Source organism: Sciurus carolinensis, chromosome 3 (genome assembly GCF_902686445.1).
Source record: "Sciurus carolinensis chromosome 3, mSciCar1.2, whole genome shotgun sequence".
Classification (NCBI taxonomy): domain Eukaryota; kingdom Metazoa; phylum Chordata; class Mammalia; order Rodentia; family Sciuridae; genus Sciurus; species Sciurus carolinensis.
This window is the reverse complement of record NC_062215.1, coordinates 17,580,366-17,705,459: the sequence shown is the minus strand read 5'-3', so window position 1 is coordinate 17,705,459 and position 125,094 is coordinate 17,580,366. Positions and strand designations below refer to the sequence as shown.

Genomic DNA, 125,094 nt, shown 5'->3' with positions numbered 1-125,094 from the left:
CCTCTGTATTTAATCTCAATCTTAACCATCAAGCAAGTCAGTCTCACCAGTCATAAAGTAAGAGTACTGGGCTTTAGCTTCAATGTCTATAACTTTACAGTTATTTACCCCCTTTTATCTAATTGGGGTTTACATTATACGGTGTTCACTCTTGAAGCAGTACTTTTGCAAAATATCGATCAGGCAACAATTAGAGTTTACAAGGAAAATACAAAATGGAATCACCAACAGTAAAACATTCAGTTTGTGCAATAGCTATCTTGAATTTTGGCTGAGTTCCCGTTTGAGATCACAGTAATCTTTACAACATACATCAGATTTTTGAACACAACTTTAAATGAGTTAAAGTCTGGCTTACTTTGGAGCCATTCTGACGTGCAGCAGGGTTGTGAGGCAGAGCCTTATCTCAGGTAAGGCGGGGCTTTTAGCTCTATTCTCTGATGGAAATGCAGATCTAAAGAGTTATGTCAGCAATCTTTAAGAAGTTTACATACATTGACTCCTTAGTCTATATGAACATTAGTTAACACAATTTAACATTATATCTAAAACAGGAATTAAAGAAAGGCTGAGAGAGCTTTTAAGTTTCCTTTTGTGTGGCAAAGTGGTAAAAGGCTTTCATGCTTAAACTTTAAACAAATCAGGCTCTCAATAACCTTTAGAAATACATTTAACAAATTTTACATATACCCTATTGATGACAGGTCCTATAATAGAACATTAAATCATAGGTTTACCATTACAGACAAGTTTAATTTGGAGAATAGCAGCTTGATAAATTTTCTGCTTTAAAGGCTTGTATACCTGGAAAATATGAACACATCTGATATACAAAGAATAATGTTTTTAAGTATGTTACTCCATGGAATAACTTTGTAAATTAATTAGATGTCTCTAACAAACACATTTGAGTAATCCCATACATGTCAACTCTATCACTCATCTTATTGTAGAAAAACCAAGATATCAGACAAGTGTACCAACAGTATTTGCTGTCTCTTTCCTGTAGAAGAAAAGTTCTAGAAAAATTGATGTTAGACATTTTATAAACATCAACATTTTATTAGTTTGACCACCTAGAGACTTGTGAGTTAATTTTAAAGACATTTTACTTCTATTAGTTTACCCAAGTTAAATTGAACCTTTTTAAATAACGTGAATTAAAAATATTTGAATCCATTTAAAAATTTTTAATTTTTATGCACGCTTATACTTAACACAAAAGCAAAGGCCTTGTAATGCTTATCTCCATTGCAATGTAACGGATGTTCAAAAATAACTCTAGAGTTGGATAAAAAGAACTGATCAAAAATCATTAACCTAGGTATGTAGGATCAAAATTGTGAGCTCAAAAATATAGCATTTAAGAAAAACAAAAGTCCTAGAAGAAAAATGATAATGGTCATTAATTATAGCATGAGAAAATGAGAAGGAGAGAAAAGGTGAAAGGGAGAAAAGTATTTTGAGTTGTAGCCCAGGAGGAATTTAAAATGGACACTTTTTTTTTCTTTGGGTTTGAGACTGGTATCCCACTGCACCTTCCTCCGTTTAGATTTCAATGTAAGCCTTGACTGAGATCTGAACCTGAAAGGGGTTAAAATGTTCTAGCAGAAACTTGATGCTTAGGTCCTTTTAACCCTTTTTCCTGGTTAGTAATTAATTTAGGTTTGGACGCAGAAAATTGTCAAACAATTATCTCCCACTACTTGTGGGGAATGGGGCTGCTTATATTACATGGGGAAGCAGGGGAAGACGGAGAAGCAGAGTCTGGAGGCGCTTGAGCCTTCAGGAAGAGCTAAGAAGCAAGAAAGAAGAGACTTGAAGATAAGGAATCCCTTTCCATCTGCCCGCTCGCTCACGGAAGCTGTGTGCCATTACACAAACGGATTTTGATGGCTTTAAGTCGGGGGTCGGGCAAAGGGTTCCCAGGGTGGAATCTGCCATATTGGAGGACCCAGATTCCATGGTGGGGACTGATACAGCTGAGTCTGTGGCCAGGGCATCCCGAGGCCAGAGTACTGGGCTGGAGATAAGGGGCAGCACATTGATTGTGTCATCACACAAGCACAAATATGTGTGCCAGGCAAAAGCCGAGAAGGGTTTGAGGACCTGATATCAGGGTTTTCGAGTGCAAATGCAAGTGCAAGATGAGCCTCAACCCTGAGAAAATCTCCACCATAAAATCAGGAATCCACCCGGCAGATAAGACCGACTATAGGGGCCAGCTGTAACGATAAAAGTTGTGGCTGGGGGAACCCCACCCCTCAGCCGCCTCAAGGGTCCCAGATAAATCAGCCTAGGGGAACCGGCCTAGAGGACTCACCAACCTGAAGTCCAGGGATGGATGCAGATTAGAGTGTCTGGGCAGAATGGAAGGTGGGGCTGTGGCCGGGGGACACTGGGGCTTAGATGGGGTTCCACTCACGACAGTGGAAGATACCATCCCAAGTCACGGCACCAATGTAAGGGAAATCCCACAGAACCACGCCGGACATGGGAAATCACATAAGGGAGTTTATTAAGCAAACAGTGTCTCCCTGCAGGGTAAGAGAGAAAATGAGAGGAAAAGAGAAAGGAAAGGGAAAGGGGGCGCACTAGAGAGAGTGGAAAGCCAGGAGGATAGAGAAAGTGAGGAGGACAGACAGAAGGAAGGGAAAAGATGGCGGGGAAGCTATAGTAAACAGTTGAATTCCGCTGGGCTAACAGGGGACCAATATCGGAGAAGGATACTTGCAAGCTGACTGATGAACCAATAGCTAGCTAGGAAGTTCACAGATTGACAAGTGGTTGGGAGGTGGGGAAAACGGCTGCACCTGATGGGCGGGGGAGCAGCTTTGTACATTACACCTCCTACATTAAATTTTTAACCTGTGCAACTAGCCCCTGATGGTCAAAACTGCACGTACATGGCTTCCAGTGATTACATCATTGTACCTATTAAAGGAAAGTCCCCGCTCTAACTGAGGGCCAATTTTCCCATCTGGAAAATGGGACCCAATAATGCTGGAGTCCGTGAAGGAAGAAAGGCTTCTCTGAATCCGTGGAGGTCTGCTTCCTGACATTTTGTGCTTACATTTTTGTTCCCTGACTGGGAAATGGGTGTAAGGTAAAACTGACCCTTCCCACTTCCCCTTCCCCTCTCCCCACAGTTAAGTTAAATGGCTGATGAGACGTGGGACTGACCCTTGAGAATGCGGCACCCCTATGGTCCTCTGAAGTCATGGGTCCCCCCAGCCACTGTTTACGCTATGGCTGAACCCCCAAACTGACTGTGCACACCCGACTCTGCAGAAAGAGACCCTCCATACCCTCCGAGCTCACTTTGGCTGAATGGCTGCCTGTACTCCACCCCTAACCAGCCCCAACCCTAGGTTAGGTGTTTGCAGCCTGTGCTACATGGACGGTGCAAGGACTTGTGTTGAGGCCTTTATTGGTGCTGGGGGCATCCTCTTTCTGACACCATTCCCACACTTGGCATCCTCTCCCTGAGCCCTCCCTTCCCAAAACCCTGCAGACCTCTGGATCAGAAATCCTTTTTAACCATTTTGCTCCTGCTTCCAACACCAGCCTTTAAATTCTCCAGAGAGGTAAATCTGGTTTGTCTGTCTGTGTCCATCTGTTCAGTTGCCCATGCAGTCTCTAGCAGACAGGTGTCCTGCCCTACAACCCACGCCTTTGGCCCACAGGACCCCAGAGGTCCCTCCACCTTTCCATCCATCTGTGTTCACCTGTCCACTTGTCTGTCTGGTCTTTAATTTTAAGACTCTTACCCCCAAACTTACCTCAAAATCAGACATCTCATTAAACTCAGCACTCAAATTTGGTCACAATACAGTTTAGATAATCTGCACCAATGGCCCAAACATGGAACCTTCAACCAAGAAATTCTCCAAAAATTAAAATATCATTTACTACAAAATGGCAAATGGAGTGAGATCCCCTTACCTCAAAACCTTTTTGTCCTTCACTCAAACCCCCGCCATTAGGCAAACTTTGTCCCACTTTGCAGTTAATTTTTACAGACTCAAAACTCTCTTCCTCATTTACAGCCCCTACCCTCAACTTACTCATGGAGCAAAAATTTAAACTGCTTGTCATTGAGAGAGAAAAAAATAACCCCAACCAGCCCAACAGCCAGTGGCATGTCTCAGTAAGGAGTATAATATAGCAACCCCATTCCTCAAAAGTAGTGGGAGATAATGTTTCCTAATTTTCTTCATCCAAACCTGACCTGATTACCAACCAGGAAGAAAAAAGGGTTAAAAAGCCCAAGCAATTTCCCTTGCCTGGCCTTGCTGAAGCCAGCAGGCTCAGTGAGGGACCAACCTGAGGGGTCCCTTTTCCTGGGCTGCAACACAGAAAAATGATTTTAAGACTTTCTCCCCATCCCCTTTCTCTCTGTCATACTCCTTTACATTTTATTACAGAGTCTGAATTTTTCCTTTAAAAGCTAAACGTGGTTAATATGAAAACATCACTATGGCATACTAAATGTGTTTGTATCTTCCAGGTATATGAGTCTTTTTTTTTTTTTTTTTTTTTTTTTTGCAGTGCTGGGGATTGAACCCAGGGCCTTGTGCTTGTGAGGCAAGCACTCTACCAACTGAGCTATCTCCCCAGCCCAGTATATGAGTCTTTAAAGCAGAAAATTTAAAACATTTTTATCAAGCTGTTGTTCTCCAAACTAAACTTGTCTGTAATGATAATTTTAAACTTTTAAGAATATTGAATTTTATTGGGGATGTATTTAGATCATTTGATGTTCTGTAACTGCACCTGAGCCTTATGTTACCTTCTATGCTGGGATAAAAATGTAAATGTATTTCCAAAAGATAATGAGAGACTGACCTCTTTAAAGGTTAATAGTATGAAACATGAAAGCATTTTGCCACTTTTCCACACAAAAGGAAAGTTAAAAGCTCTCTCAGCCTTTCTCTGATGCATGTTTTAGATATAATATTGTATTGTGTTAACTAATATTCATAATAGACTCAGGAAACAATATATGTAAACTTTGTAAAATGATATTTAAGAAAGAGGCAAAGATCAGCTTCAGAATTAGAACACTTTACCTAAGATTTGTGAAAAGTCCTCCTTACCTGAGATAAGGCTCTGCCTCCCAGCTCACTCTATGTTAGAATGACTCCAAAGTAAGCCAGAGTCCAGCTCATTTAAAGTTTAATTCAAAAGGTTAATTTTTGTTGTAATCTCAAATCTCAAATGTATAACTCAGAATTCAAGGTAGCTATTGTGCAAACTGAATATATTTTTAATCTTGCTAATTTCAATCTGTAAAAGTGTTACCTGTTAATGTTTTGCCAGAGGTACTGCTTCAAGAACACACAACCTAGGTTAACTTGAGACAAGAAGCCATCACCTGCAGGACAGATAGTATATAATGGTAACTTCCAGTACTAATGTACAGACCTGGGTTAAATAAAATGGCAAATGACTATAAGATTATAGACATTGGAGTTAAAGCCCAGTACTCTTACATTAAGACTGGTAAGACTGCCTTACTAGATGTTTAAGATCAAGTTTGATATTAACACAAAAGGCCCAAGAAAAACAGTATTTGGCTTTTGCTGTCTGAGTCAACCTGAACCCAGGGAACAGGAGAACTTCTCAACTGTGGGCCACATGACCTCCCAATCAGAGAGATTAATGAAAACACTGGAGAACAGAAAGCCAATCAGTGCACCTGCTGACAAGAGGAGGGTCGTTGGAAAAGGGAGACATCCCTGATGCTTCCAAGGGAAGCCACTTCATCAAGGAGACCTTACCTAGCAGATGGCACTAAAAGAGCTAAGGAGCTGCTCTTAAGTTCCCCAAGAGTGACCCCTGTGGAACTCAGCTGGCTCTAAACAGGATAGGAACAAGGACAATTTAACCAGCTTGGTCTTGAACACTTAGCAAAAACAGTTATAACCAAAATACATTCATAACTGGGTTTAAAAAGAAAGACAACTGTTCCTTTATTGGTCCTTAAGACCTACACTTGTGTCAGTTCCACAGCCCTGATACCCCCAAATTCTGAGACTTTTTTCCTTTGGGAGACTCATATTTATCCCTGCCTACCTAAATTACTCCTCAAAATGACACTTTACCCCACAATCAAAGCCTACCCATTCCAATAACAGCACACACCAGATGTAGGGGCTCCCCCCACCCCTGCCACACACACAAGTTATTCCCTTACTCATAGGGCTAAAAACATCCACCAGGATTAATCAGGATCAGCAGGGTTACAAGAATGTGCCAATCAGACTATACGATAGAGTTCAGGACAAATTGCTATGTTTCCCAAAAGGCCAGTAGCCACTTGGCTCCCTGTAAAAGTGCTAAACATTTTATCTGAGGGCTCACAGCTGACATTGTTATCTTGGCTGGGAAAATCATCTCTGCATCTACTGCAGTGGTGGCAAGGCACCAGAAGGCACCAGCAACTCATTTCTTTCAACAATTTCAAAAATTTTACTGAGACTTGACAAACTCGAGTACATATTGATCAGGAACTTGATCCTTTCCATAATGACTCTTTAGATGTGTTAAAATTACAATCTCAGGTTCTGCCCATGGCCCATGCAAAAGCATCTATTCTTACTGAAGACATCTGGGGCAGTTTAGCTGAAGGAATTTCTTTTCTGAACCCATGCCCCAAGCCGCAGCTCCCCATTTGCCAACATGTTTGGAAGCCAATGCAGCCATCTTGGATTATCCTGGAAGCGGAAGCTGCCATCTCTAGGTGGTGCCAATCCCATCCTGAGATGCCTGCTAGAGACTGGAAGCTCATTGTCAGGTACCTCTCATGCATCCAGGTTACTGAACACTGGGAGGTTTGAATACTGTATGACTGTTATAGTGTAGTTTTTTTTCTCCTTCTTGAACATTTTAAAGTATTTATTTCTTTATTTTTCTTGCTATTTTCCTTTTATTTACTTTTTTCCTCAGAGATTCTTTCTCCCTTTTCTCATGCTAATAACCAACTTCTTTTGATTACACTTTCACTCTTTCTATGACCTAGTACTTCTATATGCTCTTTTCTTATCCCATTAACAGTTACATACTACACCCCTCCCCATCTTCTTTGTCCTCCATTAGAAACTGCAGACCTCATTGCAAATCTATTTGTTTTACTATAGATAATAGTCGAACTCATATTCTCTGTTTATTATGACAATATTGTTAATGTCTTCATAGGGGCTATTTGGTTTAGGGCTGCATATCATCTGTACTGGGTGCTGCTAATATTGATCTCCCCCTTAAAGAAGAGGTTTTGGAAACCTGCAGGGTCACTATGAGCCTATAGGGGGAAAACTGCAATACACCAGATCTGCACTGCTAGAGGGGAAGATATGTGAACAACATGAAAAAACAAGGGAAGAAAGGGTTCCAAACAAACCTAGATGCTATATTAATAGAATCCAATGAAAGTATGGTAGAAGAAATGTCAGAAAAGGAGTTTAGAAAATACACAATTAAAATGATTCGTGAAGCAAAGGATAGACAAGAGAGCAAATGCAGGTACTGAATGAACACTCCAAAAAGTAGTTGAAAGAGAAACTGCAGGAAGCAAAGGATCATTTCAACAAAGAGATAGAGATTCTGAAACAAAAGAAAACAAAACAAAACAAAAAAAAAAACGAAGAGAATTCCTTGAAATAAAGGAAACAATAAACCAAATAAAAAACTCAATAGAAAGTATCACCAACAGACTTAGATCTCTTGGAAGACAGAACCTCAGACAATGAAGACAAAATAGTTAATCTTGAAAATAAAGTTGACCAAACAGAGAAGATGGGAAGAAATCATGAATGGAAACTCCAAGAACTATGGGATATCATGAAAAGACCAAATTTAAGAATTATCAGGATTGAGAAGGGCACATAGATACAAAACAAAGGAAAGAACAAACTATTCAATTAAATAATATCAGACAATTTCCCAAACCTGAAGAATGAACTGAAAAATCAACTACAAGAGGCTTACAGGACACCAAATGCACAAAATCACAACAGATCCACACCAAGGCACATTATAATGAAAATGCCTAACATACAAAATAAAGATAGGATTTTGAAGGCTGTGAGAGAAAAGCATCAGATTACATATAGGGGGAAACCAATACGGATATCAGCAGATTTCTCAGTCCAGACCCTAAAAGCTAGAAGAGCCTGGAACAACATATTTCAAGTTCTGAAAGAAGGTGGTTGTCAACCAAGAATCCTATACCCAGCAAAAGTAACCTTCAGATTTGAAGATGAAATAAAATCCTTCCATGAGAAACAAAAGTTAAAAGAATTTACACGTAGAAAGTCTATGCTACGGAATATTCTCAGCAAAATATTCCATGAGGAGGAAATGAAAAACAACAATGTAGGTCAGCAAAGGGAGGAACTACCTTAAAGGAAAAACCAATCAAAGGAGAAACCAAGTCAAGTTAAAAACCAAAAATAAGCCCAAATGACAGGGAATACAAATCATATCTCAGTAATAACCCTGAATGTTGATGGCTTAAACTCATCAACCAAAAGACAGAGACTGGAAGATTGAATTAAAAAGAAAGACCCAACAATATGCTACCTTCAAGAGACTCATCTCATAGAAAAGGACATTCATTCACAGATTAAAGGTGAAAGGATGGGAAAAAACCTACCACGCACACAGACTCAGTAAAAAAGGGGGGTTTTCCATCCTTATATCAGATAAAGTGGACTTCAAACCAAAGTTAGTCAGAAGGGATAAAGAAGGTCATTTCATACTGCTTAAGGGAACTATAAATCAGGAAGACATAATGATCATAAATATTTATGTCCCAAAGAACAGAGCATCCATGTACATCAAACAAATCCTTCTCAATTCCAGGAATCACATAGACCACAACACAATAATTCTGGATGACTTTAACACACTGCTGTCACTACTGGATAGATTTTCCAAACAAAAACTAAACAAAGAAACCATAGAACTCAATAACACAGTCAATAACTTAGACCTAACAGACATATATAGAATATTCCATCCATCAACGAGTGAATACACTTTCTTCTCAGCAGCACACGGATCCTTCTCTAAAATAAACTGTATGTTATGCCACAAAGCAACCCTTAGTAAATGAAAGAAAAAATAGAGATGCTACCTTGTATTCTATCAGATCATAATGGAATGAAATTAGAAATCAATGACAAAATCAGAAACAGAAACTACTCCAACACCTGGAGACTGAATAATATGCTATTGAATGAAGCATGGATAACAGAAAACATCAGGGAGGAGATAAAAAAATTCTCAGAGTTAAATGAGAATGATGATACCACATATCAAAATCTCTGGGACACTGTGAAAGCAGTACTAAGAGGAAAATTCATTGCATGGAGCACATTCCAGAAAAGAATAAAAAGTCAACAACTAAATGACCTAACATTACATCTCAAAGCCCTAGAAAAAGAAGAACAGAACAACACCAAAAAGTAGTAGAAGACAGGAAATAATTAAAAGTCAGAGTTGAAATCAATGAAATTGAAGCAAAAGAAAGAATTCAAAAAATTGACAAAACAAAAAGTTGGTTCTTTGAAGAAGTAAACAAAATAGATAAACCCTTACCCACACTAACAAAGAGAAGGAGAGAGAAAACTCAAATTACTAAAATTCATGATGAAAAAGGAAATATCACAACACTGAAATATATAAATAGAAGCTACTTTGAAAATTTGTACTCCAACAAAATAGAAAATCTCAAGACATTGACAAATTTCTAGAGACATATGAGCCTCCCAAACTGAACCAGGAGGACATACACAATTTGAACATATCAATTTCAAGCGATGAAATAGAAGAAGCCATCAAAAGTCTACCAACCAAGAAAAGCCTGGGACCAGATGGATTCTCAGCTGAGTTCTGCAAGACCTTCAAAGAAGAACTTGTTCCAATACTCCTCAAAGTATTTCATGAAATAGAAAAGGAGGGAACCCTTCCAAATTAATTCTACAAAACTAGTATCATTCTGATACCAAAACCAGACAAAGACACATCAAGGAAAGAAAACTTTAGACCAATATCTCTGATGAATATAGATGCAAAAATTCTTAACAAAATTCTGGCAAATTGCATACAAAAACATATTAAGAAGATAGCACACCATGATCAAGAGGGGTTAATCCCAGGGATGCAAGGTTGGTTCAACATCCAGAAATCAATAAATGTAATTCACCACATCAATAGACTTAAAGTTAAGAATCATATGATTATTTCAATTGATGCTGAGAAAGCATTTGATAAAATACAGCACCCCTTCATGCTCAAAACACTAGAAAAAATGGGGATAATAGGTACATAGCTCAACATTGTAAAGGCTATTTATGCTAAGTCCATGGCCAACATTATTCTTTTTTGCAGGGGGGATACTTTTTATTAATCACATGAATAATTGCAGTAGAATTGTTATCCTCTGAATATTCTGTTTAAAATGTCAGATAAACAAATGAGTGATTATAGCACCCTACTGACCTTAAGAACATTCTTTGTAACAAAAAATTGGAACTGTCCTTTGGTATGTGGGGCATGGAAGCATTTACAGCTTGCATTGGAGTCTTGAAAAAAGGAGAGTCCAAGGGACGACCCGGTTTCCCTTTAGGAGAAGAAAATGAGGGAAGGTGAATGAAATCACCAAAACATTTTATGCAGGTTATAACTCAGCTGGAAAAAATACCAACCATGTTATTTTTTTGCCAGTTGCAATTTTCTGTCACTTTGGTTGTTTTAAGGAGATATGAACTATGAAATGTTAGTTAAGCAATTTAGCTATGACTCTTAAAAGTATATTTTACATTTAATTTATATATCTTTTTAAAATTTATTTATTTATTTTTTAAATTTTTAATAGACTGCATTTTGATCCAACATCATTCTTAATGGAGAAAAACTGAAAGCATTCCCTTTAAAAACTGGAACAAGACAGGAATGCCCTCTTTCACCACTTCTATTCAACATCATGCTTCAAATACTAGCCAGAGCAATTAGACAGACCAAAGAAATCAAAGGGATACAAATAGGGAAAGAAGAACTCAAGCTGTCACTATTTGCCGATGATATGATTCTGTAGTTAGAGGGTCCAAAGAACTCCACCAGAAAACTTCTAGACCTAATAAATGAATTCAGTAAAATAACAGGATATAAAATCAACACACATAAATCTAATGCTTTTCTATACATAAGCGATGAATCTTCTGAAAGAGAAATGAGGAAAACACCTCTGTTCACAATAGCCTCAAAAAAAAATAAAATACCTGTGAATCAATCTAACCAAAGAGGTGAAAGACCTCTACAATGAAAACTGAAGATCATTAAAGAATAAAATTGAAGAAGACCTTAGAAGATGGAAAGATCTTTTGTGTTCTTGGATAGGCAGAATTAATATTATTGAAATGGCCATACCTCCAAAGGCACTATACAGATTTAACACAATTCCAATTAAAATCCCAATGATATTCCTCATAGAAATAGAGAAAGCAATCATGAAATTCATCTGGAAGAACAAAACACCCAGAATAGCCAAAGCAATCCTGGGCAGGAAGAGTGATGCAGGAGGTATCACAATACCAGACCTTAGACTCTACTACAGAGCAATGGTAACAAAAGTGGCATGGTATTGGCACCAAAATAGGCAGGTAGGCCAATGGTACAGAATAGAAGACACAGAGACATACCTACATAAGTACAGTTATTCCGTGCTAGACAAAGGTGCCAAAAACATACAATGGAGAAAAGATAGCCTTTCAAAAAATGGGCTGGGAAAACTTGTCAGGGGCAGGCTCTGAGGGCCCCAGAGCTGCACCGTGGCCTGATCTCTAAGATGGCGCCTGGCAGCTTGCCAGACATAGCTGCACTCATAAACAAGTTTTAGGAAGTAACTCTGGTTGGCTGTTGTACATGAGGCGATCCTGGTATCTGCCTGGAGACTGTTGCTTGATAGGTTGACTTTCCTGGTAGTCTACTCTCTGATAGGCTGATGTTCTTGATATAAGTCTGAGACTTGCAGAATAAACTCCTTTTGTTTCCTGTGATCAAGAAGAGCGTATGCATTGTGATTGTCCCTGCGGGCGGTGGGCGATCATAAAAACTGGAAATCCATATGCAGTAAAATGAAATTAAACCCCTATCTCTCACCCTGTACAAAACTCAACTCAAAATAGATCAAAGATCTAGGAATTAGACTTGAGACCCTTCACCAAATAGAAGAAAAAGTAGTCTGGAATCTTCATTATGTTGGCTTAGGACCTGACTTTCTTAACAAGACCTCCAGAGTGCAAGAAATAAAAGCAAGAATCAATCAATGGGATAGATTCAAATTGAAAAGCTTTTTATCAGCAAAGGAAACAATTATGTGAAAAGAGTCTAAAGAATGGGAGAAAATCTTTTCCACACACCTCAGACAGACCACTAATCTCCAAAATTTATAAAGAACTTAAAAAACTTTACACCCAAAATACAAAGAACCCAATCAATAAATGGGCTAAGGAACTGGGCAGACACTTCACAGAAGAAGATATACAGGTGTTCAACCAATATATGAAAAAGTGCTCATCATCACTAATAATTAGAGAAATGCAAATTAGAACAACTCTAAGATTTCATCTTACTCCAATTAGAATGACTATTATCAAGAAATAATACACAAATAATAATAGATGTTGGCGTGGATGTGGGGGAAAAGGCACACTCATACATTGCTGGTGGAGTTCCAAATTGGTGCAGCCACTCTGGAAGGCAGTATTGAGATTCCTCAAAAAACTTGGATTGTACTCACCATTTAACCCAGCTATCCCACTCCTTAGTTTATACCCAAAGGACTTAAAATCAGCATTCTATGGTGATGCAACCACATCAATGTTCATAACTGCTCAGTTCACAATAGCTAGATTGTGGAACCAACCTAGATGCCCTTCAACTGATGAATGGATAAAGAAACTGTGGTATATGTACACACAATGGAATATTATTCAGCCATAAAGAAGAATAAATTTATGGCATTTGCTGGTAAATGGATGGAGTTGGAGAATATCATGGTGAGTGAAATAAGCCAAGACCAAAGAACCAAAAGCCGAATGTTTTCTCTGATAAGTGGATGATGATACATACCGGTTGGGGCGGATAGCAGGGGGTGGGCAAGAGAAGAATGGAGGAACTTTGGATGGTGTAGAGGAAAATGGAGCCAGAGGGGGTTGGGGAAGGAATGATAGTAGACTGAGACAGACAGTATTCCCCTAAGTATATGTATGATTACATGAATGGTGTGAATCTACACTGTGTACAACCATAGAAATAAAAAGTTGTACCCCATTCGTGTACAATGAATCAAAATGCAGTCTGTAAAAATAAAAATAAAAAAAAAAGACTCAAACACAGATTTTAAAGATTAAGCTAGGATCAGGTGGAGCTCTGCTCTCTGATGGAGATGCAGATGGAGTTACTTGTATGTGTCTCATTTTTGGGTTAAAGACTATGCAACCATTAGTCTTTGTATTCAGGAAAGTTACAGAAACAAGGACACCTATGTAGCTTTTCCACAGTTGCAATCCACAGTTGCAAAGTGCAGCGTTAGGAGCCTTGTGTAGCGCTCAAGAAAGTGCATTGTTTAAAGTTACTGGAAAGCGGGCAGGAACTAGAGAAGCGGAGTGGTGAGACACTGAGACACTGTAGTTGTCTAGCATAAGAATTCCTTCCTTCCCAGGGGCTGTGTGCCAAGCTGACAGGACTCTTGCACAGAGCCTCCTGGTGTAGGGCATTGCCACAGCAGCTAAGCATCCTGTGCCCTTGCACAGAAACATTCCCAGGCACCGGACATGCCACAGCCATGAGGGCATCAGAGACCCCCAGTCTCAGTCACTACTCTCCCATCCTCTGTCACCACTCTTTCCACACATGGGCAGAGTCCCATCTATTCCAAGAAGTGGAAAATCCAAGCTGGGACACATAGATCAATTCTGGGCAAAAAGACAAATGCAGGCCCCAGGTCATCTGTCTAAATATTTACAAGTTACACATCAAATAACAGGCTCTTACATACAATATGTTCTATCCTCATACCTCTACAAATATTCCTTCAAAATGATACAAACCTTAAATTTGCATCAAACTGTATTTGCCTATGATATAAAGTTAGCAAAATGTCAGAGATGACTGGATTTAGTTTTTATTGCACACGTCTGAGTGCTCTTTCATGAGCTGTGTTGGGATGAGCAATAAAATGAAGATGAGGCCCCTTTGACAGTCCTGGCAAGATTGGGACATCCTCCTGCTTGGATTTCATGGCACCACCAGCCACCCTTGGCAATTCTCCCTGCAGGATCAGCCTCTACCCAAATCTGCCTGTGGCTCAGCCTTGGTGCTCCCTTCTATCTGCACCCACGCATTGGGAGAGTTTACCAAATTGGTGACCTGTCTCCAGACTCAATTCCACCACTGAGCTACAGAGAAATGCATCCAATCACAGCCTTCTCATCTCTACCTATTTTTTACAAGACACTTGGCACATAGCTCGGCGCGGCTACGGAAGCCCCTCCGTCTTTCTCCCAACCCCACTGTTGAGTGTGCAAGTTCTCTGAGAACACACCCATACTAGCAAGAGGAGCCAAAGTTGGTAAGGAGAGGAAGAGAGAAGCATTTAAGCTAAGATACAAAAGATTACTAGTATTTAGCTATGCAAGAAGGGAGGAAAACAATATTCCAAGCCAATAAAGATTCTAATTTACTTGTTCTCTTAACAGTAATCATCTCTATAAAGCATAAGTGATTTTTATTTTATTCTTTATTTTTTTATTATCCCAAATTTTTATGAGAGGGAAACTCAGGAATGAAGTAATCGTAAAAAAAGAAACATTTATCAACCTAGATCACTGGAAGAATGGTAGTGATACTAGTGAAGACTCCAGGTATAGGCATTAGTGTCTAGAATTAGTTTGCATGATTACTCCAACCCAACTAACTTGTCACATAGAGCCAGTGAAATCTTGCAGCAATTCAACAGAGTTGTGACCAAATTAAAAAACAACAAGGTGGTTTACCAATTTTTTTTTATTTTGCATTCCTAGGTGTAAGATATTGCCTTTCCGTTAAAATAATCTGTGGTTTGTAACCTAACCACATCCTTCAGTGACAGTTTTTCTTGCAAATAATCGCAATAATGAAAAGAATGAACGTTCAACCCGCATACTGATTGATAATGACAGTTTTCTGATACAGGGGAAATGAAGAATTGAGTAGATTCTGTGAAATGAAAATTTCCAATTATGTCATTCCTTTGTTTTAATTAAACAGGTGCAAGGTAGTTTTTGGTGTCTGAGACCTCTCTTATGCAGAATTACTTACAGTTGTTAGATGTAACAACTTCTTCTCAATAAAAGCACTAATACAAATAAATGAAGATGTACATAATTCATCAATTATCAGAACTGTTCCATGAGCCAGGCGTGGCAAGGCATGCCTGTAATCACGGCAGCTCGGGAGGCCGAGGCAGCAGGATCACAAGTTCAAGGCCAGCCTCAGCAATTTAGTGAGGCCCTGTCTCAAAAAATATAAAGAGTTGGTGATGGAGCTCAGTGGTTCAGTCCTCAGTACCTGCTTTCAATCCTCAGTACCAAAAAGGGAAAGAAAAGAAGAATAAAGTGCAATTTGTTTAATGTTACAAACCTTTCATCAGTTTACATTTACAGCTGAGGCAAATACTATACTAATTTTTGAATACTTCCAGAATCATGAATCAGAGCACAAAAACATGAAGAAATTATACTCTCAGCACTATTAGAAAATGATACTTCATTCATATCTCAGGTATTTTTTCTTGTCAGAGAAAGCTAACAGTACTGTATGATTCCATTTGAATAAAACTAGAATGTGTAAAATGATCTATAATGACAGAGAGCAGATCAGAAATAACTTGGGAATGGGGAAGTAGGAAGGGAAAGGAGGAGGAATCACCAAGGAGCACAAGGAAACTGGAATAAATGGATATGTTCACTGTCTTGATTTTTTTAATTTTAATTTATTTTTATTGTAAACAAATGGGATACATGTTTTTCTGTTTGTAATGCAGTAACAGCATACCATTTGCGTAATCATACATTTACATAGGGTAATGATGTTCAATTCATTCTGTTATTTTTTCCTTCCCTCCCACCCCTGCCCCCCCTTTCCCTCTATACAGTCCCTCCTTCCTCCATTCTTGCCCCCCTCCCACCCCCTATTATGTGTCATCATCCGCTTATCAGTGAGATCATTCACCTTTTAGATTTTTGAGATTGGCTTATCTCACTTAGCATGATATTCTCCAGTTTCATCCATTTGACTGTCTTGATTTTGATAATAACTCCAGGTGTGCATGTCAGAGGTTATCAAATTGTACTCTATAATATGTGCAGCTTATTGTATATCAACACCTCAGAAAAGGTGCCTAAAATATTTAAAAATCAGTATCGTAACACAAAATATATCTTGTGAAAAGGAAGTTAAGGATTGGGCGTGGTTGAGAACCCTGCATCAGGTAGATTGAGAAGTGGGAAAAATCTCCTCCCACTTCCCTATCTTTGGGCCGGTACCTGCTGTGCAATTCACTGAGAGACCACTAGAGGGCAGAAGTGGTCCATGTACAGGAAGTGGGGGCTGCAGGGCTTCAAGGTTTAAAATTCGTTCCTGTGGGCTCCCTATCATCGGAGTTAAACATCGTCGGAGTGTTAAATGCCCCCTTTATTCTTACTAGAGATGGAATTTGAACCCTCGTCTATTTGGTCCTGATTCCACCCTGCTGATCCCTCAGCACCAGGAGACCTCCCGGTGCTCCCAGATCTTTTTAAAAGGACGTCCTGGTTCCAGTGGGGCAGCCGTCGTAGCTCTGGGTCTGTCACCCACAGGGCTGACATGGAGTAGTTGGAGATGGCACCAGAGGGTTGTAGTTCTCAAGGTGCCCTCACTGACCTGAAACGCACAATTATGAAGCAGGGCAATTTCCACGATCAGATGCTGCAAACTATCAGTCTTTAGCCAACCAGCTTAGCTCAAGATGGCTCTGGAAAACGCATTTTTTAAGGGAGGGAGAAAGGAGAGAAGATTTCGTGGGGGCAGGGGCGACGGTGGAGCGGCAATGGGAGCGTTCCAAAGAAAGCACTTGCTAACACTGAGCTGCCAGGATGGGGACATGATGCCAAGTGCTGGACACAGGGAATCATTTCACCTTCACAGCACTCTTGTCGAATTAGCTGCAGAAAGGTCAAGTGACTCGTCAAAGTCACAGAGCTGGGAGGAGGCTGCCTGAGATTGTGAATCCGGGCTTAGCCACCACTGTGTAGTACACACTTGGATGGAATGGTCTTTCTCAGTTCTTTGGTTCATGTGTTAAACTGGTTGGTGTTGGTAGCAGATGAAGGGTGTTCTGGTTTAGCCCTCTGAAGGTAAAGTTTGTAATGCTTCAAGAGGAGCTTAAGTGCCTGTGATGGTCCGGGAGGGAGGTCCCCCTTCCCCTTTGTGTTGAGCATTTATGGTGTGTGAGGTTCCATTCTAAGGTTGATACTTTAACAGCGATAGTAACAGAAGGACTGGTGGGCCCAGGCCAGCGGTGAGGAAATAAGGCACAGGTGACATGGAGCTATGTAGTGATATTGTTCATTTGTGCTCACAGGAATCTGTGTAAAGCAGCTTAACCTAACAAGACCAGATCAGGCTAGGATGCAGGCCCAGGGAAAGCACCAGAAGTCCTTCGGGTATCAAAACAAGGTTGAGCATCCTAGTGAGCTGGTAACTCTGGGCCACAGTCCATGGGTGGGTGACGCCTTCCGTGGTTTCTCTCCCATCCTTCCCCAGGTGGAACAGGCCACCTGAGATCATGCAGTTTAATACTCCAGGCTAAGCGCCCCAGGAAAGCGGCTTCTCCTGGTCTGGATTCTGCCAAAGCCAAGGGCCCTGGACTGGTGCCTACCGTGCCCTCTTCCTGGCCATTTTACACTCTGTGGACACTGATTGGGTTGTTACAGCCACCAAATAAAGACTCCTGGGCTCAAGTGGGAAAACAGAGTAAAAGGAGGCCAGAATTAAACAGACCCTCTCTTCCTTTCATAGATGGGGAGACCAAGGCCTGGGCAGGGGAAGGGGGCAGCCAAGGCCCCACACGATGGGCAACCCGATCACATATTCAGTCGGTGTTCAGTTTTCCAGTTTTTGTTTTTTGCCAAAAAGCATTTTTTAACAGCTTGATTAAATCAAGAGTCAAATAAGAAGCACACATTATGATTGGTTGATGTACCTTAAAACTCTTTGAATCTACACATTTCTCTTTCGTCTTTCTCTTTTTCCTTACTCTGTATTATTGAAGTAGCAACAACACTTATCCTGCAGATTATCTGCCACCTGGATCTGAGGATTGCAAACCTCTAATGTGGCTTCACTCCTGTTTTTCTCTTTTACATTTCTTGTCAACTGTTAGTTGAATCTAGAGGCCTGATCAGATTAAGGTTTTAATTTTGGCCAGACGAGTGCATGGTAGGTGTGTTCTCCTCCAGAAGGCACATGGCTAGTGGCTTTCTTTTGTGACATCGCCAAAGGATCATGGGCACATCCTTAAAGGAAACTCCCCCAAATTCCCTGTGATCAGTATTTGGTGGCTGTGTCGGACACTCCTGCCCTGCAGCTGGTACTCTGCGTTCTGCACTGGGCCAGCCATTCCACCTGGTCTTATTTCCTGTTGTGTCCCAAATGCCTACAACAGACACTTGATGAATGTATGTCGAACGAGTAAATTAAAGATGATGCCATTGTTCCTGGATGCCAGGAACTAGCTGCTCCCAGACCACGTGCTAAGGAAGACACCATGGGGTAGACCCTGCTGCAGATGTCCAGACCCAGGACAGGAGCCAAGGGTACAGGGATGAGTAGGAAGGGACAGGGACTCCAGGAGAGCAACCAGAGTGGGTCCTGCACTCCACCCTGGCAAGGGGTAAGCCCAGTGACACAAAACCCTGCAGGTGGCGGACAGCAAGGTGAAGGCGACCTGCAGGTGGCAGGGTCCACCCTGAGCTGGGGCAGGGTCAGACCTCCAGTGTCAGAAAGAATGACGCCATGGGACTGGGTCGTCGTAGCTCAGTGGTAGAGCGCTTGCCTAGTATGTGTGAGGCACTGGGTTCAATTCTCAGCGCCACATGTAAATAAAATAAATAAATGTATGTCCATTGACAACTAAAAAAAAAAAAATTAAAATACAAAAGAAAGGAGGAAGCCAGGCCCCTCAACTTCTCACTGGGTAGGTGACCAAGGCAGGAACTCAGGTCCCAAGGATCAAGTCGGAAGCTCTGTGTGTCAGTTAGAATCAAGCTGGGTTGAAAGGAACGGAAAACCCCATTATCATTGACTGAACCAGGATGAAGCTCATTTCTTTCTTGCGTTGAGACATCCTGAGAGATTCAACCTAGAGCCGACAGGGTAGCGGAGGAAACAACAGAGAGAACATTAGCCTCCCTGTCTGTTGCTCGGCCATGCTTAGACATGACTTCTACCCCACAGTCTACTATTCCAGGTCGAAGGAAGGAGCAGGGGAGGGAGAAAAGCACTCTTCTTTCTTTAGGGCAATTTCCAGAATTATGCAGACTACTCTACTTACATTTTATTGGCTAAACTGAGTCCCGTGGCCATGCTTGACTGAAGTTGGGAGGATGGGAAATTGTCGTCATTTCACACAACTGTGAACCTACCTAAGAATTGAGAGACTGACACTGAAGAACAAGAGAACCTACGTCCAGGGACTCCAAGTAATTCAAGGCAGAGGTCAACAGGGGGAGCTGGGGCTGGGGTTGTGGCTCAGTGGGAGAGCGCTTGCCTAGCATCTGTGATGCACTGGGTTTGATCCTCAGCACCATAAGAAAATAAATAAATCAAATAAAGATATTTAAAAAAAAAAAAAAAAAAACAACAGGGGAAGCTGCCTCTGTCTCCATCCTCCCGTCCTAGGTCCTGGGGCTTGGACTTAGGCAGGATGTGACCATGGGGCTCCATATGCAGGAAGAGCGGCGCTGCAGTGCCTAGCCACGGGCACAGTGATTCACAGAAGCTGCTCCTGCAGCCCCAGCGTGCGTTCCGTAGCTAACAAAGCACAGCATCAGCCCAGGAAGAAGGGTCAGCAGGGTCGGTCTGCTTCATTGTCAAGGACAGGCACAGACTCAGAGGCCAATAGCTGCTTGACGCTGTGGAAAGCATCCCTAAGATGATGAGTCAGGGACAAGACCGCCTTTTCCCAGGAGGCAGTGAAGTGGCTGGTGACAGCTGCCTTTTTCCCTTTGCTTTCAAAGTATTGAAGCTGAGCACAGTGGCACACACCTGGAGTCTCAGCGGGAGGACCGCTTGAGCCCAGAAGTTCAAGACGAGCTGGAGCAACATAGTGAGACCCCCATCTCAAAATTATAAAAATGTAAATAATAGGATAGTGATGCATGCGGCGCACGCCTGTAATCCCAGCAGCTCGGGAGGCTGAGACAGGGGGATCGCAAGATCGAGACCAGCCTCAGCAACTTAGCGAGGCCCAACTAACTTAGATCCTGTCTTAAAGTTCAACATAAAAAGGGCTGGAGATGTGGTTCAGTGGTTAAGCACCACTGGATTTAATTACTGATATATATAAAAACGAACAAACAAAACCAAAAGAAAAACAAAGAAAAGATAACAAAAAGAAAAAAATTCCAAATTTCTCTTAGTCTCATCTGACCCACTGTCATTGCGTCTGCATTTATTGTTCATACGTGTGAGTCTGCGAATGCACATATATGGAGAAATTTACCACAAGAAGTGATATAGCACACACTTAGATAATTGCTTTTCTACACTTCACAGTAGTATGTTGCAGCCATCTTTCTATGTCAATGAATATTTATCTACCACAATGGCTCTGCATTAGAATTCCCCAGGGAAACTTTAAAAATACTGTTCCCAGAGTCAAGTTTAATTGATCAAGGGCGGGCTGGGTTTTGAGATTTTTAAAAATCTCCCCAGGTAATTTCAGTGTGCAAGCTAAGCTTGCAAGCTACTGTACTATTGCATCAGAAGCTCATGTAACATAAAATTAACTATTTTAAAGTGAACAAGTTAGTGGCAACTAGTATATTCACAATGTTGTATGACTACTTTCAGCTAGTTCCAAAACACCTCATCCCTCCCAAAGGAAACAGATACTCTGCATGTACCTCTCTCCCCAACCCCTGGCATCTACCTACCATTCTGCAATCTGTCTCTGTGAATATAATTTGCCTATTCTGGATATTTTATATAAATAGTATCATGCAATATGTGAGCTGTAGTGTCTTGATTCTCACACACAGCACACTGTTCTACTTCACTTTCTCCAATTCAGTTCTCCCTGGCACTGCTCCCCAATCCGTCACACGTACTTGGAAGTGGCCAGGATCACTGAGTCCAGGACAGGTTCTATTGCTTGACCATTGTTATCAGGCAGCTTTGTGTTACTATAATGAAATACCTTAGGCAGGTTAGCTTATAAGTAAAGAAATTTACTTAGCTCCTAGTGTTGGAGGTTCAAAATTCAAGATCAGGTAGACTGCCACCACCTTAAGGAACTGTTAATACCTTCTGAGTAAGCTCCCACTGACCCAAGGACCCCTGCTAGGCCTCACTTCTTAAAGGTTCCAACATCTCCCAGCACCACCACCCTGAGATCAGACAAATGTGGACCACTGGGGACACTCAAACCATAAAACCACTGTAACCATAAAGCAGCACTGACTTGACCTCTCACCCTTCCATAGTCTCGAATACTCCCCACGGTGTCTGAACCCAACAGGGAAGCCCCTCACCCAAGCTTAGTCATCAGGGGCGGTGTCTTGCTGCATCGCCCTGCGTGATGGGTAGCAGTGAGGCGGGTGCACAAATGGGCAACCCAGCAGGACCTTTCTTTCAACTTGGGAAGCCAGATGCTCTGGAGTTTAATTACACGCTGCAGTTGGAAGCCCAGAATGTCAGAGCTGGAAGGGAAAGAATCATGTTATAAATAAGAGCTACCAGCATTTATTGAGCACTTACTCTGTGCCAGGCACTGCACCAGGCCTGTTTCCAGACGTGACCTTATTTAACCTTCCCAACACTTTTAGGAGGCAGGGGCCTGTTCTACAGGGAAGGAAACTAAGGCTGAGGGAGTCTAGAGGGGATTTCCCAAACTGCACTGAGTGGTGAATAGTGGCACAGAATATCAGGTGATGTTAGGAAGAAAAAGAAAAAAAAAAAAAAGGAGTTCCATGGTTAAAGGTCTCACCCTGTGACCCCCATAGGGGCTTCATTAGAGATACCCACATATTAAAGGCCCTGAGAAGACCTGCAGTAAAGAGACTATTTAGGCCAGTGTCTCCTCTCTCATGGACTTCACGGCACTGCTGGTCCAAAAAGCATGGCTTGGGGAATTCAGAAAGTGACCAACCTCCTTATTTGCGGTAATGAGACCTGGGTAGAACTTTAGGGGCAGACCAGTCACAGACCTCTACCTTGTGCTACCTGTGCCTGGAGTTGGGAAAGGCAGACTATGGCCCATCTGGCCCAAGGATCAGCTTTTGTCAATAGTGTCTTATTAAAGATGTTCTGATCAAGTTCCCTTGATTTATGGAGAACTCAATCAAAGCCCAGAGAGGAAGGTTGACCTGTCCAAGATCACACAGTCATCTAGGGGTAGAGCAAAAACTAGCTCCCAGATCTCTGAAATCCAAGTATCCTCTAAAACACACATCAGGCAGGAGGTTGGGGCATGAAGTCCCACTACACCTGTGACACCTGTCTCTGCTCCCCACTGTGTGGCATCTAACCTGCACTGTCCCCTTTCCACTCCTGAAGAGACCTCTTCCCCCACCATAGCCAGGCATTTCTCCTGCCAATTTGGGTAAGGTCGCACTGGCCCGAACAGCCTGGGAGTCTCCCTCTGCCTTGCACCCACTTCCAGGAAACAGAGCAGGGCCAACCCTGCAGTGGCAATCTCGCTGGGGGCAAAGGCTGAACCGGGCAGCTTGTGTTTATTTTAGTTCCGTACCTAGATGCAGTGAAATGTTATTAAGTCCCCCCCCCCGCCGCCACCCATTTACAGCGTGGGACCATTTGGACAGGAACTGGGCAAAAGGCAACCTTTGCCTGTTCCAGGAAGAGTTTGCCAAAAAATGAACAGTGCAAACAGGATCCTGGGGGGTGGGGGGGGGGGTTGAAACCACTTCACAAAATAAATTCTGCTGAAGGCAGAATTCTGGGGCATCCCTGCAGCATACTGTCGTATGAGGAACACTCATTTACATTTTCCTAAGGGGTGGAGGGGGTTACGAATACACAAATAAAATCATTCTTACCTCTTCATTAAAAGGGCTCATGAAAATAACACTTTATTAACCTTGTTAAACATGTGAATAATTTAAAACTTCTGTGAGTGAGCCAGAGTCCGTGACACATACCCCTAATCTCAGCTACTCATGGGCAGGAGGATCGCAAGTTCAAGGTCAGCTTTGGCAACTTTTTTTTTTTTTCAGTGCTGGGGACTTGAACCCAGGGCCTTGTGCTTGCAAGGCGAGCACTCTACCAACTGAGCTATATCCCCAGCCCATTTGGCAACTTTTTGAGATCCTGTTTTAAATTTTTAAAAAGTGAGGTGGGTTGGGGATGCAGTTCAGAGGTAGAGCACTTATCTAGCATGTGTGAGGCCCTGAGTTCAATCTCCAATACCGTGCACACACAAAAATTTTTTAAAAAGCTATGGACTGTAGACATTTTAGTTTCCATAGATTCATCCAGCCACTAATACTAATTAGGGAGGTTTTATTCAACCTCTGGTTCTGGGATAGGGGAATGTCATTTTGACCCTGATGGCCCAGTCATGCCACAGGGCTAAAGGTTCATTCAGAAACAGCTGCGGAGACAGCAGGGCAGATAGCCTCTGGGTGGCAGGCCCTCCCGGAGAGTCAGACTGCCCAGATGGCCCTTCCAGAGCCTGGAGATGCAGACTGTCACTGAGGTAGAGGGTAAAAATAGTCCCGTGTGGGTGGCAGCTGAGCCCAGAGGCACCTGCTATCTTGTCTCTAGAGAAGGGGAGGCAACCCAGTTAACAGGCATTTCATTGGGTTTCTGAGACACCCTCCTCCTGGCTTCAGAGGCTTCCAGTATTTCCCTGACCATGAAGTACCCCCGCACACATGTGCCCACCCCCACACACCAAGCGCTGGAAAGAGTTTGGGTTTGGTTGTAAGATATCTGAGGATCTAAATCCTGGCTGTGCCCTTTACTGGCTCTGTGACTTTAGGCAAGATTTTTTTCCTTTCTGAGTCTCCATTTTTCTTATCTGTCAAATGGGACTAAGGATTTCTTTTTACAAGTCTTGCTATGAAGATTAAATAACATATTTAACATATGTTAATATTTCATTCTGCAGCCTTGCTCTTCTGACTCCTTTCCACCAGTTGATTACATTCTAGCACATTCTTCAAGAGTGACAAGGAGGTGGGGGAGGGGTGGGCTGCTGAGGCAAAAGGACCGCAAGTTGGAGGCCAGCCTTGGCAACTTGGTGAGACCCTGTCTCAAAATGCAAAATAAAGGGCTGGGAAATAGCTCAGTTGGTAAAGTGCTTGCCTTACAAGCACAGGGCCCTGGGTTCGATCCCCAGCATCAAAAAAAAAAAATAAAAAAAATAAAATAAAATTAAAAAATAAAGGGCTGGGGATGTGGATCAGTGGTAGAATCCCCTAAATTCAATCCCCACTACTGAAAAAAGAAGAGGAAGAAGAAGGAGGCATAAGAGGAAGAGGAGGAGGAGGAAAGAGAAAGAAAGTGAAAAGAATATTTCTGAGGTGAGGCAGCTGTCATGTCATGGGGACACTCAAGCAGGACATTGGAGAATTCAATCGCAAGGACGGATGTTCCCTCTGCCAACGGTCAACTAGGCACTGAGACCTGCTGCCAACACCCAGCAAGGGTGTGATGTCCAAAGCCCATCCTCATCCCCAGTCAAGTCTTCAGATGACTGTGGTCCTGGTCAACGCCTTGACCACAGCCCCATGAGGGATCCTGAGCTATAGCCCCCAACTAAACTGCTTCCAGATTCCCTGCCCCGGAAACTATAAGAGAGAGTAAATGTATTTGCTTGGTTTGGGGAAATCTGAGATGCAGACATCAGTAACTAACATACACTTACCTTTCAGGAAAATCCTAAGAGTGACGAGTTAATATACATCAAACTGCGACTACACTTGCTAGAAGTGGGGAGCACTGGACGTGGAGCATCTGGCTGGGTTCAAACCAGACAGAATGCCGACTGCTGATGTGGAGGAGCCTGAGACACGGAATCTCCAAACAGGGATGAGACCACACGTGAAAACAAGAGTGCTGACCAGAAGCCTGCAGCAGCAGCCAGAAAGCCAACCAGCTGCCCCGCAGCAACCAGTCCCAAATGGCTGGAACTTGATCAATAATTGCCAGCTTACCTAATTTTGTCCACAAACCCAAGTTCTCTCTCCCTTCCGGCTCCTGGTCAAAGAAATGTCTTTATCTCTCCCTCCCCTGATCTCCAATCCAGAGAAATCAGTTCAAGGAGAGTGGAAGAAAGAGGCACAGCAATAAAAAAGAGTGTAGCTTTGGAACAGGACAGATCTGGCTCAAATTTTGGATTTGATGCTTAACTGGCTATGTGGTCTGGGGTAAGTCAACTGCACATACTTAGTCCCTGATTCCTCATGTGAAGAGAACAGTCCAGCTGAAACTCCAGTACTAGTGCCAGCATCCAGTGAGGTATTGTATTGAGTCACTGAACATATAGTAGGTGCTTAATAAAGCAAAGATCAACCGTCGCATTCAGTTCCTCACCATGCATTGGAGCAGGCTGTCCTCTGTATCATACCCTATTCACCCTTACAGGCTGCTTTCTTTGCAGCAGGTAGCCAGACTTCAGGGTACATGAGGGTCAGGAGCTATTCTCAGCAGTGAGGTGGGTTAAGAACATAGCCCAGCATTTCTCCAAAGAAACCCAGTTGACCAAAAGGCCAGATACCTGCTGCACCAAACAGTATGCACCAACACCACACCCCCACTAGCAATGTATGTACACAGATCCGCACAAACAGGAAAGGCCTGAAGAGTTTGTATCAAGGTGACAACATAGGCCTTCACTGTAAGATTACGAGGTTTTAGATTTTTTCCATTTTGCTAACCCAGGCTTTCTGACCGGTCTACAATGACTATGTTTTTGTAAAAAACAAAAACTCGGATAGCTTATTTTTTAATTAAAGAAATTAAATGGGGCAGGGTAGGGGGGATGTAGGGAGGAGGCAGGGAACACTCCTCAATGCACCACTCCTTCAGTACGGGAAAAGCTGGGAGTTTCCCGCAGAGGCGATGCGATGCGCAACGCGGGCTACCGGAGGTCGCTGGCCGGTGAAAGCAGTGATGCTGGTGATCACAACTCCTCTGATGTATAGGGAGGCCTACTCTGGCTTAAAGAAAGAGATAAGACGAGATTTAGGGAAGACTCCGGAAGAACTTGACCGCTGAGAGCACCAAATCCTGGACGCTTTGGGGAGATTTTCTAGCCCCAGAGGATAACAACCTTCGCCGGCCCTAGGACTGGGGACTGTCGCGGGATTCCGACCCCTTGCAGCGGTGGGACTCGGGAGGCTGAGCCCTCGCCTGGATTCCCGCCCTCAAGACGCCTGGTGGGGCGGGGCGGGGCGGGGCCGTTGAAGGGGAGGGGCGGCGGGGTGGCCGGGAGCTGAACCGAGCACCGCTACGCTCGCGGTTCTCCGGCTCCCGCTCCTGCGCCGCCTGTTGCTCGCTCCTCCCTGTACCGCTTCCTGCCGGGTGCCCAGGGGTAGGCGGCCCGAGAGGGTGCCATCGCGTGGGCAGCCCTCCTTCCTCCCCCACCCCGCGCCAGAGAGTCCCCGAGAGCGCGAACAGAGGCAGCCTCCCGGTGCGCCCCGGACCGCGCGCCAAGACCCCGGGCGCAGCGCCACGATGAACGCGACTTTCCTGAACCACAGCAGCTTGGATGAGGTGGGCGGAGTGGGCAGCGGCGCAGGGGCCGCCCTGGGGAACCGCAGTCACGGGCTGGGCACGTGGCTAGACTGCTGTTCTGGGGGCGCGCCGCTGACCGCCAGCGACGGGGTCCCGGCGGGACTGGCTCCAGACGAACGCAGCCTGTGGGTGTCGCGCGTGGCGCAGATCGCCGTGGTATGCGTGCTGTCGCTCACCGTGGTCTTCGGCGTTTTCTTCCTGGGCTGCAACCTGCTCATCAAGTCCGAGAGCATGATCAACTTTCTGGTGCAAGAGCGCCGGCCCTCTAAGGACGTGGGCGCCGCCATCCTGGGGCTGTACTGAGTGCGGAGCCTGCTGCCTTCGCCAGAGCTGCTACGAAATGGGAGACCTGGACCCTCGTCCCCCTCTCCGCCCGGCAGCCGCAGCGCTAGGGCAGAGACATGCCTACGAGCATGGACACCGCGGGACTCGCGGCGGCGGCGCCGAAAGGGACTTCCACGCCCTGCACCGTCCTGTGCGCTTCAGCGGGGGGATAAGGTTTCTTAACAGATTTTTTTTTTTTTTTTTAAAGAAGTTCGGGGCAGGGTGGACCTGAGTGTGGGATGCAGTGTGGAGCTGAGGTTGCTCGCGTGGGAGTTTTGTGCGTGTTAACGGAGGAAAGGTCACGGGCGGAGTAGAAGAGAGGTTGAAGAATGGGGGTCGCTGAGCTTGTTGGCCTGATTTTGCATCTGAAAAGAAATTTTTGTAATAAAACGGCAGCCGTCGGATGTCCGGCGACTTTCCACCAGCGCCTGTGGGTTTGTGTGGTGGGAGTTGGGAGTGTGGCGGGCGGAGGGAGGCATACACCCCAGGGGGGAGCCCTTTAAACCCGTCCGGAAAAATCTAGCTCCTTTGTGGACCTCCTGAGGTGCGGTGCAAGCAGATCTGGGGCTCCACACCCGGGACCAAGCCACGAATGGATAAAGGAACTGTTTTCTACACCGACATCGGAGGTGGGTCCTTCCGGGCGGCCTGACAGTTGGTGCGATTAATTAAATCATCGGAAATTTGAGTCTCTTCCGTGAGGTTGGGCGTGGGGAGGGGATCGGTGAACTGAATCCAAAAAGAGGAAAACAGGGTATCAGGAAAATGAACACACAGAATTCATTTGGGCGGGTGGGAGAGTGAGGAAACTAGATCTACTTAAAATTTTAATAAAACCAAAAGCCCCATCTAAGGACTCGTTTTGCCCACACACTTACAGAGGGTAGGTGATCACGTAGCTCAGAGAAGACTCCTTGTTGTTTCCCAGAGGAGCAAGGGGACCCACCACGTTTAAAATGAGAAAATGGCCTCCAATTGCAATAGTCCTTCTGGGGAATGGGAACCTCCCATTATGAGATCTCCTGCTGCCTCCTGGAGGTGCCAACTTCTCTTAGAGCTGTGTTAAGCAGTAAGAACCTTGGCGCTCACTGGTTGAGAGGAGGGGTCGGTTCTGCCATCTGCAAGTGTTTGGTCTCGGGTAGAGCTGAAACTGGGGAGACTAGAGAGAGTAGCTGGACTTCTGGGCTGTGCATGCCCCCTTAGCCCCAGTGCTGGCCCCACTCAGGCCCCCTGTATGTGGGGAGATTTTGGCAGGAAAGGCTCTAATGGATTTCTTCCACACTCCTCTTTTACCAGGAGTGGAAATGAAGAATGAGAAAGAAGATGGTTGATGCCTTCACTGGCTTTGGGACAAGAAGCATAGGGAATCTTCTCATGTTTTCTCATGTCTCCTCCTAAGGGAGGAGGTGGTAGGAGAAGTATCTCAACAAAAGCACAGATAGTCATTGACTCAAGCACCTGGAATTTTCCTGGGTAGTCCTATGCAGTCAGAATTATCAATATTGGGATGTGTTCCTTCCCCCTCATCCTGTGGTCCTATAGGTTTATTCAGTAGTGCCAGGACAGTGAGGCCAGGGGCCAAAGACTCCTTGTTAAGTATCTATGGGACAAATCCCCTAGCCTAAAGAATGTTCCATGATGGTTTGGTGTGACTTTGGTGTAGCCTTTGATGATTTAGGCAACAGGACACCTGGCTCCAGATAGTACAGGTGCCAGGTGCCTAGGCCACCTGGTGACCTTACCTAGAGAACGCCACTCAGACAGCTGCAGGCAGTCACATAAAGCCCCAAAGACTGGGAAAGGAGAGTTTAAGGAGGAACAGAAGCTTCTTTCTGCCTGACCGTGTTCGAGTGAACACTACCAGATCTTTCCTATAATAAAATGGTCTGCTGCTTAATGTGACTGGGGCAAGAGGTGGGAGTGGGGCTGATTCAAGAGTGGAATTTCCTGACAAAGGAAAGCCTTAAAAGACAAACAAAAAACCGTGAAGACTTCTACGCACTACCATGCATGTTGGGCCCCCACATCCCGTGCTGTTCAAGTGTGCACTTGTGGCCACGTGCGTGGGTATGTGCTCACGCATGCAGCCACACACAAAGGCAAAGCTCACATCTCAAGGAGGAGCAGGATCCTGGGGAGGGGTAGAGGGTGAGGAATCACACGTGTAGTCCTTCTTTGTTCTCCTAAAGGCCTGCCGTGTGTTTGCTGAGTTGCCTACTTGAACCTCAGGTGGGAACGAAAGGTGCACAGCTCCTGAGAAGGGCCACACCAGATCAGAATCCTGAGCCTTGGGTGCTGTGAAGAATGGAGGAGGGGCCTCATCTCAAGAGCCACCCTCCCACTCTCAGCCTTTAGGCAACAAGAGCTCTTCCCAGGAGGCCTGCCAAGAACACAGGGGTCAAATCTCAGAGGGCCCTGGATTCAGGTGAGAAACCTGGGACTTTGGTCTGTGAGATCTTGGCTGCTCAACCTCCTAGCTCCATGGTTTTGAGAAAGTTCAACCTCTTGGTGCCTCAGTTTCCTCATGTATGAAATGGGAACCATAAGGTCTATAGCTCCCATGATACATGTGGAAAATAGGAATAGGGCCTGGTGTTAATAGACACCCAATAAAGATAATTATGATTATTGTTAGTTTTGTGTATACATGAACTCTCTCCTAGTAAAGTAGAATTGATTCTCTGAAATGGGATCCCTGGACAGAAAAATAGTAATTCATATTTGCAAAGTATTTTGTAGTTTTAAAGCACTTTTCATAAGCAGAGTGGAAATACTGTGTTGAGTGCCCAATATGCCAAACCCAGAATTCCTGCCCCTGTGACGAGAGTTTCATTACTACCCACATTTTATTGATAAAGAAACAGGCCCAAAAAGGTTGCCTGAGGTCATGTAGCTAGGGAGCTAGTAAGAGGAGCAGACGTTCTCCTAGCTTTCTATTTATAGAAGAGGAAACAAGTTCCATTTAATGGAATTGCCCAAGTTCATTCACTTGACCAGTGTCAATTACAGTTCTGTTGTGGACTGGGTACTGTGCCAGGGTGAGCCAGAGACTAATCCCAGCCTGCAGCTGCTGAAGCCCCAAGCACTAGCCCTGGGTTGGGGGTAGCTGGTTCCCTGCATCTCAGAGACTAGGTTAAGCTGTCCATGTCCTGTCCTCTGAGTCAGGGGTGTACTTCTTGAGTCTGATGTGCCCCCACTGGCAAGATGTACTTTGAAACTGGATGGTGGAGGGCTTACATCACCATGCCACTTACTTTCCCATTTTCTGGTCCAAGTCAAGTTCACACAGAGGGTGCATGACTATGGCTACTGAGAGTCGCCCTCCCCAAACCCCAACTCAGCAACAGAACAAGAACAGTTTTGATAAAAACTTAATAAAAGCTCTTGATAATGCAGTGAATTAAGTGAAAAAAATGTTCTAAAGGATAGATGCATTTCTGTCTCCATCCATGTGAAGTTCAAGGTCAGAAAAGAATGTAGTTGGTCAGAGCAATGTGAGATGCTGAATCACAGAGCCCCTAATCCAGCACGAGGGAGAGCTGAATCGTGCCAAGTCTTTGTATGCCAGCTCACAAGAGACTGCAAAAACCATGGAGGTCATCCTCAGTGTGCTTTTGTTTTTAACATTATTCCACATGCAATTAATACTTACAGTAACAAAGAAAGAAAAACAGAGGCAAAATGATAGTCACAATCTTGCAACCTGGGAAGAATTGCCACGAATTCTTTGTCATTTATCTTTTGATATGTTTAGGGATTGATAAGAGCTAAAATTGAGATTATTTTTCTCCAAAAAATGTTATAGTATATGTACTCTTTTGAACATATATTGTGAGATTATTTTTCCACTTGACAATAAACGGTGATCAAGCCTTATGTTGGAAACTAGTAGCCACGTGTACCATCGTTTTAAGGGCTATACTGTTTTCTTTTATGCACACATCACACTTTATCTAACTGATCTCCTATTATTGGGCATTATGTTGTTTCCAGGTCTCTGAGCCTCTGTCCAGGCGAGTGGAATGACTCTAGTGCATGCCCCTGCCTTGCAGATGAACTCTGATGAAAAAGCTTAGCTTACAACTCACGGTAGCTGGAGTCCTTGTGTCCCGGCTTCTCTCCCACTGTGGTCTTGGGATCATTTTGGCAGAAATTGTCTTCATGCTCCAGGATGGAAGCTGTAAACATTCAGAAGTGATGGAGAGATGAGGAAGGGAAAAGGTGGAGAGGATATTTACTGACTTTCACCTTGAGACCAACACTTTACAAATAGCTCTTTATTTAATTCTCACAGCAACCCTCTATATTGGGGCTCATAGATGAGGCCATGGAAGCTCAGAGAGCCCAGTTACAGACAATGGCAGATTAGGCTCTGGTCCCCATATGTCTGCTTCTGCCATGTGCAATCACTTGAGTGCTTGGGGCAGGGGTGGGGACTAGAGTGAGAGAGAGATCCAGGAGAGTGTGCAAAAGGGTTAGGAAAGGTACAAGTATCTTTCTTATATCGGGAAAGGAGGTGGGGCCTCGTGACCTGATAAGCTCAAGTTCTTAGGTGAGACCTGGATATCCTCACAGAGGAGTGTCCATCTCTTTCTTTCTCAATCATTTACCATCAAGTCTCTTTAGTTATTTTTTGTCCCATAAGCAATTCCATTTTAAGGCATTATCTATTTGTTTTAGTCAGCTTTTTCACTGCTATGACTAAAAGATCTGACCAAAACAGTTGTAGAGGAGGACAAGTTTATTTGAGGGTTCACAGTTTCAGAGGTCTTAGTCCATAGAAGGCTGGCTTCATTCCTTGGGGCTCGAAGTGAGACAGAACATCATGGTGGAAGAGTGAGGCAGAGGGAAACAGCTCACAAGATGATTAGAAAGCAGAGAGAGAGAGAGATCTCCACTTGCCAGATACAAATATATACCCCAAAGCTACACCCCAATTCCCATCTCCTCCAGCCACGCCATACCATTTCAATTACTACTCATAGTTAATCCCAATCAGGGGATTGATTCATTGATTAATTCATTGACTATAACCCAACCATTTCTCCTCCAAACCTTCTTGCATAATGTCTTACACATGAGATTTTGGGAGACGCCACATTTAAACCATAACACTACTTAACACACTCTCCTTATCACAGAATGGAATTGTTTGCCATCTACAGCTACTAAACAGAGCTTCTCATTGTTAGGACAGAGTCTGGTCACAGCCCAATGCAGGGAGGTTGACAGATCTGTGGATGTCCAGGGTCTCTAGCACAGGAAAGATGCTCTGGCCCCACTGCAGGATGGGGTTTGTTGGGGTTAGGGGAGTCCCCATGTAGCTCTCTCACTGTGAAATAGAGGAAATAGAGGCCCAGTGACAGGAGGTGGTGGAACCAATATTTGAACAGTGGCTGCCTTCTTTTATCAACATCCTTGCCACCTAGCCTGCCAGCTCCAAGGGTGCCCCAAACTGGCATGTAGTGGATAAGAGAAGCAGGAGAGGCATCCTTGGGGTGCCGCAGAGATTGTCGCCTGAAGAACCAGCTTCCTCTCTCTTTGCCCTGGCACTTCTCACTGGCACAGGCAAAACAGAGCCTGTGCCATGGAACAGGGAACTAGAGAGATCACAGGAAAGGAGAAATTATTTGTGCCATGGTAAACTTACCATGCCCTGAGCTGTAATGATTAGGAGAGGTTTGCAATAGCAATGTCGATTCGTTTTTCACGCCCTGGGTCCTCTCCACCCTAGAATGTGCCTTGTTTTGCTCCTGGCTGCAGACCTAGATAATGAGATAGTTCACCTTCAAAAACATGATTTTATATTAAATTTACTGGGATATACATATGGACAACCACGTGTGTATATACCAGAGGGTGAAAAACTCTAATGAATTGCCATGGAGATGAAACCTGGAATAAGGTTGCCACGGTAACTAAATTATTGCTGAAAGGCCACATCACCTCGGAGAAGTAAGAAGCTCCTGTCAAGAATTGGCAGTTAGAGGCCAAATCACAGACCTTCCCGTCAGGGCCGGGTGCTCTTTCAGTTTCTTTTATTTCTCTTGTTTTCTTGTCTCATATTTCTTCTTGTCATTTCCAAGAGGAGGGGATTTTGATTCTGGAGACCTAGACTCAAGCTCTGGTTGTGCCACTAAGAATAGGTTCCTGGCTCCCATATCTGACTTTCTACCCACTTGCTGTGGGACCTTGCCCAAGTCATGCAAACTGAGGAGACTGGACTGGATGGTCTTTAGGATTAATCCAATACTCTGATTTGCAGAGAAAGCAGCCTCCCAACTCCCACGGCCTCTGTAGGATTGTTGAGCTGTCCATGGTGCTGAATGTCCAAAGGTTGAGTTCTTGCACCATGTTTGGCTCTCAACAAGATCCAGGCTCTTCTCAGCACTCTTAGAGCCTGCTGAATCCCAGGGACCTATTTTAAGCTGGAGAATACCTCTATCATAATCCCAGGAACCTATTTTAAACTGGGAGGAGACTCCACAGGACCTTGGAGTTCAGAGAGGACTAGAGTAGATTTCTGGAGATATGTCCTAACCTGACTGATGAAAACTCTCATACCTCTTTGTGGACCTTTGTTTCCTCATCTGTGAAAGTGAGGTGGAGAATAGATGATCTCTAACACCAGATGCATCCATAAAAGTCCTGAAGACTTTCCTGGGCTATGGAGGAGAGGAGAGTCCTAAAAATTCAGCTCCTTTCCCATATCTTGAAGTTCAGGTGACTTCAGGTAGAAACAAGGCACATGCCCTTGTCAGGAACATGTGTCCTTTTGTCTGGAAAGAAAGACAGGCAGTGAGCAGATGTAGCATTTACATGTTCTCAAATGACTACCAAACACTGAGGATAATTAGTGCTTGTTGTTAAATGTGTCAAAACTATAATAAAACCCCAACTATGTCATCCACCTACTTATCTGATCATGTTTCCAGAATCCACTTCCTTCCTCAGTAGCACAGGATGAAAAAAAGAAAGAGGGAAGGGGCTGGGGTTGTGGCTCAGTGTAGAGCACTTGCCTAGTATGTGTGAGGCACTGGGTTCGATCCTCAGCACCATACAAAAAATTAAATAAATTAAATAAAGGTATTTAAAAAAAGAAAAAGGGAAAACCATAAAGGGAGCTCATGGTAGGAGGGACACAGACAATGTGATTTGCTCTGAAATGTCTTTTCACCCCTTGATACTCTCACCTGGCCACATAATGCAGTGGTTGGGTATGTGGAGACCACGGTCAAGAAGTTCTTGACTCAAACCCTGCTTCTATTCCTTAGTAGCTGTGTGACCATCTTTCCAAGCCTCAGTTTCTTCATTGTTAAGGTGGGAGTTAGTTATACACACCTCTAAATCGAAGGGATTAAATAACCGAGCATTAGTGGAAAAAAATAGCAAGCACAGTGTCTAACACACATTGAAAATGATTGTTTTCTTTATGTATAACTGCATAACAAACACCTCCCAAACTTTCCCATTTTATTATCTCTCATGATTCTGCAGAATGACTGGGCTTAATGGGCAGTTTTGTTGCATGTGATGTCACTGAAGCTGCAACATCCTGGGGTTCAACTGATACAATGTCCAAGGTTGGCTCTTTGGCAGGCATTACTGGAAGGCTGAGCTCAGCTGGGATGCCTAGATTCCTTTCTACAACATCTCCATGAGTATACAGTTGTACTATTACATGGCAGATTTATTCACCAGGTTGGAAAAGCAGAAGTTTCTGGGCCTTCATAATTGGCCCAGAATTGGCATTTCTCTTCTGCCACATCCTATTTATTAAATGAGTCACCAGTCCATTCCAGATTCATAGCGGGGAAACTATACGAGGGCATGAATACAGGAAGGCATGGTTCATAAAGAAACATGGGCTAAGAAATATTTTTATTGTTGGAATTCCAGGTATGCTTCACTCCTTTTCCCACTTTTAGAAGTCATCTTTTGCGCACTCCTGTGATCCCAGTAGTGCAGGAGGCTGAGGCGGGAGGATCGAGGGTTCAAAGCCAGCCTCAGCAACTGAAAGACTCTAAGCAACTCAGTGAGACCTTGTGTCTAAATAAAATACAAAATAGGGCTGGGTATGTGGCTCAGTGGTCAAGTGTTCCTGAGTTCGATCCCTGGTATCCACCCCCCAAAGAAACCATCTTTTGCTGACTTACACAGTAATTGAACAAATATTCATTGACTAAATAAAGTAATTTAGAATCATGTGGTTATCACTCTAACTGTAGTCCCTTAGGATCAGAGTTGTTTCTTCCATATCACCCCACAGGCCTATGACAGGTCTGCACATATAGTAGATATTAAATAAAGACTGCACATTTTTGGATATTGATATTTCTATGCCAGTGTTATTTGTGTTAATATTTTCTTTGTGTCTATTGTCTTCAACCAATTCTCCTTGCAAGTTTCCCATGTCATTCTGGTAATAGCATAGCTGAATTTTTAGAATATATAGTTTTTACTAGTGTGTTTCATCTGTTTTCATTCATTGTGATCAAAAGTATATTTGAAAAAAAAAATAATAAAAAAAGTATATTTGGATTTATTTCCACCATCTTATTTAATGTTTTTTAAACCACTAATGTGCATGTGTTGCTGGGGATTAAACCTAGGTGTGTTCTATCATCCCCAACCCCTTTTTTAATTTTAATTTTTATTTTGAGACAGGGCCTCAGTAAGTTACTGAGGACAACCTTGAACTTGTGGTCATTCTGCCTCAGCCTCCCAAGTTGCTGGGATTACAGGTTTGTGCCACCTTGCTAGGCTTATTTGCTTATTTTCTTCCTTATCTTATGGCTTCTATTGGTTTAGAAGCTAAGTGTTTTATAATCTATTTTTTTGTTGTTGTTTTTTTTTTTAGTAGTTACCCTTCCATTTTGAAGAGCATCCTTCCTTGTTTAAAAAAAAAAAAAAAAAAAAGTAAATTTTATCAATGTCTCTTCCTTCATCCTGGACAATAATCAGGACTGTAAATGTTTAAATTCTGATGATCTCCCCAATCTACTAAGCTAACATCATCTAATATTTTTATTTCCACCTTTTTTTTTAAACTTCCTCCAAAGGGGCATTTGTTTGTTGTGTCTTTTTGCTTTTATTTTAAATTTACAGTAAATTTCTTTTTTTGGTGTACAATGCTATGAATTTTGACAAATGCTTAGGGTTGTGAGATTACTAACACAATTGAGATACAGAACAGTTCTACCCCAAAAGACACCCACCTGCTGCCACTTTGGGATCAAATCTTCTCTCTTTCCCTCAACCCTGATGACCACTGATCTGTTCTCTGTCTCTAGGGTTTTTCTTTTCCTGAATGTCAAATAAATGGAATCATGCAATGTGACCTTGACTTAGCTTAATACATCCAATGTCATTTCATGTATCAGTAGTTCATTCCTTTTTAGTACTGAGGATTAATATTCCATTGAATGGATATTTTGTTTTGTTTTGCTTTTTAAGCTGGGGTCTTGCTATATTGCACAGGCTAGTCTCAAACTCCTGGACGCAAGTGATCCTCCTGCCTCAACCTCCCAAGTGCTGGGATTATAGGTGCATGCCAACTCACCCAGCTGTATCACAGGTTTTTACATTTAAATTTTCATTTTTATCTATCTCTAGTTGGAGGATATTTGTGTTGTATCCAGTTTCTTATGACTATGAATAAAGCCAACATAAATATTCATGTATGTTTTTCTTAATGTATGCGTGAACAAAAGTTTCCATTTCTCTTAGGTAAATACCTAGAAATGAGATTGCTGGGTTGTACAGGAAGTATGTGCCTACTGTGTAAGAAACTGCCAAACTGTTTTCTCTAGTGGCTGTTCCCTTTCGCACTCCCACCAGCAGTGTCTGAATGTTCTGGTTGCTTTGCATCCTCATCAGCACCTGGTATTGTTGGTGTTTTTGTTTTTGCTTTTGTACTGGGGATTGAATCCAGAGGCACTTAACCACTGAGCCCCTTCCCTGGCCCTTTTTATTTTTTATATTGAGATAAGGTCTCACTGAGTTGCTTAGGGCCTTGCTAAGTTGCTGAGGCTAGCTTTGAACTTGTGATCCTCCTGCTCAGTCTCCTGAGACTCTGGGATTACAGACATGTGCCACCACACCCAGCTATTGTCAGTGTTTTGTATTATGTTTGTTTGCCTTATATGTGTGACTTTCTAGTATGTGGGTGGTGGTGTCTTGTGGGCTGAAGATGCTTTTTTTCTAATGAACGATGATGTTGAGTATCTTCTCAGGGTTTTATTTTCTACCTTTATCTTCTTTGGTGAAGTGTCTTTTGCCCATTTTTAAAGTTGGGTTGCTTGTTTTCTTACTGTTGAACTTGGAGAGTTCTTTGGATATGGTTTGGATACAAGTCCTTTGGTTAGGTACCTCATTTAGGTTGCCCATCACTGAGTTCGGTCAGTAGGAGTCAGTCCTGAGAGGCTGACCACGTTTGACTGTCTTAGTCCAACTGACTCTAGCGCTGAGGACCCGACCTGGAGCACCCTGGGAGGCCCTGCCTAATGGCCCAGCTAGCCTTCCTCAGGGGACCTCTTTCTTGCATCTGTTTTTTCCTGCTCAGTTCAGAAGGGGAGGGAAGAAATTCAGCTCTAGGGGTGGAAAGAATGACCACTGAGGACCTCTGGGGATGGGAGGACTGTCTATGATAGTCAGAAGGGGGAATAAAAATCAGAAGGGGGATACATTTTGGGGTGGAGGAAGCGGGGCAAAGGAGAGACCCTGAAACAGGAAAATTACTCAAGACATGCTCTAACTTAATCCCTTCCACCATAGTTCAGGAGAAGGGTGTTGCTCTCCAGGGGAGTTGGTATGTAGAGTCTGTGGTGTCCTCTGCCTCATGCAGTGGGGGACAATCACATGACTAGAACACTTATAATATTCATAAGCTCTTGAGAGTTGCTTTGTTCCAAAAACCTGGGCTTCTAAAGTGCAGATGAGACCCAGCAGAGCCTTTTTCTCTGTTCTAAAGAGAAAGTCAAACTGCCTTTTTTTTTTTTTCTTCATCCCTAAAATTAAGACGAAAAACAAAACAAAACAAAACAACTGCTTCTTTCCCTGGAGACATTAATGCAACCTGAGCTCCAGAAGCTGAAAAATAGCCGGAGACTCCTCAGCACCAGACAAGGAGAAAAACTGAAAAGTGTGTGTAGGGGGTGGGGAGGGTTGGATTTAGGTTCCTCCAAACTGTTTTTCCTTTTTAAGTCAAACTTCTTTTTAAAAAAAAATAAAATAAAATAAAAACTGGAGGCTACACACTTGGCTGCCTGCTTCGAGCTTACTCTGCCAGTCTCTCCATCTGTCTGCGGGAGGAAGTAGAAGACACTTCTGCTCAGTCACCCCCACCCCACCTGCGCCCCTCCTCCCTGATACCTCTCTGGTGCTCTAGGTGTCCAAGGCAGTCCTTCCACTGGCTCTCCGCCATCCTAGGAAATGCCTCTGCCTGTTGAGGAGAGCTTTGGGTGTGGCTTACTTTGTCAGGCTTCTCTGCATGGCCACAGGGACACCTTTTATCTTGTGTTGGACTTGACTCTGCTAACAGCCTTGCTCATCTGTGCTGTTCACTCTACCAGGTGTCAGTTCTTGGGAGTAGATTATACATTTCATGGTGAGGAAAAGAGTCCTATAGCAGGTTTTGGGGGTCAGGCGGCAGATTAGAACTCAAGTCTCCCAACCCATGTGGTGGGTGAGCCTTTTCTGGGCTGTGCTCTATCTTCCAGCTGACTCAAACTGCCCTCAGTCTTTGACTTCTGCGGAAGCTGGGTCCATGCCCAGCCTGGCCCAAACCCTCTGGAAGCCAGGGAGAAGTCTTGTCCACAGGGTGGGTGGTGGGAGGGATGATGCCCTGATCACTCCAGACCACATGCTGAGAGCACAACCCCAGTGTCCCACACCCAGGCCTCGGGTCCCTCATCTTTAAGGTTCTCTTCAGATCCCGTCGCCGATGGCCCTGGGCTTAGGCTCTGGGATGCCTTGGTCCCTGCCATCAGCACTTCCTTCAATTTAAGAATAAAGGAAGCCATTCTCTGAGCCCCCACACACGTCTCCCACCCCCAGTCTTCTTTGCTAGCTCCTGCTGTTGCGACTGTCAGGAGTGGATTTTTGGGTAATTGTTGCTATGGAGACCCTGTCTTGAATTATTGTGCAAATGCAGCCCATCTTTCTCCTTATTTGGTCTGGGATATGTATGCCCAGAAAACGTGGAGACTAAAGATTCTTCACTTCTCTCCCTTGTCTTTCAACTTGGTTAACCTGAGCCAAAATCTCTTGGTAGCCTGATCCCTTCTCCCTTCTGCTCTGAGGCCCCCTGGCTGGTCACTGTCAATGGAAATAAGGTCCTGAACAGCTGAGGACCCTGCTCTCCAAGGGTTATGTGTGATGACGTTTAGCAGCAACCAATCCCAAAGCAGCAGCTGACTTGGAGCCTTCAGCCCCTTGGGGTGGGAGGACTAGGCCAGAGTCTGGCCACCTTTCTCTGAGAGACAAAGCCTTATCTAAAGTCGAGTTGCTCGATCAATCCCAACTCCTCCCACTTGCAAAATCATACCGTGCACGCTGATCCCTGTCGCAGCATCCTGGGTGAGCGCCTCGCCTCCGTTTCCCTGGGTGCGCATCCTCCCACGTGCAGATGTCTGGATCATTAGCACTATTTTTATCATGTCTCCCTCCTGTCCAAGATCTGGCCCATCTCCCCATCGATTTTTCTACCAACTACAGATAAAACCTGTAGTCAAAGGCTTCTATCGCTTCCCTCTTCTCCCACAAGCAAACCAGTCTCATCTTTGTTCTGTGAGCTCCGTGGCCCCAACTTAGCTCGGGGTGGGCAGCCTGGCCCTCCTCACACCTGCTGCCTCCACGTAGGCTATTTCTCCTTTCCTGTGTGGCTTTCCTTGTCTGTTTGGGGATACATCACCTTCTTCAAAACCCTACATTAGCGTCTTTTCTCTATGACTGCTCATGGTGTAGCTGCTGTTAAAAAGGCTTTCATCTTTGGACAGAGCCAGGAGACACAAAGTCAGGGCAGAGCGTTGAGGAGGGCAGAATGGTGGCCTCCTCTCCCTCTGGTTTGTTAGCTACGCAGGCTTCTCCCAACCAACAGGAATCATGCTACACTGAACACATGGCTGCCCGCCCCCTCCATGTGTGTCTACTGAAATTTGACAAGCTTCCCAATAAAGGAATTCATTAGTCAAAGGACAGTAACCAAAGAACAAGAGAAATGAGCTTGAAAGGCAGAATTCTGGTCAGATGAGAGGATTTTTCTTTATATTTCTACTCAAGAGGGGGAAGGACCCAAGTTAGACTTCACAAGAGCTGTTGAAATAACAGATTGTGATCCTGGACTAAGCTTATGGGCTCTTGATCAGTTTTCCTCTGAAGGTTAGGATGAACCCTCCTTCCCATTTTCCATCTCTACAGAGTGGTAGTTCAGAGTCCATATTTTCATATCTTGTCAACGAAGCTCCATGAGGCACGGAAAGAGGATTCTGGATTGTCCAGTTACTAGTCTAATGTAAGGAGAGGTAGCATCTGAATCTCCAATCTGATAAGGGAGTTAGGAGCTCCACCTTCATGGAGTTCATAGTCTGATGGTGGATACACAGTCTCTGTTCTAGAGATTTCGTCAGTCACCTGATGGGAGTTGGAGGCAGGGTGGGAGAGATGAGACCCACACCATTATGCTCAAATAGCACAGGGAGCCAAGTACAATTGAATCCACTGTTAACAAAAGCAAGCGATCACAAAGGTAGCGAGGGTAATGGCGTTGATGCCTGGTTTGGAAGGCTTCCTGGAAAGGGTGAAGAGAAGCGATTCCAGGCCAGGCATTTCTTCAGAGGTGTTCTTGGCCTGAGACTACATGGAGAATTAATGAGTTTGTTCCTTAATGAGTCTAATTTGGATATCAAGTCTTTTCAAGCTTTTATCTGAGTCTTATTGAAATAAGAATTTAAGGAGTTCCAAATCATTTGCATTAATATTTATGGTGTGTCACCTTTGCATGTAGCATCTCGTGGGACAGCTTAGGAGGGCAGAGCAAAGAAACAGAATGGAATGAGGTTTCCATTCAAGGCTATTTCACAGAAAGAGAGAAATCCAATGCAAACCTGCTTAAGTAGGAAAAGGATCTATCAACTTCCCAAACTGTTACTTTCTAAAGCTTCAGGTGTGGCTCAATGCAGGGACTTTACTGATACTATCCTCTCTCTCTCTCTCATCTCTGCTTCACTGGTTCTGTCTCTTGGTGGACTTTGCTCTCCCTATGGCTGGAATAACAGCCTCCACGTTAAGATGTCTTGATCTCTGAGGCAGTGATTAGTTAGAATTAGGTCAAAAGTGGCCTTGCCAGCTGAGTTTGTTCATTTTGAAACCCTTTCCTATTGTCTCTCCCAGTAACTTCCTCCCAACATCTTATTGACCAGAACTGAATGACATGACCCCTAGCTGCCAGATAGTGTGGAAAGGCAAGTATCTTCAACTGTTTTTGTTCATTAGAACCAGGACTGAGGGTGGGGAGGCAGGGTGGATATTGTTCGGGGAAACAGCAGAGTCTATAGAAATACCAGGGAAGGTTGTGATTGGCTCTGCATGATCATGGGGTCATCCATGAACCAACCACCATGGCCTACAAATTGGCCAGTTCTCCAATTTGCCTGCTTCAGGTATTTACCCCTGTTGGAGGAGGCAGCCCCACCTAAATCCCATGGAATAGATTTTCCATGAGAAAGAGACATTATATAATGTCACCAGCAGAAGGGTTTGTAGTCCAAAGAGGGGACGTTGGGCAGATAAACAACATATGCTCACTACAAGAATTTTCCTGCAAAGAAAGAAAACATACCAAAAAAAAAATCAGCTTCAGAAAATAAATAGCTTTAGGAATCTCCCCCTTCTCTGACGCAAAATATACCAAGTTATGTTGCAGGAACCAAATATAGCCACTCTGAGAAGATGCACAGAAGAATGTTCAGAAAGGAAGACTTCCTGGTGGGAGTGAATTTGGAGCTGGGCTGTGAAGGAGCTGGTGTCTAGAGAGGAGGGGCAGGGAGGCCAAAGCCCAGAGGGAAAAGCAGTAGGCGAAGCCAGGGGCAGGGCTGGCTGAGAGAGTATTTCCACACTGGGCTATTATTCCTCCCTGAGGGTACCTGGTACCCCACCAAACTGGAGACTTCCCTTGGATCAGCGACTGGCTTGGGAGCCCCAGCCCTCGTAGCATTCTCTTGGCCTGGGAGGTTGGACAGGAAAGAAAGGGAGGCTCACCAATGCTGAGCTGCAGAGGAGAGGAGGGAGGTGGCTCCAACAGGGGAGCAAAGAGCCACTTCTAATCCAATTAAGAAGTGATTATGTGGTTGTTTTCAAGGGCCAGTCAGTTACCAGGCACTTCCCGGGAGACTCTATCTGGCAGCTTGACAGTTCACTGCTAAACCTGCAATCTAGAGCCCATGGGCTGCTGCGGCAGCTGGGCAAGGAGCCTGGGCTCAGGCAGCTGGGTTGGGAATCTGTAAGGATGAACATGATGGGTAAGGAGCTTGCTGTTGTCATGGAAACTGACTATGGGTGGATGAGACACGGCCTAATGGATAACTGTGGCGAGAATGCCACCCACCACGGGGCTTCACTGGGAGCCGCCAGTAGGCACCTCTGGAACCCTCTGTTCCAGCCAGTGTGTGGGCTCTGTCCACCTTTGTCTGCCTCCTCTTAGGGACATCACAACCTGGCAGTGTGACTGCCAGTTTATGTAAATATCTGAGGGATCTGGGGTGATGTCCTCAAACCAGGAAAACCTTTGACATGGTGCCTGCCACCCTGAGTTAGCTGTGTGTGCAGCAGGAATGGGATACAGTGTACAGCTGTAGAACCGCAGCTGGGCGGCCATGGGCGTCATGTCCCAGGGCAAGACTATCCCTGGCAGCACAGTAAAGCAGCAGGAGCACCAGGTTGGGAGCAGGAGACCTCCACTCCGATTCCAGATCTGTCACCATCAACTGGCTGTGTGGCCCTAAGCAAGTCACTTTCCCCCAGAAGTCAGGCTTGGTGGTCCCTAAGATTCCCTCAAGTCCTGCTACTTCTCTATTCTTGGATTTGGAACTGGACCATTTGATCTCATCAGCACCCTGGCTCAGCCTACTGCTACCCCATCACAGCACAAAGTCCCCCAGAGACTGTCCAGGCCTTTCTCAGGCCACTGAGCAGGGCCCATAGTAGGTAAAATGCTGGGGCAGCCCCTGTCCTGCGTGGGGCCATCTGACCCCTCAAGTTCAGCATATCTGTGCTCACTGCTCACGCATGGATGTTCCCAAAGGACACAGAGGTCTCCAGTTTCTCCCAGAGACGGGCCTGAGAAGCTGCCTGTTGCCGTTACCCTTCCATTTCCCATAGGTACTATTTGAGTCGTCTCTTTCCCTGGGACAAGCATGAAGGAAAAAGCAATTTGCAGCATGGGCTTTTGGCTTTGGCACTAAAAATACACTCGGAGATTCCATTTACTCTGCCCTCCCATCTCCTCCTGCTTTCCTTTCCCTCCTTCCTGGCCCTGTCACTCTCCCCCTGGTGCCTCCTCAGCCAGTGGCCTCCTCCCCAACCTATAAGGGGCAGCAGAGGGCATGGGTTGGGGGCCAAGAGGGAGAGGCGAGGACTCAAGAATTCTGCGAAGGAAAGGAAAGAGAAGTGACTCAAGGGTTGCCACCAGCTCCTGTGGACCCTCAGAGGCATTGAAAAATATCGGAAAACTAAGAAAAAAAGACTCAAGTCCCCACAATAAGAAAGTGATTTCTGGCTTGTCTTCATCCCATACCTCCTCCAGGAGGCCACAGGGTATCACTTTGGGATATGGTTTCCTCTCTTCAGTACTTGCTGCTCACTCCAGTTTCAATCAATATTTATTAAGTGCCTTCTGTGTGCAGAGGGATTGGGAATAAAGGAAGACAGAAAGTAATGAACACACTCTCAGGCCCCTCACGTCTGGCCCTGGCTAGACCCCAAGCCTGAGCTCCTGCCACAGAATCCTCCAGCACGTTCCACTGATTTCCCTCTGCTCAGACATTCCCCCTGCTTAGCCCTTAGCAATCCTGGTCAAGTCTGACTTATCTGAGATTCGGCCCAAAGCTTCTGCCAGAGTTCCACTCCCCAAAGCACCCTACACCCATGGTGATGGAGTTTGTGCATGTTATTGTTCTGGGTTAATTATGTACATGTTCCCGGTGTTGACTATTCAGGGGAGGGTGCCAGATTGTGCCGCCCAAGGACAGCTGCACCCAGGTGTTTAGCCCATCTCACTTGCTCTTCTAATTCCCACCGAGAAAGAGGTGACTGGGTGCTTGTAACTGCCACTGCCCAAGGGGTATGGCAGAATGTGCCCTGTGACTTCTAAGGTTTGATCATAAAAAAGTATACAAATTCCACCTGGTTCTCTCCCTTGGGACACAACCACTATGTTGTAAGGAAGCCCTGACCATGTGGAGAAGCCATGCATGTGCTGGTATTCCCAGGCTCAGTGACATCAAGTATAGGACATGGCCTTCACATGATTCTCCTCCAAAGCTGGGAATCTTCCAGCTGAGGACCCAGAAGTCACAGAGCAGAGACGCATTATCGTAGCCCAAATCCTGATCCTTGGAGACCGAGTATTGTTGTTTGAAGTCCCAGTGCATAGGGTGATTTATCACACAGTCATAGGTCACTAATGTGGATGGGATCTTGTTGAATCATGTTTGTACCTCAAGGCCCAACCCCGCGACTGTTACCTAGTGGTGCTCATTGGGCATTCCTTGAATGAATGGATGAATGGACTTTAGAAGATGACAACTGCAGTCCAGCCCTTCAATCACCATTGTCATCTTTCCCATGTCCTCTCTCTGTGGTTCCTCTGCTTGTAGGGAAGCTAGGCAGGCCCCAAGCCTGCCTTTAATGACATCGCTGAATCTTGAATCGAGCAACCCGGCAAGCTGCCCTGGACACACAAATTCTTAATGCCAAAGTGCTTGTAGTTGGAATTTCTGATACATGTAGTCCAGAGCATCCTAGTTGGATTATGTATTTTACCATTTTTGCCTTTACTACAGTTCTGCCAAGTAGCCCAATTCACATACAAGGACACTGAGGCTGAGAGAGAAAAAGAGAGCAGGTGAATACTAGTAAGTAATAAAATGGAGCTTGCAACGTAAGTCAATATCACGTCCACAACATTATTAAAGCTCCTAACAAATAAAGCCTAACTGTCAGATTCTCTCAATACTTTCTTTGTACTTTCTTTGGGGTTATCAGATCCTTGACTAAAAACCACAACTAAATAAGAAGGGATCAGACCCAGGTCTTATGAAATGCTAATTAACAACCACCACCAAACTTCGGTTACCCTACTTTTAATGTCCCAGGCTGTGCTGCAAGCACTTTATATGCATTGCAGCACTCACAGGCCATAGTCACCTGTGACAGGGTCATTATGGATCCTCATAAGGTAAGAGCACAAAGATGATATGGCTCATCCAAGGTTCCATGAACGGCAGGGGCAGAGTTGATTGTCACACCCAGATCATCTAAGTTCTTCTGCCCTCTTATAAAAATCACTTCCATTGACTTCACTCTCAAATGCAGGCACATGAACCACCATTATGAAGTAGTTACTCCTATCCCCCATTATGTAGGCTGGACACTGAGGTTCGGGTGATGAAGCCCAAGGTTGAACTGATAACAAGTGGTAACGTCAGGACTCTTAAGCCATTGGCAGCCCTCCTCATCTCAGACACCATCCCACCACTCCCATCTCGCCATGCTGCACTGTAAAAGATGATGTCCAAGGTCCTTGGTGGTCAGGTCTTCCCAGTGGAGCAGAGCTTGTCCACACCTCACACCAGAGTGACACTTTCTCCACTAGGTCTCACCAGCATGTCAACATCATGAAAGTGAGCTGTGGGGAGTTCTCAGAGTACCTGGCAATGCCAATCTCTGCCCTCTCATGCCTCTGACCAGTGGGGCTTCACCAGGTCTAGCAGGGGGAGTCTGGGTCAATGGGTGCTCCTGGGGGAGACAGGCAGAATCCCAGCACATCCTCTCTCTTGCACATTTACACTAAAGGAGAGGCTTCTTTCCTGGGGCCAAGGAATCCAGGGCACGAGCCAGGATTCTTCCCTTAAGGTTCTAGGATGGGACCTCAGGATCCTCCACCGGCATTCACTCCAGGGCCTCCCAGCCTTCCTTCTCCCCCTTCTCCAACTTCCCTCTGATAGTCTCTATTCTTTGCATGTTCATCCCAAAACCAGCCGACCAAGAACTGAACTCCCACTCCTCCCCTTCAACCCGGCTCCCCTCCCCAAACTCCCCAGGCTCGTGGGTCCATCCTGCCCTCCCACCTGCATCAGTCGCCCCTCCAGGAAGCCTCCTTGCCCATTCCTGCCACTCTGGGTGAGAGTTTTCTACCCTCTGAACAAAAATCTCCAGTATCTATCCCCCTTGCCTGGCACCTAATTGCTACCCTAATTGCTTATATTAAATGACATTTTATGTTAAAAGCTGTGACCAGTACTGGGCTTAAACTGTTTTTTCCTTAAGTGAATAGTCCAGGCCTCCCCCAACATTATCAAGTGCAATTCCCTCCAAATGGGTGACTTTATTCCAAAGTGTCTTTTCATGCAAGGAGGGGGTCACAGCTCCCATTCTGGAATTCAGCTCCTGGGGATGCCTGTCAAGGGCCTCCCTGGTTCCCTCGGCTGAGGTAAGAGTCTGCTTTTTGTCACAGTGGAAAACAGAAATGGTTTCCTGAAAGAAATCACCATGGACACTGAATTTACACTCACTCCATTCGTATGGCAACAGGAATTTAGACAGCACTTAGGAGTGACCCGGGCTTCCAGTTCCAAGATTTTATCTTGATATTCACAATAATCTGCAGAGGTCCCTGGTCAGTGGTGATTACTCTGCCTTCCCACAGAGGTCCTCCCTCCACGACCCCTTGCCTGTGCCCCTGCACATACCGCGGGCACAGGAAATTCTTAGCAGAGGGTACAGAAAGGTGCCAGGAGGAGAGCAGAGCCAGTGGGTGGGCTCTGCCCAAGTGGCACCCATTGCCCTGGCTGGAAAGGAGAACAAGGAGAGAAATTTCTTCCCTTCTGCACAACCCAAGGCAGTTTGTCTCTGACGAGTTACCACCCACCAAAATATTAGTTTCGTTTCAGGTTTCTTGGACCTCTGGGTAGCAACGATTTCTTCCGTGGGCTCTGAGCTAGTTCCAGGAAGTTGCGAGTCATGCAGATGATGGGCAGATGGCATCAGCCCTCCCTCACTGCCTTCAGTAGCTAGAGGCTGACAAGAGCTTCTTCTCCCCCATCTCAGCCTTTTCTCTCAGCTTCTCCCACTCTTCCTTTCCTTTGAACACAGCCAGCACCTGTCACACTGGATAAGCCCTTCCTCGTCAAAGATTCTACTGTGACAGTTGTTCTGAGTCATCATCCCTCAACTGTGGAGAGGTGGCACATTACTTTGTCCTGAACGGGGCTCTCCTCTCCAGTTGGACAGGAAAAATAGCCCCTCACACCTGGATGGCATTTAGAAAAGTTTTTTTTTTTTTTTTTTTTAAGTCTTGAAGCCCAGGTTCCAGGCAGACCAAGTAGCTGAGTCTCTTGGGGTGAGAACACAAGTCAATTTTTAACTCTAGGTAATGCCAGGAAGCAGCCATGGCTGAGAATCACTGCATCAGACCTCTGGAGTCTGCTGCAAACACTAGGTCATTTGAGCCTCATGCCCACCTGGGAAGGACTGGTGTTGTTCCACTCTAAGAGGAGAAGTCAAGACTGAGAGGGCTGTGTGCCACATGGCTGCAGCTGGCAGGACTGGGCTCTGCCTTCTGGGTTTGGGGCTTGTAGTGCTGCCTCACACTGTGGTCACTACAGTGTGGAGAGCAGGTTTGCAGGAGCAGCTCACACGGCACCGGGCGCATGCAGAGCTCTGGGAGCAGGGCACTGAGGCACTGCACATGGGCGAACCTCCTGCCTGGAGCTGTGGCCCACTCTTCTGTGGGAAGGCTGGAGGACTTCCCTCCTAGGCCTGGTCAAGCCTCCACCAGCTCTCCAGGAGGAACCTAGTCACAAATGCTTGTAAGGAGGGGCAGTGAGATCACACCAAAAGAATGCCCGAGTCAGGAGTCAGTTTCTGAGGCCAGTCCCCTCTGGCCGGGCACATGCCATGAATCATGACTTATTAGTTTTGACACTTACCTAGTGTGACCAACCATCCTGTTTACTCCAGACTGAGGGGTTGCCAGGTTTCCACTTTAGATCTCAGATAAGATGGTCACTCTCCTGACCTCCCCCAAGTCCTGGTTGATACATTTTCCCTTCTGGGGTCACCTGCCTCTTCCCTTTTACTTCAGCAATTGCTGTTGAGAGTCAATGAACATGAGGGGCGATGAACCCTCTGGTTTCCTCCAAGTCTGGTTACAAAAACTGTACCCATTTCTGTTACCCAAAGCCTGGACTCAAGCACCCTCCTGCAGGCCATTTACCCCATAGTTTCTGACCACCTACTATGTGCACAAAGTAGGGAATGCACAAGGGTACCTGCAGGAGAAACAACTACCATTCTCCAGGAGATGACTACAGGTGGGTGGGGGGAGATTTCTTGGAGGTGACACGGGATTGTGGGGTGTCTTTGACACATGCCAAAGGAAACATCTTGTGTAAAGATGCAGCTATGCAAAAGAGCATAACATGTTCCAAGGTCAAACAATCAGGGAGTATGGAGCAAGGCAGAATGTGGTGGGGAGGGCTGGAAGGTTCCCTTGAGGGGCAGGGAAGGGCTGATCTGTCACACTGTGGTGCTTTGCTCAGTTGACAGAGCAGCTTTAGGAAAAGAGGGGCACTTACTGGCCAAGATGGATTTGGTTTCTACCCAAACCAGTAAGAAAATTAGGTCTCCATTCTGCCTTTCAGCCAGCCTAGGGCAGTGATTCCCCATCATTATGGTTTAGACCTTAAATCCCCCGCCCCACCCCCAAAGCTATGTTGAAAGTTTGGTCCCCCATGCAACAAAGGTCAGAGGTGGGACCTTCAGACAATGACTGGATTTTGAGAGCTCTGACCTCTTCGGTGAATTAACCCATTGATAGCTGGATGGACCACTAGGAAATGGGATCAGTGCCCTGGAAAAGTTCTTCTGCTTTGTGGATACCAGGAGCTGAGCAGCCTTCCTCCACCATGGCCTCTGCCATGTTTTACCTCACTTCAGGTTGAAAGCAATGGAGTTGGCAGACCATGGACTGAATCCCCTGAAACCAGGAGCCAAAATAAATCTTTCCTCCTTCAAGTTTTTCCTGTCAGGTATTTTGGTCACAACAACAAAAAGCGAACACAACAGTGTAGCTGGAGGGATGGCCTGGTCTTGGGTTGAGGTTCCCATCTTCTCTAGGCCATGCCTGCACATTACAATCACCTGGGCAGCACACAATGCCCAGGCTGCACTCAGGGCCAAGTAACCATGAAGTCAAGGTAAAATACCCTCATGTGGATATTTCTAAAAGCTCCCAAGGGAACCCAAATGTAGTCAGATGGTAGAGGAAGACTACATTTGACTACATGAGGAAGTGTTGCAGAGGTCCATTTCCCTCTTCTCCCATGTACCACACAAAAAGGTGGGGGAATAATGACCACCATACCTTGAGAAATGTTTCCCACATTTGCAGTACCCACAAGCCAAGCGGACTGAATAGGGCGTTCTGGAAATGAAACCTAGCTGGGGTTTCAGAAGCCATTTTTGGTAGTACTCTGAGAAGTCCAAGAGCAGCTCAAAGCCACTGCTTAGCAGGAAAAGTTGGTCTAAAGGGAACCCAATGAAATCAGTCAACGTCAAAGGCACCCAGGACAATTCTCACAGACCAACCATAAGTAGTGTTGTGCCTCCCCCTAGTGGCAAGGTGTAGGCACAGCATCCGCCTTCCACTTCAGAAGCTCCCCCAAATCCTCTCCCCTTTAATTGGGAAAATGTTCTAGAACAAAGAACTTGCTGTTTAAAGTATGAATAGTCTGCAACAAAAGCTTGATCTGCACCTGGTGCCAGCAGGCTGCCTTGGTCCCCGTGCACTTCTGGTTAATTCCCACACCCCTACCAAGTGTCTCCAGGAAGGAATGGGAGGCAGGCTAGTGCAGATCTTGGGGGATGTGGGACAGCCAGACAAGGAGCCAGTTTCTCTGGGACACCCAGGGTGGCCCTCAAAGTCACTAAAATTCAACCATATGCACAGCAGGGGTAGCAGGACATACCTCAGTGTTGGTGGAAATTAATGGGGACGCAGGAGGGAAACTTCCTAACTTCCAGTAAGGATTATGCAGAAGCTGAAGTCAGTGGCAGTAAGGATCTGGGTTTTTCCTGAGAACAGGTGACAGCCCCACCCCATCAATTAGTAAAGGACTGTGCTTCTCTGCCAGGGCTCAGAGCCACAACAGAGATTCCCCAGTGCATCTGCAGGATTTTCAACTTGCATTTGAAGTTTTCTCTGTACTGACATTCTGTTGCTTTGAATTGTGATCCTCATTTTCTTTCCCATTTTAGTTTTTACCTGGGGATTGAAGCCAGGTCCTCATGCATACTAGGTAAGCACTCCACTAAGCTACATCCTCAGCCTGAGTTATTTCCTGTCTCAACTCTCTTCTGGAACAAAGGAGGCTATAAATAACTTTATTTTTGGACTTGATGGGCATTGCTCTTCACACATGTTATTTTTCAACTCTGGGAATCAAACCCAGGACCTCACACATACCAGGCAGATGCACTACCATTGAGTTCCACCCCACAGTTCCTTTGCACATGTATTTTGAATTCACACTTTCAAATTCTACCACCTTTGATTAAGACAAAAGCCTTAGAAGAGGCAGTGGTTCCAAAATACACATATAAGAATGACCTCGGAGACAAAAAATGTTCTCACTCAGGTCTGGAGTAGGCCCCAGGAATCTGTAATTTCTTAAAAAGTTCCCCAGCTGCTTTGGAGGCAGCCAGTCCAGTCCCAGGCCATGGAACTGTGTTTAAGAAACTGTCCTGGAACCATAAAAAAGGGTTATTACAATGTCAATTCTTTTGTAAAGTATGATTTTCTAAATAAAATAAATCTCAACTTTGTTCAGCTGTTGTTTCAAAAACAAGGAGTGGAAATTCAAACTTGCAAATCAAATTCATTTACATTCAACAGGGAAAGTGGCTTTAGGGAAAAACCCAGCAACGAAACCACCTATAAAATCAGGACTCTTGCACTTACTTGGTCTTAAATCTGGCTCTTCTTAAAGGACCAGACCTGGAGCAAATATCCATGTAATAAGGGTGTTCTAAGTTCCTCCTGGCAACCCATTTCAAACCACAGCAGGCAGAGTAACTGCTGCACCAGGTGGCAAAGGCTGCCTTTTGGAGTTTCTGGTTAGCTCCACCTAAGAATTTACCTCAACCCCATTAGAGGGCGCTCCTCCCCCAGCCTGGGACCCTTTCCTGCATTCAGGGCTGTGGAGATGTTCAGGCCAAGTACTTCTCATAAGACACTGGACATGAAATGGGAAGGAGGGTAGTTTTGTGACAAGAGCTCTCAGGACCCCTGAGTCACCACACAGACTACCATTCCCAGTCCCAGGCGGTAAAGACTCACACACCACCTCCACAACTTTTATTCCAAAGCAGGAGAACCCACTGCGAAGGTGTGGCATGAAGGTTTCAGCAATCACTATAAAAGCAAGTGTGGAAACTGGTATCTACTACAAAAAGATGCCCTACCAGCCAACAGGGCTGGGGGTTGGGGGATTTCTGTCTCCCAGAGTCCAAGTCCAAATGGCTCAGTTGCAACTTGCACACCTTCTTCCAAAGTGTACTGCCTGGTAGGATCCTCAGGTGCCGAGACAAGATGGCCAGGTCTGTGCAGCCTAAATAATCCATTTTATGGACCCCCAAGAGCTCTGTGATGAGTAAGGTGAAGATTTCAAAATGCCTCCCCAAAGGCAGTTGAAGATGCCACAGCCCCACTGTCCCTGCTTCAGGTCACTGTTTTTGCTCTGCAGGGCTGTCGATCCTTTTAAGGGGTCAGAGAGTCCTCCTTCCTGGAAATCTAAGGTCCCTGTTTAGCCCAGAGGGGTAGGGGTAATGGACATCCCTTCTGATCAGAAGTCTGAAATTAGTATCCAGGAAATTCATGTTAAAGATCTTGGACAATTAAGAAAATTCACCAAAGGAGGAGTTATGTCACAGATATGCTTGAAGAGACCAGTATTGCTACTGAAATAGGTGAGTAAGGGAGGGAACAGAATATACATAGCAGAAGGGAAACAAGACAGAAGACAGTTCAAGATACAAGGAACAAAGACAGCATATAAGTAGGACGATCAAAGGCGGAATTAATACTGACCAGGTTTCCAGTCCTGGGGAATTCTGAGTGTTCAGTTGCTTTGCCATAAGGCTAAGTCTAGGGTTGGTAGGACACGCAGGGCCTCTGACAGATGAACAACTATGCTAACCAGGTCTTTCTGATACTTTCAATTAATCACATTAGATGGACTTCAAGACAGACTGGCTTTATAATAAATTCCACAATACTCCAGGTATTGGTACAGCCTTAATCCAGGGCTGGGAAGAAGAGAAAGGTTCTGGTTCCTGGAAAGTATCATGAGGACATACATAACAGGGAAATCTCCAGGGTAACTTACCCTGGGTAGGCAGGTGCTAATGTATTTCAAAGAATAAAGAGAACCAAAGAATTAAGAGATGTTAGAACTAGAGATGAGACTATAACTGACAAATCACTAACCTTCGCTCTTTGCTACCTTCTAAGAGGCAAAGGTGCACCAAAGCCTGGGCATAGGTGTCCAGCTGCAGTCTCTGAATTTTAAAAGAGCTAACCATTCTATTAATACTTGAAAAAAAAAAAAAAAAATTGTGACTTGGGTCTTTAGTCTCCAGACTGAACACTCCCAGGAACACTGGCCTCATGACAGGAAGGACAAATGCCCAGCAACCATAGTGTGGAAAAGCTTACCCTTATCAACAATAGCTTTAAAGTCTCTGCTTCTCCTAGGTAGCTGCTTCTAGGAAAAGATGAGGAGTGTTAGCAGTTAGTCATCTATATGTCATTTGTTTGGGGGAGGGTGGCTAGGAGCAGGAGTATGTAAATTGATCCACTACAACAGGTGTAGGAAAAGGCCTCTTCTCTCTCCTTTCTGCTTTTGCTCCAGCCTATCCATTAGGAGCCACAAAGGCTGCTGATGACAAGGTGTGAACAGTGTGGATAGGCCTGCATGTAAGGCTCACTGCAGAAACCTTCTCCAGGTGCGCACCCAGTCACATGGACAAAGCCACCAAAGCCATCCCTTCCCTCCCCCAGTCAGAGTGAGGGTGAGAGAATCAGAACTTCTTTCACTTACTAAGTACCATGCATCTTGGTGGCACTAGCTCCCCAAGATGTCACAGAAAACAGAGCAGTTTGATCACAATTACTCCCAAGTGGTCTTCACAGTTAAGGCAGGCATACATTTCAAAAGGTGGCTTCTAGGCCCTTCTCTCTCTCACGTGCACACACTCACACTCACACAGTCGCACGATGGGAACGCCGTCCAGCCACTGGGTGTGGCTGGCTCATGTCAGGTACTGCACCACAAGGAACATGACCACACAGGTGAGCAGCATCCCGCCGATCATGAAGTACTTGTCCTGGAAAGCCCTCTTCTCAATGAGCCGCATCACTGTGTTAGATAAGCCCAGCATGTTGGCAATATCAAGGATCTTTTTCTGAGTCCCCTGCAGCAGATAAGAAGAGAAAGAAAACAAAAGACTGACCCACTGTGCAAATGGTGGGTGGAGGTTATAACGTGCTGGGGGCTTTACCAGTGGATTTTCTTGGTCATGCCCAGAGCATATTAAAAAAAATTCACCAAGAAGATTCACTCTCCTATAGTTGATTTTTTGTTTTTGCCAGAGTCGAAGGAGTAGCATTTATTCAAGTATAAATAAAAATGGAATTCTTACAGGGGCAAGAGGGGACCCCCATAGGGGTTGCCCAGGTCAAATGGTTTTTGATCTAGGTACCACAGCAATGCAAAGGAGAAAGAAATATCTGTTCCACAAATGGTGATGAAACTGACTGCATAACACATTGTCATTTACATGTATTGCACATATACATACATATTCATACACATCGTTTATTGTTATGTGTATAAAAAGTGAACCTGACACTGTGATAAAAAGTAATTTGAGATAGATCACAGAATTAAACATAAAAGCTACAACTACAATAAAGCTTCCAGAAAACAACAGGAAGATATCTAAAAACTGGAAACAATTCAAGTACTCATCACCCACAGGATGGATACACCAATCAGTTCTATCTGCACAGTGGAATACTGTTCAGCAATAAAAAGTATCTAACTACCATCCATAACCAAACATGTAACAATGTGAACCAACCTCAAAAATATCAGAGGAAGGTGGTATACACAAAATAGTAGTATGAATGGTTATATGCTTTCAGTAACAGGCAAAACTAATTTAAGGTTGAGATAAATCAAAAAAGTGGTTGCCTGGGGTAGATGGGAAGTTTGACTAGGAAGGGGCAAAGGGATCTTTCAGGGGTAATAAAAATGATCTGTAACTTGACAGGAGTGCTAGCATGATGCTTTTGTTAAAATGCACTGAACTGTACAAATAAGCTCTGTATGCCTCACTACATAAATTATACTTCAATAAACAAATTTAAAACTCAAATATATATTTAGAGAACACATTGAAAAACTTTTCCTTGGCTCCCTACCTCTACTAATCTACTAATCCTTGTTACTAGCCTGTTCACTTTGTAGAGTAGAATCTTTAGGGATTCTACTGAGTATAATATGTGGGTCAAAGTCCACATTTATGAGAAGGTTTGATGTGGGAAAAGATGGAAACACAACAGATAGACACCAACACAAAGACCAAAAGCCTCTTATATAAATGTTGCCACCAAAACAAAAGGATATTTTATTCCTAAATCAACAGCCAAAATCATCCAGCCTACCATTCTTCACTGCTTTCTAATTTTTAAGAACATTTAATTGTTTATGAAGTAACAAGTATAAATGAATGCAGGGAAGACCCCAAGTTACTTATATACACAAGTCACTCAACATACTTGGATGGATGGATGTAACTTACACAATCCATTCTTCCTTTTTCTTCTTTCTCTTACTAGGGTTAAACCCAGGTGTGCTCTACTCCTGAGCTACATCCCTAGTCCTTTTATTTTTTGAGATAAGGTCTAAGTTGCAGAGGCTGCCCTTGAACTCACGATCCTCCTGCCTCAGCCTCCAGTACTAGCAGATGGGATTACAGGTAAGTGCCATTGTGGTTCCCACATTTCCCTTTTTTTTTTTTTTTTTTTTTTGGTACTAGGGTTAACCCAGGGGTATTTAACCACCAACTCACATCCCCATCCCTTTTAATTTTTTATGTTGAGACAGGGTCTCACTAAGTTGCTTGGGGCCTAAATTGCTAAGGCTGGCTTTGAACTTGTGATCCTCCTGTCTCAGCCTCTTGAGCTGCTGGGATTAAAGGCATGCACCACCTACTTTCTTAAAATGAACAGTTTCATAAGCAACCGAGAAAAGAGGCCAAGGAATAGGAATAGGAGGAATCACTGACAGAACTTCAGAACCGACATTCTGCCCACGCAAGGGTTAACCAGCTTTGTGAAGAGATCTCCATGGTTGGGGTGAGGATCAGTGCAGAGCACTTGCCTAGTGTGTGCAAGGCCCAGGGTTCCATCCCCAGTACTACAAAATATTTAAAACACAAAAAAAAGACAAAGGGAGAACACGCAGACTCAAGTTAAACTTGTTTGCCGTCAGAGAAGACATACTGGCGATAGTGAAAATGAACTTCTCACTGGAGAGCCTGCTGAGCTCACAAAGTGCAAACTGATCAATGTGAGGTTCAAGAATCAAATTTCTAAAATCACCTAACTGTAACTTTTGAAAAAAAATAAAACTATTTTCAAATTTGAACTGACCTAAATCATTAGGGTGCTTCAGCCCAGTTCCTTCATACTCTTTCCAGTGTTCCTTTCAAATGATTTAGGCAGAAAAATCCCTGACAAGGGCAGGTGGAGGGAATCAAGAGGCAAAAGACAGGTAGCAGACTAGGTGTGCACAGCAAAGTGAGTTAGAAACTTTGAGGTGTAACCTCCGATGCCTAGACAGGCTCCTCAGCACTTCATCACTGCAGGTGGCAGAAGGTAAGTGGGCTCCTCAATGCCACCAGACTTCAAGGAAGCTAATCTTTGCTTTAACAATAAGCTCTACCCCCCACTGGCTCTTCCATTAGTGTGATATGGAGTCTTGTCCTAAAAGGGCTCTACTCTTCAGCTGAGGTATGGAAAAGAGAACAGCAATTCTTCACAGAAAGGGTAGGGTCATCAACAAGTACCCGGCTAAATTAGTGCAGGGGGCTATTCTGAAAGGCAAGCACCCACGTCATCTGAATTGCTGCAACTGTCAGCATGGGGGTGAGTGTCTCTGGCTTGCCTGACCCTCTCCCTGGTAAGGATGGAAGGGGCTGTTCAGAAATGTGTGGAGTCCTACAGAGCTAACAGCTCCATGTGGTCCAACAAAAACTAAGATAAAGCTCACACTTTTGAGTGACAGTTTCTCACAGCTCAGTGGCTGGGAGTTCTTCATTACAGGGACCACACCCTGATAACAGGCAGAGCACACCCCATCAGACATTGAGGATGACACAGGAAAAGGGCTGAGGTTGAAACATCGCAACTAACATCAGAGTCTGTGTCATGCTCCTGTAAACCACCCCCTAGGGGTCAGAATCTCAGTGCCAATAGGACAGGGCTTCTAGGAATCCTTATAGCTAAGGAGAGAATGAAGAGTCACTGAGGATCCTCACTATGTGCTCTAGAAGCTTAGAAGTGATCTATGGTGAAGCTATCTACTGCAGTTTTAGGTAACCCAAAGACCCACCATGGGAATGCAGGACTGAAGTAAGGCAGTGCACTGTTGAGGTCCTAAGGGAAAACCAGCTTAGGATGCAGTTGCATCTTCATTCCCACAAGAACACAGCAGATTCTACAACAGATCTTCTCAGCCTATTACTGGTCCCTTTGTAGTAGCAGTCAATTCCACGTAGGTTCAGTAGATGGGGAAAGACCTGGACACCAAGAGAGGCCACTTTATGGCTCAGGAATCTGATTACTATGGGGCTTATAATAATTCAACTCCAACAGGAAGAACCAAAAACTCAAGGAAAACCCTTGCTGTTACAATATCAATTTGGGGACACATAATCAAAATGTAAACAGAGTTTCAAACTGTTGGATGAGGCCAAAACAAAAGGCCTTCTCCCTGTTCTCCAGTATGGACCCCACCTTCAAGGTCAGTCTCTGGGCCCTCAGTCCCTCCAGAATACTGTGCCCGCCTCCAATGAGGTCATCCATGCCGTGGTGAATGCTGTGGAGGGAGGAGTTAAACTGCAGTGATTCATCCATTGGTATGGTGGTGTCAGAGTCCTGTGAAAGAAATGCAGGCACTTGATTAACTATGCTTGCTAGTCAGCTCCAGGGGTCCCACTGCTTCTGACTGTTCTGCCTTGCAGTCAAGGCCAAGCCAGAACAGCCAGAGGGAATAATGCAAGAATCAGAGAACCCAACAGGGAAGAAAAAGCAAAGCAACACAGAGAAGAGCAAGCTCCTTTCCTCAAACTGTAGCTCTTCTGCTACCCAAGTATTGCTGATTTTGGCCTCTGTATCATTTCTTCACTTAGGAAAAACTTCCTTCAAGATCTCATAAAAGCTTTCTCTGACTACTAAGAAAGCTTTCCAAATGTTCCCTGACTTGGCTTCCCCTTATTGCAGTATTAAATGTTTGCTTTTGTTCTTTAGCTATTTTATCTATAGCTTATCCCTAAGATTAGATTGAGACCAAGGATCAAAGAGCCTCTGCTTTATACTGAAGGCCTAATAGTGTTCAGGATGGGAATACACTCCCAAGGAAACAAGAAAAGTGCTAAAAATAAATAAATAAATAAAATGGAGAGGGGAAAAAAATAAAAATAAATAAATAAATAAATAAAGATTGAGTATTCCTTACCCAAAATGCTTGGGCCCAAAGTGTCTTAGATTTCTGAGTTTTTCAGATTTTGGAATATTTGCGTAGATTTTGCCAGGTGAGTAGCCCTAATCCAAAATGCTTCTTTAGGTCTTATAGCATTTCAGATTTTGGATTTTCAGATTAAGGATGCTCAGCTGTACTGATCAAGAGCTTTCTACTTTACAAGTTCAATACTGTAAACTCACTCTATCCTCACTCTATGCATTACTCTAATTATTCTCATTTTACAGATGAAGAAACAAACTGCAAAGAGATGGAATAACTTGTCCAAGATCACATAGCTGGTAAGAAGTCCAGCAGGACAGGAATCCTGGTACTAAATTCAGGGACTGCTCTCTAAACCATACGAAAGAGAGAGACCAAGATCAATCCTCACGGCTCTCATTTCACCCTCAAAGAGGACTGAGGACAGAAGCAAGTCATCATCAACTGTGACAATATTCTTTTCTCCTTCCTGCCTTCTGACAAGCACAAACTCCTGCCAAGCAATGTTGTTTTGACCACCTACACCCCAGTTCCCATTGATACATAGATTAAGCTTTCTTTTCTCTGCTGCTCAAGTTCAGAACCATCTCTCACATGCAACTTTTCAATCACCCCTACTAACACAGGATTATCACAGCTAAAGGAATCATTTTATTAATTTTCTCACACTTAGCTCTCAGCACCTTACTGTTCTGCACAGAGCAAATGCTCAGTGGGTCAAAGGACTCCTATGTTTGAAAAAAAAAATCAATGAGCCAGGCGCAGTGGCACATGCCTATAATCCCAGTGGCTCAGGAGGCTGAGGTAGGAGGATTACAAGTTTGAGGCCTGCCTCAGCAACTTAGTGAGATCCTGCTTTAAAATAAAAAATAAATAAATAAATAAACAAAGGGCTAGGGATATAGTTCAGTAGTAAAGCACACTTGAGTTCAATCCCCAGTGCTCCCCCCTCAAAATCAATGAGATTTCTCCTCATTTATTTGATTAGAATTCACTGAATGCCTTTTATATGCAAATCTTTCTTACCTTCCTACCAGAAAAAGGTATCTCTGATAAGTCATTATCTCCCAGGAGAATGTGTTATAGTCCCAGATGGCAATATGACCAGGAAGAAGTTTCATTTGGCAAGTTAATGTTTACTAAGGGCTCACTGTATGCAAAGTCACATCAGGCTGGTAAGTAACAAAATAATCCTGAGAGATATCCCTGGCCTAAAATATGCCTGATATGGCAACTACCAAATCCCACACAACATCATTTAGTGTGTCTTTATAGAGCATTACATTTTTGAACTGTTGGTCATTCTGACCTGACTGCTTATCCTGGAGAAATAAAACCTGTGGAGGCACATTCTGATGCACTGGGGGAAATTTACTGCAATGCACGGATGAAGCAATAAGAGTTAAACATCTGCAAAGTGGGAAAAGTTGTGAATTCCAGGAATAAGTTTAGAAAGTTGATACCCCTTCAGAAAATAAACCCCTCTACTAAGGAACAAAATATAAAACCCAGACCCATCTCATTTGGTAGAACACGTTATGCAGGATACAGAAAAGGTCAGTATGTTCTGCAACCATGTGCAGGGACTGATCCTATTGAGACTAAAGGGCAGGGACAATGGTGTCTAAGAAATGAAATATGCAAACCATCAGGCCATTTTCAGATTCAAGCCAAGCATCCATCCAACACTGAACATCTGTTAACAAATTCCTCTAAATTGCTGTTCAGACTACAGGCAAAAACATTTTAATGCATCTGACACTGGAACCACACACATACACACCATAATGGCAAATGCCTGGAGGCAGCTTTGAAATGCTGCCTTCTCTACTAGTGGTCTAAGTTCTAATCATCTGTCTCTATCTGATGACAAAAACATTTCGACCATGTGAACTTTCACCTCTGTGCATTGGACAGCTGAACCAGGTAATTTTCACCTCTACCCATCCCTCAATTTAACTGCTTCCTCTTCAGGTTTTTGATTGGAAAAAAGAAATTCCAGTCTAGATTTAGTTTCGGTGGCAACGCACAAAGTCCCCTGTCATTTCCAGTTGGTCTCCTCCTTGTCAGTCTGTTTCAGATATCCCCCTACAAAGATGAAGCTCAGTGACCTGAGCTCAGCCCCAACAATCTGTCCAGTGTCTACCGACCCCCTTGGTGCCTGGCTTACGTTAGTGGTGAAGGTCCGAGAGAGAAGCTCCTCTCGCTGTCTCTCCTGCTGCTCCCTAGCATAGCGCCGATGCTGGAAGTTTCTGAGAGCAGTCTGCAGGTGCTGGACATCATACTTTAACTGGTCAACTCGACTGGAATTGATGGAGAGAGAGATTAAATTCCAGGAACCCAGTGTGGGACAATTTGAGGCAGCCAGGCTTTGTATTCAGGACAGAGGACATTTCCTTACTTTTCCCCTGAAATCTGATGTGGATACTGAAAGTAGAGAGGACTGAGGTTAAAGTGGATGCTCACTCACAAGGTTTCAGCAGTTTTCTTAAAAATCTGCTGGTTTCTGATTCGAGATGCATGATAGGAAACAGCTGACAGGAAGCAGGTTTGATGGCCCCTTCTTGACCTATGGATTATATCGCACTCCTGGAAGAAGCCCACCCAAGAGCATCTTTGAGGCAAAGCATCAATGAAGTTTCATAAAACTTTTAGGAGCAAGTAGGGGCTGGGTGGAGGTGTTGAGGGTAGTTTCAATTTAATTTCATGGTGGAGTATCACACATTAGATTAGTATTTCATTATAAACAAGACTGAATGAAGTAAGAGCATGATTTCATTTCAAACAAGAACCCAGTAGGAAACAAACGGCAGAGCCAAACTCCCTGGCAGCATTAGGCTTCAAATGGTCAGGGGTATGGTCAGAAAAACAGAACTAGAGGCAAAATTCCAAAACACCACCAAGGAGGTACTGTATCTCAGGCTTCTGGCAAAAGACTTCACAGGCTTTGACTATAATGGGATAACACTCAAAATTGTGACCTATAGGGGAATTTATCTTTGCACTGTCTTAGTTTTTCAACATGTACATGGATTTTCAGAACAGTCTATCACCTCCCTGGGAGGAAGGCCTTCTCCAGTGGCCTGGGGATTGGGGCCATGTCTGAGGTCAGCACTTACAGTTTGGCATTCTGTCTTTTGTTAGGGGGTTCCTTGCTGGACAAAATCTCCAAACGTTCTAGACGGCTGAATATCTGGTCTATACTTGCTTGGATTTCATTTTCTACTACTGCACAAAAGAGAAAAAAAGAATAATTGCTGGAAAAGAGACAGCAAACTTAAATGATAAATCAAACATATTTCTCCCATATCCAATAAACTAAAAAATAATGTATTTCAAAAGGAGAAAAAGTATACACAAATGAACAATGGAATAAAATTCAAGATATACTAAAAACATTTCAAACACACAAATGCATGCACACACACACACACACACAACAATGACAATGTTTTAAAAGCTAAAGGTACACCTATAGATCCTAATTTTAGAAAATAAAACATTAAAAGGTTGTCCAAATATTTTAAGTCAAGTTTCCATATATAGGTCTCTCTTCCTTTGAGATTGGTCTCAGAAAAAAAAATACCGAGTAAAAAAGAATGCCAATTGAATTCCCTACAGTAATAAAGTTAAAAAAAAAGGCACAAAGGAAAGAGAAGATTAGTATGGAAACATAAAGACAAGAGTTCCCTTAAGGCTTTCTGTAAGAATCGGTGGGCTGAGCTACACTGGAGTCCCCAAAATAGATCAAGTATCAATAGGAAAGGTCTAGAAAGAATCCAGAGGTAAAAAGATATGAAAAATAGAGTAATTTTCCTTATCCCTTTTGATAAGACAGTCAAAATGACCTCTTTTCCATTTCTAATCATGTAACAATGAGATTGTTGGGAAGGCAAACAAAGTCTAGCAGACAGAAACTGAACTGTGCACAAAAGAAAGCATCCAGGCTCCTTGCCCCACCAAGAAGTGACATCAGAGGCACTGCCCCTTTCTAGGCCTTTGTGCCTGCAGCAAACACAAATGGTTCAGATTAGGATGCTGTGGGGCACAGAGCCAAGAGAAGAGATGCTTGAAGCTGTGGACGGAGATGAGGGAACCAAGAAAGGGCATGGCGAGAGCAGGCAGTGAGGTGACAGGAGCTTCTGCAGAAGCGTCTGCACATCAAGCCAGGAAAACAGCCCTTTCTTAGAACAGAATAAAGTCAAATAACAAAGCCCAGCAAGCTTCTCATAGGAAACCAGTGTGGGAACTAGACCAATTAATATTGCTATTCATTTCTGAATAATCCTCCTAAAAAGCCAGAGTTCTCAGCTTAGAAGAAATGGCCAATTCCAGTTAAACATCTCTGAATTTTTATGGAGTACATTCCTCTAAGGACTAGGTAATTAGATTAAGACAGATGGGGAAAGAACTTCCATTCCCATAGGGCCATGTCAGGTTGAGTGGAGGGGTAATGGGGGATAAGACTTGTGGGATTCCAAAGGGCACAATCAAGGAAATCAGTGACTTTGCCATAGGGTTTTTCTGTCCACCCTAACAACAAAATTCATTCCACACTGAATCATTAAGCCCTGAGGCAGAATGCAGTCAGGAAACCCAGCCCATTAGCACCGTGTCATCAGAGAAAGGACTCTGGTCTCCGTAGTTAATTACTCACAGTGCAGAGACTGCTTGTCTGCCGTCTCCAGGCGTCCCATGTGAGACTGGATCTCGTGGACCTGCCTATCAAAGGAAGAGGGAGGAAATGAGTGAGACAGGAATAATCAACAGCACTTCAGTGAGGAAAGACAATTTTTTCTGATGCCAACATGTAACTGATTTAAACTGACAGCATTGCTGAACTGAAAAATTTGTATATGGTGCTTTGGGCCACATGTTTTGGCAGTTTTTAATAGCCAAACACTAATATTAAAATACCGATAGGCATTTAGTGAGTGCTTACTGTATCTAAGACACTGCTAAGTGAATAACGCTGTGAAGAAAGTACTATCATTGTCCTCATTTTATAAATAAGATGACTGAAACCAGAAAGGTTATGTAACTTGTTCGAGGTCACACAGCAAGTGATAAACCTCAACTGAGATCCAACCAATCCCACTATCTGCTCTATGACCCAATGTGCTGAGCGTTGGTCTGTACTAGCAAGAGTCAAAGGGCAAGGGAGATAGAATCCTTGTCCTTGAGAAACAATGTAATTAGGAATGACAGGCCAGATAGACATGAAAAAGCTCTGAGAAGATTAACAAGAAAACCAACACACATGAATGTAAACAAACAGAAAGTTAAGGAGTTTTTCACAGTGGTGTGAAGCAAAAGCAAATAGAAGGGCTGGGGCTGAGAAAGTGTAAGCTGGAAACTGTTGTGAATGGAGGAGTTCTGAGCAGCATTTTAAAGATAGAGGACAGGGGCTGGGGAGATAGCTCAGTCGGTAGAGTGCTTGCCTTGCAAGCACAAGGCCCTGGGTTCGATCCCCAGCACCCCCCCACCAAAAAAAAAAAAGAGGACAGGCTTTAGTGAAGGAAGCTATTAAGAAAATGATATGCCAAAATGCACACAAGGCAGGCTGTGTGGATTACTAGCAGAGTGGCCTCCTTGAAGGAGAGTTGGTTGGAGAGGACAGGAGGATGAGGAAATTATTCAGAGGAAGGCCTGAAAGATAGGATCTCCTGTTTGGTAAACATCTTTCCCTGGCAGTAGGAAGGGATTGCCATCTGATTTGGAAATGTGACAGGATCCCAGGTATCAGGCAACAGAGCACTCTCTGGAGGCTTTTCAGGGCTGGCCAAGGTCACCCTCAGAACCCTGCCTAGTAGTTCCCCATCATCAGTCCCTGGAATATTACTTATGCTAGCCCCAATAGCCACCTCTTGGAACTTATGGTCTCTTCACATTAGAGCCCAAGTGAAAAGGGCCTCATCCCCAGGTCTGAAGGGAAAGGTCACTAATCTTCCTTAATGGTGAGTACCACTAACTGTGACCGCAAATTTACCAATGCCAGTCAGCCAGGAGCTCAAATTTGGTTTCAGCCTGCCTCCAGTTTTTCTGGGGCCCCCTTGTGGCTTCTAAACATGACCCAGGACACCAGAAGCTAGGCCACCTGTCTAAACTTCCAGAGTGCTGCTACACAAGACTGTGACCCTGAGAAGCAGCTAGAGATCACTACTAGAGCCTGCAACTAGACAGCTGCTTCAGTAAGGTAAGTCCAGGATATTTTGGAATAGGGGGATGTGGAGGTATGGAGGCTGATGTAGAAATGCAGTTTGAGGTAACCACCATGTGGAACATCTGGATCAGGGTAACCAAAGGAATGGTTACGGAGGACTGAATAGTAACAGTGACTGACAGCAGAATTAGGACTTTACTGAAGGCCTGGATATAGACAGTGAGGTAAATTTTCAATGGTGCCTTAATAAAGCAAATCAGAAAGTTGGCAGCAACACTAGCAGGAACAGCAATGTAAAAATACAAAAACCTGGGGAGGGGGGCAAAGACCAGATAAGATGACTCTGAAGACATGTTGAGGACAACCTATCCCACCTGCTATTAAGACTTATTACAAAGCCATAATAATTAAAATATGGTAGTAGTGTAGCAACAGATGGACAAAGATAGACAAACCCTAACCTTGACCTAAAAGGAAACAGTTTCCATGTATTTGGGAAGTTGGTGACATAAATCAATGGAAAATAACAAACTACAATACATGCTAACACCTCTATTTGTTATCCATATGGAAAAAAGACACTTTATGAAACACACACAAAACTCAAGGTGGCTTACCACCTAAATATAAAAAGCAAGGCTTTCAAACTTTCTAAAGAAAATACAGGCATATGTAAGTGGCCTCAGGTTAAAGAAGAATGTTTAATATATGACAAAACTCAAAAAATACCACAAAGGAAAAGACTAGAAGTTTTGACATTAAAGCAAAACAAAACAAAACAACTTATTTACACCAAAAGCACCATGAAAAAAAAAATTTAAAGGTCAGCATGGTGGTGCACATCTATAATCCAGCAGCTCAGGAGCCTGAGGCAAGAGGATAGAAAGTTCAAGGCCAGCCTTAGCAATTTAGTGAGGCTCTATGCAACTTAGTAAGACCCTGTTACAAAATTAAAAAAATAAATAAAATGGACGAAAAGGACTGGGGATGTGGTTCAGCAGTTAAGCACCCCTACTCAATCTCTAGTACTGAAATTAATAAAATAAAATAAAATAAAATAAAATAAATAAAATAAAATAAGGCAGATTGGAAGATGGCTACAGCAGGTAACAAAGGACCATTGTCCAGAGTATATAAAGAACTGCTCCAAAACAAGCCAAACAAAATAATTTTTTTAAATGGACAAAAGGCAAATGACAGAAAAAGAAACCCTAATGGCCAATAACTATATGAAGATATGCTCAATGTTACTAGAAACTCAGGAAAACATGTCAAAAACAAAGCTCCCCTCAGACTGACAGTTTAAACTGTGAGAACACACACTGACGTGGATGTGGGGAAACTGGAACTCTCAAACGTGGCTGGTAGGAGATGAACTGGTAGAACACTTTAATGGCTTTCTGACAATATCTAGTAGAATCAATAGACATCTGTATGATCCCACATTCCACTTCTAGCAATGTCCTAGAGAGATCTGGCACACACTGAGGAGGCATTTGCAACAAAGGTGTTCATCCAGGGGCCCATAACCCACCATTCATAATTCTAAAACCCAAAATGTTCTGAAAAAACAAATTTTTTATAAGTCTGTAGCAAATTAACTCAGTGGTGAAAAATGACCAGACATGAGTCTATGGTCTTTGTTTATTCCAAAGTGTGAAATTTTACTGCAGTTTTTCATGTATCTGGTGGTGCATCTGAAGTTTGGGCTGTTACATATCATAGGGTACATGTACCACATTTCTTTCCTAAAATCTGCAAGAAAGTTGAATTCCAAATTGGTTGTTCTTAAGGGTTTCAGATAAAAGACTGTGGACTGTTATGAAAAAAAAAAAAAAAAAAAGGACTGGTAACAATCCATATGTTCATCAAAAAGGAAATTAGTAATTCAGCAGTTTAATTAAACTATACAAGCAGTTTAAATAAGTTATATCTATGCATAATAACATGGACAATAAGTCTTTAAGATAAGACAATATTAAACCCCATTATGTCAGTATCTTTCTTAATAAATTAAAAAACACATCAAACAGTAATATATATTGCTTGTGGATACAAATATAGGAAGAAGAATAAGATAATGGACAAGAGGGTGGCTATCTTTAGGGCTGAGGAACAAGAACAGGTGTGGCACTTTTAACTTCTCTCTAAATCAATATTGTGAAGCGCTTGTTTTTTTAAACAATGGCATTTTTTTCTAAATGCCATTAAAAAATGGTTTTAAGACAAACTCAAGGACAAATAACAGCATTTGAAAACATATTTTAGAATCAAACAAGAATTATTTCTAGAAAAATATATACCAGAAATTGAATTTGCAAGAAAACTCTGACTCTTGAAAAAACTCAACCTATGTGGGCAAGACAAAAGGCAACTAACACAACTGACACTTCCCTGTATATGTCCCTAGTTGGACATATATTGTCACCAAAGCACAGGTATTAATGAGTTCTGACATATGGGTTATGTTATCTCTATTTTTATGTCTTAAATATTTCATAAATAGAATAAATATATCTTTTTCAGATGTTAAGAGTCAATGGTTAATGAGGATCATTTATTTACTCATTCATTCACACATTAAACAAATAAGTGGGATATGCCATTGCAATAGTCCATTGGCAATTAGGAAATGAAATAGTGAGAAAGGAATGAGAAGGCTACAGCAAATTTATGTTTATTTCAAGAGGCAATGATAGTTTCTAATATCTTATAAATAGGGCTTGATGATACTACAGATTGAGAGATTCATAGCGCGCTAAACAGTGATACCCAAGGGATACTAGGGAAGATACCTAGTGTTCATCACAGGGCTGCCTTTGGTTTGTTCAAATTAAGAAAAATCAAATACTAACAGTTTCATTTAGGCTAAAATAGTATGATGAAAATGTGTCAAGGAAGAAAAATATTTTGCCTTTAATAAGTATACAAATACAGACTGACATTCAATTCTGAGAGCCACCTGCTAAAGGTTTTCCCCAATGAACAATGAACAGGATGACTAGGGAAGAGTTCAGAAGTCAAAGGAATGGTCCAAAGAGCTCAAGATACTAAGTCTCTGGGAAAACAAAGAAAGAAACAAACTAACTAAAATGGGGTAGCTGGTGCTCTTCAAATATTTATAGTTGACATACAGAAGGAGAAATGGGCTTGCTCCCTGCTGCTGCTTCTTCAGAGAGACCCAGAACCAAAAGGTACATGTCTCAAGATAAGATTTCAACTTCACAGGAAAAAAACCAAGAACACTTATGAACTGTCTCTTCAAGAAAAGAAAAGGGAAAAAGGGTCACTTCTCTTTTTTTTGTATCAAGGATTGAACCCAGGGGCACTTAAACACTGAACCACATCCCCAGTCCCTTTTATTTTTATTTTGAGACAGGTCTCATGAGTTACTGGCTTTGAACTTGCAATCCTCCTGCCTCAGCATCGCAAGTTACTGGAAATACCCGGTGGGTCACTTCCTATTTAAAAAGATTACATGAACTGTCTTATAAAGGTCTTCCAGACCAAAGTCAGAGTTGGAGTGGAAAATTTTGCAAGTCCCTTTCAAGTCTTAGATTCTACAGGACAGCAGGAGAGATGATAATGCCTCAAAACATACTTTCACTAGCTTTTGTTTTGTAAGCTAAAAAGGTTAAACTTTAAGAAATTGTAAAAAAAAAAAAAATTACTAACTTCTCCCATTTAGTTTCTTATTGCTTTGAATGAATTAGAGAAGATACAGCTTACATGATTCTAATCTCTACATTCCAAGCTGAGAAGGAATACAAGTCTGACAGGCATGGTGGGAACTACAATATGCTAAGTGGAAAATCTGTTTTAAACTGAACGGGAGATTCAGACAACATACACACAACTGGTAAGGAACAGACGATACATAAGTAAGACCTAAGAGTGTAGATATGAGAAAAAAGAAGTTTTAACCCTGTTAAGCATGGGGTCCATCCACCATGGGCTTGGGTGATAATAATAACCAAAGACCTAGAAGTAAGCAAGGGGCACTGTTACTGCTTAAAAAAAATAAATAAATAAAAATAAAAAAAGGTTTACAAAGGATGCAGAAAGGGTTTTAAATGAAACCAGATTTCCACAAAACTACCCGCCCATCTCCACTGCACACAGCCACTCCACATGCATGCTGCCTCCCACCAGCACAAGCAGGAAACAGGGTTTGGGAGTGAAAAGACCTGGGTTAAAGGTCTAGTTCCACTATGTACAAGCTCAGGGACACGAAGTCATTTAACTCCTTGGTGCCTCAGTCTCAAGTGTAAAATGGAGATACTAATAGTAACGATTATTTAAAGGATTATAGAACCTAATGCAATATGAAAATGCTATACAACATAAACAGCCTTGCATAATTTTTTAAAAATTTTACTAAAAGTAGTGGGAACCACCTAGTCATTTTTAACTTCGCAACTGTCTTTACATTTAGCCTTTATCTCATGAGAATGCAAACTTGAAAAGGAAAAAAATGATCTTCAGATATGTAATAATTCTTAAACACAGCTGCTCATCAATATCACTTGGAAAACTTATTTGATCAGAGCTTCTTGTGCCTCAGACCTACTGAATCGGAATCTCTAAAGTCCAGGACAGAAGGATGATCCTGGACTACACGGGGGACAAACATGGTCACTGTTACAACCACTGGGATCTCAAAAAATAGAAGCCTGGTCATTAGTTGCCCTACATAAAGTTAGTCTTAATGAAATATTATTTAAGTGTACAATATTTATTGTTTTTTGACCTTTTTTTTCTATTCATTCATTGTTCAGGTAGTTCAGGAGTTTTCAAGATAAAGTGTTGATTTAATTCAAATGTACTTTATGTACTTTCATGCGCATGGCAAAGAGATAAATCACAAATGGGGTTCAAAGTTCCAGTAAAATTAATATGTGCAGTTAGTATTGTGTCAATTCAGCAACTAGCAGATTAACTTCAGGGCACTGTTAAGGCCACTAAACTTTGCTACTGTGAAAGATCTGTCCTTTCTTAGTAACATGAATTTAATTTTGTTTCATTCCTTTTTTTTTTTTTTTTGGTGTTGGGGATTCAGCCCAGGGGGACTTTGCCACTGAACTATATCCTGGTCTAGAATCTGCAATCCTCTTGCCTCAGCCTCCCAGCTGGGATCACAGGCATGAGCCATTCAACCCAGTGTTTTATTCATTTTCTAAATGACTCGCAGGCTAATTTTTAAAAGTTCCTTCCTACGATTTTTATGTAAGAATAGGGTTTCCCAGTGTAAACGCAAATTCTGTCATTACAAAGTAGTTTCTGTATTTTCACCCACCCAAATCAAACATTTTATTGCCAAAGTAAAGAGCAAGAAACTCATAAACTTGGAAAATGAAGGGGTAGCCAGGCACAGTGGTGTACTCATGTAATCTCAGCTACTTGGGAAGCTGAAGCCATCCTGGGCAACGTGGTGAGAACTTGTCTTGAAATAAAAAATAAAAAGAATTGATGGCTAAGTGATAAGAATACCCCTGAGTTCAATTACCAGTTAAAAAGAAAAGAGTGAGCGAGAGAGCGTGCACACGAAGCCCTAAGAGTAAGAATTCTCTTATTCCTAATGCTCCAAAGCTTGCTGTGAATTCACTATGGAGGCTGCCTCTGTAGTGAATTTTACTTCATTTCTAGGCCTGGGAAGTGTGATTTTAAATGTTTCATTAGTCGAAATGATAGCATAAATCTGAAAGTTCTTAAAATAGGACAGGTATAGGTATATATCTCAAAAAATTGAAAATGGACTAAAATAGATACTTTAACATTCATAATAGTATCATTCTCAAAAGCCAAAAGGTGGAACTAACCCAAATGTCCACCAATGGATGAACAGACAACAATCTCTAACATACAATGGAATATCATTCAGTCATAAAAAGGAATAAAATTCTGATACATGCTACAATACTGAACCTTGAAAAACATGCCAAGAGAAATAAGCCAGACTCCACCCCCCCCCCCAAAAAAAAAGACAAAATTTGTATGATTTCACTTCAGAGACAGAAAATACAACCAAAGTTACTTTTTAGGCTCTGGATTGGCAGAATAGGGAGTTACAGCTTGGTAGGTCCTGAATTTGTTTAGGTTGATGAAAAAGTTCTGGAAATGTATAGTACCGGTGTAAATTGTGAATGTACTTAATGTCACAGAATCATATGCTTAAAAATAACACGGCAAATTTCATGTTACATACATTTTACAATAAAAACTAAATAAATCATTTTTTAAAAAATAGGATAGGTATGGCCCCACATCACCATACCCAACTACTTCCCCAAACTCAGGACAATATGAATAAAGGAGACACCATGGAACTTTTGTTATGAGAAACTAAGTCAATTATATTTCCTCGAAGGTAACCTGTCAATCAGATGATTGACAAAACTGTGAATGCTACCTGTATGGCAATTTTTTTGTATTACAACACATGGTCTTTAGTAGATATCAAAATCAGAATGAAAATAACTTTTCGTTAAGTCCCCTGACTTCGACTTCACGGTTTAGTGAACTTCAAGGGGCAAGGAGCCGCGTCTGCTCCGTGTCTCCCCCGAGCTCTACCAAGCCCAAGCACCGAGCTGTCAGGGGCTGGAAAGTGCTACAACCTGCAGTGCTACTATCCCTTCGCCCAGTCTACTCAGCGGGCAGTCACAGCTTGCAGACCCCAGGAGCCATCCGGCCCAACGTCTCCGTAGCCCCAGGTCGAGCGGGCATCCCGCCAGGGGTTGAGAACTTTCGAGCGTTCCCGGCGGAAGGGCTCGGCCTGTACACGGGCGGACGCCCGAGACCCCAGCCCCCAGGGACTGGCCTCGCCTGGCCTAGCCTCCGCCCGCTCCCCGACTCTGCCCTCACTTGTGCGTTTGTTGGTACAGCGGCTCCATGTCGCCGGCCCCGCCGGCCCGGGCTCTGGCTTCCTCGGAACACGTCCTCACAGGCCCACTTCCGGCTTCCGGCTTCCTACTTCCGGTCTCAGGACCCCGCCCCCATCCCCCGCTTGGCTAGGGCGCCCGCGATCGCGCCTTACTGGCTGAGGTGGTAAGATGGAGGAGAACGAGAAACGACCCCAAGGGAGGAAAGAATACATGTAGCTAGAGGCTCGGCCTCACATGGGGGACGAGTGGGTGAAGGTTTTTGCCAGGTTTTGTCCAGCTTCCGGATTGAGTCAGGTATTGGAAAGGACAGTCGCAGAGTACTGGAGTGAGGTCCTCAAAGCAAGGTTGCAGACGCGGCTTTTAATTGCAGTTTTCCGGTTGACATCTCCGACCGTGCGTTTGCGGGTCTTCGCCGGTTTCCCTGGCGCTTTCTTCCCCTGTATTGAATTTGTCCACTCACTCGCACGTCTATCTCCCTCCTTCCCTTCCCATTTATCCATCCAATAAACCCTCATTAAATGGAGTAGTTATCATGTGTCATGGGTGGTGTGGGGAAAACCCGAGTTCCAGCCCTCCAAAAGGTCGCGGTCTAGGAAAGGAGATAGATATGTATACAAATAAACATTCCAAAAGGTAGCAAATCCGAAGAAAGCCCAAGAGAATTAGCTGAGCTGGGGTTGTCTTCGGTGGCAGATGCAGGAAATGGCATTGGACCTGAGACTTGGAAGGTCTTGTACACTTCAGTCTTTCCACGGAGACCCATACATAGCGTTTATATCTTCCCAGGCTTTATCTGCAGTTCCTCCCAAGGGAGGAGATGTTCCTCTTCCTTCGACAAATTGGTGTTTCTATTCTCTTGTATCCTGGATCCCTCCCAGTTTTGTATCCCAAGAGGATGTCCACCCATGAACTTTCTTTGCCTAACATTAATTTCTCCATGTGTATTCACTGAGCATCTACTATGTGCCATGAACAGATATTGGGGATAAGAACACAAAGCAGTCCTCAAATGTCTCAAACTTCTCATAAGTCCATTTAGAGGGCTAATCATACACTCCAGATCAATTATCAAGTAGAATATATGCTACATTGATACAAGTACCATTTCCCTGGGGAAGAGCAAGAAAAGTTGATGGATCATGGACTAAATACCATATGAATAGTGTGTTCAAGAACCAATAGAGTTTTAACAGTGTCTTGCATATACTAACCACTGTTTCTTGTATTGCCTTGGAAGAGATGAAAGGGAGGGCATTTAAAACTGAGGGAATAACTTGAACAAAGGAAAATGACCTGCTGTGGCTGGGGTCCTGGGGCTTGGGGCAAGAATAGTATTAGAAGGAAGTTTAGAGCCAGATCATGGGGGATTGCAAATGTAAGGCTTAGATTTTCATTTGTAGATTTTTGTTGGACAAATAGTTGGAAGCCATCAGAGATTAGATAGAAGGTTTTAAATTTCTCAAAGTTGTACTTTATTTTATTTTTGTAGTACTGGGGTTGAACCCAGGGCTCCTGGCATGCTAGGTAAACACTCTACCACTGAACTACATCCCCTGTCCCCCGACTGTTTTTTGAACTTGCCATCCTCATGCCTCAGACTCCCAAATAGCTGAAATTACAGACATGCACCACTGACCCCAGCTCTCAAAGTACTTTTATGCCCATATCTTATTTTCCTCTGGGCCCCACGGCATCCCTGTGAGGTAGATAAGGCAGATAAGGAAATTGAAGAAGAGAAGCACTCCCCTCTGCCTCTTGGCTTCCCAGTCTTTTGCATGTGCTCATGCTATCCTCTAAATAGAAGTAAACTCCATCCCTCCATCTTGCACCTTTCTGTCTCATTTCTGATTTTTCTTTTATGGCTAAACTCCTGGGACAATTAATTGATTTATACTGCTGATATTCTCTATAACTACTAGACCTCCAACCTCTCCTTCATTCTCCCAGAACTTTTTCTGAGGCTCACCAGAGCCCACCTTACTTAGTCTAGTGATGTTTTTCCATAAATCATCCTATATTATATATTCATTGAGCTCATCCTATGTGTCAGGCATAATGCAAGGGCTGGAACACAAGATGAATAAGATGCTATCTTTCTGCAAAAGTTTAATACACTGGAAGGGAAATTTCTTTCTTCTTTCTTTTTCTTTGTTCTTTTTAGTTATACATAACAGCAGAGTGTATTTTGACATATTATACATATATGGAGTATAACTTATTAGGATCCCATTCTTGTGGTTGCCCATGATGTGGAGTTTCACTGGTTGTGTACTCACATATGAACATAGGAAAGTTATATCCAGTTCATTCTACTGTCTTTCTTATTCTCATCCCTTCTGCCTTCACTTCATTCCCCTTTGTCTAATCCACTGAAGTTCTATTGTTCCCTCCCCCAACCTTATTGTGTATTAAATATAGAGGGAATATTTGGCTTTGGGTTTTTTGGAATTGACTTATTTCACTTAGCATGGTAATCTCCAGATCCATCTTTACCAGCAAAAGTCATAAAGTCTTTCTTTTTTATGACTGAGTAATACACCATTGTGTATATATACCACAATTTCTTTATCCATTCACCTGTTGAAGAGTACGTAGGTTAGTTTCATACCTTAGCAATTGTGAATTGAGCTGCTATAAACATTGATATTGCTGTGTCACTGTAGTGTGCTGATTTTAAGTTCTTTGGGTATAAACCGAGGAGTGGGATAACTGAGGCAAATGGTGGTTCCATTCCAAGTTTTCTGAGGAATCCTGGAAGGGAAATTTCTGTATGGGTAATTAGAATGCTCTGTGGTGAGTGTGGTGTAGGGGTAATTGGGAACTATGGGGTGATAGGAAGGGGATATTCAGCCTACTTTGGGGATTCAGGAGGACTTCAAAAATGAGGTGATACCCGAACTGAGTCTTGAAAGATAAATCCAGTGGGGATATCATGGTGCACAATGAAACAACAGATAGTTTGATATCACTAAAATATAATGCACAAAATGGCAAAGGATGAGACCAGAAAGGCAGACTGTGATCAAGTCAGTCTAAGGAGCTTGGTCCTCATTTTGTAGGTGGTGTGGAACCCTTGGAGGATTTCAACCTTGAGACTCACTTGAGCAAATTTGCATTTTAGGCTGGTCACACCAGCAGCAGCAGGCCAACGGGCATTGTGTTTGGGGAGGAGGGAGGTTGGATAAAGGGTTATTTTGTTAGTACTTCATTGGTAAATGATGCTCTGGGAAATTGTCTGTCTATCTATCCATCTTAGCAAGACTGTTAGGGTTTGTCAAGCCCCAGGCAAATATTTTTATGGACCCTGTCTATATAAGTAATTTGATTTAAAACTGTGTTACAAAATTCATGGACCCATATAGGAACAGTGGTGTGTTGATGAAGATTGAGAATACTTGATGGAGGAGAGTTACCTCCATGTTTGTTTGTTGTCCGATAAGTGCATATGAAGATCCTTTCACAATGTTCATGAACCCTGGCTCTCTGTGTGGGTTCAGGAACTCTCCCTTCACATTCATATTACAAGCATGCTGTTTCTGACTGGGTTCTGGCTACCAAGAGAAAAGAGGAACAATGCTGGTGTTATTCCCAGTGCCATGGCTCTTCAGAACCTGCTTCTATGGTCTATGTAGCTCTTCTTGCCCCTCCATTTCCTCCTGCCATATTTTAGTGCTGGTTACATGGAGACTCATGATGCTTCATCATCCTTCATTCTGTCTGTGGATACTGGCTTCCAGGGACTCTAAGTTTGTTACCATGGCTCATCAATGATGATGCCAATGGCAAGGTTTGCCTAGAGTATGAAGGAAAACAAGAAGACCAACTCCCTGGAAGTGTACACTGGGTTGTACACTGGCGGTGTCCAGCAGTGTATCATCCAATATGTCTTCTCTTGAATTCTTTAGGCCTAATGACTGTATTCCTAGAATGTGACCCTTTTCACTGTTGACTGAACTCCTGACTTCCAAACACTAAAGCCAGTTGGCAGCAGGAGTGGGGATGGACTAGGATCCATGGGGGGAGAGAAAAGTCCCATTCATGCAAAGAACATCTGACCCTCACCAAGCACAGCTTCAGACTAACCCAGTAGAGTGTGAGGGCACTACATTGCCCAGAGAAAAGAGACAACATTGATTGGAAAATCCAGTTGGCATTACAGTGTACCAATATCAAATGGAAAAAAGACTTGGTAATCCCTGGAAAACTGCCTGATGCACAGTTGCAAAGCCTGTAGAGAGAGTGGGGTGGACCAGCTGGACGTTGGAGCTCCACACAGGATAAGGGATGCTGCCACTCTCACTGTTCTGGCATGCTGTATACTAGAGGCAGCACTATGGTCATAACAGGCTGGTAAGAGCCATGGCATTGACCCAGGCAGTTGACTCAACCCCAGAGGTTGATGGTACGCTGGCAGTAGCCCAGTCCTGAACTCCTGTATCCAAGGTGAATGGGAATCGCCCACATTTAGCAAGTCAGTACCATTCTAATGGCTAGCTAATGTTGTGCAATGCCACAGAAAAAACACTACACTGTCCAGCAAAAGCAATCTGCTTGGGGCTTGCCCTAGACAACCTCATAGGCATGAGCTCCGAAGCTCTTTAAAGCATCTGGTCAACCCTGTAGATGGTATGGCAAGTCAGAGTACTCCAAAGAGAAACAGACCGGGATGATCCCAGCCACTGAAGGGGGACTTGGAAAATTTTCAAGAATAGCACTCCAAAGTATGAGGTCCCCTGAGAACTGGGCCTGGGATGTGGGTCAGAGACCTCACTTGCCTAGGTCTCAGGAAAAATTGTGTCATAGAACAAAGATGGTTCATATTCTGTTCTACTGCTCCCATTGAGAGACAGTGTCCAGTTGCATTCCCTTGAGATCCGAACTGGACTTGTGACTTGCTTGACCAATATGGAAAACAGAATGATCCTGTTTTCTCCTGATCCATTGCCCCTAGTGCCTGTCCCACCTGTTCCAGTGCACACACACCACCTTGCATAATCGGTGTCCACGCTGGATACTTCTAGCTTCCTCTACTAACCACAGAGCTGTTGAAAAGCCCTCATCATTCCTCAGTGTTCCCTCTGCTTTCCACAAATCCTCTTCAGTGTTGCCCAATGCCAAAACACAACTCAATGTCTCATATGTGGTCAGCCTTCCTAGACCTCCCTAGTGCCTCCAGGGCACAGGGATCCCTCCTTATCTCGGCAGACCAGGCCCTGCCTCTGTCCTCGTCCGTGGTCGTTTCCCCCATGCTGACTAGACTATCTGCAGCTCTACTCCCCGGGGCCTTCATGTGTTCTGACTTTTGCATAAACTGTTCCCTGTGCCTCCAACACCCTTCCCTGTGTCTCAGGCCTGACCAAATCCTATTCATTCTTCAAGTCTCAGCTCTTTCAGTCTCAAATCCCCACTTGGGAAGCGCCTTTGACGCCCATTCTGGGTAGAACCCCCCCTTTCTCCCCTTGCCCCTGGAACTCATTAAAGGTATCCCAATTCTATCCACCATCCTGAGGGCAGGAGATGTGTCTCTCATTCCTACACAGCTCAGAACCTGGTCTGAGGTAGGTGCTTCTTAAATATCTGTTGCCTTGAAATGGATTCCAGGCGACATTCATGGGAGGAGAGGAGGTCTGAGGGAGGCAGAGGTGGCACGAGGCTGGGGCAGTTGCAGAGGAGGATGGTCTCCTGGTCGACCTAGTTTACACCTAAGAGACTGACAGAAATGTCTCTCTGGGCTCTTAAGAATAGATTCCCTCTCCTAAGTATTTTCCCTGCTTGGCATTCTGGGAACCCAGAATTATTTGAAAGTTGCCTTTTAGGTGATTAAAAACTGCCCACGGTAGTGGAGTCATTCTTGCTTAAAGAATCATGACTTGAAGCCAGTGCAGTGTTTTAATGAGACGCCTCCTCTTTAAACGTTTCCACAGTAGCTTCTCGTTCTGTGCTCACAGCCACCTGGCAGGAGGCAGGATCAGCATCTCCATCCTGGTCACCTAGACAGGAACGCTCAGCTTCAGAGAAATAAACTTATTTGCCTGAACTGGTCAAGCTGGTTAGTGGTTGAAGGAGACAAGGACCAGGCTGCTGTTACATACCACCCTCCAGGTTGCTGTTCCATCATCCTATCTTTTAGGCCCCAAAAGAACCTTGTCACAGATAAGTAGGACACCTCTGGACAGCTTCTGCTTTGAACAGCAACATATGCCTGGTCACCACCCACCAAAGCCTGAGAAACATTGCCACCACCCTCCCTTAGATTAAAGCTGAGTGGACAGAAAGGCTATTCTTGAAAGCAGAGATTGCCCTGAGCTGAGAAACTGCATCTTGTGGCCCCTTCCAGGACCCACCAGGTGGAGGGGATGTTGCCCCGGGTGCTGCGCTGCGGAGGTGGGAAGGGGTCTCCAAGAAAGCTGCCCTCTGTGAGAGTCCATCAGCAAATTGTCTCATGTCGTGGTAGCCGGGAGCAAGGCAGGGGAGGAGGGTTTGTCTAAGGAAAGCCAGTGTATTGTAAACAGCATAAAAGGGGCTGGAAAGCTCCACTTATCACTGACTAATGTGTCCCCAGGTCATTGGGGGAGCTGGACCCCTACCAGCAGCCCTGAGCAGGGAACGAGAATTCCCAATTAACCCCATCACCTGTGAGGGGGGGCCAGGGCAAAGGTCTGGTCTTTTCTCTTGCTAAATGATTCCCATGTCATTAGGCTTTTGAGGGGCTCAGTGGTTTCTAGAGCACTCTCCCCAGATGGGACAAATGCTTTCAGAGCTTCCTGCTCTTTGGAGCCACCTGGAGCTGGGCACACATGTGACATTCTTGGAAGGAGAGGAAGACTGAGGAGGCAGAGGTGGCGTGAGACTGGAGGCAGCTGTAGGGTAAGGGTGGTCCCCTGGTCAACGTGTTGACTTGGTTCAGACTTGAGAGACTGACAGAATTGTCTCCCAGGGCTCTTAAGGATAATGATCTCATTCATTCCTCATAAGCCCCTTATGTGAAGGGATCTTAATTTATAGATGCTAAAGCCAAGGCTTAGAGGGGCTAAGTAAAGGGTCCAAAGCTATAGACACTGAAACTCAGGCCTCCCAGCCTCACAGGCTGGGCAGATCAGTACGTGAGTGTGAAGGCCTCTTGAGCTGCTTGGATGAGGGAGTTCTACTGGCCTCTACTCCAGGAAGCCTGCATTCATCATTTTTGTCTTCCCCTTTTAGATGCCCATTTTTCTGGACCATTAGCATATGGGGGAGTAGAAAGAGTCCCAGATGTTGAAACACAGAGCCCACATTGAATTCTCCCACTTGATTCCTTTGGACAAATCAATTAATTCTTTGGAACTTGGGTTTCTTTTTCTGTCAGATGGGGACAATTATACCCACTCTATGTATTTCACTGAGCAGAAGGAGGATTAAATAAGAGGGGGAATGAAAAGCATCTGCCTGTGATTTGGGTGTTAGTTAAAGTCACAGTCATTGTCTAGGAATCTGGACAGCTTCTCGCCCCCCAGTTTTTGTCCCTTTGGCCACCTGCTTCAGGCTCCTCTGCCTCAAATACCATCCTACACCTCTCAGTCTCCTGCTCAGGAACCATCAATGGCTGCTGCTACTGCTTCCTGTCTTGAAATTCCATCTTTCATGTTCCAGTTCACGTTCCCTCCCAAATGCAAAGTTTCTACTCCCCTGCCCCCCAGACCATGAGCTCAAGTCACAGACCCCACTTGGAGTGTCCAGTACACTGTGTGCCCTCACACCTGTGGACTTTTGCTGGCTCCTGACACGATCTGTCCCCTCTGCCAAGCTGGCTCAGATCCCAGCTTCTCCAGCAGCCTTCCTGACCGTTCCACCTGTTGCAGACTTTCCACCGTCTTGTCTTTATCAACCTTGGAGCCCCGGCCCTCACCCTTGGGCGTGTTGACTGTCTATCAGTCTCCAGGTTAGATCATAAGCTTCCTGAAGACAAAGTTCTATTTGCATTTTTCAATGAATCTACTGAACTAGAGAGGCAGTGGGCTAAGGGATACCTCAGATAACAATCCATTCACATATCAGGAAAGGATGTCTTGTCCAGAACATGGGCCACCTTAAGGTTCTTGTTGTCCTGGAGGTTCAGTGTACTGATGAACTGACTCAAGTGTGGCAGGCCAGCATGGAGGGGGTCCTGCCAAAGAGTGCAAACCTAAAAATTCCCTCTTTTAAAGACCCACAAGGTTCTCCTCGAGTGTGCTGGAGCCCCTGCACTATCCCCATTCATCTCCACCATTCCATGGGTCTTCAGGGTTTTAGGAACAGAATGGGAGTCATTGGGAATGGGAATATTGAATCATTCCCTTCTGTGCCCTTGACAGCTCATGGACTGTGAATCCCCCATCAGCCTGCTCATTTGTCCACAGGAAAACTGAGGTCCTGGGAGATCTGCCCACATCACACGGATACCAAAACCCACCTGGAACCTGCATGGCCTGACTCCAGTTCAGTGCTCACCTCTTGACCTCACACTGCCTCACAGGTGGCCCGGCAGCTGGGGAGGCCTTGCAGACAGGGATTCCAGAACTGCAGGCTTGGGACCAGAACCCAGGGAAACTTCCTCTCATCCAGATTGCCTTCAACCTGCTGGAAATAGAAGTCCAACGCAGACTGAAAATTCTCTAAGAAGGAATCTCTTTGCCCCTTCCCCAGCCCCCAACCCATTGTACCATGGTGCATCCCATTTGGTTTTGTCTCTCCTTGAAATGAAGCCACACTATCTAAACCTGCACCATCCAATACACTAGCCATTAGCCAAATGTGGCTACCAAACATCTGAAGTGTTCCTGGCGCTGATGGAGATGAGCTGTATGTACACAGTACACCCTGGTTTTCAAAGACTGAACAAAAATTATAAAAGTAGCACTTGTTTGTATCGACTCATATTAAAACAATATTTTGGATGCATTGGGTTATAGAAAATATTTATTATTTGTTAATATTTTACTAAAATTAACTTTTTCTCCCTTCCTTCCTCTCTCTCTCTTTCCCTCTCTCTCTCTCACCCATTCTTTCTTTCCTGAGGATTGAAACTCATGTGTGCTAAGCACATGATCTATCACTGAACTGTACACCTAGCCATTTCTTTTCCGTTTTCGCAAGACTTGTAGAGATTTTAAACTAAATGTGTAGCTCACAATTGCAACCTGTGCCGTGTTTCTATTGGACAGTATTGGCCCAGCATACATCTTCGGGTTCTTTTTTTTTTTTTTTTTTTTAATTGGTTTTAGTTGTAGATGGACACAACACCTTTTTTATTTACTTATATGTGGTGCTGAGGATCGATCGAACCCAGTGCCTTCTGCATGCGAGGCAAGCGCTCTACCACTGAGCCACAACCCCAGCCCCATCTTCGGGTTCTTATGAGACTGCAGGCTCGGGCAAAGTGCTACCTCAGGCAGTGCTTCCTTCGTGCGGTCACCCCTCCCGGCCTGACAGCCCCGGGCCTGCACATACTGATGCACAAATTGGATCTCCAGTTCTCTGGTCTTCATAGCCCCTCCACGTGGGCTCCTCTGAGGTCCCTGGGATCCAAAGAGTCTCAGGGTGGGGCATGAGGACAATCAAGGTGGGCCTCCTGTTGAAGGTGAATGGGCTCCATGGCTGGGACCAGAGCAGGCACCCAGGGCACAAAATTGAAGGAGGCCCTCAGTCAGGGCTGTGCAGTCGCTGACCCTAGGAACCTCACTTATCCTTTCCCTGCTGCTGGCCAGGCTGGGCTTCAGTATGGTCCCTTCAACAGGAGCCATGTGGCCACAAAGGTCCACCACTCAATTCCTAACACTCTCTGGGGTATTCTAATAGCCCCCCTCCCCTGGGGTAAAACCCCGTTCAGCACCCATCAAACTGGCCTGTTCCCTTCCCTCTCTGCACACTTGGCCCCAAATAAGCCATCTCTGAGCCCAGTTCTCCTCAGCCTCCTCCTCCCTGACCCTCCCCTCAGGCCTCCAGGAGACAAGCTGCACTAATGGTGATAATTTTGCAGCTTTGAAAGGGAAGCGCCCAGAACCCGGAGGCATGGGACTAGAGGAGCCCTCTGAGGAGAGGGACAGACAGCAGGCATCCCTCAGAGGCCTCTTTCCTGCTGCAGGCCATGGGGCCAACGTGTCCCGACACTGACAGGCTTCCTTGCACAAGCCAGACCTCACAGAGTGAGGGGGGCACATAAGGAGGGGACGCATGAGGCTCTTCGGGAAGGCCAGGGGCTCATCCATCAAGAACCGTCAAACAGCGGGGCCATAGCCTGCCTGAACGTTTGGCTTTTTAAAGGAGCCTTCTGCAGCTCACCACCCCCCCAAACCGTAGCCTCCCCATTCCTGAAATGGAGAAATGGAGCACATTCCAGTGGTGGGGGATTAGGGGTCGGCAACCCAGGCAGGGCTGGCCCCCAGCCCACTCTCCCACCCTACTGGGACTGAACTCCCTAGCACTGACCCCCCAGATGGAGCTGCGGTTAAGGGGCCCAGGGCAAAATAGAAATTGGTGGGCCTTTTTGTCTGCCCCAGTTTTTAAGAAAATAGTACACATTTCGGAGACGATCTTTATTACTATTTTTTTTTCCTTTGTTTAAATCAGAGAAGCTGAGTTGCACTGAGGGTCTCCAAAGCCTTGTTCATGTCAAGAGCTGAGGAAAGGGTCCCTCAGATAAGAACAGAGGGCCACTGTCCTCCCTACTAAACCCAACACCTGCACCTGGCTTGTTCTCCTAAAACTTGAGGGTCAGTCAGTCCCAGGTATCCTGGGACAGGAGTCCTGTCTTATATGCTGCTTCACGTTCCATGATTTCAGTTCCCTGCAGTCAAACACAGTCTGAAAATCTTACGTGGAAAATTCTAGAAATAATTAATTTTTTTAAAAATCAATTTTATGATAGTATACGTTGTAATTGTTCTATTTTATTAGCTATTATCACATCCCTTACTGTGCCTAATTTATAAGTTAAACTTTATCATATGTATGTGTGCATCGGGAAAACATGGTGTACATAGGTTTGGGTACTGTCAGTGGTTTCAGGCATTCACGGAGGACGGCTACACTCATTGCCATGGCTGGCTTCTCCCCCTAGGTGGTACCAGGGCATGGATTTCCCTCCTCTTCTTCCTTCTGAGCACAGACCCAGTGGGGAGCCTGTTGTCCTGAGAACAGCAGGGCCAAGAAGGACCCCCCAGGCATTGGTTCTTGCTCATCCTGTGTTCAAATCCTGGCTCAGCCTCCTGTTGCCTGTTGACCTTGGTCAGCTAGTCAAATTATCTGGGCCCCATTCCCTAAGTTGTAAGAACTCCTACTATACTGTGGACATCATGGAAAGTCACCTGGCCTTGTTATCAGAGAGACCACGTTGGTCTAGGGCCTGCTTGTATATCATAGAGCAGGTTACTTGACTATCTTGGCCTTTAGTTTATGAGTTTTTTGTTGTTGTTTGTGTGTGTGTGTGTGTGTGTGTGTGTGTGTGCACGCGTGTGAAGACTAAGGAAATCATGCATTTGACAGTACTTGGTGTAACACAGGGCCAATGCTACAATCAGATTCCCTCCTCTTTCCTTGTGTAGCTGTGGCACGGTTAATGCTGGTCTCTCAAACAGTGGGTCCCAGGCAGGACTCTGTGACAGGGCTTGGCACACACATGGTACTCATGCACGGATTTTATTTTGTACCTTTGGAAGATAGGGTTGTGTATTAATCAAGAGCCTCCACACCACAGCTTGAATTCAAGTCTGGGCCCTGCCACTTCCCAGGTGGGCAATTGCTTGCCCTCTCTGTGCCTCATCCTCCTCACTTTTGAATTGGGCATGATAGTAATACCTTTCTCAAAGAGTCATTGAGAGGTTTATAATTATAAAGGGCATATGTTTGTGCTTTAGGAGTGTTTTGTTAAATAAAATTTTTCCACAACCCCTCTGGGGCCAGAGATGCTTATCCTCCATGTGCTGGTCCCAATTCTGGCCTTCTGTGGTCCCTGTCCTGTGAGTGCAGGGAAGTCCTTGCTGACACTGTGTCTATTTTCCTATGGGAGAGGCGAGGATGCCACGCTCCAGAAGGGACCAGGGGAAGCAGGCCTCAGGCCTCGCCTCCCGCCCCACCTATCAACCCTGGGCTGAAGCCAGGGCCTGGAGCTCCTTCCTGGGCTGGACCTCTCCGGAGAGGGGGCTGGGTGGGCCAGGCGAGCTGCCCCTTACTGCTCAGGAAGGGAACGACAGACTGGGAAGGATTTGTAACCGCCCAGTGGCAGCACAAAGGTGGCGCAGGAGGAGCTTCCTCTCTAGGAGGAAGGGAGAAGGTCGGCAGCTCACATCCGGCCCTGCCCGTTCCTCCCAGATGCTGTGGAAAGATGGCTTGGCCACTCCGTCATTGCTGGGCGGAGTCTTTCCTTCCCACTAGGCAGGTCCCTTGGAGGACCTGGTCCATAGAACTGGCACACACTCACAGACACATGATCCCCCTGCCCCCACCAACGGAGTACAGGGGCTACAGGATGAAGCAACCAACTAATGATTTGGCTGTCCCCTTGACCTTCCTCTGGGCTGTCCCAGACTACAAAGTCCCACCCTATGGATGCACAATGAACTGCTGGGAATGATGGCTTAGCTGTTGATATCCATTGCCCAACAGGTGAATGTCGTGAGTCAATCCCTAGAAAGGGCCAGAGATTTTCTTCTCTTCTATAACCACAGACACTACCCTGAACCAGGGCTTACTCGCTCATTCATGTGTGGAAAATACAACAGGGATTAGCTCATGACTCCACAGAAGGATAAAACTGTGCCTTCTAGCTATTGCCCACTCTTGCCCAAGGTGGGTTATTTTAAACACCGTCTTTACAGGGGCCCTCTGGATTCTGTGACCCAGACTGGTTAATAAGCTCATCTCACTAGGTCCAGGGCAGTTTCCCCCTTTGTCCAATGTAGAAATAGGCTTCAGGACAGGTGGAGACCTGCTCCAAGACTCCAGAGCTGCTTCCTTGATGATCGGGAGGGCAGCTCCTGCTATGTGTGTGGAGACACAGATTCAGTGAGGGGTCCCCAAAAAGATGGGGGGGTGCCATCTTCAAGGGAGAGGAGGACACCCTAGGCAAGGGGGCTATTGCTGAGATCCTTGTTGGAAGGTTCAAGTTTTCCTGTCAGTTCCATGCAAAATACCAACCTGTGTTCATGGGAAAGCTTCAAGCAGATCTTATGAATTCAGAAATTGATGCCTCTTCAGTTCACTCTGATCTTGACCAAGGATGTGATGAGAACTAAAAGAGGAGATGCTGGGACAAAGGTGCTGTAAAACCTGGTGAACTTCATCCATCCCTTCATCCCTCCATCCATCCATCCCTCCATCCATCCACCCCTCCATACCTCCATCCATCCATCCCTCCATCCTTCCATCCATCCATCCCTCCATCCATCCATCCATCCATCCAGACATCCATCCAACCATTCATTCATTCATCCACCCCTCCATCCCTCCACCCATCCATCCCTCCCTCCCTCCATCCATCCCCATCCATCCATCCATTCATCCATCCATCCATTCACCATCTGTTGAATGCCAACAATGAGCCAGGTTTGGTTTTGGGTGCTAGAGATCCAGGGGGTAGGAAGCTGTCATCCTTAACTTCCAGTTGCTCTCCAGCGAGGAAGTCAGTCTTGCTTAGAAGACAAGTGCCTGGGAGCCCTACCTGAAATGGCTTAAGTAAGAAAGACAGTGTATTATCTCATAAAACAAGAAGGCCAGAGGAACCGGGCACAGTAGCTTATGCCGTAATCCCAACAACTCAGGAGGCTGAGGTAGGAAGATCACAAGTTCAAGGTCAGCCTGGGCAACTTAGCAAGACACTGTCTCACAGTAAAAAATAAAAGAACTGGAGATGTTTCTCAGTGGCAGAGTGCCCCTGGGTTTAATCCCCAGTACCAAAGGAGGTGGGGGGAATTCAGAGGTAGGTATGAAGGTCAAGTGGGACTCAATGGCCTCATTGAGAATTCAGATTTTTAAAATCTTTCTACCCTCCAAGTGGCTGCCAGTTCACTCATGGTGTCAAGGTGGTTACCACACATCCAGAGACTGCAAGCCAATACTGCAAATAGCTAAAGCATAAGAGGAACAATTTCTTCTTGCCGTCTCTTTTTTAAGAGAAGAGACCCTTTCAATAGTTCCCAGCAGATCTTGCCTTCATCTCTCATGGCCAGCATGCGTCACCTGGTCTTGTTCAAATTAACCTGTGAGAGGGACAAAGGGATGGCCACACTTGGATCAGGTGAGTCAGGATCTTCCCTTGAGCTGGGGGTAGAGGTACCTTTGCTAATGCATCTCATGGAAACCAGGGTTCTCTTTATCAAGAACGTGAAGCTGAAGTTTGTGGTAGCTATGCATGGCGTCCGTTGGCACCAGATGAAAGGTCCAATGTTCGGTGGTAAACCCCATCCCTGGCCTTCTCAGCCCCTGGCTCTGCATGTTTGTTTTTCCCTCTGGTTTGGACACAAACTGCTCCTTGTTTGTTGTTAAAACTTGGCTGAGTGAAAACTTCCTGCATTTTCTCTCTCCCTCTATTCCAACACACAAACACACACACACTCACACACACACACTTCCTTTATCTAGATTTCCACCAAATTACTATGAACCCCACACCTTTTAGGGAAAAATAAGTACCAGCACAATAGTGCTTGCTGCCACAGACACCCCAGATCCATTTCCAACACAGTTGACACGAGGAGGCATCTGTGAGCCTCTATTTCTTCATAATTTCTTCACAATTTTTAAGAATGAACTTGACCTTGTTTTCCAGAGAAAAAAATGACACTCATGCCCCTGTGGCTTGCCCAGAAGGAAGATGCTTCCAAGGACAGTGCTCAGGGGTGGTGGCTGCTAGCCTGGTTGGATCCATAGAAGGCACCATAAGGAATCTCAGTGGTAAAGGTCCTGATAGCCAGACACTCAGGACGAAGGCAAATAACTTGTGGCAAAGGACTCAACCCTCACTCAGTCACTGCAGACATGAAGAGACACCATTGCTAGATACATTTCTGCCGCCAACTTCCCTCCCATAAGAAGCCTAGAGAAGCTTCCCGTGCTGCCTACTGCATTAGATGCCAAAATGGAGTCCTTCTAGGAGACCCACTGACTGTGATATGCCCTGCCTCCCTCCTGGGTCTTCCCTGGCAATCTCAGCTCCAGCTGTGCCAAGTTTCTTGCTGTGCTTCAAATGTGCTGGGGTTTGGTTTCCTCTATTTCAGGTGCCTTCCTCCTCTCTTAGCTCAGAAGCTGGTTTTTTGGACAAACCTTCCTTGAAGGACTCTGTAGGATAGTCCTTCCACCTTTATTTGATTTATTTTCATTGTATTTTAGTTGATCAGAAAAAACCCTGATAGTGGTTCATCTCTTTGTTAGTTACCTCCCCTGAGGACGTAAGCCCCATTAAGGATGAGATTTGGACTGTCTTGATCCCCCATTCTATCTTAGGGCCTACAGCACAGAGTTTAACCGGAAGGTGGTGTTTGATTCCGCATAACTTAGCTTTTCTGGGATGAAACATGGAGAAAAAAAAACCACATAATCTACTTCCAAAGCTCCTGGTAGAGATTAAACTTCCCATCCTGACGCATCCTGCAAAGCCGCACACCATCAAGCGAGTTGACTGAGAGAAGCAGATATAGATGCCCCTCCTCCTCCTCCTCCTCCTTCTTCCCCATCCTCATCCTTTAAGGGCGATTGCACTTCCAGGAGGCTTGAACAATTTAAGCATGGGAAGAACTTCTGAAACCATAATACTGTTAGATTACTATTACATCTAATAGTGACAATACCTACGTACTTCCTGCACACCAAGCAGTCCTGTGTGGATAACATGCAGGCATCTGTGCCCACTTTAACGAGGGGATTCTGAGTCTAATGGAAGGTGGGGTGACTTATTTAAGGTCCCTGAACTAGTAGAGGATGGAGCTGAGGCTGTACTCTCTCCATGCTTCAACCTTACCACTGCACTAACCATCTCCCTACCTCCAATGTGGAATCGCTTGAAGAATTAAAGATCTGTCTGCCTAACACAGCTTCCTAGCATATACTAAATAACAGCTCCATTGAGATAGAACTCACATACAGTCAATGTCACCTTGATGAAGTATACAGGTCAGCACATTCACAGAGTTGGGCAACTGTCGCCACTGCCTAATTCAGGACTCCCCACAAACCTACTTCCATTCCCTCCGCCCTTACTCCGAGGTAACTGTGCATCTGTTTCCTCTATGGCAATGTGAGTGCTGGTGACCTGTGGCATTAATGATGGAGGACCCATGGTTTCTGGCACTAGGTGATCTCAAGTTGGTGGGTGATGGCTAGAGCTGGACAGAGGAAGGACGGGGAAGCTAAACCAGAGTCCTGCACTCCTGGGCCGCAGTCTGAGCCTGCTGGTACCCTGCAGGGTCTTTCTCTTCTGAAGTTTTCTCTCTTTGTCTGGTGACCTCCTTTCCTGGCCAATCAACCAGATTGTAAGTGCCCTGCTGTCCCCTCAGGGACCTCTGGGAGAATCACAATCGGGACCATTTTTCTTGGGGCTACAAAGCCCTAGCGAGACCCAAGAGCTTTGGTGCCAGGTGCCTCTCCTGGCCTGCTCTCTGCTGGGGAGTGTCCAGGTCATGCTATGCAGCTCTGTCTCCACACACTCCCCTCCCTATTGGGCACTGGAATCCAGGGGGAGTAGGGGACAGTGACTGACCAAGGCTGCCTTGCAGTGTGAAGGAAGTCACCAGAAGGCAGTACACCCTTGGGGGCTGGACAAAACAGAGGCAGAGCAGAGACGGCCATGATGGAGCACCACCAACCTGGCCCTTCTTCCTCTCCTGCTGAAGCCACCTCCACCTCCACCAGGCCTCTCTGAGACTCTGCCCCTCAAGCTCAGGTGTGAACCTTTTCTGATGTCCCTGCCCCCCAGTTCTTGTATCCTCAGCATTTGCAGCAGGACTAGGGCTTCTGCTGCAGCAGGGGATTTCAAAGAAGGCCGGTGTCTGGGAGTAGCAGAAAACATCTTTGTGCACCCGCCATTTATCAGTTGCTTCTCAGCAAAATGAGAATAATGGGATCTGCACACAAAACTGTGTGGACCAGATAAATCAACTATTATTATTAAGAAATTAAAATCTGGGAAAGTTGCAACTTTTGGTGGGGGGTGTTGGGGATTGAACTCAGGGGCATTCAACCACTGAGCCACACCCCCAGCCCTATTTTGTATTTTATTTAGAGACAGGGTCTCACTGAGTTGCTTAGGGCCTCACTTTTGCTGAGGCTGGCTTTGAACTCACAATCCTCCTGTCTCAGCCTCCTGAGTTGCTGGGATTACAGGCATGCGCCACGGTGCCTGACAAGTTGCAACCTTTTTGAACCCCTCCAAAACAGAGCCCTGTGGAGAGAACCAAGAACATCAACAGTGGCCAGTGCTGAGCGCACGGACGGGCCAGGCAGGTGCTGAGCACTTTGCATGCATCGGCCCACTCCATCTTCATGCCAGCATACAAGGTAGGCACAGTTGTGATCGTCCCCACTCACAGACGAGGGAGCTGTGGCACTTTCTTGCAAACCAACTTGTCGTGACACCCATGGGGAGGCTGGGATTGGCCTGCACAGCCGGGCTCCCTTCACCTGCATGATTAAGCCTGGGCGCAGCTACCGCCCAGTTGGGCTGTTTGGAAGCACTTGGTAAAGGGTGAGGTTCCGTGCACAAGTTAGTTATTATAAGCCATTGACAGGGCGGGGGTGGGGAAGCCCAACCAGCAGCCTCTGCACTGACCGGTGCCTGAACCCAGGCTGGGCTCTCTGCCCTGGAAGCAGGGTGATGCCTGGGGATGGATGGCCCCGTGTCCTCTTGGCCTGGCCCCATGGAGCCTAAGGGCACCTTCCAGTGGGCTCTGCTGAGGTGTGGGCAGGGGCTACCATGGAGGTGGGATCTAGCAGGTCCAGGCAGGTCTGCTCTGCTGGGGCCGGGTGCTCCTGGTGGCTGGGACACCCCAGAGCGGGCAGGCGAGCATGTCCTGAGAACACAGGCCCCTGCCCGGGAGGCCCGGCTAATGACCCCAGCATTCCGGCCTACATGGGCTGGGAATTGGCTGAGGGCAGGCCCATTAGCTGGAATCCTCCCAATGCTCACACATCAGAGCGGAGGGGGGAAAAGGGAAAAGTTGAAAAAGAGCTAATTATCGCTTTTATCAGAGCGGGTGGGTTGATGGGTCCAGCCCGAGGGCAGCTGGGGCTGCATTAAAGATTAAACGCCAGGTGGGGGGAGCGGCGCTTGTCATTCCACAGGAGGGAGGCCGGCAGGCCACCCCACGGAGACATGGTGGCTTGCGGCAGCCTTAGATCTGTCAGCCGAGCCCTCTGTCCCAGCGCCCACCACAGTCACATTCCACCAGGGGACCCCTGCGGCGCACTTGCTTCCGCCATTGCGGAGAGGGCAGCTGAAGTCCACATGTCTATTCCCCCAAGGGATGCAGGGTCGGGGCAGCCTAATTACCCAATTGGTAGGTTTCCTGGCACCTGTCTTAGGGGGACTTAATGACACCTGCATATCACCCAGTGACCTTGTGTGTAGAACCTACATCAGAATTATACGTGGCCCAGCAAGGTCAGCTAGTCTGACCTTCCCTGTTATTACTGAGTAGGGGTCTGAGGCCCAGAGAAGGAAAGGGCCTCCGCCAATCACACGGCTAGGTGCTTAGTCCCTTGAGGCTGTAGCTTGCTGGAGTATGGGCTGCATCTTCAACACTGGCCTGTATACCTGACGTCTTGAGGTTAGTGAACCAGGGTAACGGGCTTACAGCAATGGAGGATAGGTGACTTCATCATGCCATTTTAACCCAGCAGTGTTTTGGACACACTGGGTGTTCAGTGAGTGATTGTAGGTTGCATGAATGATAAGAGGATGGCACCTAAGAGGGCATAGTGGGCATTCTCCAAAACTTGGGAGTGAAATCATTAGCCATGTTGAATGGATGGAGGTGGTACCATGGTCTTAAGTTACCAGGTCCAACCAAGGCAAATGGGGACTGGGTTGCTAAGTGCCACAAACAGACAGACCATGGAACTTGGTGGCATTGGGGCTGGAAGCTGTTTTAATACAACTATGCCAATCGTCTTCATTGTATCTTGATGAAGATGGCCACCAAGATATCTCTACCTCCACAGAGACACTTGGCCCCACCAGTGACCCATTGCCCCTGCCTGGCCAGCTTGGTTCTTCTGAGGATCTGCCCTTGCCCCGGGGAGTGAACTGGGCTCCTTGCTTCTTTCTCTTGGTAATGTTATACCAACCTCTCTAGAAGCCACAGCTTTTCCAGTTTGTTCTTTTCAGGCTTCCAACCACAGCTCAGAACTTGATGGCTGTTGTCACCTCTCCCCAAGATGAGGAGATCCCACAAATGACTTGTTGATAAAGACGTGCCCAAGTCAAGAGGGTCCTGTCCTTCCCTGCCCTGTTCACATACACTGTCCACCCACAATGATTTGAGCTAGGCCCACCTAATAGAGCCCCACAAAGCCTGGTGGTGGCCGTGGTGGTAGGGAATGAATGAGTCTGAGCAAGGAGAGGGAAAAAGGGGTTGGGGTTCATAAAGGACCCCAAGCTCTAACTGCACTGACCACATGGATAGTCTGAGAAACCAGTCAATGTGATGCTGATTGTTGGGAAAGCTTTGAATAGAGCAACCTACTCTTCCCAAGCAGGCATTCTAAGAAAGGTCAGGGAGCCCTGGACAGTAGGACCCAGCATCCTGTACCTCAACAGAGCATTCACCAACAGAGGTAATCGATCTTTTGATTAATTGTATGAGTGTTTGATTATCTAAACTCTCCACTAGATTGTGAACCCTGTGAAAACTTTCACTTACCCCTCAACCCCCAGCAGCTGGTCTGAGCTGGACTGAATAAATATTTATTGTAGGTGAAAGGGGAGGAGGGAGGGAGAGCGGAGGAAGAACAGAAGGAAGGAAGAAAAAGGCGGAAGAACTTTTCCAGGAATTGAGGCGGATGTAGCCAGGCCTTGCTCATGAGAGTCCACTGTGGAGCAGGGGACAGATGGGGATGGAACGGAGGTTTGTGAGGCACAAAGGGAAGACCGGCCTGAGGAGGGCAAGGCCCCCTCTGAGGAGAACTGGGACATCTTCTATGCTGGGTCTCTGGTTGAGCAGGAGTTAGGAGTTGGGTTTCCCCAAAGGGAGCAAAGTCATCCTCAGCAAGAACTGGCATGAGCAAAGATGGAGGTGCCACAGGTAGTCAGTTGCGGGGACAAGAGGAGTGGCTCAGGAGATGTGGGTCTGGGAAGGTGGCTGGATGTCGGGGAGGAATGGAAGAGCTGGGGACAGATACGTAAGGGGTTTCATTTATTTTGTTCTGGAAATCTGCCAGCCTGGTGGCAGGGACTCACCTCTTGATGGTGGTAACTTCCTGCTTGGCGCTCGCTCTAGGCTCACTGACATGCTCCCAACTGAGCTGGTGGACTGGGTGGAGAAGCCTTGAGGGGCCCAGATGAGACCCTCCTTGCTTTTCCCTTCCTAACTGTGTGACCTTGGGCAAGGCACTGCCTCTCTCTGTGCTTCAGTTTCCTCACCTGTGAAATGGTGATGGGGGGTGTGACAGGAAGTCAGTAGGATGAGGCACACATGGTCCTCGGCACAATGGGGGCCTGCTGGAAGTGCTCATTAAACGACAGTTTGCCTTCCTCTGGTCCTTGGGTTCTACCCGCTCCCGTTCCGCCTCCTCCTGCTTTTGTCTCTTCTGGTGAGCCTTGCCCAGGGTTCCTGAGGGAACCTACCGTTGGGAAGATCCTTGGAGATTGGGCCTAAGGAAGGCAGGCTTGCAGCAAGGTCTGAAAAGTGTCACCATGGATGCCACTGTCCAAAAGGGAGTTCAAACCTATGGCTGCAGAAGACAGACCCCAGCCCAAGGCCTCTGCCCAGTGGTTTCACCAGGAGTCTCCCAGTTGCAGAAATCCACAACCCTAGGACTCCTTTCAGACTGAGTGACCAATACAGTTGCCAGTGGGGCTCTGTCCATTCAAGGTGATGGGCTACGAGGACACAGAGGCTCCAAGAGCTCCTGTTGGCCGGTCTCGGGGCCTCAGCTCCTGACAGCCATCCTGGAGAAGGTGCCCCCCTTTGCTCCCCCACCCAGCCCTCTCTCATGGGCAGGAATCCGGGGAGCCCACCATAGGCCGGCATCCTTCCTCCTAAGTACCCTCCAGCTGGGCAGCCCTTGCCCCTCAGGAAGCACTTTAGGCAGAGATGGGAAACCACAAAAATGTTAAGCTGAGATGAAGGAACGTAATGGGCTCTAATCTGAACTGACAGCAGCATTATTAGCCAGCGAAAGGCCTCAGGAGCAGCGGGGATAGGCTGGCAGGGAAGGGGAGCGAGGAGGAGGAGGGACGGGGTTCAGGGACACAGAACAGACGGGAGAATGAGGCAAGGCCCGGGGCTGGAGAGGCGGGCGGGGCGGAAGGGAGGGGTGAGAGGGACCGCGTGCCATGATCACAGCGATGGATGGCCGCTGGGTCTGGGTCAGCGCAGACGCGTGCCAGCCTGTGGGCAGCACTTGCCTGAGCGAAGGTCATCCTCACCGCGTAGGTGTTGGCCTCGTCTTTCCCCTTTTACAGATGGTGTAGAAATGGAGGCACAGGCCAGGCGGGCCCGTCCATTAAGAATGCCCTGCCAGATGGCATGGCTGGGAACTGCTGCTCCGGGAAGCCTTCCTCACCCATCTAGAGACCAAAAGGCAAAGTCCCTTTTAGGAGTCAATGAAATGCCACTAGCCCTTTCAGGATAAGGAAGGGAAGGGAGGGTTGTGAAGCCCCCCATACCGCCTCGGGATCTGGAGGGGAAGAGAAGACGCGTTCTCAAAAACCGCAGCACAGGTATGGATGCTGGAGCCACGGGATGCCCGGGAGAAGGGGAACCGGAAGCACAAAGGTCAGAGATCTCAACTAGCCTTTTAGGATTCAGAGGTCAGAGGTCTCATTCAGTCTTTGGGGGTCAGAGTTCCATTTAGCCAACCGGATCTAGAGGCCATGACCACTGACAGTTGGCTGGTACCCACCAAGGCCTTGATGGACCAGGACTTCCTCTTTCTTCCAAGGAGGGCGAGAGGCCATGTGGTCACCAGCTGCTCCTGCCCAACTAAGGTGGTCACAGCCCAGAGATCCTGATCCAAAGTGGGGGGACCCCCTCTAAGGAAGTAGCACACTCCTGTCCATCCTGCATCTAGATGCAGTCAACTCCTGACCCTCTGTCCTGCCTGGAAATCAGATTTTCAAAACTTAAAGGATGCATATAAATTCTAGTTGTGCTGGGCAGGATCTAACTGAGAAATGGCACCCTTCCCACTGCGGGGTGCCGCCGAGCAGGCCAGCAGACACACTTGAGATAGGAGCACTCTGCTTTGGAGGCCAGGAAGTGGCTGAGAGGCCACCTGGGTCCAAAGTCTGACAGCATGACCTCATGAGGGTACTTACCCTTTGCGTGCCTCTGTCTCCAGCTCTGCCTGGTACCCCGCTCCTCGCAGGGTGCTTGCGAGATTAAGGAGTTCATCTGCGTAAAGCACGTTACCTGGAGCCAGGTGCTCGGGCAGGTGTCCCACTGTGAACACTACGCCGCCCTAGGAGGGCGTCTGTCCCTCCTTTGCATGGGGAGGTTACTTCGTCTATGGCAGGAGATGAGCCACCAGACCATCAGGAGTCCTTTTGGTCCCGCGTTTGACAAGGCATTGTTTTCAGAAGAGGCAGGAGCCGCTGGAGAGGGGCACCCTGAGCTTTGATGCACCCAGGGCTAGACTGGTGTAAACTGCAAAATGCTGCAGCAGCGTTAGGAGCTCCTGTCACCAGGGCACTTCCAGAGGCCCAGGAGTTTATCAGCGGACTCAGCAGCAGCCTTAGGATCCTCTCCCCTAGCCTCGGCCAAGGACGGCAACTCTAACTAAGGAATAATGATAGCAATGGCCACCACACACGAAGCACATCCTGTGGGCCAGGCACTTCCTAGGGACACTTCTAATCCTCCCAGGGAGCCTGCAAGGTGGGTGTTATCACCACACACCATCACCTTCGGGGGTACCTGTGTCCAGCTTCTTCCTGGCCAATGCCTCCTTAAGCTTTGGGTGGTGGCTGGGCTCTTTCCTCTGGGGAGCCTTCTGTGACTCATCCGAGGCCAAGTCAGTACCCCTCTATGTCCTGCTTGTTAAAACTCATCCTGCTTGGGGTTGTGGCTCAGTGGTAGAGCGTTTGCCTCTGGGTCCATAACACAGTCACATGGTCCAGAATTCAAAAGCAACAACAAGGAACACAGCGAAAGGTCCCCCTGCTCTCCCACCCCCGTGCCCAGCCCCTGGGTTCTGCTGCCCCAGGAAGCAGGGCTGTGGGTTTCATGACACTGAATAGTGATGACTTGTTTATCTGCCCCGTCCTTGGAGAGCAGGACTGTGCCTACCTTATTCACTGCTTCATCACAGGGTCCAGCACCGTGCCTGGCACGTGCTAGGAGTACCCTGTATGCTGTCCCTCTGTCCATCCATCCACCCATCTGAGAGACTTATGTAGAAAGTCTATATACAATTTTTTTTTTCTTTTTTCTTTTTTTTTATGAATGAGGCTCCAAAAATAAAGATGACTTGCCCAGTTAACTCCACCTCCCAAGACTCTGCTTACCGGAAACTATCTATTAGTGACCACCTGTCCTTTCTTCTTGAACATGTGACCATCCTTGGTGAACTGGATTCTGATTTCATTTTTTAAGTGTGATTTTTAAAATGGGAACATACACATTTCCCCTCCTTAGTGACCACAAAGTGAAGAGGAAATAGGGCATCACCCCCACCTAAGTCCCCTGGTGTGCCCCAGTCCCCACCCCATGTCACCCTCACCCCGATGTCGTGCTAAGGACGTTACTGCGGCAGCCAAGCTCCCTGAGGGCTCCCTTTCCTCCCCCGGGAGTGGGGTGGAGCCTGCTCTTCTGGGCATCTTCCATGGCCTCCCTAGCCTACCCCCCACCCGGGGAGGGGTCTTTTCACGCCTGCAAAGCCACCGCGCCATCTCTGAACACCAGCGCTCCAGGTGGGTGAGCACTGCTTTCTGGTCTGACTTCCACACCAGCCAATCTGGCCATGTCCCCAGCTCTGGTCCAGGCCGAGGGATAAGCTCTCACAGCCCTGTTTCCTCTGGAGAGCTGGAGGGAGGAGCAGGAGGGAAAAGTCCACCCCCAGAAGCAGACGGAACCAGGGCAGGGAGAACCCCCGTGGGCAGCATGGGTCAGTCCATGCGCCATCTCTGCCAGGGGCCCAGCAGGTGGCTTTCCAGCTCGGTCAGTTCCTTCCCCGTGTGGGAGATCCAGGTTCAGGCTTCTGCGTCATCTTGTTCCTGGTGGTTGAGGCAGCCAGAGATTCTGGGAGCCCAGAAAGGAAGGCCAGAGGGAGTGAGGGGAAGGAAAGGGAGGAGAGAAAAGGGCAGGGAGTCTGGGCAGTGAGGAGCCAATGTGTCAGGCAGGGACAAGGTGTCAGCCACCACAGGGAGCCTGCTGCAGCTGGCAGCTGCTGGGGAGGGAGAGGGGACTGAGGAGAGGGCGGAGGAAAGATTCACACGTTCATTTCTGCACTCGTCTTTCCATTCATTTGTTCGTCCAATAAAACAAAGGATGCCAAACGAAGGATGGAAAAGATTAAGGCGATAAAAAAAGAGGGAGCAAATAACGATTTGATGGGGGGCAGGAACAGAGGTGTTGTGAGAGTGGGCAAATTTCACTGGAGATGTTTAAACCAAGGCATGAAGGAAATAGAGAAACAGCCAAGCCCCTCGTTCTCTCAGCTCCGTGGTCCATCTTTTCCCAGATCTCCAAATCCCATGCCAGCTGTTGCCATCACTGAGTTGAGTCCTAGCTAGCCCAGCCATACACTTGCTGTGTAACCTCAGGTAAGTGATCTAACCTCTCTGAGCCCCAGTTTTCTCATTTAAGTTGAAACAAGGCCAACGTGAGCATTGTCATGGGATTCAAACACAGTAGCGCACGGGAGAGGATCCCTCGCACCTGTGTAAAACATGCTCAAAGCTCCTTACTGTCGCTATGGTCAGTAGCACCAGCAGCAGCAGCAGCAAATTCATGTACTGAACTGCGGGCCTCTGGGCTGGAGAGCTAGGCCGTTCCCAGCGTCCCCCATCCCTGGCCCCCCGGCCCTTGGGGAAACATGAGAAGCTGAGCTTGAGGATCTCATGTGTGCCCCCCACGCCCCTTAATCCTTCCTGAACTTGGGGGTGGGGGCGGGGTGGGGGCGGCACGGCTGCCACACCTGCGCCTCTGACATCTCCTGCCTCTGGGCACAGAAAGCAATTTCAGAAATGACATGTTGCCCACAAGCAGAAATCAGCTTGTGAATTAAAATGTGTCGGCGTCAGGTGACCCCCGGCGCGGAGGGCTGGCTGCATGCAGACAGCTGAGATTAGAGGCTGTCAGCCCCGGGGAGGCCGTGCGGGAAGGGGTGGTGCCACCCGGGGCTGCGGCCGCTCTCCAGGGCCCTGGCCGCCCTAGACTTGTTCAGACAGGGGGGCAGGAATTCGGACCCCGAGTCAGGTCTGCCATGGCTCTGACCAGCCATTTCTCAACTGGCCGCGCTCTGTGGCGGGGGGTCGGCTTGGCTCCCCTGAGTTGGCTCCAGCGTAAACACACTAATGGGCTCAGAGAGTCAAGGCGGAATGTGGGCCCCACAGCCCCTGGGGACTGTGAAGGATGGGAGTGGGGGACAAGACACCCAAGAGGCGGGCATGCAGGGAGGAGAATGAAAGAGAGAGAGAGAGAGAGAGGAGGAAGAAAGGAGGAGGAGGACCAGGGAGGAAGATGCCTCCAGTCACACGGATCCTTGCCACCCCCTGGTGTCCCTTTCTTCTGTCCCCAGGCTTTGGCCCAGCTGGGCCCTGCACTCCTAGGAAAGAGGCTGTTCCATTTCCAGCCCCACCACTTATTGTGGGGCCTTGGGCACAGCGGGGACCTCTCTTCTGTGAACCGGGTCATGGCTGTGTGGATCCCAGGGTTTCTGCGGTGATTAAACAAGGACACTCCAGGAAAAGCCCAGCCCAGGAGCAGCCGGCAGCGGCAGCGGGGCTCACACAGGGGCTCCTGCACTCCAGGGTCTCGCTCCTTGTCTGGGACCTCCCTGGAAGCCGACTTAGGTCTCGTCGCTGTGGCCCTCCGGCACGCTGCCACCTGCCCAGCACACCTCAGGCGACCGGTTGGTTGCATGAGCGGTTAATGAAGGAACACGCGGGCGAGAGGGTGTGGAGCAAGGAATGGAAAGAAGGGGAAGGGTGGGCAGGCACCAGACCCCACCCGCCTTCTCCTTCCTGACGTCACCCCCTCTCCCAGGTTATGGCTCTGCTCCTTCACGGCCTCTCTCCTGGACCAGGCTTGGGCAGGCGATGTGTGTTGTTGAGCCCGTGGCCGCATTTCCCCACCTAGAGATTGGGCATGTGGAGGGACTTTCCTCCTTGTCCTCGGGAGTCTGGGGAGCAGAGGAAGTGACCTTGGAGCCATCTCAGTAGTCAGAGGGGTTGGGACCACCACAGTCATACTCCACAGAGCCCAGGGCAGGGCAAGGGCCAGAGCAGGGTCCACAGGGATGGGAGTCCTCAGAGGCAGAGAGGAGGGAGGCAGAGGGACTGTGTCTCTAAGGTGGGGGGTGGGCTGGGGGGTGAGGGACCAGCAAGCCTAGAGAGGAAATTTCCTCCCCTGCCCCCACCCAGCTGCTCTAAATACCCTCCCGTCCTGCTACAGGAATCCCACTGAGGAAGGGCATGCGCCTCACTCCCTGCTCAGAGGAACATCATCAGAGAAGCCATCTAGGAATTTGAGGGGATTCCAGAGGGCAGTGGACAAAAGAGTGAGGTAGGCATTTGAGAAGTTTCTTAGAAGGCAGTGGACAAGAGCTCTCAGGTATGAGAAAGGCCTGCCTTTGAATCCTGGCTCTGTGGCTCAGCAAATGCGTTAAATTCCCTGAACCTCAATTTCCCCATCTGTAAAATGGGTGTGATAACTCTTAAACTACAGTGGGATTGCGAAGATTAGAAAGAATACCACCAGCAAAGTAGAGGAAAAAAAGATCTTTATAAAAGAATGCCAACTACTAAATAGAAGGGAAGGTGGAATTAGAAAACTGGTATCTTGCCATCAATTTGGGCAAGGACCACCAAGGGATGCTGAGACTATTAAAGTGTTGTTGGGCCACAGGATATTCCCACAGTCTCAAAGCACCACCCGCGGATGAGTCATGGATCACAAAGGGAAAAGGGTGACTTTGCATCGAGATCTGGCAGAAACCACCTTAACCAAGTGATGAAATTCAGCATCACCAGTCATGGGACAAAGCAACATCCCGTGGCTCCTGACCAGGCGCACAGGGAAGGACACACGTCACCCAAACAGCTTCTTGCCAAAACATTTATCCTGAATCCAATTTTTTAAAAAACACAATCAGACAAATCTCAGTTGAGAGATGTTCTACTGGTCGCCTGACCTGAGCTCTTCCAAACTCTCCAGCGTCATGGAAGCCAAGAGGGCAGAAAGTCGCTCTAGGTCACCTGGGCTACAGAGACACCATGAGAGAAGGCAGTGCCTGATTCTCCAGTGGATCCTGGGTCAGGGAAAGAGTGTCATAAAGGACACGTTCAGGGTCAAATGGAGAAGTCTGAATAGGAGCGTGTCCTACAGAACATTGTGTCAATGTTGAGGCTCTGGGATGTGAGGATGGCCTTGCGGTCCTGTCAGAGAATGTTCTGCTCTTAGGAGATCCGTGATAAAGTTTTGGAGAGTCTTGAAGCCTGCCAAGCCCTCACAAAATCTTTGACAAAGTAAACATGCAGAGAGAGAGAGAAAGAGAGAGAGAGAGAGAGAGAGAGAAACAGAATGGGCAAATGTTTTTGAAGGGGGGATGCCATGGGTAAGAACCCACCTAGTGTTTGTCTCAACAAGCCCTGATCCCCTAGGAAGAGTGGCAGCTTCAGCAGCGGGAGGAGGAGAGGCCTGAGGGCCTGTTCAGGAACCGGTTTATGGGCAGGAGCAGGGAAGGTTCAGTTGGGGTGGGGGAGGCTGGAGGCAGGTAGGGTGGAAAGGCCCCGGTGGCATGCTAGCGATGTGGCCCTGGGTGTGTGGGTGTAGCCCTTAGCCAGCCTGTGCCTCGGATCCCCTAGCTGTACAAAGGAAGAGGTGCCAGCCATGCCAAGAGCAGGTGAGAAATCCCTTGATAACCTGGAGCCTGATGTTTCAATGTCTGTCACTGCTCAGAACCAACTGGAGTCCGGACCCCAGAACACTGGGCAGCAGAAACATGTTAGGACGGGCATGCAGGGGAAGTGTAGTGCCCTCAGGGCTCCCTCTCTTCCCAAAGACCCCCGCTGAGGCAATGTGGCCCCCACCCAGCAGGGCTGAAGAGCTGGGGCAGGCAGGTCTGGGCTGGGAGTTAAGCATTCTTTGCTGCCCTTGCTCAGAAAGGGGCCCCCCAAGAGCAGCAGCTTCCCAAAGCATGCTGGGAAGGCAGAGGGACTCTGGGGTTGAATATAGAGATGGTCCAAATCATTGCCTGGCCCTGGCTCTTGTTTCTCCTATTGAACCCCTACCCGCCATGCTGCTGGCCACAGGGTGAGGGATCTGGAAATACTAAGTGCAGGGCAGACCCAGGCTCTGGCCTGGTCTGACTTGATATATAAACTGGGATGTATTACATCCTTCCTCTAGGCCTCAGTTTACCCGAAAACTATAAAATGGAATAATTCGTCCCTGCTTTACCGGCTCCTGAGGAAACACAGTAATGGAGAGAAGAAAGAAACCAGTCGGTGTTCTGGAGGCCGACAGATCTGGGTTCAGATTCCGACACTGCTGCTTGCTAGTTGTAATTAGGAGCCTTCCCAGTCCAAGCCTCTATTCTTAACCATTGCAGACGGTAGTGCCAATGGACAGGGTTAAATAAATCAAGACGAAATAAGTACAAATATCTGGCATGTAGTTTATTGGTTTATTGTCTTTCTTCCCCACCAGGATGTCAGCCCCATACGGCTGGGACTTGGTCTCATACACTGCTGCACCCTAGCTCCTAGGGTGGCACCTTGCATTCAGTAGGAGCTCCCTAAAGAATGGCTGCTTGAAAGGATGAATCCATCAAGCACTCGATAAACGCTAATTCCCATCATAATTCTAAAATGTGTTGGGATAAAAAGCTTTGGAGGTTCATGGTCGTTGGGAAAGGAAACTTTAAAGGGCAAGAAATAATCCCCAGGGTTGGTGTAGGTCTGTGTGTCCTTCGTCTGACAGGCAACAAGGATGCAGGGTTGCTGGTCTTATCTAGGCCAGGAACAGACTCTGCTCACGCGAGTCAGGCATCCATGAATGAGGAAGGCTGGGACAGGAAGCGTTGCAAGTTGGGGACCCCTAATGCATCCTGTCTAATAGGGGTCCCTTGTGCTGGTTCCCTGCAGCCAGGAGGGAATGCAGGCCTAGTTTGCCCAGTGTAACTGATTATTCAAGAAAAATCCAGAAAGCAATTCCTTTTTAAAGGAAAAACACAAATGAGAGCAAACAGAACACATCTGTGGGCCAGGAGGGGCCCAGTGGTGTAGCCTGACCTTCTAGGGCAATGAGCAGAAGGTCCCCCTGGAATGACCACCTTGGGGACCTCGTCTCTGCAGGCCTCTTGGGCAGTCCCAGTCTTTGAGCCATGGGACTCAACTTGGAGGAAATGCTGACCTACCATCCAGATCCAAGAGGCCAGGAAAGAGGTCACTTCCCTGAGTCCTTGGGCTCAGGATGGCTCTAGACTTTGGGGCCCAAGCTCAGGGTAAGTCGGCTCCCACAGTGTCTGGCCCAGGTAGACGTTCACTACATGTCACTGAACAAGTCTCTTCTGGAAAATGAAGATGTGCCTCATCTAGAAAATGGGCACAGTAATGTGGGCCCATCTACCTCCCAGGGATAATGAAGGAAGCAAGTGAGATCAAGGAGACAGAGTGTTTCTGAAAATTGAAAGTGCTTCACAAACGCCAGGTATCATCATCCTCGTCGTTATTATTATGAACAGAACACCATTGCTGGAGCAGAGGAAGGGGTTCTGGGACCCAGAAGGGCAGAGAACCCACAAAGACATCTCAAGGAGGATCCAGATCAAGCCCGGCAGGACTCTTCACAGAGGGGACGAAGGCTCACCAGCTCCAAGACAGACCGTCATGGTCATAGGACACAGGCTTTCATGACTTCCTGGCCACCTGGTGTCCAGTTGAATGGGGGGCCCCAGTCAGGCTGGGCCATATATCCCAAGACAGAGGGTTTCTGGGGAAGCACAAACTCATATATGCTGCTCATGAAATAGAGAAACTATATAAATAACATAAATACTTTCCCATATATCTTAGCTATATAAATTATTCTCTTTTGCTCTAAAAACTTTATATATGTGAGGTAGACAAAAATACCCTGTGAGCTTTTCTCTTAAAGCTGGAGAAGGAGGGGATAGTGGCTGCTCTCGTCCTTGAGGACCCCAACAGGGCTGAGGTGGATCTCTCTGGGTAACTGAAAAAGAAAGGGACAGGAAGGGAGGGAGAGGGCTGCAAGAGAGGCCCCCACAACTGAGGTGCCTCAGAGTCTGCACCCAGACCCATGACCTGGGGGGTCAGTGTGGTGTCAAGTGGCCAGCCTTGGCTGAGGTCCTCTGAGTCCACCCTTTATCCTCCTGCAACCCCAGCCCTGACAGCCACAGAGTTGGGGTCCAGATGGTGGGATGGTAGGTCAGGGAGCCCTGGGCCCCAGGTTGTTCCCAAGTCCCTCTTCCATTCAGTGCAGCTTCTGCTGCCTCATGCCCAAGGCTGAGCCAGGGGGGAGGCAGAGCTGGGGTCACAGGGGAGCAAGACAGATGGGCTGAGAACAGTCTCAATACAGCAGGGACGTAGAAAAAGCTAGAAAGTGGGCCCTCGGCTGTTTTTTTCCTCCTCCTGCCAAGATGTGGGACAGCTGTGTGGGTCAGCAAAGTCGATCTAGTGAGGGGTCTCAGTCAGTTTGACTTGTTATTGGAGCCTCTGCCATCAAAGATCCTTCCAGCAACCCCAGGCTGCCCTGAGCCACTAGAGGGTGGTTCCTCTAGGCCCCTGGAGGTCTCGGGGAGGCTGCTGGGCCCAGCCAAGGGACTTTTTTCCTGGAACTGGCATGGATGAGGGTTCTGAGCACTTGGTGGATTCTGGAGTTTCCTGTTTCAGCAGAGGGTCAGGAACCCTGGGTTCAGGGGGAGAGGAAGCTTACAGGAGGGGCGTGGTGGGGCTGGCCAAGCGTCCAAGGGCTTCCCGAAGGAGGTCACTTCCTTCTGGCTGGCCTCAGGCCCTACTGTGGTAAAGCACACAGCCTTCAGCAAAATGACCCCTGTGAGGTCTTCATCCTGCAGCAGAAGAGATGCGTGCTGCTCCACGGGACTCCCTGCCTGGCTCCAGTGTCAGACGCCTCGGGGCCGCGAGCCGGTTTCTCTCCTTCCACACAGGGCCTTGGTAGGTAGCCCTGGAAAGGTCCACAGGACCCAAGGACGTTAGAAAAGTCACTTCTGTTCCTCAGGTAGGAGCCCAAGAGAGGAGCAAAGCTTAGCAAAGTCTCTGCCAGGGCAAAAGCCTGCATTAGATAAGCAGCCACAAGAGTAGCAGTGGAACCTGAATCCCAGCTCAGGAGCCAACAGTTGTTCTGCGTCACAAATACCAGCAGGTGTGGGGGCCTCATAGACCAGAGAACTCCAGCCACAGGGAGTTGACCAGAATGTATGCCAGGTCAGGCTGGAACACTGAGCTTCCATGTCCCTACTGGGTACCAGGAGGCTGTCACCCTCCTCTGGGTTGCAACTGAAGGTTCCTTTGACCCCCAAGGAAAATGAGGAGGGGTCACTGTCTCCCTGTCCAGTCTCAGCTGCACTGTCCGAGTCCCACCTTGGGACAGGCTCTCCTACACGCTGTCTGCCTTGCTGGTCTAACTGAGCAGTGCCAGGCGGCTGTGGGTAACTCAGCTGTCGGGACAAGCATGAGGCCTCAGTGCAGGCCTTTTTGAAAAACCTGGGTCACATATCTAACTAACTTGGGTCCAGTGGAGCCCAGAAAGCTTTTCTTGCTCCAAGCAAGTAGCTTCCACCACCATCTCTAGCACAGCAAAGCCACTGGTGGGGTACAAACATAAGGCACCCAGAGCTGACTGCAATCTGAGCAGGGCCAGAGGACTGGACTGGCCCATCCCAGACAGACGCCTACCTGTGCTTCCAGCGGGCACTGCCTTCCCTGCGTTCCCCCAGTGGTTTGCTGGATGGCTCCAGGCCACACATCCGGGGAATTGAGATGGTCAGATAACCTACTCCTGCCATCCTCTTGCTCTCCCTGTTTTCCTCCCTGTCCCTTCCCTCCTGCTTCAGGTTCTCAACAAGGTCCGGGACCCTCGGGTCCAGGGGCAAGGCGTTGCTTCTCTCTGCTGAGTGTGGAGGGAGGCGAGGGTCTTGGAGGGAGGAGTGGTGAGCAGCACGCTGGGTGCACTGGTGTGTGCATGGGGTGTGCACACACGCGGTGCAAGCAGGCCGCGGGAGGTCCTGGCAGGGCGGGCGGCTCCCGGGCGGCTTAGCGCTTACAGGTGTAGACGAGCTCCTGCTGCGCACACTGCTGGCACTCCACGTAGCAGCACCACTGCACCTGGCAGTGGCAGGAGAAGGCCACCAGGCGGCTCTGGGTGTCATAGCCCCGCCCGCAGCACAGGCTGCCACAGCTGGCCTCCCTGGAGCACACCCTGCCCGCTGTGCCTGGTGAGTACTTGCTGGGCCGGCAGAAGCTGGGGGAGTCCTCCATGTACACCAGGTCCCCGGGCCGCGGCGCCAGGCCCTTGGTGGGGCTGCCTGGCTTGGCAGGTGCCCACAGCTCCAGACGGCCCAGCGCCTCATTAGTAGCGCTGGACACTTTGACCGCTGAGTCGTAGCGCAGCTTCAGCACCTGGCCCGTCTCGCGAAAGGGTGAGAGCTGCTTCCAGCAGGTGCGCACTGCGCAGGAGCCCGACACACCGTGGCACTTACAGGTGGTCCTGAGGCCGCTCTTCACAGCCTGCAAAGAGAGGAAGAGTGGAGGCCTGGTCAGAGGCCTGGGCCCAGCAGCCCATGCCTGCCCCCAAGTGCAACCCAGGCAGAGGACTGTCAGGAGGATGAGAAGGGGACAGGAAGGAGAGAGACATGTGAGGGAGACAAAGAGCAAAAGACTCCCATTCCTCTAGTCAGTGCACACCTTGGTGAGAACAAACAGCATGGGCCAGATCTCAGCCCCAGCTCCTCCTCTTGGCCTGAAGTATACAACTTGTATACTTTTGTGAAGTATACAACTTGCACAACTGAACACAGCAGCCCTGGTTCACACAACTCAGTGATAAGGACACAGAATACAGAATTCAATTTTCTAAAGAATTGGAGCAATAACCAGGTGCCATGGCGCACATCTGTAATACCAGCTGCTAGGGAGGCTGAGGTAGGAGGATCACAAGTTCAAAGCCAGCCTCAGCAACTTAGCGAGTCCCTAAGCAACTCAGCGAGACCCTGTCTCTAAATAAAATATTTTTTTTTAAAAGGGTTGGGGATGTGGCTAAAGGTTAAGCACCCTGGGTTCAATTCCTGGTACCAAAGAGAGAGAGAGAGAGAGAGAGAGAGAGAGAGAGAGAGAGAGAGAGAGAGAGACAGAGAGAGAGAGAGAGAGAGAGAGAGAGAGAGAGAGAGAGAGAGAAACTGGAGCATTGGTCTCTGGTCCCTCCAATAGACCTAGATACTTATTACCCTCAGTTCTCCCACTACTGTTGTGACCTCAGCAAAGTACCCTCCTCCCTGGGCCTCTTGCATCTTCTTACCCATGAACTGGAGGAGAAGCAGGGGTTGCACTAGATCAAAATTATGGAATGATGTCCTTGGAATGAAGACCCCTGTCCAAACACATTCCTGCTTCACCAAGGCCTGGCCCCAACCGGCCCTGCCACTGCCCAGTCGCCCATGCTGCTCAGGACCCCTCCCTGTTTCTACTGCATTCCCAGGGTCGGGTAATTATCCAGAGTAGATGATGATGTTCATGCTGGGCGACTGTGGGATGGGGTGCTAGCCTCCTACAGACCTTGCTCCCCGACTCTGCACCCTGCCTGGGCAGCTGGGGGCTGTGCTCACCTTGATGCCCACATGGGTGTTGTGGGCATCAGCTCGTGCCCGCAGGTCCTTGCTTCCTCTCTTGGGCCCCAGGAAGTTGCTCAGGAACTTGGTGCTGTACTTGAGGTTGTCACCACACACACCCCACTGCCAGGCCTGCCGGCTCTCCAGGCCAGGGGAGTCGTCACAGGTGCAGCGCTCCATGCGCCCGGCACTGCAGGCCCGGGCCAGTGCATGGGTGAGGGCAGCCGAGGACACTGCATACAGGAAGGCTGTCTCCTTAAAACCTGTGCCAGGCAGCCAGGGGGCATCAGCAGGAAGGAAGAGAGAAGCTCAGAGGTTGTCTGATGCTCTCTGAGGGCAGGGGGATAGGCCCGTGGGCTTCTTGTGCTTCCTGACACTTTCCAAGCAGAGTGACCTTGGGCCTCCCGCCTGAGCATGCCACACACCTCCGGGACCACTGCTATGCTTACACCATTGGGGAGTGACCCAAACCTGGCTTCCCGGGGGACTCAGTGTCTCCTCCTGCTCTGCAGTGTATTGGGGTGGTGTGACACATGGGGAGAGGGGGAAGCAGGCCACGACCTCTGCCCAGACCCTCCCCTGCCACGAAGAGCAGCTGGCCTCGCAGGGGGCTGGTGTGTTTGTAAAAAGCCCCCATTATAGCCTTTGCACTGGACACTGGGGTCACCCAATGACCTATCTCCCTTTTGGACAGCATGCTTTCAGCAGGCAGACGGGTCACATTTGGCTCTGTCTCTCCAGCATCCAGCCCAGTGCCTGGATCGCCATGAGCCTCCATGCTTAGGGGGTGATGGGTGGGTGGAAACGCCGAGGGATGGATGCAGGAAGAAGGGAGGGAGGCAGGATGGGGGGCGGGTACTGCAAACATGGATGTGGCCAACAAAGAGACAGATGAAGCAGCAGCCTCGTGTGTTCGGCCAGTGACTAACTCCTCCAATCCTATATGCTCCTGCGCCTTGTCTCACGTGCATGTGGAGAAGGCACAGCGAGGTGGCTGGGGCTCCCTGACTCATCTGTGGGCTCCCCCAGCAACTGACTGGTGTCCCCTCTTTTGTGTCTTCCTCGATCCTCTTTCCCCCAAACCCGAAGTTAGGTCATGGCTCCCCAAGGCCCTTCTCACTCGAGGGGCCAAGTGCAGTGTTATTATTTTTACAGGTGTCATTGTTGAGCGCCCACTGCATGCCAGGCACTGTGTTGGGCAAGGGCACAGTCCTACCCTCAACAAACTCACAGTCTTGAGGGGAACTTGATTGGATTCAGGGCCCCCCAGGGCTCCCCCTCCCTCCGTCCTCCCCCACCTCCTCCCCACCTCTCTTGAGCAGGCCGGTCCTCCCCTCCAGGCTGCAGTTCCAGCGCTCATGCCGGAACTGGAACTGACACTCCAGCAGGCCCAGGTGGGCTGCGTCCCGCAGGGTCTCGGCCAGGCCGGGCTCCCTCCGGCAAAGCTGCTTCTGTCTTCGGGACAGCTTCAGCAGGTCGCACTGCTTCAGGTGGACCCCGCTCTGCGCTGGGGCTGCCGCAGTGCCCAGCCCCGGGAAGGGCGTCAGGACATCCCGCCCAGTCAGGCTGGAAAGGGTGACAGGAGGGGGACGGGTGAGCCATGGGGTTGTGACAGGGCAAGGCGAGCGATGACAATCCCCATGGGTGTGGGGCAGGTGACGAAAAGTGGCCCTGTTGGAAGACTCCTTCTTGGCGCTTCTTTACTGCCCTTTGGGGCAGCCCGCCAGCCCCACAGTGGGTATGTCCCCATCTTACAGAAGAGGAGACCAAGGCGCTTATGACAGGATTAGTGCAGAACCTCAAATCCAAGTTTCCAGATTCCAGTTTCCGCTCTTCCCTGTCCTATTTCCCAAATTCGCCCAATTAGAGAAATCGTCTGGGTGTTTTTTTCTCTTTATATTTTTTTAGATGTTGATAGGCCTTTATTTATTCATTCATATGTGGTGCTGAGTATTGAACCCAGTGCCCCACACATGCTAGGCAGGCACTCTACCACCAAGCCACAACCCCAGTCCTGCCTGGGTGCTTTTTAAAAATACAGATTCCCAGAACCCACTTAGCAATTCTGATTCTATTGCTCTGGAGTGGGGCCTGGGAATCTGTATATTTGCCACATCCCCTGGGCAGCTGATAAGATTGGGGAAGTTTGGGGAACATTGCACAAAGCATTGGTGACCTCCCAGAGGAGGACATCTTCTTAAGAGGGGCAGGTTTAAGGGATGTAGATGTGAAGAAAACACCCAGGCAGAGTTCCCCATGTCCCACCTCTCTTGCATTATATCACTGCCCAGTAAAACCTGGATTGTTTCCTGAACCCCAGGTACATTGTCAATCATCTGGCCATTTGAAGCCTCGTGTAGTAGGTGCTTGGGGGAAGGAGGAAAGGAAGAAAGGAAGGAAAGAAGGACGGCAGGCAGGTAGGCAGACTGACAGACAGATGGTTGGGTGAAGGCAAATCCCAGTCTTCTTATCCTATATCCAAGATCCCTTGATTCTGGAGTCAGGTACCAAATTCTAAGCCTGACTCTGTCACTTCCTAGCCGTGCAAACTTGAAGCCTGGGTTTTCTCCTTTGCAAAGTATAAAGAGCGATCTTCTCTACTTTCCCAGGGTTGCTGCGTGGATTACCTGAAAAGCACGAGCCTCAGCCCCAGGGAAACTCACAACTTGCCATCCTGCTAGCTGGGTCCCAAGCTTCTCCCTTCTGCAGAATGTCTTCCTCTCTAACTGGGCAGAGTCTCCCTTTGTCCAGAGGAGGAGACAGCGGTTCTCTGAGGAGGCAGTGATGGGCTCAGGTATACAACTGCTCAGCAGCAGAGTGGGATTAGAATCAGGGCTCCACCTCCCTCCTTCCAGAAGCTCTCTGTGACATGGTGCTACTAGGTCAAGATGTTTGCTGTCCCCTGCCCTGGCACCCATATGGGTGGATTATAACTCATTCCAGGACCCAGCTGGAAGAAGCACCCCTTCTTGGAATAGGCCAGCTTTGTAACCAGGGTCAAAAAGCAATGGTGGAACCAGACAATGGCTCCTCAACTCCTGCTTCAATATGGCACTTGTCACCATTGCTCATGTGTCACTGGCCAAGGTAAACCCCGTGGCCAAGTTCCAAGGGTAGGAGGGGCCATCATCCCACTGAGCCAAGGGCACAGGCTCTCCTATTTGGAGTCACCTGCCTTCCTCAGGACTTTTGGCTGGATGCCACACCCTCTCTGTCTGCCTGGAGAATACGAAGTGTCGCTAGAGGGTGTGGGTCTTGGCCAGACCCCAGGTGCCCTGTAGATCCCAAATCCATCAGGTGCAGCCAACCCAGTGTGGAGCATATCTCTGAAACCTCCGAGCAGAGACAGATGCTATCAGGCTCCTCCAGGCCAGCCTGGCCCTGGGCTCCTCTCCCAGACAGGGTGAGGGCAGGGGCCCGTTAATCATTAATCTGGGGGCAAATGGGTAAATTTCCAGTCCACCAGGCCTATACCCAAACCCCTCCCTACAACCTAGCAGGAAAGCTCAGAGCTTGACCCTTGACAGGTCTGGAGCAGAACCTGAGGTCAGCTGTGGCTGAGGAGGACCCGTCTTGACTGACTTCCAACTTGGGGGCTGCTGCAGAGAGCCCACACGTCCTCCTCACCCCAACAGGGGCTGGTGGAAGGGGAAACTTTTGCTTACACAATTCCTGTTTCAGAAGTTGGGACCTTCTTGTAGAAGCTGATTGACAGACCAGAGAACAAACAGGGAGTGATGGGAATTTTGGTCAATGGGGCTGCACATTCTTCAAGGCCTGTCTCAAACTCCATTTTGAGAATATTAGCTATTTTTATTCTATCATTATAACTATATATATATCATATTATAAAAATACATTATATATTATATTAATTGCATTAAGTGTTATACTATGTATATATTAGTATATCTGCCTTTTTTTTTTTGGTTCCTATTACTGAGTCATTAAAATAACTATTGTGGACCCCTAATTGGGTCAGCTGCCCACATATTCCTTCTACCTACACAGCTACCATGTGGTCCCTATTGGCCATTTCATATTGCATGACCTTGCTGTTCTGATCTGTTGATTGGGTCAATGGAGATCACATGACCCAAGCTGAGCCAATCAGTCCTTTCTATGGGAATTTTGAATTTGAATAAGAGTGCATACAGTTGCTTTCTCTCCCTTTCTCTCTTTGGGTGACTGTGCCTGTGACATAAAAGATAAACAGAGGGAGCCAACCCAAAGAGGGAGGAAAAGAATGAACCAAATGAATTGGGAGAACCAGAGACGAGACTAGGAGGAACATTTTAGGCCCTGGTCCCAAGGTCTTCCTGAGGCTTGGTTGTGCTCTTGCCTAAGACATGCCTAACTGCAGAGTAAAGGCTGAGAGTTGGTTTGTCTAGCTAAGAAACTTGTCCTTTGTTATAACATTTTGACAGCTGTAGAGTACCAGAATTTTCTAAGCTGCACTGTGAACCAGGCTCAGTAAACACCCTTCCACTCATCTCCAGTCACTGATTTTAAAATTTTCATGTAATAGGTCCTGAGATTGATGGTTCCCAAAGTCCAGTATAAAGCCTGTTAATTTTATTAGCGGTAATGATACTTAGTAGCGATTAATGGTCAGGAAAGGCAGCCAACCGCACAGAGGCCTCAGGCCACACTGGGCCCTGGTCTGCCCGGGGCTGCTCTCCATGAAGTTTCCCTGGTACGATTTGGTGGGGGTCCCCACAACCTAAGGGTAGTTCCAAGAATGAGTTTTCCTTTCATAAATTTGCAGCTTGGGGTTATACTTCCTTTCAAGAAAGTACCATGACATCAAATTTAGAAAAATGACTCAATCTATTTCCATAAACAGTACTAGTGACTACCCCTCCGCAAGGCCATTCTATGACAACTGCTAGGGAAGCGTTCTTCCTGGGTCCCAGGAGAACTCTGGGCTTGACAGGCTCCAGCCCATTCGGGGTGCAACAGCTGTAATTCCCTCCCCTGGAAGAACCCCAGACCTGAGAACCCTCCCATGGGATCCCTGGAGGAAGTCTCCATTCCCCACATGTTAGCTGGACCCCATGGGGTAAGACAGAACTGGAGAGGTTCCAGTGAGCTTCATGGGTCTTATGAATCCAGACACTGGGGGTTTGAAGGAAGACACTGCCCTGCGGTCAATCCCTCACTATCAGCCACAGAAGGAGCCAGCATTCTGAACTGAAGAGCAGAGAAGCCATCATTTGTGAGCTTGCTAACTGGTCTCAGGGGTTGGGGTCAGCAGTTCCTTAGGACCTCTGCCTAAATTGAGTGCTCCTGTGCCGTCTGGGCCCATCACGCCATCAGGCTGCGCCTGCTCTGGCCCAGCATGTCCGCACCCCTCCTGTCCCCCTTGGCCTCCCCCAGGTTGACTTCCAACCTCTTTTCCCAGTGAGAAAGCCATAACCACATGACCTGCTTCTTTCTCCTCCTTTGGTTACCCCCAGGCTGTGCTCCCCTGCTTTCTGCAGCTTCTCAATCCATGTCCCTAATGGTCAGGGTGGTCCTCAGACCAGAAGCCTCCACCCCACACACACAATGGGATGCCCTCTGGCTCTGACCCCAGGGCACCCATGACCACATCCACCCCTGGAGTGAGAAAAGCCAAAGGTTCCCTCAGGACTTATCTCACAGTCACCCACTCCCAGGTCCCCTCTGTCCACTTCTGGCCCTTCCGCCCTCCTCCTTCAGCTCTCTCACACTCCAAGCTGCAGATCTGGCTCAGCTGCCCCATCAGGGTGGATTTGGAAGAAGCAGCAGATGGTTCCTAGGGCCCTGGGGAAAGCTTCCTAGGGAAATGCTCTTTGACGTCAGCAGGACCCCAAGGGGCGTCCAAGCCCCAGGCTGGAACTGGAGCTCACCCTTCAACAATCACCTGCTGCCTGCTGGAAGGTGGGGACCCGAGGACCTCATCCCCAAGGCTGCTCTGGCCTGGGCAGTCTGGTCATCTAACAGATATGAATTGGCTTGTGGGAGAGCCGGATGGGAGCCAGACCGCCTGGGTTCAAACCCCACCTGGGCTGCCTTAGGCAGGGTGCTTCACCTCCTGCCCGTAACAGCAGAACCCGCCTTGCAGGGTTGCTGACGTTAACATCTGGAGAGCTCTTATAACAGTGCTGGAAACACAGTAAGTTATAGGTGTCATTATTGAGCGCCCACTGCATGCCAGGCACTGTGTTGGGCAAGGACACAGTCCTACACTCAACAAACTCACAGTCTTGCAGGGGAATTTGATTGGATTCCGGAGTCACCCCAAACTCTTCCAAGGCCCCAAGGAGCAGGAGAAAGAACAAAGCCTTGCACTGGCCTGGTTCCCTGAGGAACAACCAGTAGGTGAATTCCTGGTACCATCTAGGTGACGACCTGACCTTGGCCAGTCCAACCCTGCCTGGAGTGGGAGGCATGGGGGTTGCAAGGAGGCCAGAGGAAGCGCCTGGGGAGCACTCCGGGCTGTCTGGGGAAGGCTGAGCAGGTGGGAGCTTCTCTCATCACTTGGGGGAGCCCCAGGCTGTTCTTCCAGACCAACCCCCACCTTGTTTCTGCTCCACAGAGTCTGATGGTTCAGCAGAGGCTGCCCCCAGTTGGGGGGCGGGAGGACAAGGTGGGCTGTTTCCAGGGCACCAGGCAATGCCAGCGTGTCTGGACCTCTAGACAGAGGTGCCAGGAGCTGTGCCTGGCACCAGGGCCCATGCCAACCGCAGGCAGCTTCCTGAGAACCAGGAAAGCCTTGTGCTGCCTGAGGCCTCGGCCCGGCCGGGCAAAGCCCCATTAGATGCTCCTGATAGCAGGCTTCCGCTGCGGGGCCATTTGCATGGTCGCTGCTCCTTTGTACTTTCATCTCCAGCATCTCAGCCCACCTCTCCTGGCCTCACTGAGCCCCCCTCACCCCGACCCGCTCCACGCTCTCCACTCCCCACCCCTCCCATGCAGGGCAGTTGGTGTTGGCGGCACCTGACCAGCGTGGAGCTGGCTGGATGTACTTCAGAGAGGGGAGCCCTCTACTCCCACCTCACCCGGGGACCACTCGCCTCCCCTCACCACAGAGGGGCCCCTGGGTTGTCCAGGGCACCCCCTTCTGGGCAGTGCGTCCCCTTCTCCACCTTTAGGCCCCTTTCTCCTCTCCAGGACTCCACATCACCTTGGACCTCCCTCACGGTGACTCCCTTACTGGTCAGCCTGGCAAGGTCAACAGCTACCATTTCTTACCTGTGCTCCAACTGTCCCCACCCCTCCTTAACGCACCTGCTTGTCATTTATACCTGTATTCACTGACCACCTGCTTCATGCCAGGTCCACCCACAAACACCAGGCCACGCTCTGCTTCCCCGTTCAGGCCTTTCTTCCTTCCCAGCTCTTAACCCCAGGGCCCCACGACCCCACCCCAGGGACTGAATCTGGCCACCATCTTCCCCACTCCAGAGTCTCATCCCCCACCCAGTCCCTGCTCCAAGAGAAAAGAGCCCAGCCCAGCTGTGGGCTTTGTCTCTCCAGGAACAGCTCCACTTCCTGTTTCGCCCAGGCTGCCTGCTGAGGAGGGCATCAGGGAGACACTGCTCCAAGCTGAGTGACAGCCACAGCCAGCGCCAGCACACTCTGCATCTCAACCATCTCCAGATTTAGAGGGTGGCTGGATCAACATCTGTGGAGGAAATGCTTCTCCTCCCGCCCGCTCCGCCCCCCTTTTTGCTCAGGCTCAGACTGAAGCTGGGAGAGGAAGACTTTGTCCCTGGTATGCATAGTTCTGGTGGCAGTGACCATAGAGGGTCCTCAAAGTCAATCCTGTGCAAAGGGATCCCTCACCCTCTAAGTCTGGGTTATAGCACCTCCCCAGACCCTTGGCTGGGTACAGATGTACATCTCTAGGATCATCATGTTTGAAAGCCGGCCAGACCCTGCAGGATCATGTGGCAGAAGCTTTGCCCTGGTGGCTCCTGGGAGGCAACTTAGAGGCTGCTGCGGGGAAGCAGAGGACAAGAGCCTTGCCAAGTGGGCGGGTCTCTGCTTGGACCCATCTGGTGCCCTGGGAATTCATGTAGGATTTATGGCCCAAGGTGAATTCAACGCAGCGCTGGGACATGCCCCAGCTTTTCTGGTTGCTTCTACCAAGCCTGACAGTTTCTGCTTTCAGTCTCAACATAACCCTTCAAGGAAGCAAAATCAGTCATTGTCATGGCAAATGTCTAAGGAGATGGGACACAAGGCAGGTTTTAAGGGAAGGAAGTCTGGTCTGGACTCCTCTGACCACCTGAGGGTAGAGGAGGTAGAACCTCAAGAAGGGAGAGGAGGGCCTTCTGTTTGTTAATTTATTTATTTTGGTCCTGGGAATTGAACCCAGCCAGGCTTTACCACTGAGCCCCTGCCCCAGCTCTTTCTTAGTTATTTATTTGAGACAGGATCTCACTAAGTTGTTAAGAGCTTCGCTAAGTTGCTGAGGCTGGTGTTGAACTTGTGATCTTCCTGCCTCAGCCTCCCGAATCGCTGGGATTACAGGTGTATGCCACAGTGTCTAGTTCTTCCGTTTAAAAGCTGCTTTTCCCTGGTCTGACACTCAGTATTTTTTTGACCAAAGGTCAAAAGTCAGAAGTTAGACTTACAGATGTGGCCTCCCTTTTCATACTAAAGTGTGACAGTCTGATGCAGTACCAGGAGTACTGAGAACCTACTTGACCAGATAGAGGGAAGAGCAAAGGGGAGGTTCATATAGAGAGAAGGGAGAGCCCATCGTGGTGAGGGGGAGAAGTGGAGAGAATGGGACTGGAAGCCTTAAAGGTCAGCCTCCCTGGCTTCCTGAGTTCACGGGGCCAGCCCCAAGTCAGGGGAGGAACAGCCCTCGGGCACAGGGCAGCAGGAGAGGAGAATCTAGGGGGAAGCAAGGGCCAGCAAAAGGGAGAAGTCACTGCCCACCCAGACACTCACTGCAGGCCAGGGGGTGACACCAAGGACTGTGGGGGACAGAGCCAACCGTAGAGCCCCAGGACCTCTGCCAAAGGGAGCTACGAGCGCATGAAAGCCAGGTACAGTGGTGCACGCCTCTAATCCCATGACTTAGGAGGCTGAGGCAGGAGGATCTCAAGTTCAAGGCCAACCTGGACAATTTAGTGACACCCTGCCTTAAAATCAAACTTAAAAAAAACAAAACAAACAAACAAACAAAAAAACAAGACTGGGATGTAGCTGAGTGGCACAATGTTTGTCTAGATTGTGTCAGGGCCCGGGTTCAACTCCTAGTGCTGCCATACCCACACAAAAAGTAACGGATCAAGAGTTGAGCACACCTAGTTGCCCCTATACATGCTAGTGAAGTGCAAGGGTGACAGGGTAGAGGGGAGAGGGATTGAAGGAAGAAGCATGCCTCAGGTTGGCACTCAACAGGCAGCATAAGGCAGGGGTGAAGGGAAAGGGTTGGCTGTGGATTCTGGTAAGCTAAAATTCAAATCTTGGCACTGCTAGCCACTAGCCGTGCTACTTTGGGCAAAGCACTTGGCCTCTCTGAGCTTTTTTCCGACTCATTTATAAAAGAGGCTATTCATGCCAGTACCCATCTCCTGGGTTACCACAATGGTAAAATGAGATAATGCACGGAAAGTGTTGAGCATGGGAAAGATTCAATGTGTTTTGAATTGTACACAGTTGGGATAAAGATATAGAGAGGAAGGAATAGATTTTAGCAAAGATACTCCTTAACTTGGATGCTCTAAGGCAGATCACTAGATTTCATGGACTCTATGTATAGAGAGCATTTTTGCATATGTATATATAATATATATAATAAATAGTATATATTACATGTATTATATATTTTATTTACTTACTTTAAAAATGTTTAGGGATCAAATCCAGGACCTTGCACATGCTAGGCAAGCACTCTTCCACTGAGCTACATCCATAGCCCTATATACATTTATTTAACCTTCAAAATAACCCTGAGAGATAAAGATTATTCCATTTTACTGATGGGAAAACTGAGGTCAGAATACTTGACTTGCCCTGGGTCAGTTAATAAGTGATAAATGGAGGATATGAACTCCTCCATTGTCCCTTATACCACAGCAGGGCCTGGGTCACCTCCCATCTTGCTCCAATTGACCCCAGAGTGAGGATCACCTTTATAGATGACCTGGCCCACCCCTCCAGAATCCAGCTTCTACCTGAGCACACAATCCCAAAGGCGCCAGGATCTCCCTTAGGCAATTTCAGCCGGGAGGACACCTGCTCTGTTTCCCTCCCTCCTCTGTCTCCTCCTCAGTCACAGAAACTCTACCACCATCCACTGAGGGGGTTGGTTTGACCCTGAGCCCAACTCGGGAGCCCAAGTCCTCAGGGGTTACAGCTCGGCCAGGGACAAGTTGGCCCAAATTCCTTCCCAAAACACGATGATTCTTATCAGAGAGGGTTGGCTTTTAATCCACCACCCCAAAGCAGTAAACTTTCTTTTACCCTTTCTTTCCTCTTACCCTGTTTTACTCAGGACCCAATACAATCTCTTTAAAAAATTTTTTTAAATAAAAATGATGGTATCCAAATACATTAAATGCTTAGGAATAATTTAAAAAAAATATTTTGCAAGATCAGCACACTGAAAACTACAAAGCTGCTAAGGGAAATTTTAAAAAGTCCTAAATAGATAGAATCAACTGGCTTATGAAGCAGAATATTCAGTGGTAGAATGTCAATCTCCCATTGATTGGTTTATTACCGTTGCAATCAAAATCTCAGAAGGCTTTCGTGGGCATGTTGACAACTGGTGCTAAAATTTATGTGGAAACACAAAGGAACTGAGTGGTCAAAAAGATTTGGAAAAAGAAGGACAAAGTTAGAGAACACAGAGCATTTGGTTTATAGATTTACTATAAAGCAACGTTAATCAATACTGTATGGTATTGGCACAAAGATAGGCACATAGATTAATGGAAAAACACATCGAAGGTTCAGAAATGGACATACAGATATTAGACCAATTGATTTACAAAAATGATGCAATGGATAAAAGCTCATCTTTTCAACAAATGGCACTGGAAAAAGCCCCAGGTGGGAAGCAATATGCCTCAACCCTTACCTCACACCATACACACTCAAAATGCAGCATAGACTTCAGCGTAGAAGCTAAAATTGTGCAGTTTCTAGAAGAAAACATGAGAGGAATTATCCACAACCCACCCAAAATTTGCAGAGATTTCTTGGATAGGACAATAAAAAAAAAACCACAGAGGGAAAAGTCGATAGGTACACTGAACTTTGTCAAAATGAAAAACTTCTGCTCTTCAATAAGAAAATGAAAAGGGAAGCCACAGCCAGGGATAAGATGTTGCCAATATTTTCAGACAAAGGATTTGGATCCAAAATATATTAAGAACTCTTAAAATTCATTACCAAGAAGACAAATAACCCAATGGAAAAGTTCAAATGACCAGTAAGTCATGAAAACAAACATCCAACATCCCCTCATCAATGGAGCCATGGAGATAGTAATGCACACCCACTAAATTGGCCACAACGAAGGTGAATGGTAGTCGGCAAGAATATGGAGCAACTGGAACTGCATAATATGGTACTATCACTTTGGAAAACCATTCGGCCATTTCCTATAAGTCAAACATATTCCTACCATATGATCCAACCCTCCAGTCCTAGACCATTCTGTAAGAGAAATTAAAACATAGGTCCACAAAAGAGGTGCACATGGGTCTTAGACTAGCTTTATTGAGAGCAGCCTAAAACTGGAAATAATCCAAATGGGAAATGAATGCACAAAATGTGGTACATCCATCTAATGGAATAGTACTTGGGAATAAAGAGGAAAGAGCTACCAATACATACAACATGGATGAATCTCAAAATGTTAGGTTGAGCAAAAGAATCCACACATGAAAAGCTTTGATTCCATCTACACAAACACTGTAACAGCAGAACTAATCTATAGTGACAGAAAGCAGGGGATTGAGATAGGCTGGGGCTGGTGAAGAAGGGAAAGGTTGGTTGATCACAAAGAGGCCTGGGGATTTTCTGGGGTGGTGGAAATGTTCCATAGAATAATCGTGGTCAATACAAATGTGTTGCACAGGAATATACATTTTTTAAAACTCAGTGTACTTAAAAGGCATGAATTTTATTATGTGAAATAATAATTTGGAGAAATTAGAGTTTATGTTTTCTTTCTGCAATGGAACCCCAATGGCGGCACCCCACAAACCTTCCATCCTGGGAGACAGCCTGCCCCAAGACCACAGGCTATCAGGTGGGCTCTCAGAGGATGCCACGATGACAGGGGGACCAGGGCTCAGGGGGCAAGTTTGTTCGGCTTTCTATACTGTCCTTGGTCAAGTCACTTGTTTCCAGTGTCTTCAGCATCTGCAGGTCCCACGGTTTCCCAGCCTGACAGGCCTGGTCCTGGCACTGGAAGTCTAGGATTTCCCAAGAGGGTATGCTTTGGCCTGGATAACTCAGGGATTCTGCAAATCTTAACTTCTGTGCAGTTTTATAAACAAGTGCCCTGCTTATGTGATAAACCAGGCCCATGCCAGGTCCTGTCACTCAATCCAGTTTTTAGTCCTCCCAGGAGCTTTGTAACTAGAAGGCATTCCTGTGAACGCAGCTTTTCTTTGGTGATGCTTTCTAAAATGGCATCTGCACTGAGTGAATGTCTTCCCTTTCTAGGGACAGGACAAGAAGCTTATGGAAACATAGTCCTGGATTTGAATCCAGACTTTGCCTTTGGCTAGCCGTGTGACTTTGGGCAGATGTTTTCACCTTGCTGAGCTGTGGGTGATGACACTACCCATTTTATAGGAAGGTGTGAGGTTTTATTGAACAACGAATGATTGGCTCACCTCTGGGGCATCACACAGTCGTAGCTCAGGAAGCCATTTTCTGCAAGGCATGTAACATAGACTCAAGGCAGGACCTAGTTTCTATCTTGCCCCCACTAATTTGTGTGACATGGGGTGAGTCACTGAATCTTTCTGACCCTCAGTTTCCTTTGGAAATCATACTTCAGGATTGGTTCTGAGGATCTGATGAGAAAAGAGGCTGCATCAGAAGGTGATTTGTAAATTTCTCTGCAATTTATGTTACTGTTCCCATCAACAGAATTAGGATCTAAGTCCAAAAGCACAAAAGCACCTGAGGCCATGGCTGTCTCACTGTGCTAGGGGTTCTTGTTCTGAAAAATGGGGATAATAATGCATGCCCTTTTTAAAGCAGGGGGTTGGTCACTTCCAAATCCAAAGCCTGATTGCAAAGTCCCCCCTAGAAGATTGTTCTCACCAAAATCATCCTCGCCTACTCTCCTGATAGCCAAAATTTCTTTTACTAGGAAATAAATGAAAGCACTTCAAGTTATAGTCAGAAGTATGACTTAGCAAGCAAACAGCCTGGGGAAGAGAGAGACATTGCTTCACATTTTCACTAAAGTGTGGAAGAGTGATATCAGATTCCTTCCAAAGAACAAATTCAGATAGGAATCTGGAAACCTGGCATTAATTGAGTCCAAGAGGGTTTCCTCAGTGAGAGTCCCAGCTGAATCCTGTCCATTCTCTGGGACCCAATACTTAACAGAATGAGGCCCTAATTTTATCTTACTCTCCACACATTTGTCCTGGTCCCCAGACTGGGGTGGTGGTGGTTTGGGTATACTCTAGCAGCTCTGCCTGCCAGGGCCCCTGACCTGGAAGAGGTGGTTTCAAACCCCTTGGACTGGACTTAGCCCTAGCTGACCATCTTCCCTCTCTTTTCCAAGGATGTGTCTATTCACAGCCCCCAGATTCTAACCCTGTGCACTGTTGAGAACTCTCTTCCCTTCCAATACACCAGCCAGGGTGGTCCAGACCCCCTGGAACCCCTCTCCTCCTACCCCACCCGACCTTCGCTCCTACCTCCAACCATAAAACCCAAGCAAACAAAAGAATTGTGGAAATGAGCCGATGTTCAAGGGGATGTCCTTGTCTTCTCCATTCCAGTTCAGAAACCTCTCAGATGGGGGCTGGGGAGATAGCTCAGTCGGTAGAGTGCTTGCCTTGTAAGCATAAGGCCTTGGGTTCGATCCCCAGCACCCAAAAAAAAAAAAAAAAAAGAAAGAAACCTCTCAGATGTCCTCTGGGACATTAAGATACTGTATCTGATTTCCTTACTACTATTACTATTAACAACAACAATAATAATAACAATAATCGTTACCATTAGTTGAACATTTACTATGTGTTAGACAGCATCCTAAGTGCTTTACATGTACTAACACACTCCTCTTATGAAGCAGGCACTGTTATTCTCATTTTACAGATCAGAGTCTGGTGGACAAAGCCATTAAGTACCTTTTTTTTTTTTTTTCTTCCTTTTTTTGCGGTGCTGGGGATTGAACCCAGGGCCTTGTGCTTACGAGGCAGACACTCTACCAACTGAGCTATATCCCCAACCCACCCATTAAGTACCTTGAACAAGAGCACCCAGCTAGCAAGTGGGAAGATCCAACTTGAGTTTGTGCCCACCCATATGTCCTTCCTGCTGGGGCAACTCCTTCAAGCCTGAAATCCTGGGAAAACAAACATCACATATGTGCACTGCTCTTGGGGTGAGTCGCATATCAAGGTCAAGTCTTCCTTTGTACAAAGGAAGAAACGGAGGCCCTGAGACCAAGTGATCATCAGTAAGTTGGACCCAGGGCTAGGGTCTGGGCTGACAGTCTTTTCCATATATTCCAAGGGAAGCCACTGCCTACAGCCCAGGCATGTAATTTCCAGGGGTCATGACCTGGAAATTAGCCTGCAGCACTTATTCCAGTCTGCAAAGGACTCCTCAGACCCTTGCACACCCCTCCCTGGTGGATTCCTAAGAGCAGCCTCTGGCAGGTCGCTTGCTGGGTGTTTTCTTGCCTTTGCTGTGGTCTGACAGTAAGCTTCATCCAGTTTACCGGTAACCACCCCCCCAAAAAAGGGAAGGTTTAAAGTCACAGATACAGGTGATTGGAGTCAGTTTTAGGTGAAGGTCAGGAAGATGCCTTCTCATCCACGAATGATGTCTGCCTCCATCCCAACCCCACCACGTCCCTGGAATTCAGGGTCAGAGAAGAAGAGACTTGGAAATAATTGCCCTATAACTTTTGCTCCAAACATTCCCCTCATGGTTACCGCCCACTCTCCTGGCAGGTGTCACCCCAGCAGTGATCCTCCCTTTCCAACCATGTACATCCTCTAAAATGGGCCTCTCTCCCTTTCTTTGTCATTTTCCTGAGCATTCGCCCGCTGCCAGGTCTCTGACAGTTCCTTTTCAGCCTCCAGCTGACACTCCCCAACACCCGCGGTTCCCCATCCCTGTTGGATCAGCAAGCTCTTTGGCCTTCGCAACAATCCACTCCCACCCATGCGCCCAGTCCTCCAGATCTCCCCTTCGCAGGGCGAAGGCAGAGGGCACGGAAGGAGTCCGAGGCAAGGACTGTGACTGACCAGAGCCCAGGATGGGGGCACACAGGGCACGCGAGTGAGAATCCAGAAAGGACATCAGAGAGAGGGGCGGACGCTGGACGGACAGGGACAGGACAGAGCGCGCTGGGACAGACAGGGCCAGGATCTGAGGCGCGTGCAGAGCCCTAGAGCTTGGGCTGGAGTCTGACACCCAGCGGGGTGAGGAAAACGGAGGCATAGGAAACCAAAAACTTGGACTCTCGAAGGGGTGATCTGAATCTGAACCCGGGAAGCCTGAGACCAGCCAGCTCAGGGAACGAATTCCGCCACCTCAAGGTGGTCTGGGTCTCTCCTGGGAGAGGCTCTGAGTTCGAGGCCTCCCCGGAGCCAGGGACAGTGGACGGGGGAGCGGGGAGCTGGCCCTGCCGTGGTGGGAGGGGGGCGGGCCGGGACGCGGCGGGCACTGACCCGAAGTAGGCGGCGGCGGCGGCGACGGCGGGCAGCGCCAGGAGGCAGAGCGCGGCCAGGGCCAGCGTGGGCGGGGGGCGCATGGTGCCGGCGGCGCGGCGCCCTCTAGCATCTCCCAGCGCGGCTCGGCGCTCGCAGCGCCGCCACCTGCCGCCCGCGGGACTTTAAACCCGGGTGGGGCGGAGCGGGAGCGGCGAGGGGAGGGAGCGGCGCGGGAGGGGCGGCCCCCGGGCGGCGAGCCCCCCGCCCCATTGGTCCCGCCGTCCTAGCCCCGCCCCGTCGCGGGTGGGGCCGCGGGCCTAGGCCCGCCCCTAGCTCCCTCTCCCACCGCCCCAGGTGAGAGCTCACCTGGCGCCGCGCGCCCACCCTGAGACGCCGCAGCGGAACGTGAAGCCCCCAGTCCCTGGAGAGGCAGGATGGGGGTACCAAGACGAGACTGATGTAGATTCTGCCTCTCCCGGGCGGGGCGGAGGGGCGCGCAATCTCTCCAAGCTCCTGGAGTGTGCGGAAAATCCGTATAGTTGTCAGCCTTCCTGCCCAGAGGGTGCAGGTCCCTCCCGCCGCAGTCCCGGGACTTGCTGAGTGAGGGCAGGGCCGATCCTAACGCTGAGCCTCACTCCGGTAGAAATTCATACCCAGTGACTGGGGAGATCCTCTTGCTGAGCAAGAGGAGTCTTTGGTCAGAGGGGAGGATGAAAAGGGAGCCCTGGGTTTTGTTGTTGTTGTTTGTTTGTTTGGTTGGTTGGTTGGTTGATTTTTATTTTCTAAACGGGATGCTGATCGTCACTGGCAAGGCGCATAGCGTGGGTCTCAGTGGGTGTTTCACAAAATGCTGTTGATGTTTACCAGGACAGAAATTATGACTCTGGGCCGTGTGGCAGGAACAGCCATAGAGGGAAGAGAGACCTGCTTTCTAAGGTGTGTAGATGCCAGAACTTCTAGCCGATGGGTCCTCGACCCCAAAGTTCTATTTTGCTTATTCTTTTTAAAAGTTTTAAGTCTGAGCTGGGTGCGGGGCGGGGGCAGGGCACACCTGTAATTCCAGTGATCAGGGAGGCTAAGACAGTAGGATCATAAGTTCAGGGCCAACCTCAGCAACTTGGTGAGACAAAATAAAAAATAAAAAGATGGAATGTAACTCACTGGTGTAATACCCTGCATTCAGTGTCCACTACCAAAGGGGGGAAAGCGGGGGGGGGGGGGGGGGGGGGGGGGGGGGGGGTGTTTAACTCCAATACCTGTAGTGAAGTGTGCTGATCAAAGCAGGAGACGGCACCTCTAGGAAGGGGACATACAACCCATGACCCAAGCGAGATTTAAAATGTTTTGGGAGTCAGACATTGGATCCAGTCAAGAAAAAAAGGCTTTGGGTGGGCACCAACATGATTAGGGGGCTGGGAGAGGTGTTGGGAAGAGGGTGCTAGGAAGTTAGGTGCCTCCTCGGCCATAATGAGCTCTTTGGGCTGTTTCTATGTCAAATGAGCAGAGTGACTGGAAGACCTGTTGATCTTTAATAGCTCTGCCAGCCCTATCAAATCTCACAGTTCTGTTTGTTAAAGCTGAGTGGCCCAGTTCAGTGTGCAGAGACCTGACTTCCAGTCATGTAAATTATGATCCCCGGATATGAAACAGGAATGATGACAAATAGCTCGCAGGAGATTTGACCAGATGAGATGTCAGATGCCCAGCAGGTGCTAGCACTCAATACCAATGACTGTTAATGCCTGCAGGCAGGAGAGACAGTGTGCTGGTGTTTACTAGGAGTTTGGTGGGCAGGGGAATGGGTGTCTGATTTGTATCATTTGTTTGCTTTTGTGCCATAAATGTAAACGTCCCCACTATGACTGATTTCAAGCTACCAATGTGGTTCTTACTGGAGTTGGGAGAAGATGTGCACAGTAGGCTTCGCAAGCCTGCTGGACCCGGCTCCAGCACATCACGGGTGAGACCTTGAACCAGGATCAAGGAGGCTCAGAGGAGGGGCCTGAGCGTCACTAGTGAGTCAGAGAGGAGGATGACTGGAGTGTTGAAGGGACACCACCAAGCCCCAGCCATGCCCATGGGCACCCAAGTGTGGGTAGGTGAGAAGGGAGAGAGTCCGTCATGGGCTGCCCCAGCTGCCCCTCCTGTCCTCAAGCCCATAAGCACACACCATATTCACAGCACAATATGGCAGGCATGTGCAGTGCAGGGGGCTCAGTTTCTCACAAAGTGACACATCCTGAACATGAAAGTTTCATATTGATGTCTGATCCAGGATGTGCTGCAGAGAGGGTTGAGGAAGCAGCAAAGGTTTGGTGGAGATGTCATTGCTTGGAGAATGAGAAACACATAGAAAATGTTCAGATAAATGTCCTGAGTTCCCACCAGCCAATGGCATAGACCTCACTCTTGGGCTCCTTCCTTCTGAGGTTAGAATCATGGCTGAAATCTGCCTCCCGGGGTCATCCCAAACTTGCCCACAGAGCCCTCAGAGTTCAGTTCCTGCCTTCTTAGCCAACAGGGCTTCGGCAATCACCCAGGTGGCAGCTCCTCATGGTTGATAATGGGAATTCCTAAAGCAGTTCCAGGGTATGGGGCTCCATGTGCACAAAACCAGGCTCAATTCATGGTCTCACTGAGGTCTCAAGTGCCTTGGGAGGCTGGGTTGATCCTTATTCCCATTGCATAGATGAGAAAACTGAGGCTTGGACAGCTGGAATAGTTGGTGCAGGTGGCCCAGCTATAGTAGTGAAGGTGGGAGTTAAGCCCAGCCCCAGGGAAATTGCCAGTACTGACCATGGCTCACACTGGTCATGGCTGGCTCAGGGATGCAGAGGCACAGCCTACTCACAGCAGCCTATGCATTATACATCCTTTCCCAGCATTGTACATCTCCTAAGTGTCAGTCCTCAAGGGGCTTATAGTCTGGAGGGGGAGGTGGTGGAGAGCAGATCATCCCATGGTTGTGGTATTATGGATTCCCTGAGGAAGGACATAAGGAGTGGCTCTTGGGACTTAATAGCCTTGTGCTATGTATGGCTTGTGTGCTCTCAACCTGCCCTGCCTTGTTACTTCCTCAAGGGGCAGGCCTGAGTTTTACTTCTCTCTGTGTCTTCAGAGCCCAGCCCAGGTCCAGCACATAGTAGGTGCTTAGAGAACATGTGTTATCTATAGCTTATAACCTTGATCTGTGGTCTTTTTATGTAACTGCAGAGATATGGAGTGTCATACAAACATGACGCATGCTCACAGAAGCACTCCTTCCTATGCTGACGCATGTTCCATTGAGCATGGGTGCACACACACACACACACACACACACACACACACGCACGCGCATCCGCGACAGCACACTACAGTACAAGTCCAGGCATTCAGTGACTCACAGACCCCCCGCCCCACATCTCCCCCAAGGATGTCTAAATTCCTAGGTAGACCCACACAGCTGCTCTGTATCCACACGTTCACACAGGTCGGCGAGAGGGGCATTCCTAGACATACGCATGCAGCTACCTGTCTCCATGAAG

At 47.1% G+C, this 125,094-nt stretch overlaps 3 protein-coding genes, 1 long non-coding RNA gene and 1 other non-coding gene across 6 annotated transcripts; 2 read left to right on the top strand and 3 right to left on the bottom strand.

The window, feature by feature from the left end:
- The first annotated feature begins 26,758 nt into the window (after positions 1 to 26,758).
- Rprml (reprimo like) lies at positions 26,759 to 27,943 on the top strand. Its single transcript, XM_047546752.1, has one exon. The coding sequence runs from the start codon at positions 27,007 to 27,009 to the stop codon at positions 27,367 to 27,369; it is 363 nt and encodes a 120-aa protein (XP_047402708.1). The 5' UTR covers positions 26,759 to 27,006; the 3' UTR covers positions 27,370 to 27,943.
- Positions 27,944 to 52,009: 24,066 nt separating this feature from the next.
- Gosr2 (golgi SNAP receptor complex member 2) lies at positions 52,010 to 71,636 on the bottom strand. 2 transcript variants are annotated; one of them, XM_047544744.1, is made up of 6 exons: positions 71,503 to 71,633; positions 63,136 to 63,200; positions 61,598 to 61,706; positions 60,649 to 60,781; positions 57,752 to 57,892; positions 52,010 to 54,141 (listed from the first exon to the last, which is right to left on the bottom strand). In XM_047544744.1, exons 1-6 carry the CDS (start codon positions 71,529 to 71,531, stop codon positions 53,980 to 53,982), a joined length of 639 nt encoding a protein of 212 aa, XP_047400700.1. In that variant the 5' UTR covers positions 71,532 to 71,633; the 3' UTR covers positions 52,010 to 53,979. The 2 variants fall into 2 exon arrangements, with proteins under 2 accessions (XP_047400700.1, XP_047400701.1); XM_047544745.1 differs by lacking the exon at positions 57,752 to 57,892 and having other exon boundaries at positions 71,503 to 71,636.
- A 19,605-nt stretch (positions 71,637 to 91,241) lies between these two features.
- Positions 91,242 to 98,148, top strand: LOC124979891 (uncharacterized). The gene is made up of 4 exons (XR_007107707.1): positions 91,242 to 91,301; positions 93,151 to 93,408; positions 96,369 to 96,450; positions 97,428 to 98,148. It is a non-coding gene; the product is annotated as an uncharacterized LOC124979891 (long non-coding RNA).
- A 2,373-nt stretch (positions 98,149 to 100,521) lies between these two features.
- Wnt9b (Wnt family member 9B) lies at positions 100,522 to 121,712 on the bottom strand. The gene is made up of 4 exons (XM_047544743.1): positions 121,586 to 121,712; positions 107,023 to 107,279; positions 105,711 to 105,976; positions 100,522 to 104,616 (listed from the first exon to the last, which is right to left on the bottom strand). Exons 1-4 carry the CDS (start codon positions 121,666 to 121,668, stop codon positions 104,143 to 104,145), a joined length of 1,080 nt encoding a protein of 359 aa, XP_047400699.1. The 5' UTR covers positions 121,669 to 121,712; the 3' UTR covers positions 100,522 to 104,142.
- On the bottom strand, positions 120,058 to 120,131 carry Trnat-cgu (transfer RNA threonine (anticodon CGU)). Its single transcript has one exon. It is a non-coding gene; the product is annotated as a tRNA-Thr (tRNA).
- Positions 121,713 to 125,094: the final 3,382 nt, after the last annotated feature.

What these genes read in the sequence shown, in the direction of transcription:
- Rprml (XM_047546752.1), top strand. Translation starts at nt 27,007, where the DNA reads ATGAACGCGACTTTCCTGAACCACAGCAGCTTGGATGAGGTGGGCGGA.
- Gosr2 (XM_047544744.1), bottom strand. Translation starts at nt 71,531, where the DNA reads ATGGAGCCGCTGTACCAACAAACGCACAA. An exon ending in CTGTACCAACAAACGCACAA is followed by an intron (nt 63,201 to 71,502) that starts GTGAGGGCAGAG and finishes TTCCTTTGATAG; the next exon opens with GCAGGTCCACGAGATCCAGT. An exon ending in AAAAGACAGAATGCCAAACT is followed by an intron (nt 60,782 to 61,597) that starts GTAAGTGCTGAC and finishes CATCAATTCCAG; the next exon opens with TCGAGTTGACCAGTTAAAGT.
- Wnt9b (XM_047544743.1), bottom strand. Translation starts at nt 121,668, where the DNA reads ATGCGCCCCCCGCCCACGCTGGCCCTGGCCGCGCTCTGCCTCCTGGCG. An exon ending in GCCGCCGCCGCCTACTTCGG is followed by an intron (nt 107,280 to 121,585) that starts GTCAGTGCCCGC and finishes CACCCTTTCCAG; the next exon opens with CCTGACTGGGCGGGATGTCC. An exon ending in GACCGGCCTGCTCAAGAGAG is followed by an intron (nt 105,977 to 107,022) that starts GTGGGGAGGAGG and finishes TGCCTGGCACAG; the next exon opens with GTTTTAAGGAGACAGCCTTC.